The sequence below is a fragment of the Camarhynchus parvulus genome, chromosome 12 (genome assembly GCF_901933205.1).
Source record: "Camarhynchus parvulus chromosome 12, STF_HiC, whole genome shotgun sequence".
In the NCBI taxonomy this organism is placed as follows: domain Eukaryota; kingdom Metazoa; phylum Chordata; class Aves; order Passeriformes; family Thraupidae; genus Camarhynchus; species Camarhynchus parvulus.
Window position 1 is genome coordinate 17,908,477 of NC_044582.1, and position 144,179 is coordinate 18,052,655.

General features: G+C 42.1%; 1 protein-coding gene across 1 annotated transcript; it reads left to right on the forward strand.

Annotated features, from left to right (window-relative positions):
- The first annotated feature begins 21,151 nt into the window (after positions 1-21,151).
- On the forward strand, positions 21,152-99,330 carry CNTN6 (contactin 6). The gene is given in 21 exon segments (XM_030956667.1): positions 21,152-21,308; positions 38,060-38,155; positions 46,298-46,501; positions 48,558-48,660; positions 56,998-57,182; positions 59,852-59,988; positions 63,783-63,912; positions 64,884-65,033; positions 81,354-81,482; positions 83,528-83,703; positions 84,047-84,164; positions 84,973-85,131; positions 85,225-85,374; positions 89,446-89,480; positions 89,482-89,517; positions 91,646-91,880; positions 92,380-92,495; positions 93,757-93,943; positions 97,534-97,646; positions 98,360-98,528; positions 99,197-99,330. Coding segments are annotated over 21 exon segments (2,904 nt in total). The 5' UTR covers positions 21,152-21,166.
- Positions 99,331-144,179: the final 44,849 nt, after the last annotated feature.

Consider the following 144,179-nt stretch of genomic DNA (forward strand, 5'->3'; position numbering starts at 1 on the left):
TTGGGTTGGAAAGGACCTCAGGGATCATCTACATCCTACATGAAATAGAGAAAAACCCAGCTGGAGTCTAATTTTAAACTAGCAGAAGTGAGAATTATTTTTTTCCAGAAATCAGACCTTGGATATGCAAAAAAACCAAACCAAACCAAGACAAAAAACAAACCCAAAAAAACCCCAAAAGAACAACCAAAAAAACACCCCAAACCCCAAAACAGATGAACAAACAAACAAAAAAACCTCAAAAAACTAAAAAAAACCCAAAAACCAAACTAACCAAACAAAAAAAACCCCCAAAATTATCTCTACTTTATTTTGACATGAAAACCTGACACGGGTGAAGATCGTGCGCACAAACTTTTGAGTGCTGCAACAATATCTGCGACTTCCACGTAATCACAGGCTGATCATCCCTCCCATTGTTTGCAGAAGCTGGAAAATAAAACGTCTGGGGTTATTGATTTGCTACTTCTTTTTCATTTAGCGCCTATTGATCGCTGTTTGTGTGTGTGGTTTTTGTTGAGTAGGAATTAACATTGAAAACTTCTTGGAATTCACTGCGTTCACACCACACTTGACATTCCTAGGGAAATCTTGCTGCCTCAGTCCCACTCCAGCTGGGGGTTTCAAAAATCGGCGTTTTCTCCGTTGGCCAAAAAATAAAATACATTTTTAAAAAAAACGTATTATTAAAAAAACTGTTTTAATGTATTTAAAAAGAGCATATTTTTAATGTATTATTATTATGGTTGGCACTTGCCAGGGACAGAAAATGTGGTTGCCACAGAGTTTGAGCTCACAGAGTTATTTCCAATTCCTCAGGATTATTTGAGCTGTGGTTATGGTGCCTACATTACAAAAATAAACCTCTTGGGGTTGGGGGGTGTTTTTTCATCCCTGTCTGCAAGGGGAAATCTGGTGGTTGCCACAAGAAATTGCTTGTGGAGTGTGGAGTGTGGATGGTAAACCCTGGGACAGTGGGAGGGAAATAGGGATTATTCCAGCTGGATGGATGGAAGTGTCTGGGGTATCTCTGGCTTCTCTCTGAAGCTGCCACAGCTGGGCCATGTGGAAAGCTCTCCTCTCATTGCTCTTGTGATATTCAGGTCCCACAGTTTTCCCAGTTTTAGCTCCCAAAACAATGGAAATCACAGGCCAACCACACATTTCCCAGGAGACTGGATTATAGTCCTGAGCCAGCCAGTAATAATGTGAATGGATTATTTTTATTTACCTTACATTTGTTTTTCACCCTCCTTTTCTCTATTACTCCATTCATATTTAGGACTAAACTCTTAAAAAAATTAAAAATGAAAAGCAGTGTTTAATTGTCACTGAATTACAGAGTTCCAGGAACTGCAGGAGCAGCCCCACGTGCACCATGTGAGGATTTATCTCAGCAATCGCTGTGGTTGCTGGCACAGTTATCACCATCACCAGAGAAAGCTCCCTAAGGCTTCTCTTGCAGGAGGTGAGAGGGGAGCAGGAGGGCAAATTTGGGGTGTGGAGGCAGAGCTCAGGCACAGGGGGCACCTGCAGCCCCCATTGCCCTGGGTCTCTGCTTCCCCTTGTGTGCAAGCCCACCCAGAGCTGCCAACCCTTGTCCTGTGGGTCAGACGCTGCCTAAATTCCCTCCTGCTTTGCAGCATTATAAACTTTATTTTGATATATTTGATTTTTAGACCCTTGCAGAGTTTTAGCAATAGCACTTTTCCCCCCTTCTGGTTATAGCATAACCAGTATTTTGTCCTGTGTTCAATATTAATATCTGCTTTATTGTTCTATTCTAATTACAATCTCATTATGAAAGGGGCCCTATGTTTTCCTGTGACAGATATTGCATCTCATTGTTAGTGAATCTTGGTTATTCCATGCTTATTGTTATTAATAATTTGTAGCAATTGGATTGGAATTAGAATATTACTTTGCTAAATCACTTTTGCTGCTAATTAAGGCACCGTGTGTGACATTGTTTCAATCCAAACATCATCGTCCTGCTTTTCAGCCTGCTCTAATTACCTGTAACTCACTCATTTCGGCTCAGAAATCAGGTCTTTTAATCAAACTCCTTCCAGCTCTGCCGTGGTGGGAGCTGCTCTTGGTGGCAGTGAGAAGTTCTCGTGGACAAAGATATTTGTAATGACAAATGCACCTTTCACCGCAGCCCCAGAGCTCCTCAGAAACAGAATAATTGTCCTCAATGCTTCCTAACACAATAGAGGGAGGAGGGTTCTGAGGGAAAAGCGAGAGGTGGCTGAAAAATTCCAACTCTTCAAGGTATCAGCAAGGAAATCGCTGTAGCTTTAAATTGTCTTCTCTGTGAGATCAGATCTGTCACACTGTTTGCTGGGGTAATATTTCCTCTGAAGCAGCAGCCGCTCTTCGTTATTTGCCTGGGAACTTTGCTCACTTTGGTGCCAAACAAACAGGAGATACACAAAGGTCCTGCTTGAGCCACCAGTGAAAACTCACATTAATGGCCAGGGGGTTCCTGGTGTGCGCCGGGCATTAGCAGGACTGTCTCAGTGACAGAACCTCTGACATATCCTGAATATTGCAGCAGTTTGAGGAAAAGCAGAGAAAAAAGGGTTTATTTCTGCACAGTTCTTTCTGCAGCCATTTTAGGGCAGTGTAAAAAAGGTGTGGAAAAGGTGCAGATATTTGTGCTGGAGATGTTCTGCAAACAAACCTGTGCACACAGGCAGCAGCTTCACCTTTCTTTTGTCCTGGAATCACAGAGTGATGGAAAGGTTTGGGTTGGGAGGGGTCTAAAAGCTCATCCAGAGCCACCCCTGCCATGGCAGGGACACCTCCCACTGTCCCAGGTGCTCCCAGCCCCAGTGTCCAGCCTGGCCTTGGGCACTGCCAGGGATCCAGGGGCAGCCCCAGCTGCTCTGGGCACCCTGGGCCAGTTTATATCTGTATTTATTTATATTGGTTCCCCCAAGGTTTTACACTGCGGCAGAGGTAGAGTAGGAATACTAATTTGGTTTTAATTTTACAATCTTCAGAATTTAATGGTAAGGTTAAGACAAACTTGGTCGCTGGGTTTACCTGGGGATTTCAGGTTGGGTGTAAATGGCTGTGAGAAGAATCAGGGAATCACAGAATCAGAATGGTTTGGGTTGGAAGGGTCCCTAAAGATCATTTATTTCCAACCCCATCCGTGGGCAGGGACACCTCCCGCTGTCCCAGGCTGCTCCCATTCTGTCCAGCCTGGGCTTGGGCACTGCCAGGGATCCAGGGGCAGCCCCAGCTGCTCTGGGCACCTGTGCCAGGTATCAGCACCCCCAGCTCCAGCAGCATCCCTGCATCCCAGGGAGGAAAGCTCTGGGGCAGGCAGGGATTCGGGCACCACTCCAGCACTACTGCAAAGCCAAGGAAAGGTTATTTCCATGGCAGGTTATTTCTGTGCACTCCAGCCTGGGTGGGTTGTTTACCACTAGATTTCCTTCAAAGCAGATGCCAAGCTCGTTACCATTTGGGAGAATTGTCTGGGGAAGGAGCAGCCTGTTAGAAAATCAGAGCACATTGTCCCTTGGGAGTGGCTTCTCCTCTGGGGCATTGCTGGGTGCCCTTGGCCAGGCTGGGTTGGTTTTGTTTCAGTGCCCAGCAGGTGCCCAGGCTGCCACCCCAAAACCTTGGGATAGGCTCCATCTCACCCTAGAAAACTCAGAGTGCTTTAGAGTAAAATCTCTCTAAACTTTGGCTCAATCCTCAGAAAGGATTTCCCCCCCAGCCCCCATGTGATTTATGGAATGCAATTTCTTCATCCTCTAACATTGTCTCACTTCATACACTTATGCCAAATCGTTTTTGATGATTTATTACTTTTCCTACAGCTTATAAAAAAATGGGTATCAATACAATGTCAACAAAACTGTGGGGGTTAACCTCTAGTAACTTATTGAGCATTAATCAGATTCCTATTTCAGTCATATTAGTATAAAGCTGCTAAAATCACTGATGGTATAATGCAACTTAAATCAGAACATAATGTGATACCTCCAACTTCTGTTTCTATTTAGATTTATTCTGATTTACACTGAATATGGCAGAAATATAAGACTTTCCTCTGTGTCTTCCTTGTACATTTGTGAGTTTGCAAAACACAAATAGTTTGCTCTAGGCCACAGAAAATGTAACAATTTATGCAACAGATATTGAATTCATATTTGCCTGACAAGTGACCTTATCAGCTATAACTTGTCATCTCCTAATTAGTCTACATTTATTTTATTCACTCAATTAACCCCCAGCCTCTCCAGGAGATAAGCTGGCGATACATGAAATTATGTGTGGTGCTTCAATTAAAATGGTGCTGCACATGTACTCCACAAATTTGCCTTAAAGAAAGGTAAACCTCATTAATATCCCACCAGCCTGACTGCAAATTAAAATGGTTTTATTGCCAGTGATGCCACTGACTTTCAGTGCTCACTGGCAGGGAACAACAATGTCTTTTCTTTAGCAAATCTAAGAACAATCACATAAAATTAAGAGTGCACAGTGAGATTGAGAGAGCAGAAATATCTACATATTATTAAACTCTCCTTTCCAGAGAAATGCTCAAGTTAAAAAAAAAAAAATTACAGATTAAGAGTGACCTGAAAGGTGAGAGTGACCTAGAATTTGTATGGAAAAGAACAAAATCCTATGAACAGAATCCAGCCTGATTCATATTTTGTGCCTTGAAATAACTTGGGTTAAGAGTTTTGGATAAAAATCTGAACCACACCACCAACAGAAATTCATGCAGACTTTAAGGAAAGCAAACCTGAATCAAGATTTCTGTCCCAGTTTGATATGTGTAAAATGCTTTTGCATATGCACGACTAATTTATAGGAGGAATTGAGACAAAAGAATTGTTGTCAGCCCAAAGGTGGATGTCCAGTCAAGTCAAAATACTCAAACAAACATTTATTGTATTGCACTGACATTTTACCAGATGTCTGCATAATTTCCAAGATATTAGGGATGTGAAAACACAAACACACAGAAAATGAATGTGGTGAAATAGGATGTGTTGTAAATTCAGCTGGATGCAATTATTGAGGAGAGGGAACATGGAACACCCTCCTCTCTTAGCTTTGAAACTCTGCAGTCTAAATCTCCTGAAATTAGAGCCGAATCCATCATTGATTATGTCACTGCCCAGAAATACGGCCTTGGGCAGATTTGTCATAACTCTGCTGGTGACGCTGCACCGTGGCCATCACTCAGGAGGATACAATTTCCCAAGCACCACAAGTCAAGCAAATGTGCTCTCAGCAGCCTTGTGGGACAAGTTCTGCTGCAGATGGATGGCACCAGGCTGAGATGGATGGCAGGGACAGGGCAGCTCCTCACACACCTCTGGGGTGTGATTGGGGCTGGATCCTTAGGGAAGGACAGGCACTTCCACTCTGAATCCCACTGAAACCAGGGGAAAAACGAAGTGCTGGCTGCCCATCCATGGAGGTGTCCAAGGCCAGGTTGGGCTTGGAGCAGCCTGGGACAGTGGACAGTGTCCCTGCCCATGGCAAGGGTGGGACTGGATGGGGTTTAAGATCCTTCCAACCCAAATCATTGTGTAGTTCAATGATCCAGCCTGCATTCAACACTTGTCCTTTTGTGTTCACATCCTGAAATTCTCCAACACCTCTATATTTACTGATTTATTTTTATAATTAAAAAGAAATTATATTATATATATATAAATATAATGTATATTATATATTATATAATACACAATATATAATACATAATATATACTATATACTATATTCTGTATACTATATACTATATAATATATAGTATATACTATATAATATATATCATATACTATATAATATATACTATATATAGTCTATACTGTACACTATATACTATATAATATATATTATATAATATATAATATATTATATATAATATATTATATAATATATTATATATAATATATAATATAATATATATATAAATATATAATATATATATAAATATATTGTTGTATTTATTAACACCTCTTGATTTATTTTGATTTATAATCTCACCCATACATTATTTCCCCTTTTTGGATTTCACCTTTGCGTTTAATTTCATTTTGTCTTTGCATTTATTACATTTCACTGCTCACATTGCCCCCACAATTCTAACACTGTCCCAGCTCAGGTAATGACAAGCAGCCCCTACATCGAGTGTCCTCCTTTCTTTGGCATCTAAACACTTTCCATTTTTTTTTTCCCCCAATCTGCTGCCGTTTGAATTCCACCACTGGCAGAGATGAGATGACTAATCCAATTTCCCTCTATGCAAAGAGTCCTCTTGCATTTCTCTCTGCACTTCTACTTTTTCCCTGAATAGCCGTCATTTAATGCCCCGTTATCTTGGATGGCACTCATTTAGTGGTTTATTAAGCAGTAATTCAGCAGCCTGTTATCAGTTCCTCCTAGAGCTGGGGAAAATATGCCAGCCAAGTATGCGAGATTTCCGCAGAATTACAGCGGTTTTGTGATTTTTGGATTAGAAAAAATTACCCCAAAGTAATAGATATGAAATGTTTTCCCTGCATTTCATTATTGGCCCGGTGCTAAAGCTCCCATCAGGCTATTCCTGCTGTAGATTGTCTGATTTTTATTTCTTTTTCCAACCCAAGCAGCGAAATTCCACAAAAATCACAGAGAAACTCAATGGACTGAGAACTCCTAAACCTGGGCTCACTTTTTCTCCTGCACTTATGTCCTTTCTGAATGTTTCCAGGTGGGAAAAAGACATAAATTAATTTTTTAGAGCTTCCTAAAAACCAGAGAGTTGAAGTGAAATAATGGACAAGAGTAGAACCCAAAGTGTAGAGGGATCAATATAAATCCCAGCTGGAAAAAAATGGGTTTGTGAAATAATTTTGATGATAGAATAGGTGAAGGCTTGATTGGAAATTACAACATGTAAAAGTTGATGAAAATAGTATTTTTAAATAGTAAATCATTCCTGTTTCTTAAAATGGCTGGATTTTAACAAATAATGAAAGAAGAGATACGAGGGAGGAGGTGAGAGGGTGACGGAGCAGCTGAACTGGCGCCGGCCAGGGAACAGCTGCCAGGGTTGGGGAATTTTTCATATCTCTCATGAAAAGCATCTCAGGTTCTGGTTTCCCTCTGGAAAGTTGCACAGGAGGTACAGGAGGACAAATGGTGCAAACTCTTCCCATTTGGCATTCCATGTTCTCCAGGCTCCCCTCTGGGTGAGACCTTGGGAAGGGTTAACAGGGACACCTCAAACCCCAGGTTTGGGCTGCTGCTGTTCCTGTGCAGTTTTAAAATGGCATCAAACATTGACATTAGGAGAGGAAAGAGTATCTAAACAGGACCATTTGCAATTTTCCCTGGATTTTCAGCCTGCTGACATGGTCAGCAACATTTCCACCTCACGTGTCCCTGGCTCACAGCCCTTCTTGCTGACCCTTCCCTTTCCAGCTCTGCTCCAAGGCAGAATTTCAGAGCAGCCTTATCAGCCTGCATTTCCCCCCTCCTTTCAGCTGGGTTTTGTTTTGTTGTTTATGCTGTCATTTCTTTTTCTTTTTTTTTTTTTTTTTTTTTTGTAGGACACATCAGATAAAGGTCATTTTTCCTTGAATGGAAAAGCACAGTGAATTTGACAGTGAGACATTCCCCGCTTGCTCTACATCAGAAATGTTGATATTAGCTCCTCTAAAATAGAGAGTAGAGAAAAAAATTGCCTGAGTACTCAGTGGCTGGCAGTCATTTCCCAAAAAAAGAGCATTTGCAAAGTTATGCTTGTGACTTCTGCTAAATTCCAGGGTTACATTATTGGAAGGATTTTAACTTCATTTGCGTTTACACAGGAAAAAAAATCATCATGAAGGTATTAAACAGCCACAAAAGATGATGGCTTCAAATAGTGTCTTTTGGCTGATCCATAATCATTTGCTTTGGCAATTTTATTGGGGAACATTAGGGCTGATCACTAACTCTGTGTTCCTAATTATTTCTGAAATATTGTGCTGTTTTCCGTGCTGAAATGCAGAACGAGCAGAGCAGTGGGCTGGTTGGGATTGCAATGTTCTAACTGGGTTTTAATCAATGAGTGATAATGAGAGCTTGTGTTTTGACTTTCCCTTCTTAATTGCCAGTAATAAAGCAGATCCTCATTGATGATATTTAGCAGAGTTCAGTTTCATTCATCTCTGTTTATTCTATTTATTTTGAAAGTGCCTGGGAGCTTTCAGCGGGCTAGACACAATAACAGAATATTCAATGCTAATTATATTTTCCTTGCCTGATATTTTCCACAACAGAGGATGATCCTGCCTTTTCCTGGGGTGTGATTGCATCTCCCTGTTTTCTGGAATGCAGGAGGAATCAAAGGATAAAACCATGTCCAGTAAAATCCCAATCATATTTTGCTGTTAAAATCTCTATTTACTTCTGCTGCTCATGATAGTTGAGATGTTTTTTGGTTTTTTGGTTTTTTTTGGTTTTTTGGGTTTTTTGGGGTTTTTTTTTTGGGTTTTTTTGCCAGGATGCCAAAATAAATAAGAATTTAACATAAATATTCTCAAGATGAGGCAGATCTGCAAGTGCTGGCCAGGAAAATTCATCTTACCCAAACAGCCACAAAAAAGCCACACAAGGTCTGATCTATCTCAGGTAGACCTTCACTGGCCAATTGTCAATTTTCCAACCTGATTTTTGGTTAAGAAAGACCATTTTTTCCCTTAAAGTTTGTGTTCCAAATTTAGTTTTGAGCCTTCAAATGGATGCCAGTACTGTGATGACAAATGCATGTGAATCAGTCAGTCAATACAATAAATATTTTGATAATATCCTGCCTGAATCATCTAATTTAAATCAGGACCTGCCTTAGGTTTAAAATGTTTTAAATATCCCTTGCATTCCTCTTCAATTATATGTAAGAAAATAAAGAGTTTTTTAATCTTGCCTGGATCATTGCTTGAGATGATTTATATCCCAAGATTTTCTTCCTGAGTTATCAATCATCTGAAAGCAAGAAGTAGGTGGCAGCCTGAAATTTCTATATCAGATCTTTCTGTGTCCTGAGGAGTTTTTGCCGTGGCAGTAATTTGGGCTACAAAAATAAATGGTCTCCATGTGTTTTTCTATTATCTTCACGATCTCAATTATTTCTAAGTGTTATCCCAGGATATAAACCTTGTTATCTACATATAAAATCATCACTGATGTCAGGGTCTTAGAGCTAATTCCTGACTTGTTTAATTCATGCCTTTTACTTCAGCCCTAGTGAGAAAAACAAGCATCTGGGAAGGAGCCATTTTGTTCCAGCAATTCAAAATAAACAAACCAAATTTAAATAACTTGTACAAGGAGCTTAAACACCCACCTGCATTATAGTGCTGTAGAATGGAGATTGTATCTGGATTTCTACAAGGTCTGAGACTCTCAGTGCTGCAGAACCAAAATACAACTTCACATTACAACAATTTTGCTGTTGAGCATAAGTGGGAATTACCAAGTGTGGCCTCTGGAAACAAAGATGAATCACTGCTTGATTTAGTAAATTCAAATTATTTGCAAACAGGCCTCTTCCATGATTTCTCTCCATTCCAGTGTGGCTGGATCTTTGAGTGCAGCAATTCTCCTTTGTCCCCTCTGTCTCCAGAGTCCCTGGGTGGGAAAGAAGAGTTGCAAAAAGTCAAATGAGTCTGAAATTTCCCCAAATTCCTTTATGTTTTCCTCATTTTCTGTGTAAGCAGAACTGCAGTTTCTCATGTTGTTATGTGCTTATTCAAGTCAATGTTTCACTCTCCCATTGAGAAGGCATTGACAGGGCATCTATCAGTGGAATTTGGGAGTCATCACGCAGAATTCCAATGACAAAAATCATCTGAGCTTAATTACTCCCCATCCTCTAAGAGAACAAAGCACAGTTACATTTTAAACAGAGAAAAGTTAGAAAGAAACAAAATGCTGGCTTTCTTTAAGTGGCAGGATATTAAATGATATAGCTGTTATCTTCTCCTGTAGCATAAATTATTGAATTAAGCCTTCAGTCAGTTTGGCAACAGTGCCAGATGAACATTACAGGAGTACAATGCAGCAAACAGAATCTGTCATTGGATCTGGAGCTCCCTCAGAACTGGAATTACAGTGAACAAAATGCTCGTGCTCTCGACTGGAAAAGGTTCATTATTATTTATTCATCTTGCCTAGTAACACAAAAAACTAATGAAGTTTCATTGAGCAGGGGGCACGTCAGGATTGGTATCCATCACAAAGGCACATCCCTCCAACTTCATCAGGGATATTTGTCTCCATAATTAGATGTCTGTTCCACCAGAGTTCTCCATCTGAAGGACATGCCCAAGTTCATGACATGAAACAAATCACCCACGCTAATGAAAAGGTGATTTTCACCTCTTATTTCACTTGTCTGCAGCTCCCACAATAGCACAAAGTCTTTGGGAAATCTTTTCATAAAACCAAAAAAAGTCAGGCCCAGGTAGAAATTTCAGCACTGTTGCTCACATGTTTGTTTATTTTTCAGTAAAATATTCCATTATTAATACAGGTGACACATTGTGTATTTATAGCCCCTCTCCTGGAGCACCTTTCCACACATCCCCACAATGAATTGTTCATAAATCTGTGCTCATCTCCAGCAGAAAGCTTAAATCAGTGCAGCTCCACTGAATGCTCTCCACTACCCATCCATTAGGAGCAATTTTCCTTCTCTGCAATGTGAACTCCTGGTCTGGAATCTTGAGGGAATATTTGGGGGTTTGTATGGAACATGGTATACTGTAAATCTGAAGTTTGATTGCTGTACTCAGGGTGATAGCAGGAGAAAATGCCATATTTTGGCATTTAGGGATCCATCCTAAATTATTTTGGGATTAGAATGTGTGTATCTGTGAGATGAGTAATAAATTCACTGCTACCCAAATATATTCCTAGAAAGTATTGAAGCAATACTGGTTATTATAGAACTTTTAAAAAATGTTGGGAGAATCACATTTTGACAAAATCTTTTGTCACTATATATATTTTATTGAAAAAGGCTCATCATTCTCATGACTATTACAGTTTTTGCATAATACTTCCATAATTATCACCTGTGATATATTACACCCTAATTTTCTATGCTAGATTCTGACAATAAGTTATATTAGGAATTAAATCTGTATTTTATAGCTTGATTGTTTGTTTTCACACCTAAGGAAAATGTGCAGTCAGTCCATAACCTGAGCATGTTCTTTGCTACATCAGCCTCAGCTCACCCTACCTGCCCCACCATAGACATCCTGTTTAAATAACAGGAAAAATATTGGAATATTTGACTCATTTCTCGAGGATAAAAAAAATATTGGCAGAATGCAGAATCGACTTAATGAAAACATTTCAGATTTTTGTGCCACTTAGGGCTGGAGGAGCCCTGATTAAATAAAAGTTTTACCTCCAAACTCAAAGCAAGAGTGGGGTTCTCCAAGTGAGCCACAGGCGGCTTCCATCCATCACACAGGGGATGAGGGGGCAAAGGAAGGGGCACTTGGAGTGCCAGCTCCTGGGAAATGCCAGATTCCAGCTGTCCCTCCTTCCATCTGCTTGCCCTCGTTATTCTTCAAATCTCAAGGAAGGGGCACAATTTTCCCACTGTCTCCCTGATGGAATGGCCTCAGGTTGGGACAGGGGAGGTTTAGATTGGATATTAGAGGAAATCTCTTTATGGAAAGGGTTCTAGAGGATTGGAATAGCATCACCATCACTGGAAGTGTTCAAAAAAAGTGTGGATGTGGCAGCTGAGGATGTGGTTGAGTGGGGATGGTGCTGGGATGGATGGATGGATGGATGGATGGATGGATGGATGGATGGATGGATGGATGGATGGATGGATGGATGGATGGATGGATGGATGGATTTTGTTGCTTGGAAGTTTTTCCAGCTGCAATGAATCCATGATTCTGTGCAAAGGATGCCTTGCCCTCTGGCCTGTCATCCTAAAGACAGTTCCATTTATAAAACCTGGGCTTGAGTGCCAAATTCCCCATCATCACTGAGAGTTTTTCTGACTTCAGCAGTGCCAGGATTTTCCCCTGTGTGCCTCATCCCTGCCTCCCCTTCTCCCAACATCACAGGGAGCTAAATGTCTCCCTGGTTTGGTGTCTGCTAGCAGAGACACTCTGGAATTCCACCAGCACCCCCGGTTTGACTCTTTCAACAGAAGCTGAGACTTGAAAGGAGCCCTGTGTCTCTGGTGCTCTGTACATCAACATCTGAAGGGAGAAAACACATGAAAGTTGGAGGGCCTTTGGGAAAATCCTGCAGGTCTTAGGTTGCTTCTTCCTGCTCAAACCTACAAGATCTAATCTGCCTTTCTGTGTGTCCCTGCTTCAGTCTCAGAGAGCTGGATGGTACTGGAGGGACAGAGGGAACCCTGCCTGTGCTCCTGACAAGCTGTTTTTCTTTCCACACGACATTTTCATGGCCATTTTTCTGCTTCATCTTTCCCCATCTTCCCTCCCAGTGTAAAAATCTGACTCCTTCAAGGGATGTGTGTTACTTCAGGTGGTACCAAGCAGTGTCTCATCCATTACCTCTCGTTTTGCATCTGTCAGGCTCCTTTCAAAGTCCTTGAGCGCCCTGGTCCAGGCCTTTGAGGAAGGAAATAATAATTTCATTCTGCTTCTGACAAGATTCAATCAAAAACCCCAGGGAAACACTCCATGACATTTAAAAATCTGTGCACCCCATAAACTCCCTGTCTTCCAATTACAAATTACCCATATCTTCAGCTGAAAAATTAAACAGATTTTGAATAAGTCAGATTTTTCATAGTTTTTCTGCTGTCATTAGAAGGGGGAAGGGTTTAATTCACCTGTCCCATCCTTTTTTCTGGAGCTGACAGGTGTTTTACTATCACACTGATTTAAAAGACGCCTCTTAATCAGGTGTCAGCTTTGGCCCATAAAGTCATATTAATGTTTTGGATCAGATATGAAGCTCTATCTAAGGCACATTAAGAAAGATTCATTAGAAACTCACTACCCCTGGAATTTACAGCCTTCCTGGAACTTAATAGCCTGGATAAATTCCTCCTTATCTGGTTTGCTTATGTGAATTATGGCAGTTTTGCATTTAGAAGCTTCTCCTTGTGATCTTCCGTACGGGTTCTTTGATATGGTACATCCAGAATCATGGAATGGTTTAGGTTGGAAGGGACATTAAAACTCATTCACTTTTACCCCACAGGGTCATCCTCCACTGTCCCAGGTTGTTCCAAATCTTGTCCAACCTGGCCTTGGACACTTCCAGGGATTGGGCAGCCTCAGCTTCTCTATGCTCCCAGCCCACCAGAATTCCCCATTCCTGGTCCTGGAGCAGTGAATCCTCTGGAGTTTGGCTCCTTGGAGCTGATTGTCCCAGACAAACCTAAAACCTCTCCTTGCAAATAAATCATGATGTTTCTGGGGCAATCTCAATTTCACCAAACAGATTTTACCTGCTATCACTGAGCAGCTTGGAGTGACGGTAATTCCAACTCCACTTTGCAAAAAATCCTGATGGGAAGGAAGATCTGTGCAGCAAAGGGATAAAAGTCAGCTAATTCACAATATTGGCCTACTGAGTTATCCATATTCCTATTGCAGCCTGGGCCTCGGGCCAGCCTAAACTGCTCTTGGAATGTTCCCCTTTGCATTTCCAGCTGGGCAGAGACCTCACAAGGAGCTGATTATGAATCCAGCCAGAGTCAGAAACAGGAAAGAACAGGGAGCAAAATTTGGCTGGAAATAAAGTTGATCGAGTGTGAACTCCAGGTTTGTTCTTCTTTCTCCCTGTCTGGATGAGGAAGAGCATAAATATCTAAATATTTATTATGGCTGAGTGAAACCTCTTCAACTGAATTTGACAGGAGTATCAGGGTGTGACATATCCACCCATTGCCCATAAAGCAGTGACTGGGAAGCACTGGGACACCTCCTGCTTCTTCCATAATTATGGAAAAACCAGGGTTCCTCCTCTTCCATTAGCACTGTGTTAATGCCTGGATTGGCTGAAGACAATATCATGTAATGAATGAAGGAATGATGATTCATTTTCCTGCTTTAGCTTTGAATTCAGGCTGGCATAATTATGGTCTTTAAGGAGATCAAACTGATTTGGCATCATAAAGAAATACATTTTAAGTTCTTATCAAACGTTCCGTAACAAGAGTTTTTATTTACTTTCAAGTATTATACTGAGGATTCATACATAATTTTTATGTATAGAAACGATACATTTAAACAAATATTCATATTCCAATTGATTATTTTTTAAAAAAATCTGAACTATTTAAACCTTAACAAAAGCAAACAGCCCTACAAAAATGCATTTGTCATGTGTATCTCTGGAGAAATCATAGTGGCTGTATTGAACCTGGAGGATGGAGAAGAAATATATGGCCATTCTCTATAGGAAACACAAAAGGATGCATCAGGAAATTAGAAATGACCAGCCTGACCTTTTCTATAAATAAGAGATGGACTCCTAGGACACCATTGGCTCTGAGAGTGCACATCATTTCTCACAAATTTGATGTTATTCTCTGCTGCAGATCAGCCAGAGAGGAAAGGATATTAAAGAGAGAACAAAACAACAGCAAGAAGCTGCCTGTACTAAAATTCACGGGCAGTATTTTTGTGACAGGGACTGTGGCATGTCCACTGGAAAGGAGCTGTAAAATATTGTGTCCTTATTCCACACATTAAGGGCATGGGAAGGGGATATAACATTAAGATATTCAATAGTCTGCAAATGACAAATGACTCTAAATTCCATTTAGGAAAAAAAATGGGAAATTAATCCCAGGTTTACCAAAATATTTACATTTTTATGAGGTGAAGTAGGGGTTTTTATGTACATCAGGTAGTTCACCACTGGCCCTGTTGGGTACAGGGATTTAAAATGCAGAACGATGATCCCTGGGTCATTTTGTGGCTTCAGAAAAACTTCTCCCTGGCAGTTTCTTCTGGGAAGGTAACGAGAAGGACTGAGGAAATGAACCCAGAATGGAAGCAAATTCCTCCCAAAGAAAAGACAAGTCAAAGGGTCAATTGTGGCAATAGTGAAAAAAGGAGTCTTCAAATTTTAGTCAAGGGACTGAACCCAGAAGAGTGGCAGGAAAAGAAACAAAGATTATTTAAGCATCCTAGAGAGCTGCTCTGCCTTGCCCTCATGGTTTGCTGAACAAATTGTCTTCTCCCCTGCTCCCCAGAACAAGGAAGATCAGCCATGAAATATAGAAATATTTCTGGTTTTCCTTGCATTCAATAATTTAATTTTAGGTATGATATAAAGGGTGATCATGTAATGCTAGTCCTGTCTTAAAAGGATTGAAAAAGAGGAGGGAAAAAACCCCAAAATACCAATAAACAAGCAAACCAAAAACCCTATCAATAACCCTAAACCCAGGCCAGTGTAAAAAAATTATACATAAAATATAAAAAATAATATCTCAAGGGATGGGAAGGGTTAGAGGAGAAGGGGGTGAGTGATTCCTTTAGACTGTGCTGTGAGCAAGGAACACCAAACCAGAACCACAATTCCACAATTCCATCCTTTCCTGCTGCCACTCCTGATGTACAGCACCAGGAGGAGGTAGATGGGCACATTTGGGATCTTCCATGGGAAACATGCAAAGAAGCTTCGCTGTCACCTGCAAAATAAATCAGCAGCAGCTGAGCTCTGCGATTTTATTATCAATCAGCCTTGAAATATTTCCTCCTTAGCAGTCCAGTGTCTGGAGGTGGATTCTCTGGTGGGTATAACAGCAGACCTTACCTTGCAGCTGAAAGCAAAGGACTCCAAAGGACAATTTTATGTGGAAGGACACGCTAAAGACATCTAATCTGAAATTATTGTTTTTCTTTCACAGGGGAAGAAACCCTTCATGGGCCTATTTTTATCCAAGAGCCATATGATATCACTTATTCCATGGGCTCAGCAAATCCAGAGATCCTCCTGAACTGCACAGCTAAAGGATATCCACTGCCATACTACAGGTGAAGTCAACCTTGGGGAAATACTGTCTCACTGTGACTCTTTGAATTGGGTTTTAGTCACTGCAACACCAGAAACAAACACCCCAAAATCTGTTGAGTGCTCAGAGAAAGAATATACAAAGTTTACAGCAAATTTTGAGGAATGAAGGAAAAATATTTTTGCTGCTTTGCTGTAAAGAAAATTAACACAGGAAAACAAAATAATTGAAAATCATCCCCAATGTATTTGAAAATACACAGAATTAATTCTGAATCCACAGAACAGCTGTGAAAAAATGGGAGAATGGAAACACTGAGCATCTGTACTGGATAAAACTTTCCATACATTAATAAATGCTTGGAAAGCAGAAGAGCAACATCCTTCCCTTTTCTAATTCCAGCATTTCATGTTCATATTTATGGTGTTTGTTTAGAGAAACAGCTCCAATATCTATACAAGAGTCACTTAATATAACCTTGGTACAGAGAATTTTTTGTTTATTTGGTAACTGTGGATTCATCTCTTACAATATAACTTGTTGCCCCAAGGATCTGGAAATCCAAGTTGGATAAGAGGAAAAGCTGAGAATATAGGGGGAAAAAAGACATTGTGCTTTCTTCAGAAAATAATGGGGAAAGTAATGGTTGAGTTGAAGGAAAACTATATATAAAAAATAAATCATTCATGCAAGGCATTAAAGAAAATAATGTGCTATCAAATTCTTAGAGAATATTTTTTGAAGAGATTTTAACTGCTCCCACCACAGCCTTCCCTGGAAAGGGCCAACACTGGGTATCAGCTGGGCTTTTGGACTTCATGGCTTGATTTGTCCCCAGACATTGTGTTAGGAAAGAAACCCTTAAATTCTTTAATTTCCTTTATGAAAGGAACCCTTAATTTCCTTTTTACTTCTCCTCCCCTGAGTAGAAACTCTTATGTATTTCCCAGCCCATTTGTTCTCCCTGTTCTCAACATGAACATCAACTGGTTCAGGCCATGAATTTCAAGTCTTTCCAGATCATCCACCCTTCTGTTTCATATTTAAGCAGCTCCCTAGAAAATTCCTGGACTCCTGTATCCCCCCAGGGGTTCCTCACACCCACAAAGAGCAGAGACAGCAGCTCCCACCAGGCAGGAGGGCTGGGAAATCTTCCCCATCCCATATTTGATATCCATATTTTACCTTTATTTTTTCTGCCCACCCATTAATTAAATCCTCTGGTTTTTTATCACCATTTCCTTTTTTTTTTTTTTTTTTGCAAAGCCTCAGTGGCTCCAGGGATATGAGATCAACATCTGGGGATGGATCCTGGAGCCCTGAGGTCAATTAAAAGTTATCAGACAATCACTGCTGCAATTACACCATGATTTGGAGGGAACAGGGAGCTTTTCACTTGTCTTTGATTTCACCACAGCTAATGCTGCCTTTGTCAGATAAGGATTGAGCCCATATATTTAAAGTTCCAACAATTTTAGATAAATCAAGCCCAGTATGAAATTTTAATCATCTCCTTTGCTGAGTGACGGCAAAGAACAGCAAGGACTGCTGGAGGTTTCTCTTTGATTCAGAAATACAGAACCACTCCAACAGGAAGAAAGTTAGATTCCACTTAATTTGCTATTTAGCAGTTTTTACATCAAGAAATATGCTGATAAATGCTTTTTCTTGAAATAAAAAATGCTTAGCATTTCCTAAAAGTTTGATTTTACTAGGTACTTTTTTAGTCCTGTAGACTTGTCAAAAATTGTGAGAATTTTTTGCAACTCCTCCTCAAAATATTGTGTGTCTGAGAAGCACAGTGCAATAATTGTTAGAAATGTAGGTGGAAGGACTGAGTAATAAAAATGAGACACAGTTTTCCCTTTGGAAGTAACAGAGAACACAGATTACACTGCAAACAAAAATATGGATGGAAGCATCTCTGAAACTGTTAAGAAATCTATTTAAATGTTCTGATAAGTGTAATTTTATCACTTATGTCTTTTTTATAAAGTCAAAATTGTCAATATTATCAGGCACATTATTCCAGGTGTTTCCTGGTGTGATGTTGGTGGTAAATAAACACACATTTTTAAATTAGATTTATCATTTTTTGCACTTAAGCTTTTTGATTATAGTCAGCAGAGGGTTTATCACCAACTAACTCAATGAATTTTACATAATTTCGTTTTTACTTCTGGCCTATCTATGAACACCCTGCAGTGTGTCCGGCAGTATTTTGACATTTTTTGTTTGATTTTTCCATTCAATATCCAGAGCAATCCCCCAATCCTGTATTTTCATGCAATTTGGAAATTGAGGGTTTTCCCCTCCATAATCTTCTCAGGGAGGAGTCATTGGAACCAATAAATAAATCCAAGGCCAGCATAAGCAGCATTGGGTAGAAGAACATTTTAATATTTCAGCCCAGCGCAGAATTCTGCACTAAAAGGAGATAAAGAGATTCAAATCCAATCCAAATCCAAGCAGCACGAGGATAACTGGAGCACACAAATGAAAGGGAAGGAACAGAGCACAAAGTCTACAAGGCTTGCAAATGACATCAAATATGTTCATAATCATTGCATCAAGCTGGAGAACCATTCCCAGTAATCCCAAAAATCCACCCTGGGCACAGAAATTGCAGCCCTGCTCTCGTGTCCTTTTCCCTGCAATGCTCTTCTTTGGGTCAGTGCAGATTCTGCCTCAAAACTGGGGTGGGATTAAAAACTCCTTCACCCTCTGCTGCCTTGTTCACAGGGAAGAATTTTTACACTTCCCATTTTCTTCCTCACTGGAAGTGCTGTACATGAAGGGGAGGGTTTGCAAATCCTTTTCTCAATTACAGCAAAGCTTCAGGTGGCTTGGCAGGACATTTCCATTTGAATGCAAATAATCCAAGAAATATAGAACACAATGAAGTCACAAAAATATTGATATTTTTATTATAGCAGCATGTTGAAAAGAGAATTTATTAAAGCATGTGAGCATATACCCACTCACAGTCCTTGGGCTCCTAGGGAACTGATCAATTCAGCATCAGAATATAGGAAATTTTTTAAAGTTTAAAAAACAATTGGTGAAAGAAAAACACTCCAGAATGTATTTCCCATAACTGAGGGAAAATATTTTCCAATGGTTGCATGAAAAAATCACAAAAATACATTGATGATCTCTGCCTTAAGGGGCTTATGCTAAAAATTCCCTAAAATAATTATCCAGATTTCTGTGTATTAATACACTGCAGAACACACAAAGTCATTAAATCATTGTCTACCACATGAATTCATTAATTCACTTCCTTCAGTGATGTAAACATATTAATTAGGGAAAAAGCCACACCAGGAGCTGAACCCCTGATCTATATGCAAAGTTTAATAATCATTGTACCATGGTGATTAGAATGATTATGGGGATACTGTGAAGAATTCATTTGCAGCAGCTAAGCCAACGTCTTCACATTTGTTTGGAAAAACAATTATAGATCTTAATTGGGAGCCATGCAATGATGACAGCAGTTATTTCAGTGATTGATTCTGAAATTAAAGAGAACTGGCAAATTAAATACCAGAATATCTTAGATTAGAAAATTGAAGGCTTTAGACAACTTGGAGCATATGTAAATCCTGAAATATGGCAAAATGCTAATGGTAATACCCTAAAATAACAGCAAAACCTGAACCAACTAAAGCAAATATCAAAAAGGAATTGAGAAGAGCTACAGAAACAACAAAATCAGCTGGAATTTGTAGGAAGAATTCCTGAGAGTTGCACCCAGGTTTTTCAGTGTGGATGCATCCACGGAAGGGGAGACAGCAACCCAAAGAAATGATTTCACATTATTAGAATTTGCTCACAGAATTCCATTGATTTCATATTTAATCAGTCATTATCTTTCGAAACAACAAGTGCTCACTTGGAGGTCAGGGCACTCCCTGTACCTGGAGCACAGAATTGCATTTCAGAGCCCAGTGTGGAAATCCTCCAGCTCAAAAACAGCTCCTGAGCACGGTGGGGTGTGTGCAGAGAGGGCTGGGAGGGGATGACAAAAGCCTGTGCTGTGTATCCAGGTCAGATTTCCAGGGATAAATGTGAGTTTACTTCAATTTGTTCCCTGGATAAACTGCCCTGACTGTCAGGAGCTCTGCAAATAAACAGAAATGGGCCATTTTTATGCTGTGATCCTTGAAGTAATTAACAAGGAGATGATTGGCCTTGGTTTGGGCACTGCCAGGAGCCCAAAGTGAGCCACTGGCAATTTCTGTGTGAACCTTCCACCCAATGGAGGGCTTGGAATCACACCCAGAGACCAACACCAATGGCAAAGGCTGAGGAGGTGGCTCTGATATAAAGTCAGGAGAAGAGAATACCTGGTTGTGTCATTTTTAGGATTGCTGACCACCTAAAAAGTGGCATTAACAACCCCAAAACTTGCAGGCCTCAGAGGCTGAGTCCTTTATCCTTCCTTTGGCCCCCACGTGAGCAAGGAAAATTCAACCCTAGCATGACTAATGGCAAAGCCACAAAAATTCCCTTCCTGAAACACGTAATATTTATTTTCTTTGGAAGAGAAATTGTATTTTGACATCTGTAAACAGCTGGGTAATGTTGCAGACACAATCCATTTTCTGCTTAGTGGACTAACGGGGACAAATGAAGATTTAAAATGGCAGCGTTCTCATCATTAAATGATCAGTCTCAGACTTGCTGCATAAAAACTTCCCTCTCAGCTCTTGTTCTGCCCTCTCAAGTGCAATCCTTCCTGATCTACATCTCCAAAGCATTTTTGTTGCCAAATTCACGATTAATCATTTGCAAGGACTGTAAAGCACTTTCATATTATAAAAAATAATGTAGTTGTAGAGACAAGGTATAAACCCCCCTCTGGACTGAATGGATAACTTTGTTTGAATAAGTTATAATTACTTTTTGTGGACATTTGGGTGAACACTGGTGACTGAAGTAAAGATTTTCCACAGAATGCCATTATTGCTATCATTATGATTGATGTAAGAAGCAGTCGTGTGTGAAAAATGATCTAATTTTGTGATATTTAACTACATTTTTATCATTACAGGTATGCTACAGCACACTATTTAAGATAAATATGAATAGGCTCTGTAAATTATAAGCATAATTTGATTTTTTTCCCCTCAAAGGTGGAAGCAAAATGGCACAGATATTGATCTTACCATGAGTTATCACTACAGGTTGGTTGGAGGCAGCTTGGCAATCAATAACCCACATAAAAATCAGGATATTGGAACATACCAGTGTTTGGCCACAAATTCATTTGGAACAATTCTGAGCAGGAAGGCAAAGCTTCAATTTGCATGTAAGTTGGGAAGATCATATTTATTAGAGCATTATTTTCCTATTAATTCTGCACATGGACTGTAATTTATTGGGTAATTAAAGGATCATCGGGGATTCTGTCCAAAAAGTTTGACTTCCTTCTGCACTGCTTATTCCTAAAAAAACCCAAAATGTTCCTAGTAAATATTAATAACAAAACCAGACATCTCATGGCTGCTGCCCTCGGGAGCCAGAATAAAAATCAGGAAATTGAAAGGTCAAGGAAGATGAGCACAATTATCTTCGCTTAATAAAGGTGTTCTCACTTTTTAGGACAATGGTTTTGTTGTTATCCCACAGGTAGCTTCAGCTGAGGGGGGAATTGTTGCAAAAAGTTGTGCTTTGAGTTTTCTGTAGCTAATGAGGTCTAATTGAGACACAAAAACATTGTTCCCCTAATTGGCACACTGGTTTGTTTTATTTTTTTTTTTTTTACATTACCAAAGAAACACTCCTTTTCCTTACACAATGTGTAAAAGTGTGAGCTGCTCTCTGAAATATTTCATATTTCAGCTCCCTCAGGTCGAGCACGTTGTCTGTCTTGAGATGATTTAAAGTTTATTTCATCTTTGCTCCCCGTTTCACTCCTTCACAACTTCACAACCTTTTTCACAAGGTTTGGATGCGGTGACCGAGTTCTGTGAATGCCCTGGGGAGGAGGGGAACAACAGTGACAACCAAAAAACTCCAGATATTCCCTCCAGCCCTTGTTTTTTCCAGTCTAAAGCTCAGAGCAGTCTGTTGCTGGGAGAAAGCAATTGTTTGCAAAGCTCATTAATAAAACATGTGACTAAAGCCAACCTTGTGTCACTATTTCAGACACCAGCAAACGGATTAATTATTAATCTTGTTCCATTTCTCATAGCAAACCTCGTGTCACAGGGGTTACACAAAGGAGACATCAGAGGTCAGGCTGGTTCACAAAGCGTCTTTCAGCAGAGCTGATCAAAAGGTGTATCACTGGTACCTCATTTAATAATGTTTTACCCTGAATTTCTCAAACAGCTTTGATTTCCAAGAGCTGGTCAAATATATAAAAAAAATTGATTCATTATTTTACCACTTTTTCTGCTGAAACATTTTTTCAAGCCAGACTTCCTGTGTGGGAAATTTTTTTTGAGATTTGGGGGTGAAAGTTGGTTAGTGACAGAACAAATTCCATTTTAAAAAGGAGCAAGAATAGACAGCCACCTCAAAATTGTCCATGGAGTCTGTAATCCCCAAGGAACCAAGGCAGGCCAGGCAGGGAGCTGGGAGAAGATCTAAGGAAAGGGAATATCCTTAAATGAAGGCACAAACAAGGTGTAAAAAAATAAAATTGAAAAAAAAAAAAAAAGCAGGGGAGAGAAAGGAAACCAGGAATATCTGTGAAAGAAAGAAGGCTCTGGTGATTATTCAGCATTTTATGTCAAGCAGTTCCTTTATTTAAGCTTTACACCCCCACCCAAACACTTCCCAAAGTTCCTGCAGAGAGCAGATCCCAGAGCTGGGTCTGCTTTGCCCCCAGCCCTCAGCCTGCTCCAGTCCTCCAGCTCTAACAGCACCACAGAATCCTAAATTTATCCCATTATCAAGCACTGCACCACTTTTCCAGTAGTGGTGACAGATATTTACCTCCTTCCCCATGGAGAAGAGAGAGGACAGACAAATCAAAGGCTGTTATTTACACTGACAAGCACAAATTTACAGGAAAATGCTTCAATTTAGCAGCATCACTGCAGAACTGGGAGTTTTAAGTTGTCTTACAATAGGAAAAAAACCCACAGTACATGGAAAACGTCATAATGACCTGATGAGAATAGTGGAACAAATTACCTTGAAACTCTTATTTCACAGTCAACATTTCCTTGTTTCTTATTTTCATGTTGCCATCCAATTTAATTCTTTATTTCAACCAATACTTCAGGCTATATCTTAAAATCCAGGCAGGCAGGCACGTTGCTGTGATGACACTTTCATTCAACACCTCACAAAATGGGATTTTTCCCTGGACTGGAATGCCTGGCATATTATTGCAATCTCCCTGATAAAGAATTGAATCAAACCTATTATCCAAGTACCAGGGTTTATGTGTATTTGTCTCTTTACTACAAGGTAACTAACTCTGAGTTGGAGCTTGAATTAATGATGCCTCCAGAAACCTATTCAACACGTCAACTTAATATATAAAAAATACTTTTTTCCTCTGTTCAAGATAGGAAGTTCTCCGAGAAGCAAAATAAATGCGGGACAAGATTAGAAATATGTCTTCAGATTCGGCTGGAGTTTGGTGCTTATCCTCTATTAAAACCAGAGCTGTCAAAGGAAAGCTGCAGGAGGAATATTGTACAGAAGGCAGTGGCATAGATTATTAAAGCTACAAGCTGAACATGAGAGGCAGTGGCAGGGAGAGGGAGCACGCAAATGCGCGAGGATGGCAGGCCCTTGGCATCCCCGCTTCCTGCACGAGCCTTGTTTTGTCATAAATAAACTCCAAAGCTCCCTATAAATCCTGCACGTCCCCTGCTCCCCTGCCAGCAGTACATTTGGAGCAGCCCACGTGTGTTTTTGCAGTTGTTGGGGTGGAAATTTGTAAAGCTTTGGTGCCGGGCCTTGGCTCGTGCAGCCCGCGCCGAGCACAGGAGAACGGTCCTGGACCTGGTCCTGGTCCTTGTCCTTGTCCAGGCTGGGGTCATGTTCTGCCACACACAGGGCTTCTCCCCTGCCAGCTCAGTGGCGACACCCAGGACAAGGTCACCTGGAACTCTTCAGCTCAGTCTAAAATGAAGTAAAAAGGTTTGGGAAGTTCATCTCGGAGCTAGGCCTGACTCAGCTTGAAGAGCTGAGGACATGAGAGCTTTTCCACAGCTCAGAATTGTAGGGGGATAGAATATAAGAAAATAAAGATGGTGTAGAAAGCAATCTCACCCCTAAGGAGTTGCAGCTGGGCCAATTATCAAAGGTTAGGAACAGGCCTGATTTTACCAGGCCACAGCTGTACCCAATGAGAAGAAGATGCTATAAAAGAGTGGGGTGGCCTTGAGAAGGGATCTAGAGTTAGTTGGGTGCTTCGTGCAGGAGAAAGAGTCAGAGCTCTGAGGAGTTGCCCACGAGAAACACCCAGAAGGTGTGAAACTTTTGTGATAAGGAGACAACAGCATGGAACCCCTGCAATAAGATGACAACACAGAATCAGTAAAGGACACAGTTTTAAGCTGCACCAAGGGAAGTTTAGGATGGACATTGGGAAAAAATTCTTCACAGAACAAGTGGCTGGGCATTGGAATGGGCTGTCCAGGGAGGTGGTGGTGTCACTGTCCCTGGAGGGGTTTAAAAAAGGCTGGATGAGGCACTCAGTGCCATGGTGCAGCTCTTAAGGTGGTGTTAGGTCATAGGCTGGAGGTCTTTTCCATCTTTAATCATAGAATTAAAGGGTTGGCAAAGACCTTTGAGATCATCAAGTACAGCCTTTGCCCAATCTCCCCCACTCACAAACCACATCACAAAATTTCACGTGTACTCGTTTTTTGAACACTTCCAAGGATGGGGACTCTAGCACTTCCATGAGCAGTCAGTTCCAGAGCTTGGCCACTCTTTCAGTGGTGAAATTTTTCCTAAGGCATTTTTGTTGAAGGCACTTCATGCCTTAAAAAAAAAGACAAACAAAAAACGTGTTGGAAAACTGCTTCAGTATGACTTCAACCAGAACTTTCTCCCAAAGCACCCAGGGGATTTGCTTTAATTATTTCCTCAGTTTTAAGCAAAAATAACTGTGTGCAAACAACTGGTCTTGAGGGAAATCCCTGTAACAGGCTGCATGAAACAGCCTGTCCAGGCCTGTTACTTGTTCTTTTAGTTCTCAAACACATCGATAGCAGAGGCATTAAGGGATATGCAGGAGAATTAAGAAGTTCAATTAAACAAACCAGAATAAAAAAGGACTCCATAATGAAAAAGAATCAAATGCAAACCTAATTCATAATTATTCAGGGCATAAACCCAAAAAATTCAGTATTAATTGAAAGCATCTTGTAGCTTAGGGATCTTAAATTAGATTCTCAGTCAAATTATTCTACCCTTGATGATAAAAGTCATGATGATTGCAGATTTCTCAGATCTGAAATTCTGAGAAACAAGGACAGCAATCTGATTTCATGCCTAGAATTGGTCACTTTGCCCTGAACCTCATAGAAGGGCACACAGGAGCCATTAGACCCTGCATTTTAAGTTTCCCCACAATGCTACAGACCCAGGCAGGATTTCTCCTTGGAGTTTTTGGGCTCCAACCAAATTCTCCTGGTTTTCAAAGTGATGCTCAAGGGCTTTGCTTGGTGCTTACTCTCAGCTGCATTTTCCTGACACTGCCAGCCTCCCTGCTCTTGGCCAGCGATGATGTGCTCACTGCAGTGTGGCTGAGAGTGACAGTGCTGGAGCACTTGGAATGAAATCTGCAGCTCCCAAGAGCTCCCACGTGCTTTTTGTCAGAGACAGGAGACACAGTTTTGCTGAAATAACAAATTAGAGGAGATAATTCCTCCTGGACCGAGTTTTTGCCATTCCGAAACACAAAAAGAACAGCCCATCATTAGCATTTAACCATTTCAGGGAGGAATATATTAAACCAAATCAAACCCATTTAGTGTTTGCTGGATGGTGACAGGCTGAGCTTTAGCAGAGCCCTCTTGGAGGGGCTGTCTGGGAGATGCTCAGCCAGCATAAAAGCCCACTTTTCGTCTGATTACTTCATCGTGTTATTTACCTCTGAGTGCACACAAATTACAGAAACATCACAAAGCAATCCAGCAGCCTCAGGATGTCATAACCCTTTTCACTGGCAGTGTATGCTTTGAAACAGAAAATGGAAAAATCAATAGGCTTGGATCAGATAGGCTGAATTTGCAAAGTCTGGACATGCATGAATTTAAGGCTAAATGGCACCTACACTTCTGGCTGGGTTGTGTTGTGGTGCTGTGTGTGTCCAGAAATCCCTCTGTAACAATTGTATTTGATTAAAAGGTGTGCTAGCTGTTGTAACTACCACCTGGAGTAAAGCTCTCTGGGTCTTTAAGCTGATTGTTAATTCATCACAGCATACGAGGGCTGGAATACTGATCAGGCTCCCTGGCAGATGATTGCAGGAATGAACTCTGGCAGTGCCTTTCTTTTTCAAAAGGAGGCATAAACTGCTCAGTTCAGCACTCAACAGGCACTCAGGGATGACCAGCTGATAACTGAAGAGCAGGAAGAGCTCAGCTTGCCAGTGCCAGGAAAAGTTCATCATCAAAAATACATCCCCAAAAGTTTGACTTGGCTCTCTAAATTCCCTTTTCCCCCTTTAGGGACGTGTCAGGTAAAGCCATAGAATTGCCTCTACCTACAGGGAGTCATGGAATGGCCTGGTTGGAAGGGACATTAAATATCATCCAGTTACACCCTCTGCCACTTTTCACTACCCCAGATTGCTCAAAGCCCCAGCCTGGCCTTGGAGACTTCCAGAGATGGGGCAGCCACAGCACCTCTGGGTACCCTGTGCCAGGGCCTCAGCACCCTCACAGGGAGGAATTTCTTCCCAATATCTCACCTAACCCTGCCCTCTGTCAGTTTGGAAGCCATTCCCTCTTGTCTTGTCCTTCCAGGACCTTCCCAAAGCCTCTCTCCATCTTTCTTGTAGCTCCCTGCAGGCACTGGAAGGCCACCATGGGGTCACCCAGGCTGAACAACCCCAATTCTCTCAGTCTCTATCCCCATTCTAGCACCACTCTCTACCCTACACGTGCTGAGTAATGCACTGACCCCGCCTATTTTTAAAGGGTGGCTTTCTACAGAATCCTAGAATGGTTTGGGAGGGACCTGAGAGTTCATCTAATTCCAACCCCACCTCCTCTGATGCAGAGACACATCTCAACTGCAGACATGTGGAGAATCAGCCACAAAATTCTCCTTTGCACACTCTGCACAGCCCTCCTGGTGATCCTGGCAACACCTCCCAGTCTTCCCTTCAGCTAGGGAGCAACAAATGCAACCTGCAGTGGGAACATTTGCTGTGGATCGATCCTGTCTGGAGGATGGAAGTGTTGCTGTCATCTCTTCCATATGTCACTAAAAAGCCTCACAGCTCAAAATTGCCTTTTGGACTTTTAAGCACAGGTAGAATCCAATAACCCTGCAGCAGCAGCAGCCACCCTCCCTGGTGTGGGGAGCTGAGGGCCAGGTTCTGAGCAGAATGAGTTACAGAAAACAAACCCTGTATTTTGTCAAAATTCTGCTTGGAGTGGAAAGAAAGAGAACTTTCATTTATCACTTCTGATTGTTATGGACACTCTGTGCCAATGCTCCAGCTCTCTCTGCAGCAGTTCCCATGGCAGGAGACCACACCAAGGTTTTTGCTTAATGGATGCTCTCCATGGAGCAGACCCAGCAGCCTCAGGCTTGTTTTCTTTTTTTGCCCCTTTACTTCACAGAGTTTCTTCAGAAAATCAGGGAAAACCTGGTGAGAACCGCTGTTGGAAGGAATATGACATTTCCAGGAGTAACAGCCCCAACTCTCCCAGCTCTCTTCACAGGAGAAGCACTCCAGCCCTCTGATCAACTTGGTGGCCTCCTCTGGGCTGGGTCCAACAGGGAGGGGTCTCCAAGGGATCACTGTCCTGCTCTACCCACCCCAAAATGTGGTGCTGGGCATCCATCAAGGCCACTTTGAGCAGAACCCATGCAGAGAACACTCTGAAGTGATGCAATTTAATCACTCCAAGACCAAAACCACTGCAAGATGCTCAGCTCATCTCCCCTCTGAGCTTCCCAGTGTTTATTTCTTTGCAGAATTCTGCGCACACAGAGCCTTTCACCAGCTCCAGGAAGAGCAGGAATCACCACTCAGCAGTGATGAAGCAGGAAGCCTGGAAGGGTTTCACCTGCCTGCTGACAGGACAAGGCAGGGTGTTAATAGAACTTCTATTTTAAAACTCTGGTATCGCAAGAATGGGATTATGCAAATCTCCTGACATTCCTGAAGACACAGAGAACAGCCTGGAATCTTAAAACCAGAAGATATCTCCATAAGGAAGGGTGTTTGCTTTCTCCATCATTCCCTCTTTTAGTCTCCTCTGCAATCTCAGAGCCCATGTGATGTCCATTGACGCCAAGTGTCCTGTTTATTTTAAGTTGTAACAGACCAGGCACATCAGAAATTCCACTTTTCTGCCCCTCCCTTGGTTTAAACATCTCTCTCAGAGTACTTAACCACTGTGTTCAAGGCTCTGCTCTATCAGCACTTGGTTAAAGCTGCTTTATTCCAGGTTAGTTCCTTAGACTTTTATTATAAAAGGAGGTTTTTTTATCTGTGAAACAGAGATCTACATTGCAGAGAGGTTGTAAGGAGCATTACAGGCAGTGAACCAGGCAGATAAAGTAGCAATAGGGAACATAGAAGTATTCGAAGATTATCTTTTAGTTCTATATTACTTACTCTTCCTTTGGTCCTTTAAAAGTGTTTATCCTAAATCAACCCATTGCCAGTTGTATTGGAAAAGCAATATATGTGATTGAGATATGGTGGGGAACAAAGCATCCACAGGTCCCAGAGCTGATAGATTCTGATTGATAAAATTTAATACTGGGGAAGGATAAAACCTGTCTATGTTTGCAGTCTAGATCTGCTATTTTATCCTTTCATTACAGACAAGATGATGTAGATTCCAATACATTATTGAGTGAAATATCCACGATGTTCACATCAGATTGTTCATTTTTTGGTGTGACGAAAGAAGTTATGGTGGAGGTTTGTGAGGGAAAAAAATACTGAATTATTTGGAATAAATGATTCGTTTTTTTTTCTTAAAAACTACTGAAATTGATTGATCAGTTATTTTTGCAGTGAAGATTGGTCCTGTGTAATAGGATAATCAGCAGATAAAATGTCTATTCTGTAGCTGATACTGGAGAAGGAGGAACAGTGTGTAGCATTTGGACTTTTCACGGAGTGAAGGAATGAGGTCACAGGCATTGCTTTTCTCAACAGCAAAACCACATCTGGCACAGAGAATGCACTGAGCTGTAAATATCCATTTCTAAACGCTACAGCAAGAACAAATAATGTAACCTACACCTGAAATCCCACTGACAGGATTCACATCCAAAAATCCCCTACATCAATCACTTGGGTAAATCTTGAAATTCCCATCGGAAGGAATTCTTTGAGGGTTTGCAGCTGGAATGAGGGAGGTAAAGAAGGGGCTGGGGGTAACTCAGGGTAGTTCTACAAGAAGTAATTCTGTGCTGGATCAAGATCTCCAAAGGGCTGGGCAGGAACCTGGGAAGGGCTGAAACAGGCACGGACGTTGTCAGCTGTCGCAGACATCTTTTATGAAAAATCCTTTCCTTAGGATTTTTCCTCCTGAGAAGCTGAGAGGCCTCAGGAACAAAATGTAAACATTGATTATCTGTTGCTATGGGATGCAACAGGTGCATCTGTGATTGGTCTCATGTGGATGTTTAGAATTAAAGACAAATCACAGCCTGGCTGGCTCAGACTCTCTGTCCGAGCCACAAACCTTTGTTATTCATTCCTTTCTATTCTTAGTTTAGCTAGCCTTCTGAGGAGAACCTTTTCTTCTATTCTTTTAGTATAGTTTTAATGTAATATATATCATAAAATAATAAATCAAACCTTCTGAAATATAGTCAGATCCTCGTCTCTTCCTTCAGCATAAGACCCCTGTGAACACGGTCAGTCAGCAGTATGTGAGAGCTCTTTCTTCCTTGCCACTTTTCCTCTTTCTTGCCACTTTTCCTCTCTTCCTTAGCACGCTTCCTCTCTTCCTTGCCATTTTTTATTGCGTGTATTACAAACCTTGATTATTATTTTGTTGGTAGAAGCATTATAGAATGAATTATTTGCCTTAAGTGGGATTGTATCCATCAGAACCCAGGGCAGGGATGCCAGAGGTGCTTCCTGCAGGACCAGGATACAGCCACGTGTCCCCAACAACAGGTTGAGGGAAGGGAGAAGTTCCTGAACCATCTCCTCATAGTTAAAAACGGGTTGCTGTGGGAGAAGTGGGAAATATGAGGGAAAGAGGGTTTGGATAAGAATTAACCCCCTGCCAAAAGGACATTTGCCACAGCAGCCAGGGCCATCTCCCCTGGAAATCAGGAGAATCAGTGTAGATGTGGCAGGGAGAAATCCAACCCTTGAGGTTCAGCCCAGGGAGAGAAATCTGTCTTTAAGAGCTCTCCAATCTGGAGAGAACTCCTGCAGATGGCGAAGTGACTCTGGTGATGACAGGTGACAAATGAACTGTGCCGTGACAAGTGAGAAAACTGTTCAGGAATATGAAATATTTAAAAAATATTCCCTCCCTGGGAGAGGGGCAGCTCCTCAGCTGTGCCTCTGGCCTGCAGATGGGCTTTGGAGCAGGAGCCCTACGGCTGTGTCAACACTTACTGCTCAGAGCAAGTCCTGTGCTCAGCTCAGAAGAGAAATTTAATATTTTATGCTGCTAACTCTGTAAAAGCAGGGGGGAAAAAATAACAAAGGCCAGATGTAGACCAGCTCTACAGCTTCCCAGCATGTGTTTCTGTGCTCTGGCTTTGTTGGTGCATGAACAAAAATCAAGCCAGCTCAGGGCTTTTCCCCCTCTCACCTCACCCTCCCTGTTTAATTTAATTGTGACCTTCCACTTTTTTCCTCTAGAGAAGCTTGATATTACTTTGTAAAGGGCATTTTCACTCTTTAATTGAATAAGACAATCAGACTGTGGCAGAAATTATTGTTCCCCACCTTGAAAATGAGTGCCTGGATTGGCCATTCAGATCATTTAAGCTGAATTGAGAACCCGGGGCCTGTGTTCATCCTGAAGTGTAAATTACAGGTCTTTGCCCTTGGAAGCTCCAAAGTAATTTAACTAAATAAGGAAGCACTGATGAAGGTCTTTGGATGATTACACAGCCAAGGACAGGACCAGTGATCGTGGTTTTCCCTCTCTTTTTGACAACCAACTCCATCAGGGAGTTTTGGGGCACAGGGCAGCTTTCTCTTTACCCACTCTAGGATGCAGTGCTCCCTTAGGGTGGAAATGAGAACAAAAGCGGGAATTCCAGTGGATTTTTAACCTGTTCTGGGGAAAGGAGACATTCAGGCATTTCCCGGGCTGCTCCTGGCTGACTCAGCTCCAAATCTTCCAGATCTGAGGTGTAAAAGGCTCACGAGTGCTTCAGATGGAGCAGGGTAACTCAGCAGGTGTTGAGGAGAAAATCCAAGTATTCAAAAGGCAGGAAATGGGAAATACTAAGCAGCTTTCAGACACCTTAATTAGAGATAACACCACTCTTAATCTCAGAATTGAATTCATAGAAAATCAATTAGAACATTTAAAAAATTGAGATTAGATGCTAACGGGGAAAGATTAATGTATTGACAGTATTACCAAGACAAAGGAACTGTCAGAGGGTTTGTTCAGCAAGTTTAGTGCAGTTTGGAAAGCTGAAAAAGAGAGTTTACTTTGCAGTGGAAGTTGGAGGGAAGGAGATTAGCCATTCCTTTGGGAGATATTTGGAGAAAGAAGGAAATTTCCATAACATACCCTGTAGTACCCAGGCTGCAAGAGATTGGTGCTTGTCTCCTACAAGGCAAGGCAGTACAAAAATGCTCAGGAGAAGCAAAAACAAGGATTGATGTCCAGGAGGGGTCTGGGATGGTCTGGATAGGCACAGCCTGCAGCTAAAAGGGCTTTAACCCCAAATTTTTTGGGACTTCCTTTATGTGAGAGAAGAAATAGCAAACCCAAAATCTGGAAGCATAGGGCCTTGCAGAATTTGAGATAAAGATTCAATAGGCTTAATTTTTATTATCTTAGTTATAACAGACCTAAATTCTCTGATTCAGGCACCAAATTCAGCCCCAAATGGGGCCCCTAATTCATTACAGCCAGAGCAGAGGAAGGTAACTAATTGTCAGCTGATAACACAGGTGCTGGAAATATTCCCAGCAAATCACAACCAGGAGCTTCCTTGGAAAAGTGCTGAGCTTTGTACCCCATTTCCCTGCGAGGAAACTCCTGTTGTGCTGCATCACTGCAGGAACACCTCTCCCAACACCTCTCCTATTGCAATATATCACAGGCTAGAAGAGACACAGAAGGAAAAAAGGGGAACAGAAGTGATCTATCACAATTTGACACAGGCACATGGAAATGTGAGGAATTGTATTGATTTGTCCTCAGGAGCGTGGCTAATTTGTAAGGAGCTCTTACTCCTCATGCCTTAACATTCATTGCACATTTCAATACCAAGTAATTACAACTATTATATTTGGGATTATGCAATGACAAAACATTTATGAGGGGAAAAAAAAATATCAAAAGTTCAAGAAAGCATGAAATCACTTTAATTCAGATGAACAGTGGTAATTACGCAAGGTGATAAATTGGAGTTTCTCTGATTGTCTGTAACAATTTCATATACTAAAACACCCAAGTTTCCTTGGTTTCCTTGGAGAAGTTCCGTGCTCCTTCTTAGGATGGACTGGTTTGGAATGGATGGATTTGGGTGGACTGGCCCTGAGCAGGTTCAGGAATTTCAGACACGATTGGGAGGTTGAAATGAATGAGTTCCTGCTTGTGATTTGGTTTTTGTTCCTATCCAATATATTTAAGAAGCAGTTCCCCACTCCCAGGAAAACTGACCTTTCACTCTGTTGTGTAGTTAAATTTGCTATTCCAACACCTGTAAGGCAGTTTTATATTAAAATAAAGCAAACGAAACCCCCAGATGTGTGGGTAATAGTGGGGAAATTAGAATAAATATATTAATGAGCAGTCAGCAACTGGATGTTGCTTGGAGCAACCTGGTCTAGTGGAAGGTGTCCCTGCCCATGGCAAGGGGTGGAACAGGATGGGCTTTAAGTGCTTCCAACCCAAAGCACTCTGGGATTTATGGTTATCTCTATTATTATGAGCTCTAAAACATTAAGGAAAAAATAATGTACGGTTGAACCTATTAATTAACCTATTAATTAATGGAATTGCTTCAGCAGGAAAGTTTTCTGTCCACCACTTCCATTTTGTTGCTGTCTCCAGAGACCATTTTTTCAGGCAAACACCTCCCCCAGCCTGGGTTTGCTTCTCTCACTGGCAGGTTTGTGCTCAGCCAAGTGACACCGATGGTCACCTTCATCCAACACTGATATTCTTCTCAACCTCTGGTTTTATTCTCTTTAAAATCTACCTGGAACACTTTCAGGGCATAAATCAGGATAAAGGCAGGTTGGAGCACCCTGGGATAGTGGAAGGTGTCCCTGCCCATGGCAGGGGTGGAATGGGATGGGCTTTAAGGTCCTTCCAACCCAAACCTTCTGCAATTCCATGATGACATCCTTGACCCAAGAGGGTAAAGTTGTGTTACACCCAGTGAAAAATGCTCTGACCCATCCCTTCTCCCCACTCCTCCCTTCATTCCCAGCGAGGAGCTGACAGCCTCCTCCACCTCAAGAATTCCTGCTCCCATCAGAGAAGGCCCTTCCCAGACTCCAGCCCACAAAATGCCATATGTTTGGGGTGCTGTGAGCTCAGCCCTGCAACACTCCCAGCAGGAGACGAGGCCGTGCCACACGCAGCTGAGTCCTTGCATCATTCCCACTCCTCCCTGGGAAGGATCACTCGTGCATCTGAGCATTTTGCTTGGCCCCCACGACCTCATTATCACATCCAACTGATTAATCGTGCTCTACCAAGAGCAGTCTGCCAACATGCACAGATCCAGGGGGGGAAAAAAGTGGATTTTTGTTAAAACTCGCGGCTGAGAGAGCAATGGAGTGTGAGGGAACTCGTTGTTCTTCAAGTGAGATAAATACAGACAAAGAATGAAAGGAATTATGTAGGAACTAGGTGATAATTTATTTATAGATCTCTGCAGAAACACTGAAGTTAGCAAATATACCATCTGTTAAATAGTCATCTTATTCCTAAGTGCATATTAGCAATCTAAATGTGTGCCAAACACCTGATCTTAGCCTTCTTAGTTGATACTCTTTTTGACAAGCAACATTCTGCTTTATTAGGTTATGTCATGTTACGTTATAGAGCTGTGCTAGGGAACAGGAGCTGGAAGAACACAGTGCTTGTGCTCTCCTGGTGTAAATGAACACCCAGGGCAAGGAGAAGGGGTTTTGACAGCAGCCAGAATTTCAGAATAACAAGAACAAAGTGGAATATCTGCATTGGTATCCTCAGGAATTTTTTTTTCTATATATACACACTTATCACATTTCAAATTGCAATAAATCATTGAAAATTCAACCCCATAGGTTGGGAAATAGATGGAGAAATCTTTGTGGCAAAGACAAACATTATTTCTGAGGGTCCACCTCTTCCCTCTTTCATCCACCTGGACTGCAAAGCAAAACTGGATTATTTTATAGCTCCTAATTGAACCCATTTGAATGAGGAGTCACAATATTCCATGGGAGATGCTGCCTGCCTGCAGGAAGAGTCCAATAAAGATGAAAACAGAAGCAACGCTGACTCTACTAATGGATTCTCTTCATCTATTTTGCCTTGGTTTGCTCTTTCAGAGGTTTGGGGTTCTTTTGTTCTTCAATGATTCTTTATTACAGAAAGAGGCACCGAATAAATTCACTTTGTACAATTATCTATCAAAATCAATCAAAGTAAAAGATCATTTCTGGTTTGGCCTGTGAAATTTTGGGGAGGTAAGGTTTTCTAAAGGATGCAGAACAATGAAGATCTTGGAGTTCAGTGCAATGAATTCTTTAAAGAAAATGTCTTTTCCTAAAGGCCTTTAAAAATTGGGTTAAATAAGGACATTGCATATTTGTCCCTGTCATGGGTGAGATGAAGAGATTAAATGATGATTTATGTGCCTCCACAGCTGCTTTTTTATACCTATGATTAATAAGCATAAAGGGATGGAAATCTCCTCTCCCTCACTGGAAAATCCGAGTTGCTTTGTATATCAAAGCTACAAACAGGCCATGAAAGAGCCCAAACTCCTGCCTACGGATTTATATCCTAAAGGTTGAAAAGTGGAGATTGAAAAGGCACAGCCAACTTCCTCTCCACATGGATTCAACCGAAAGGGAGTGGGTTATTGGGAAAAAAATTGGGAAAAAATTGGGAAAATGGGATATTGGGAAAAAATTATTCCCTGGGAGAGTAGGGGGGCCCTGGGACAGGGTGCCCAGAGAAATTCTGGCTGCCCCTGGATACCTGGCAGTGCCCAAGGCCAGGTTGGAAAGGGTTTGGAGCGGCCTAGGATGGTGGAAGGTGTCTCAGGGGTGGAGCTGGATGATCTTCAAGGTCCCTCCCAACCCAAAGCACTCCATGGTTCCATTGTACAACCAAAAATGGTCCTGCTCCCTGCAAAACAGCAGATCCCTAAGAGATCTCATCCTCCTGCTTTTAATTATTCCAGTCAGGGGCACTCGTCACGGTTTTAATGGAGAGACACGGACAGGTGACACAGCACCTAAAATGAGAGTAAAACTGATAACATGACATATTGTGTCATTAAACTAAAAATTGCTACTAGCAGCTCATTACTTTCCAAAATCTATTCCCATTTCAGAGCGAGGTATTACACAGTTAATTCCCAATTGTCAGGAAAACCTTTTCCTCCTGCTGCACTGCGCTTCCTTTATTTTTTCTCCCTCCTTTCTCGGATGTCTCATAACAACTGAAATTTTGTTCTCAGAAAAAAAAAAAAAAAAATAGGGCTGATTTATCACAGTGAAAGTATTGGGAAGAACCACTTAGAGTGCACAGATTTTCCATACTGCCCCAGAGTTTTTTTGGGGGCTTAACTCTATTTTTAAGTAGAAATTGCAATTTGTTTTGTATTAGCAGATGAAGGAAAGAGATAGGAAAGGGAACTGTGACCATTTTTGTTGTTAGTGCCTGAATCCTAAAAAAAATCTGAATTTTTGCATCTTTCCAATATTTTTTTAAAAATGTAATATAATAAATATGGGAATTTGAGGATCTTTTCCCCCCTTGTCCCAGGGCACAAAGCCTCAGACCAGGCACCCCAAGCAAATCTTGACAGGAATTCCAGGGACCACTTTTCCACACACATATTTGGTGCTGGCCTTTTTCTTCTCAGAAGACAATTGCCGGGAAAGAAAGAAAATGTGGTAAATTTTCTCAGAAGGAATTTTCAAAATGAGTAAATAAATCCACAAATTCAGAGACTGGACTCTAATGAAGCCAAACTCTAATTAATCATATTACACCCATCTACTATTTTGTCCTTTAGTTAGAATTACAGGATGGAATACAACTAAATAAATGATTTTTTTTCTGTTTTTATTGGCCTTTCTTATGTTTTTTTCCCCCTTGGACTACCCATAATCCAAGGCAGAGCTGTAGCCAGCAGGCAATTAAAAGAACATCAGAGTTTAAAACCCTTTCCCCGTGTATTGACAGCCCCCATCTATTGTGCTATGACAGCACGAGGAGGTGCTACAGGTGCTTAATTCAATCCAGCCCCCTCTGAGCAGGCAATGTCTTCATAGGAGACCAATATCCAGGAGATGAAGAGGAGGAAAAGAAAAATTAACTGTGTAAAGTTCAGCTAAGGGGGAGAAAATTGATATATTGACATAAATAGCTGAGGCTGTACAGGTAGTAATCGTTATTGCTCTGACCAACGAGGGCTGTTTCTCTCTATTGAACTCTGGCTCAGGTTGGTGTTCAGCTGATGAAAAATGGAACAATTGTTTGAAACAAGAATCTGCAGCAAGGTAAATAAAATGAGCTTAGGGCAGGCAGTTTACAGCTCTGTGGTATAAAGAGGTTTAAGGGGAAGCTGATATTTATTGTATTAAAGCATATTTTGAATGAGTTTCAAGCAATCATTTTCCCAAATGTCTCTAAGAAAATGGGAAGGCTTCTCATTAGGATGAAAACTGGATCAAAAAGTAAATAATTTTTTTTTTAAAGTACATCTAGTGTGTCATGTTTTGTAATTGAATTAACAGGAATCAAGCTGATAATTCTTCAACATCTCAGTGAAACATGAGGAAGCAGCAGATTGAAAAATAGACTTTAAGAGCCATAAAAATCACCTGTGGGAAATGGGCATGGACAGGAGATTTCCCACTGGAAGTCCTCTCTTCCTCCCCTCTAAAACCAGTGCTAAAGTTCAAGGCAATTAAAACACATCCAAGCACTGCAGCCAGTTTGGGCCAGCCCAGAATCTTAAAGAAAACAACATATTTTTATCATCATTTAAACCTACACTCTGTGGGAGTCCTGCTGATCTTTAATTATCACTTGTATATATAGAACACAGCTGTTCACTATTTCTATAGAAAAGGAAACACAACAAAATGCATTTTTTTTCCAACTCATGTAGATTAAGTCTTGCAAGTTCCAAAAAAAAATGATGCTGGGAAAAGTAGTGGAATAATAGACTGGCTTTGCAAATAGAAATTGTAAACACAAATTCCCAAAGTCGCAGTAGAAGTGCTGTAGGAATAAATATTTTGTGAATGCCAAAGGACTCAGTAATGGTTGGACTGGAGGAGCTGGCAGGTCTTTTCCAACCTTAATGGCCCTGTAATTCCATGATATTACGTTGGACATGCTATTCTTGCATGCAATTTCTCAATGAATTAAATTAAATTCTGCTGTCCAATACACGCCTGGTTTTGAGTAAATAAACTGGATAAATTGGGATGCAGTTGGGAATAACTGTGATGGACAATAACCAGGCCTTGTTTTCTCCTTCTCCCTCAAGACCTGGAGAACTTCGAGACGAGGCCGAGGAGCCCGGTGTCAGTGCGAGAGGGACAAGGAGTGGTCCTGCTCTGTGGAACTCCCCCTCACCACGGAGGTATGATGGGGACAGCCTGAGCAGCCCCTGCTCTGCCTCAGGAGGAGCAAATCCCCTGGGCGATTAGCACTGGAATTTGCTCCTGCATCAATTACCTGGGTTCACAACAAATTTGGATTTTATTTCTTCAAAAGGCACTGGGTTCATGCATTTTTAGGGCCCTTTTAAATTATTTTATTATTATTTTATTATTATTTTTATTTTTTATTTCATTATTTTATTGATATTTATTATTTTCTATTATTTTTATTTTTATTTATATTATTTTAGGTTTATCATTTCGTTATTATTTTATTATTTTTATTTATTATTTTATTTTTATTTGTCTTATTTTTATTCTTATTTTATTATTTTATTTTTATTTATTTTTGTCTTATTTTTATCAATAATTTATTTTTATTTTTATTATTTTATTATTTTATTATTTTATTATTTCATTATTTTCATTATTTTATTGTTATATCAGGGAGCAGTGGTGCCTTAAGGAGCTGGGACAGAGGCTAGATGGAGTTATGAGGAATAAAGTGGATATTTATTGAAGTGCCATCAAAGCCCACACCCTGGCAGTACCCAAGCCACAGTCGTGGCTCTGCCCAGGTGGCTCCAAGATGGAAGCAAAAAAGGGCTTGGTCACAAGATCTCACATTTTTATAAGTTTTAGTCCATTTGCATGAAGCCAACAGAAGCCAACTGTCCAATTAACAGCTTCAAATTATGACATTTCATCCTCCTTGCTTGCTTTCCCACCCTCCTCTTTTCATGTTGTTTGTGCTTTGGGCTTGAAGTTTGAAGAGATTGTCCTTGGGTCTCCAGCTAGAATGGGATTGTTTTGTCTTCACCACCCTGTGAAAAGATCCCAGTAACTCTTAATATAAAGCTGAAAGCTGCACACCCAAACAGAACAGAAAAACCTAAACCCCAAGGTATAAATGTAACCTGTCATTTCTGGGGCACAGCAAGGACAGCATGAAGACTCTCTGCTGACATTCCTGGTTTTCCCAGGGCCTTGGTCCTCATGGAATGGCAGAAAAGGAGCCCTCAGCAATTCCTCCTACACCAAAACCACTCCAGGTCTGCGTGGAAAGGCTCCTTTCCCCTTGAGTGCTTGCTGCTCAGTGCCCTCCTTTGAATCCTGCATCAGACACATTGCATTTGTCATGAAGGTTTGGGCTCTGCTCTTGAATCCCTGATTTTATCCCTTCCTGATAATCAGAGAATAATCTAGATTGGAAGGGGCTTCTGGAGAGGTGAGCTGCCTGTTCAAAGGAGGGCCTAGATCAGGTTTCATAGGAATTGTCAGAGCTTCAGATGGGGAATGAAAAGGAGTTTTCTGATTAATTATTTGGGGGCGCTCACCATAAGCCCCTGGAGATCTTCCTTTCTGGGTGGGGTAAATCCAGGTGAAAATTTTACCCAAGTAAATATTTATTAATAGAGGGGAAATATCAATGACATAGTTACCAAATTATCTTGTTCTGCCCTTAAAGAATGAGCAGCTCTTGGATGACTCCCCTCCTGCTTTTGGCAGCAGTGACCACACATGCACAGGAGCTGCAGCTTCCATGTCCTGCTCCCAGCAACCCTCAATCCTTCTCAAAGAAACAGAGTTATAAGCCAAACTCCCAGGAGAAGGTGAATAGTGATGTGGAAAGAGGAGGCAGTACTTCAGAGAGGGAGAAAACCCCATCAATCACCAGCAGCCCCTCCAGTCCTAGGGAAAGGAAGTGTCAGCTCACTGGGTGTTTACAGCCATATGAAAGGAGGATATAATCAAGGAGATGAAGTGAAACAAGGTCCTTAAGGGCACGAAAGGCTTCAAAGAGTTCCTCAAATGCATCAGTGGGACAGGCAGAAAGACAACACATCCATCCTGCAGCCACTGAACTATCTATTTCCCTCCTGCTGCAGGGTAAAATTATGATTTGACAAATAGGAAGGAGGGGGAGAAAACATTCAGAACAAATAAATAGTTACCAGGTGAGCTCCCGCCAGATTAATTGAAGTGACAAAATGGAATCCACCAGCAAAGGCTTTGCCAGAGTGTTCCTGCAGCTGGGGCTGGGAGCTGCTGACCAACCTGGAAAATCCATTCCCTGCAATAACAAGTCCCCAGAGAACAGAGCCTGAGTCCTTTTGTCATCCCTAAACACTCTCAGGATCCTAAATTATATACCATGGGGATGGAGTACGTGGTGTGAGCCACGACAAGTCAGAGACTATTTCAAGATGCTTGGCAAGTCATTTTTGTTAAAAAGGATTGTATATTTAGGGTTTTTTTAATTGCAACCCTTGCCTCCACCTCACAATACCTACAGGAGGAAGGATTACAAACTGTGCTTCCAGCTCACATTACAAGAGCTGTGTGCAGCACTTTAAATGTGTCAGGAATTAGAGAGATGTCAAGGAATTTGGAAGATAAGCCCTACCAGCAGGGAAAGAGTTGCCTTTCCTGTGATGTAATGACTTGAAGGAAGACAGGAACCCTCTGTACAGCAGTTGTTTGAAGCAGCTGCTATTAATGTAGGAAATTCGAAATAGGAAGCACTGGGTAAAACCTCCTGCCAACCTCTAAAAGCCAGGATAACAATAGAAGAAGAGGAATAGAAGTAATAGAATGGAAAACAAGGGGGGTTCATTAATTCAGTTCCTCCCATATAACATCAAGAAGATGGAACGAGAGCTGCACAAGTGTTTCTACCACCCGTGGTCTCTAGGGAAGTGTCTCACTTCTCTTTCTCACGTTGCCAAGTTTGTCTGGTCCTGCACCACAGCACTGGAGTCAAACCTCCTGCTCACAGGGAAACTCTGCAGAGCTCATCAGGACACTCAGCTGCTTATCAAACACCTAAAGTGTTGGTCCATGGTCAAAAATATTTAAAATATTTAAAGCTCAATTGGAATTAAACGTAATTTTCCAATACAGTTGACAAGGAAAGATGTGCTGCTTCTTTTTTGTGTGCTGGTTTCTTAACTGAGAGCACTGCTAACCTATTTTTGTACAAGAAAAATGAGTGATTCATTTAAATAGAGGACAAAAATATAGTAGTCAGCTATAAACCAAAACCAAACAAACAAACCCCACCAAGCAAACAAACAAATGTACAAAAAGGCTGCTCCAGCAGCTTTCACATCACCTTTAAAGCATCTCAGAGAACAAAAAGAGAATTCCATATTGCTGTGAACTAATATTAGGACTTTCAGGATTGATCAAACACAAGCATGAAAGAAAAAAAAAATACCCACCCAAGTTTATACCCTAGATCAATTAGGACATTAAAAATTACAGTTAACAAACAAAGAAATCACAGCCTGTAATTAGCTTTTAAAGCAAGAGCAGGGCTGCCCCAGGCTACCTGACCCAGCCCAGCCCTTTTATTCCCTCAGCCTGCCCCTCCTCACTAATTTCTGTCTCTGGTTATTTATGAGGCTCATTTCCACACCTTGCAAAGTTCAGCTCTGCCATCCCTCTGCTTCTTAGCGAGGCTCAGCGGGGCAGGGGGGACCAGGTGAGCTGGATTTTTTCCCTCAACCTCATCCCAGCTCTGCTTTAAGTCCTTTAGGTCAGCCTTTTTCCCCTGTGTAATCAACATACAGCAATATTTTACTTGATTGTAATATAGTAATATTTTACTATATTGTAATATAGTAATACTTTACTAGTGAAAAAAAAAGTGGCTTCTAGAGATCTCTGAGGTAGGGAAAGGCATGGAGGGAGGAAGTTGGAAGAAGCTTTAATTTCTGCAGCTACACATGATCTTGACCTGCCTGTGCTTCAGAAGCTGCAGCCTAAACGGTAATACTTGACACAAGACTGTGGGGTGGACTGTTGTTCATTTATTTCCTCAGAAGTGCAGCCTGATCTAAAGGCTGTTTCCTCCGAGCTGGCTCCCTGCAGAGCTTTAAGGAAGTTGCTAATCTTGTTAGGAGCAGCAGGATCACTCTGCATTTGCATTTATTGGAGTGGAAGAGCTGCCAGGGCTGGGAGTGGGATGGAGGCTCTGGGCTTTCCTGCGTGCTGGCATTGCTGTTGGGAGGCTAAACAAACCCCAAAACACTCCTAAGGATGCAGGAGCCCCCTGTGGACCTGCTTGGGGGGGTAAAAATTCCTAATTCTCAGCCTGCAGAAGGCTGGGGAAGGAGGTGAAACGTGAAACTGGGTGTGTGCAGAGGATGGGAGGAGATGAGATGAGAAAGGGCCTTTGATTTCTGCATTTTCTATTAAACGCTGCACTTGATAAAGTGCAGAATCTGAAAGGGAGGGTTTGAAGTGTCTCTCCCTCTACAGAACTCAGTCATGGGCTGGGTGTCCCTGTGAATCTTTAATCCAGCTCCAGAGGGAGGGAGAGGCCCCTCCCTGAGCCCAGCCTGGACCAGCAGCACTGATCTGGGTTTGCTTGGGCTCAGGGAAGCACTGGAATGTTCAACCCCCAGATCTGTATATCAGGAATGATTATCAGCTCTTTCCCAGCTCAGCTCTGCAGGAAAACCCTCAGGGCTGACAGAGGTGGGAGATGCTCTCCAGCCTGGCCAAGCTCAGAATTGCCCACCTGGAGGACAAGGTGGATTAACCAGATTTTGGGGTCTGTGGGGTGAGAAGGGACACTGACACCACAAACTAAAAAATAACACAAATAAACACACCCTAACATTGCAGCACTATAAAATAACTCCTGCTCTGCCATTAAAGTGAGAGCAAAGCGCTTTTTCTCCCTTTTTTGGTTCACTCAGTGGATCTGCTCATCTGATTTATTCCAAGTGACCCAAAATGAAAGATTTTATAACGCAGTTCTGGATTTTTTACTCTATTACCTGTTGCTGTAGTAACTTTCCAAGAAAAGATACTGAGTAAGGGAGTAGGTTGTTGGTATTATGCCTTAAAAGCAATAAAAAAAGAGTTCAATCTCCAAAGTTTGGCTCCTTCCTCTTGAGATTTCATCCAACTCCCACTGAAGTCAATTAAAATTAGGGTTTCTACAGAGTTTAGTGGAGCTGAATTAGGCTCTAGGCAAGGATGGCCTGCAGATGGGTGAGGATGAACCTGCAGCTAGGAGAGGGGGAGTGTTTGTATCCCTCATACTGGGGGGAAAAGGGATTTAAATATGACTAAGAGGGGCCTGTGCTTGTTCCCAGCTAATGGGAAAATTCATCAATAGTCCCTGAAGCAATGGTGGGGAGCAGACAGGGAGAAACTTCAGAAAATGAAGTCAGCTGGAGCCCCCTGAGAACAGAAATCAGGACAGAAAAGGTCTGGTTCTCTTTTATTGATTAATTAATTCACAGATTGACCTCCTGAAGAATGTCTGTGTTGCACAACGTTGGCATTAATAGAGTTTTATTTTATTCCATCTTGCACAGAGAATTCAGCTGCATCCCATGGCTGGTTTTGCTTCCATGCCATAAAATATTTTAAAGATCCTTCCCGAGAATCCTTTTGGAGTCTTGGCAGGTACAGAGATGCCCTTAGAGCGGGTCAGGGCTTTCTTCACTCTGTAATTGCCACCAGCAGAATTTGGCAGAGAAATTCCAAACTGCTTTTTTCCTATTACTCATTCTCAAAATTATTCCCAGATTCTCATGGATAAGCTATCCTGGCATGGAAATCTGGGCATCCAAATGTCAGGTCCAAGCACTCAGAGTGGTTTTATTGCCCAGAGTTACTTTAGTGCAGGTCTGAGTAAGGAGGAAGGCAAAAATTGCAGCTGGCAGGAATTGGGGTACCAGCCCTCAGTGCTTTGGGAAATCTGGGGAGAGGGCAGATCCAAGGTATTTCCTCCACAGAAATGTGGACAACATTTAATTGAACACAGATTAAAGCATTTACCTGCAAATCTTCAGCGTTTTCTGTCGAGTCCCCATCTTGCAGCTTAGAGACTTTCAGAAAAATGAGTTGAAATCAGAATTTTGCACACTTTGGTCTGCTTGCCCAGACAGTCTGCAGTCAGCAAAAACCTGCTCCTGAGACAGGGAAACAGTCTGTGTGTCTCTGCAAGACAGATCACGTCATGGCTGCATCCCTTATTTCTGATCCTTCCTGCAGGAAAACCCCCCCCGTCTCCAGATTTTCTTCGATAAATAGATGCTTTAAGGCACCTCAAAGTCCAAGGGCAGGTAAATACGCAAAAGTGGGGCTTTGATCTTGTGGGTGAGCACGTGGACCTGCACACAGTGAGAATTAATTGCTGCATCTCCCAGGTTTACTGCAGAGCACGGCAAAGTTTCGCATTATCTGCAGGAAAAGGGAGCCCGTTGCAGGATTTAGCCAAGTATAGAAAGTGTCATTGATTGCTCCCTGGAGATGCATCATTTCTAATGAGAGTCCTAAAATGCTGGAAGCTGATAACATAAAACTCCACAAAACTACTGGAGTTTGCAGACTTATTACCATACTGCTCCCAAGCTGGAGCTGAGGGGGGGAAAGCAACGTAAATAATCTTTTTGGAATGGGGTTGTTGATGGGGGAAATGTGTAAAAATGAAGCTGTTGGCAGAACACTGTTAGCTTATGAATTATGCATTTAATTAAGAGGAGCTAAACTGGTAGATTTGGAAAGTTCTGATTTACTGTGGCTTGTAAAAGAAGGTTTGAGTCCTGCTCCTGCTGTTGGGTGCAGAGCAGCTGCAGAGAGGGGCTGGCAGGACACCCTGCGTCACCCCACACTGGGGGACCAGCTCTGAACCTGCTCCTCAGCACCCAAGGCTTGGCCCAGAAGCCTTTCCCCAAAACAGGGAATGGTAAACTCACAAGGATATCTGCTTTTCCAGGGTGGGCTGGTCAAATAAATCAGTTTTAAGTTTCCTGGTCTTATAGATGTACATTATAAAGATTTGCATTTTGGAGCACCATGTGGGAAATAGGGGCAGAAAAGGGGCAGGAAGTGAGAATGGGGCAAGAAGTATGGAAGATAAGGGGATGTACATTACCAAATGTGCCATAGGATCAAATTTTAAGTCATCTTCAAAATACTTTTGTGCAGCTCAGCTCATCCCTCCATGAAAATCCAGTGTTCGAGCTCCTTGGAACCAGTTTCATTTTTCCATATTGAGAGTGAAAAAAGGAGCTGCAGCACCAAGCAGCAATTTGCCCTTAGGATTTTCAGAGGGAAAGCGCCATAAACAAAAATTATTCACTAAAGCAGCTTTCCCACACCATTGCAGCACCACCATTCCTGCTTAGGAGCAGGCTGGGCAGGAAAATGAGGAGTTGCAGGGGACAGAAACTGCTGTGACCTCCTGAAGTGGCTTGAAATGAGCTGAAAACTCGAGCAATGCTTACCTGGCTATTGTAAAATTCAGGGTCACTGATGAAGGAAGGAAGGAATCATGAGGAGGACTCCATCTTATCAGAAGGCTATTTTATTATACTGTAGTATTATTATTTATATATTATAAATTATATTATTATATATATTATTATATTATATATTATTATATTATATATTATTATATTATATATTATAAATTATATTATTATACTATATATAATATAGTATAATAATAGATAATATACTCTATATTGTATAGTATAATATATAATAGTATAATATATAGTATATAAATATATATTTATATATATTATTTATCTATATTTTTATCATTAAATTATTATTTCTTATATATTTTATTAAATTATTATTTCTTATCTATTTCTACACTAAATATTATTATTTATTATATAAATAATAATAAAAGTAGTATTTATTATACTATATTATATTAAAGAATACTATACTATACTAAAGAATACAGAAAGGATACTTACAGAAGGCTAAAAAGATAATAATGAAAACTCGTGACTCTTTCCAGAGTCCCAACACAGTTTGGCCCTGATTGGCCAAAGAGCAAAAACAACTCCCAGCAGAATCCAATGGAACAATCACCTGTGGGTAAACAATCTCCAAACACATTCCCCATGAGCACAACACAGGAGAAGCAAATGAGATAAGAATTGTTTTCCTTTTCTCTGAGCCCTCTCTCGCTGCCTTCCAGCTTCTCAGGAGAAAAACCCTGGGTGAAGGGATCACGTTCAGGGAATGTGGATGCCACACCTGGCCTGTGCTAATTTGTGCCTCCCCAGTGGTTTTTCCTCGTTCTCCCTGCCAGCCCCACTGGGAGGGATGTGTGATGTGTGTCTGTTGTTTTCCAGCCTTGTCCTACACGTGGATCTTCAACGATACCACCCTGGATCTTGGGCAAGACAGCCGGCGCTTCGTTTCCCAGGCCACAGGAAACCTGTACCTGGCCAAGGTGGAGCCCTGGGACGTTGGGAATTACACGTGTGCCGTGAGCAGTGCCGAGGCTCAGCGCCAGGTGTGGGGAACCCCCACTGCCCTCAGCCTGAGGGGCGATGGTGAGTGCTGGGCTGCCTCAGAACCCCAACTGCTCCTGCTCCAGATGGGGGGAATTCATCCCCACGGAGGGAAAACTGCCCCAGTGAAGGTTCTGCAGCAGGACATGGTCCCACAGTGACCATGCCTTTTTGGGATTACCTAAAACAGAGGCCAGACAGAATCAAGGCAATAAAAAGCTGTTCTATTTATTGGAACTGTTCTATTTATTGAAGGGCCTTCAGGTACATTTAGGGCAGACAAAGCCTCTCAGGGGCTGCACCCAAAAATGGACAGCAGGTCATGAGTTCTCACATTTTTATAAGTTTGGGCCATTTGCATACTGGGGGTTAATCTGCCAATTCCAGCTTCAGGTAATGAAGTCATTGACCCCAAGTTTGCTCCCCCAAGTCACTTTTGTTCCCATCTCTGGGCCCTGAGGCAGTGAGGTGTCCTTGATTGCCAGGCCTGGAGAGGAATTGTTGTGTCTGCCCCAAATGGGGAAGCAGCAGCTCACACTGAGTGTGGGGTTTGGAGTTACACACTGAAGAACTGCAGGGTTACAAATACATGAAAAATATCAAAGCTGAAATCCTAAGGCATCAGTGGTATCTGAGCTGGCTGGGGCAGGGGTGACGAGATGAACATGCAGAGAAAGTTCCCAGTGTCACTGAAAAACAAGAGAATGTCACATGGCACGTTAATATTTCCCACCTCATGCCCATGTTGAGGTTTAAATCCAACAAATCTTTCTAAATTTGTCATCTAAGTATAGCTCAAATATCAATTCCAGACAGCTGCCTTGAGTTGCTGAGGTGAGAACCTCCCCTGCACACGTTCCAATGCCTTCCTGGCAACATTTGTAATTAAATGTTCGTGGGGAGAAATACAGACCTGGAAATCTGTACACAAAGTTTGTTTTGGGAGTTTGCCCGCCTAAGTTTCAATATACTCGTGCTGTTTGCAAAGCAGTGGCGACAATCACTGACAAAAGTCTGTGCAGAGTTGGATTTGGAGAATAAACAAAACTCAGCTGTGCGTTATGGAATAATAAATAAATAAATAAAGCATGGAATAATGCTGTCACTGCGAGGCTCTGCTGTTCCATAGCATCAGCAGTTCACACAAACCAAAGCTGCAGTTCCTCAGCTCCAAAGTTAATAATTTGGCACAAACTCTGGTTGCAGATGCTTAAGATCTTTTCTGATTCTTTTTCTCTTTTCATCACGCTATTCCTTTTCTCAGACTCCTTCTATCAGTCCCTTTCTCTGCTCCCATTCTCTCTGCTGGCCTCTGGATTGACTCCAACGCTGGCAGCCTCTGAGGCAGCAGTGGAAGTCACATGTGCAATATTATGCAGATGCCTGTTAAATATAAAACAAGAATTGGTTCATTTTCTTTGTGGGATGCGGGCAAAGACACTGCAGGAAAATACCTGATTTATGTTCATCCCCTACAGTTGGAATGAATTTCACTGTGAGACACAGAAAAGATATTGAAGAAGTTCAGCTAAAAGTTTAGTTTCCTAAATCCATCCCAAACCTGCTGCAAAATTAAACACCCTAAATTAATACTGGATTATCTGTGATTTATCAGACGTTCAGCCAGATTTTCAAATATGATAATTCCATCTAATTACATCGGCCTTCCTCAAGTCTGCAACTCACATTTGGGTGTTTTAAAGACATTTTAAGAGTTTTGCAAGTAGTTTGGACATGGGATTTTCTAATTTTCTTGCACATAGGATCACCACAGTGTCCTGAGCGTGACTAGCGGCAAAACTGTTGCCTGATAAGAGGTGTGAACCCAAAATTATCTTAAAAACCTTGATGCACAGCAGACTTGGAATGTAAAACTTGCATAAAGTCACACTCTTCAACTCCTAAATGCAGGGAATGGAGAGATTTCACGGAGTTTTCAGCAGAGGGCTGAACTCCACCCAGGAGGTTAAACCAGCTCCATCACGGGTGGAACACGAGGCTCTGAAGAGATTCATGCCACCCTCCCTCTCGCCCCGAAGCTGTGTTGCATGGGAAGGTCTGGGGTTCAGCTGGAGTGAGCTGTTTTGATGTTCCACAGGTGTGATGGGGGAGTATGAGCCAAAGATTGAGGTGCGCTTTCCAGAAACAACCTACGCCGCCAAGGGCTCCTCTGCCAGACTGGAGTGCTTTGCCCTGGGAAAGTAAGAGCTTTGTTTTTATTCAGTCTGGGGGTTGACACTGCTCCTGTCACGTTGGAATTATTCTGGTCAGAATGGGATTTGTGGATCTTGTGGTTTTTTAACCTTGCTTTGATTGTGCCATGTGCTCCCAAGGAAGTGAGAGAGAGCACTGTGCTATAACTGAGGCTCACGGGGGTGCAGGGGGAGGGAAGGTGGGAAGAGAAGGGAAAACTGGAACAAACATTTTCTTTCCTGAGAGCAGTTTTGACTCTGAGATGAGACCTGACTCCAGGTGACAGCGCTCAGTGTACCCTGATAGGTATCACAATAGGAATGGTTTTTGTGCTTGTGTGACATCATGGAATCAGACTGCTCTGGGTTGGAAGGGACCTTAAAGCTCATCCAGTTCATCAAAGTTTCAACCCCTGCCCTCAGCAAGAACATCTTCCATTATCCCAGGTTGCTCCCAGCCCTGTCCAGCCTTGCCTTGGGCACTGCCAGGGATCCAGGGGCAGCCACAGCTGCTCTGGGCACCTGCACCAGGGCTGCCCACCCTCACAGCCAAGAATTCCTTCCCAATATCCCAAATAAACCTGCCCTTCTTCAATTTAAACCCATTCCCTGTATCCCATCACTCCATCTCCTGTCAATTGTCTCTCTCCATGTTTCCTGCAGTCGCTTCAGGCCCTGCAAGGCCACCCTGAGCTCAGCCCAAAGCTTCTCCTGTGCAGGGGAAAAATCCCAGCTGTGCCAGCCTTTCCTCCCAGCAGAGCTGCTCCATCCCTGGGATCATCCTGGAGCCTCCTCTGGGCTCTCTCATTGCTAAAAATCAAATATGGGGAATCAGGTTACATTTGAAGAGTATGTGGGATGGATCTCCTGACCATCCTGTCTCCAAAGCAATGCTGAGGAGCCCTGGGAACACCCAGCAGCAGCCCTTCCTTCCAAAAATCCATTTTCCTGCATTTTTTCTGTGTTTTCTTGCACTGCTGTGCCTGTTCCCAGCTGCACTGGTGGCTTAGGCAGCTGCTCTGCATTCAGGGAGCAGCTGAGGGACTGAATCACTGTAACCAGCCCACAAACCCCAGTCTTTCCACTGAGCATCGTTGGAAAAGCCCAAATAACCCTGAGATTGTTGACCTCTATTTAGTTTAAGTTCACTTTGACAATCCATTTTAAGGCTGTAAGCTTTTAAAGTGTTTAGAGCTTTCCCAGAGGTTAAAAGCCCGACTTGCAGACAGCACAAATTAATCAAATGTTCCTCTGGAACCTAGGCTGGCAAGTAGAAAAATAAAGCAAATAAAAAGTTAATAAGATTGAAATGGCCTTGCCTTTCAGATGAGATTTCTACACAAACTAATACTAGAGATAATTTTTATTAAAGGTATATGCACTTTTTTTGGCCCAAAAGCAGTACCAGACTTTAGCACTCTTGGTAAAGCTGATTTTCTTTCCCAAATTCTGTCAAGCTACTTCTCTTAAAATACCTCCTTAATTGTGTGTTAGTCCTTGCAGGCTCTACATTTCAAGTTGTCATTTCTTATTTCCATCTGTTGCATGGAAAGCATTGAACAATGATGGAGAAAAAGCCAGGAAATGAGATGTACAAAGCACTGACATCTTAGTGAAGGGGTAAAGACGGGTCATGTTAATGTGATGAACAGATTTTGCCATTTTAAGAACATCTTAAGGAGAAAAAAGGGGACTAAGAGGACATATGGATAATGAGATCCCTCAGGGAGACCCTTCTATGCAGTGCTTAGGAATGCCTGAGAGGGTTAATGCAGCTTTAATGTAGATTTTCCTTCTACATGTGCAGCTGAAAGCAGCGCTGCCAGACCTCCCTGGAGTTATCCTGCCTGAATACGAGGGATCCACGGCCAAAATCCACTTTCCACACACTCTGGTGTCACACTGCTGATGTGCACCCCGTGTCGGAGGTGCTGCTTGGGAGCAGAGGCTCTTGGGTGGTGACACTGGAGAATTTCTCACTATTTCTCTTCTTAAATTTAATTTTTAGAAGTTCAATGTCTCGTACAGAACTGCACAGAGTGTGGGGTTTTTTTTCCTCCCTAAACAGAGCCTTCAACCACCTTTTCACCAACACGTGCAAAAGCTTTATTTCAGAGCTGGCACTTAGATGTGAATAAAGCAAGCAAAACAGATTGCAGGTGAAACACTCTTAACTTATTAGACAAGGCCAGATTTCTAGAGGCATGCAGGTGATTAGTGGCATTGTGAAAAGCTGGAAGTTTCCTGCCTCCAGCTGCTTACAATTGCAGGCAGAACCATCTAAATGCAGCAGCACCTTCAGATTACCAAATTCCACTAAAACCCTGGCCCCTGCTATTGTCTGTTTATGTTAAAATCAATTCAGCCCAGCATTTGTTGAGCTGCACCTCTGATCTGCCACGAGCACCGGTGGTTATTATCTCGCTCAGGTTTCAGAACTGCTTTCCCATTATCCATAATTTTCTATATTCACACTGTTAGGCCGCTGGCTCTGACAATGCTGTGGCTGCTGCTGCCTGGGCACTGTGAATAACAGAAATCTTTCATGCTGAAGGCAGATCATAGGCAACCCGCTGGGGTTTTGGGCTGCAAAAGTCTTAAATGAAAGTAGTTTTGTGGTATTTAGAGAAACAGCGTGTCTTTTTCTGTGTGGAGCAGCAAATCACACCAATTGGGCCTGGCTCAAAAGGCACTTCCACAGTTCAGGTGCAGCTAGGAGAGGCCAGGCTCTTGGCTGAGCTTAAAACTTGGTTTAAAACGTCTTAAAGATGCCTTTTTTAATGTGGGGGAGCTCAAAGTCACCCAAATATGTTCCTGTGGGGAACCCTGGGGTAGGTGCATTCCACATAGATCTGTTGCAAAGCTCTTTTTGCACTTCACATTAAAATATCACTAAGGATTTTCACAAATCATTTACCAGCCCCAGAAATTCTTCTTGTTTTGAGGAAAATAAGGGGTTAAATAAGAATTTCTCCCTGCAAAGAGGGTTTGGAGGGATGAATCCAAACAGACAAAGGATCTCAGGCCAGTCCTTGACTTTGAACCTTATTTTATAGAGCAGACACCACAAAGAGAAGATTTTGAAAAGCAAATTAGTGCTCGCTCTGATGGGATTATAAAATAAAGTGCAGCTCTCTGATGAATCTAAACAGGCAAAAAACTGCACCTTACACTTAATCCTTTGAAAGAGGGAAAACTGAAATATGAAATAGTGGCTCCACTATTTCAAATCCTGCAGCTTGTGGCAGTTTAATAGAAGAGATGAGACTTTGTGTTCTGCACCAATATTCATTACAGTGACAGTGTTTAATATTATGCCAGGATTAAAAGTCCTGGTTTGGATCAAGCTCTATTAATCATGCCATATATCCAAATTATTGTTCCCTGTCTTTCAGGGGATTGAGCACCATGGAAAGAATTATGTTCAGTTGAGTTACACTGTGCTGCTGTCTGTAGATTTCTCTCAAAATAAGGTTTTTTCCTGTTGCAAAATAAAAATAGTCCCTGGCATGGAAATAAGTGTAGTTTCCATGTCTGGTGCACATATTTATTAAACTCTATCTGTGGTTTGTATTTTTCTTCATTCCCTTCTCAAAGAAAAGGAAATAATCAGTTCACAATCCCTGCAGATGGGCTGTTGCCAGCTGAGGTTGTAAAAAGCATATGTGAATAACATAAAACAAGATTTCTTTCAACCCCAGAATATTCTTTTTTCATGGGAAGTTCCCACCTATTCCTCTCAATGTATTCACAGAAGGGTTTTTTTTCTAGCATCTACTTATTCTACTCTTGGAATAAGTAGATAATCACACAGCTCCAAGGGGGTTCCAAATAACCATTTTTACTAAATTTACATAAAAATCCCGGGCTCAACCTCTGGTATATTCTCAAGCTGTTGATGTAGGAGGCTTTAAAAGGGAAATCCCAGATGTGGGGATGACTTTGGGCTCCACAAGTGAAGTCTCCAGTCCCCCTTTTCCATCCCTGACCAAAGCAAGGCCTGGGTTTGTCCTTCCAGGGATGAGCAGATCCCCTCTCACACAGCTCAGGCTGTGCCTCCAGGAGAGTGGCTTCAGAAAACTGCTGCTTTCAGGTAATCCATCAGGAGGATCCAAAATTAAATGCTTTAATTATGGCGCTCCTCAGATCCTAATTCTCCCTGGTGTCAGCAGTGATGCGCCTTTCAAAGCTCAGCTCGGGCTCATTTGTCTAACGAACCACGGGCTTCATTATCCCAAATGCAGATTGAATTTCCCTTTGAAGGGCCCCCAGATGCACAGGACAAAAGATGAGGCATGGTCCCAATGCATCATCTCTGCTGAAAAAGGTGAAACCTCCCTCATGGTGTGGGTTCTAATTCTGCAGACAAATTAATTTCGCGTTCGCTGTGACAAGAACTTGTCACCAACCACAAAATATTTTCCATCTCCTTTTCTTTCCCAGTTAGTAACTTATGGTTTTGTGATTCTGCTGCCTGTATGGTGGAATATAAATTAAATTAGTGCTCCTGGATGCTCTGAAGGTTTCAAATAAACTGCAGATTTATGTACTAAGACACTCTCATATTTATGCACTGTTTTCTTATTTACTCAGGAGAAAGCCAGACTTTGTGTATGAAGTGTAATAAATTTGGGAAGTGTGCTCATTGTTTCTTCATGTACTCCAAAACTTTTTAGGCCCAAGCAGTTATTACTTTTGATCTGGTTATTGGAAGGGACTGAATGACCCATGAGGAGCAGGGCCACCCCAAAGCTGCAGCAATGACAGGTCCTGGCCTCCCAAGGAATATGAACATTCAAAAGAATCCCACAGAAATTCACAAGGCTGAATTAGGTTTTATACACAATTACCTGCTTCTAAATGAATGTTTTACTCCTTAAAGCATCAACTTCTAAATAGATTGTTTGTCCCAAAACCCAATTTAATCAAACTAGTTTTATTTTTTTTTAACCTTGAAAGGTTTCACATGGCCTGAGTAAGAGTTGCTATTAAGAGATTTGGTGATAAAGATGGGAACTAGCAGCAGAAAAAAAATGAAACCAGCCAAAAAAACCTTATTTTCTGCAAAATACAGTGATTAAAGATGCTGGGAATTCTGTAGCAATGAGGTTTCCATGCAGAAATTCTCTAGGAAGGTCCATCCCATGGAATTGGCTGAGTTATGGACCCTGCCAGTCTCTGCTCCTTTACCTGTAGCTCAGGTGGAGCTGCTGTCCTGACTCAGGAATCCCTTCTCCTGATAAAATCCAGGCTGCCTGGCAGGAGAACAAAGTGCAGTTAACTATTTATTGTCTTTAAACACAGCAAAGCTGATGAGCTCCGAGTTTCTCTGTCCTCCTGCTCAGCTGACACCAGGAGTGAGTGTCAAACACCCTCACGCTTGGCCAAAAATGAACTGAGCTTGCCTTGGGACATCCCCAAGGATGCGATTAAAAGTCTGTGGAGTGGAGAAGGAGATCAGGGGAGCATCTCCTGCTCAAACCTTGGCCAAGCTGACAGAAGGAGCCTTTTCCCACCTAGCACTGCCTCTGGCCTTGGTGTCAGCACAGAATTCCCTCGCTCACGAACAACCAGAGCTGAGAGAAAACAAATGGCTGAGAGAATGGGAAATATGGAGATGAAGCTCTTTCAGGTGGCAGAATGCATCTAATTATTGGGGTTTTTTTCTCCCATATGGCTGCTGGTTCCCTTTAATCTCTTTGTTATAAAAAAAAAAAAAATTAAATCCAAAAGAGACGCCTTTAAAGCAAGCAGTTAAACGCTCCTGGCATTCTGCAGGCTGCTGCTGCTGCACAGTTGCTGCTCCCCAAGTGTTGAATATGCAGGAGGATTTGAAGAGCCAGCCGTGCTCTCCTTGCTGTGGATCAATCCCAGCCAGGCTGGGAAGCTCCCCTGGCTGTTTTCCTGCCTGGAGCAGGCAGGCATGAGCCAGGCTGGGTCTGCACTAGAGCTGTGCTCCTTTTAAACAGCCAAAAGTGCCGTGCTTTATAACAACTGAATAAATAACTGAATAAATAACTGAATAAATAACTGAAACTAACTTGCTGTAGAGAAATCCTGCAAGAGGAAAGAAGGCTTGAGGGAAGCCTTGTTGTTCTCTAAAAACACCTGAGGGGAGCTTGAGCCAGGTGGGGATGGGCTCTTCTGGCATGACAACAGCCTCCAGCCGCACCAGGAGTGGTTTGGGGTGGATTTTTAGAAAAATTGGTTCATTGGAAAAGCAGAGAAACGCTGAAGTTCTGGAGTCACCAGCCCTGGAAGGTTCCAAAGCACAAGTAGATGTGGCACCTCCTGATTAGAGAGCAGGTGGAAGGTGGACCTGATCTTGGAGGTCTGTGGTGTTGTGGGGTCCCCAGGATGAGATGAGAGATGAGAATTTGATTCCATGTTCTCAGAAGTCTGATTTATTATTCTATTCTATTCTATTCTATTCTATTCTATTCTATTCTATTCTATTCTATTCTATTCTATTCATTATTATATGCTAAAACTATACTAAACTATAGAGAAAGGAGACATCAGAAGGCTAAACAAGAATGATAATGTGATAATGAAAGCTCGTGACTGACTCCTCCGAGTCTGACACAGCTGGGCTGGGATTGGTCATTAATTAAAAACAATTGACATGGAACCAATCAAAGATGCACCTGTTGGTAAACGATCTCCAGACCACGTTCCAAAGCAATCAGATAATTATTGTTTACATTTCTTTTCTGAGGCTTCTCAGCTTCTCAGGAGAAAAATCCTGGCCAAGGGGTTTTTCAGAAAATATCCCGGTGACAGGGGTCTTTTCCAGCCTGAATGATCCTGTGGTTCTGTGCCAAGGTTTCTGGAAGAGACAGCACCTTTTAACAAATCCCTCAGGAAAAACAAACCCTTAGAAATTCCCTAGGAAGAAATGGTATTAAATATCTGAAATAGCTTTTGGTCTTGTTGGAAAGGACAGTTAATAAAGGTGGTGGTGACAGTGGTTGTTGTCCAGAAAGATCTGAAATTTTTTAGAATTTGAACCAAAATGGGAAAAAGTGGAATAAAATCTCAGTTTTGCTTTGCAGCCCTTTGACTGGTTAATAATATCTGCCATGTCCCAGTCACTCCTGTTTGTAGGAAATTGTTCAGAGAACTCACGTTTCTCCCAACTCTGGTTCTTCTTACTCAGAGGAAGTTGTGAACATCACAAACACACAGACTCAAAATGCAGAAATCAGGCCCAAACTTCCTGAATTATTAAGAAATTAATCCATTCTGTATTTGTGACTTGATTTCTTTGTTCAATAAACAAGGACTTGAACTTGAATAATTTAAGGTGCGAGCAGGAATTAAAAAGGAATAAAAGGAATTTATTATTATTAAAAAGGAATAAATCCTTTGTAAGTCAGCACTGCAGGCAGAGACCTTGGAGACTGGAAACAAGGACTTGTAACTTCCATGAAAGTTGTGTTTTCAGTTGCTGTGGATGTTATTTCCAGTAGAAAAGAAGTCAGCATTTAGCCAAAGCCGCTGTAAAAATCTCAAAATTGAATTTGTTAGAAAAAGCAACTTACTTCAGTTTGCAGAGACAGCAAACAACTGTGAAATCCATGACTATTAATGTTTCAAAGTGTTTTGGTGACATAATAGATCATGAAAGTGAGGCTCCTATGGTTTGTGATATTACCAGAAATCCAAGATGTATTTATAGCTGCCTTGACACTTCACTGTTCTGTGGTGTATGGGATACATTGATCCAAATATAAATGAAAATGATAGAAAGCTTCAAAAACATGAAAAAAGAAGTATTCCTCTTTTGTCTCTATCTCTTTCCAGCCTCAATGTTTTGTTCTTTCCTCTCCTCACTCAATTCTATGTCTGCTCTCTTCTACCTTGGCTCCCGTTTTTTATATTTAGATTTATTGGTATTTTTAGATCTTTTGAAATCTTGGCCAATATTTCCTATTTTGGGGTATGAAAATGCCTTTAGTGCTACAGGGAATTTGTTTGCTGGGAGAACCAGTCAATAATTCAGAACTTCTGTGGTGTTTATTTGGACTTGCAAAGTCATTCCTTCAGTGTCACAGGGCTTAAAAACAGGTCTGAGCCCCCAGTAAGAGTTACTAAGGGGAAAACACAAATTGGCCTAAGGAAAAATCATAGAACTGACTGAGGATTTCATCCCACTTTGGACCTGTGCTCCTAAATAAATTGGACATGCTATAAAATCTCAGTCTTAGATGAACCTCTGTATGTCATGCTTAGGAATTATTTCTTTTTAAAAAATATTGCTACTCTCTATAAAGGATTTTACATTCTTTTTCCTCTGCTGTAACCAATGCTGTCTCTTTTTCTCCAACAAATACAATTCTTCAGCCCTGTCCCAAGTATTAACTGGAAGAGGTCTGATGGAAAATCCTTGGCAAAGAAAATCCAACACAACAGGACTGGGGGAGTTCTTGAAATCCCCAACGTTGAGCAGGAAGATGAAGGTCCCTATGAGTGCATCGCAGCAAACACCCGAGGAATAAACATTGCAAGAGGTCAATTATTTGTCTTTGGTAAGCAGATTAAGTGAATTTTGCTTTTTAATGAAGAGCAGGATGGAGTTCTGCTGTATCGTGCAGATGAAGTCTCCCAGCCCCTTCCTGGAGGTAGAAAGTGCATGTCAGGTTAAGCTGATTAAAAACTGATTGGGGGCTCTCAGTGACCTTCACTGAGTTACAGCCTCAGCAAATAGAGATATTTTACATCAGAGCTGGGACTGGAAGCGGGGCAAGTTGGGAATGTTAACAAAAGGCAGAGAGGAATCCCTGTGCAGGTGTGTGAGACATGAAAGGCAGGCAGGGATCCGTTGGGGTGTTGGGAGGGTCCCCAGGACAAGGTGAGAGATGAGAATTTCACTCCATGTTCTCAGTAGGCTGATTTATATTATATTATATTATATTATATTATATTATATTATATTATATTATATTATATTATATTATATTATATTATATTATATTATATTATATTATATTATATTATATTATATTATATCATATCATATCATATCATATCATATCATATCATATCATATCATATTTATTATATTTATTATATTATATTATTATAATGTTAAAACTATATATACTATTATATACCAAAACTATACTAAAGAAAGAGAAAGGCGACATCAGAAGGCTAAACAAGAATGAATAATAAAAACCTGTGACTGACCAGTGACAGCAGGACTGGGATTGGTCATTGAATTAAAACAATTCACATGTTGGGTAAACAATTCTCCAAAGCACATTCCAAAGCAGCCAAACAGGGAGAAGCTGAAGCTTCCCAAGAGAAGAAATCCTGGTGAAGGGATTTTTCATAAAATACCATGGTGGCAGGGATCAGTGTCCAGCAGAGATGCAGGGCAGGGAAGGATTTGCTCTGTGCCAGTGAAGGTGATTTCACCTCTTGCTCTCCCATAAACACACCAGGACAAAGCAGAGGGAACTCATCCCATTCCCCCCTGTCCTTCCAGCTTGGCTAAAAGTGGAGAATAACCTGGGACTGTTCTCCCTTTCCCTGTCCCTTCCCGTGGGCATTGTTTCCCTGCAGTCCCAGTCCCACGGGATGGTCCCTCATGGCCAGGGTGAATGATGTCCCTTTAGTGGAACTCTTCACACCCAGGGAAAGCAACACATTTGGACAGGAATCAGAGGAGAGATCTTTACCTCATAAATCTTTCAAGGGAGAAAGCAAAAAAAAAGAAAATGAAACATAACAGCAAGGAGAAAAAAAAAATCACAGCAAGCAAGACTGAGCCTCCAGTTAACATCTGTTGAGAAGACTCTGGCAAGTATTTTCCTTTTTTTTTAAAGTAAATCTCTTCTAATGAAGAGATGCAGGCTTTGCTGATAAGCTCCCAGACTCCTGCAGCCATGGCTAATATCAAGATGTATGCCAGGAATAGAACAGTCTGCTGCTGGTTTAAATATTTCATTATTTCCTTGCTTTCAGGGGGTAGATTTTGCTCTTGTTGCTCACTAATTTTTTTCATCCCGTCAATCAAGCAGTTCCATTAAAATTAAGTTCAGTAGATTACCTGGCCGTGATTGATAACAGCACAGGCAATTATAAAATTATGATCAGTTAATTCAATCTAAAACAATGTGCTTATTAACTGTGCTTTGTACATTAATTAATAGCTGTTCATAGAGCAATGTATAAACAGCACACATGAAGCCTTGGCATGAGGTTTTTTTTGTCATATTAGGAGTGTGCTGGTGAATTATCTCTGTAATTGATTTCCTCTTGCTCCTTTTCTCTTCTCTGGGGGTTTTCCTCTGGAGGAAGGCTGTCTCCAAAAAATAGGGATTCTTTCCTGGACACTGCTTTTCATGTGATCCCTCCTGAGAGCTGTACAAATTAAATGTAATTAGAATGCTTTTAAGCAGGGGGAACTCTGTCCTTAAAGGATCTTTGGGCACATAAAGGGGCTCCAGGAGAGACTTTGGATAAAGGATGGAGGGACAGGATACAGGGAATGGCTCCCACTGCCAGAGGGCAGGGATGGATGGGATATTGGGGAAATCATTCCCTGTGAAGGTGGGGAGGGCTGGAATGGAATTCCCAGAGAAGCTGAGGCTGCTCTGGATCCCTGGAAATGTTCAAGGCCAGGTTGGACATTGGGGCTTGGAGCAGCCTGGAACAGTGGGAGGTGTCCCTGCCCATGGAACGAGGTGTTATTTGGTGTTATCTGGTGCTATTTGGTGTTATTTATTCTCCCCAGGTGTCACCTCCAACCTGCCAACAGCTCCAAATGTCAGAGCCTTCCCAAGGGAGCTCCTGCTCAGCTCAGCCCTTGAGGCTCAGTTGTTTACAGAGCTCCTGGGTGGTTCCTGCAAATTCTGCTTTCACGACTCAGTGAATTTCTTTAGAGGAAAACTTTGCAGAAGTGACATGTCTTGGTGCTTTCCTGATTTCTGGCATCTAAAAATCACCATTTCTGCACATTTTGGCCATAAAAATTGATAAAATCTCAACCAAACTCCTTATCCATTAACCATTGAGTTCCAAAATTTTCTTAAGCTTGCCCCAAAGTTTAATGCCTGGGAATTGTTGTACAGAGTTCCCTTGCAGTATAATAAAAATGTGTTGAACAGATATTAATTAGCCCTGCTCAGTTCATTAATTAATGGCAGCATACCTTTTCTCCTGCTTAAAATTCTTTGCATATTCTTTTCAGCACCCCCTGAATGGGATAAGAAAATCCAAAATGCCTTTCTGTCTCTCTATGACAGTTTATTTTGGGAATGTAAAGCAAGAGGAAAACCAAGCCCTTCCTACAGCTGGCTAAAAAATGGCCAGCCCCTCATGTCAGAGGTAAGATTCCTGTCTCCTTTGATTTCTTCCTCATCTTTTCATTTGCTTGTTTGTTTTTTTCATTATTTAGTCATTATATTAATTTCACAATATATTAATTAGGTTTCCAAAAATAGGTAAATATCAATACAACAAAGTAAATATAATAGCACAAACTCTTTGCAACACAGAGCCTCAATTCTTGGACTTCATCCTTACTGGAAATGTATGAAATTGCAGTTTAGAGAGAGAGAAACACCAATTTCTTCATACAAATTATCTAATTGCTACAAGATATGGCTGTAGGTATGGAAAGGCTTAAAAATATGAATTATAATTGGTGAAAGAATCACTAAATACATTTGTAGGCATAATCTGCAGTTTGGGGAACTGGTAGGGTGCCAAAGAACTGGAAGAGGATTCCAGAGCTGGAATTGCAAAATGCTCCGTGTTGAATTGCACTTTTCTCCTGTTTCTGTTCCAAATCAGTAGCTGGGTGGACCTTTGGTCTCGTGCAGAGTGCTGCTCTCCTGCTGAGTTAATCCTTTACCTTAATTAATCAGTCAGCTCTGAAAATCAGCTCATTTTGAGGGTAACATTTTCTGTGCTTTGTAGCAGGATAATCCAAAGAAAGCCACGTCAAGGTAAAAGGAGGAGCTGGATAAGTGCAAAATGTCACTTAGAAGGACCAAGTGGGAAGGGAGGTGGGAGAGCAGGAGGAGAGGGGAAGTTTGGAGCTCAAACACTTGAGAACCACCTTCAGATCCTTCATCAGCCAGGTCTTTGAGAGCTCAGCATCCAGGCACAATCCTGGGGATGCCAGGCTCCATCCATCCTCCAGCCTCCAGCTGGTGGCACCCTCATGGAGGAGGACTTCTGTCATAGGAAGCTCTTTGCATTCTGCTGAGGCCAAGTTTCCCTTTTTTTGTTGTTTTTTTTTTTTAATTTTATGGAGCACCCATCCAGCATCTCTGGAGCACACAATGGCTCATCTGCGAGGCATTTGCACTTGGATGGAAAAAAAAATTTCTGTGATTAATTCCTGCCTAGCAAGAGCACATACAGGAGAATTTCCAGAACATATGGGCTAAATTAGCACCTGCTGGGCTGCAGAACCAGCATTTATTTGATTTAGTTGTACTTATTTTAAGTCGTTGGAGTGGGGTCCAATCTTCCATATAATTTTCTGCTGGATCAGTTCTAAACAGACCCAACCTGGATCTGGGGAAAATAGCCAGAATTTACCTGGACTGCAATTTTTCTGAACCTGCTCATTGTAGTCATTGTCACCTTTTTCTGAGCGAGAATATCTTGTTTCTCTCTCTTTGAAGGCAGCAATATTTAGAGTCTGTCACTCTTCAATTGCAGCGCTTCAATAAAGAGGAATGAAACGCTCACAGACACATTTTCAACCAGCATTTTCACAGTACTTACAGTGTGCTGTAAATGCAATTCTTCAGGCAACAAAGTGCTGGATGTTATTGCTCAATGGACAGAATGGACACTTTGGAGGGGAAAGTACAAGGGAGATGGAATAAAATATTCAGTTTGTCGCAGCACCCCACGTGTCGGAATTCTCCCAGGAAGAATAACATCCAGATGCTTTTCACCCTGGGGCTGATTCTGATTGTCTCCTCTTTGTCAAAGCTCTCTGCCTGACCACCCGGCTGCTCACCCCAGCATCCTCCCTGCTCCTGTACACGGTGTGCTTTATTCTTCCCTTTGTCTGCACGCCTCAAAAGGGCCGGCAGAGAACGGTGGGGAATTTGAGATGGGGATGGAACACGAGCCTTGCTTCAGAGAGGGGGTTTTGTATTCAAAGGATGTTTGTAAAAATAGAATGCATTGAGAGGATAGCAAACAGCCTGGAGGTAAAACTAAGTATGCGAAAGATATCTGTAGTGAGAGCCTCGGAAAAAATTATCAGAGGCTAAGTAATGTAATGTTGTTAATTAGTTTGCCACACACCAGCCTTGCAGCCCCAGGCTGTGCTCTCATCACATTTCCAAGCTAAACAAGCTTGGGCTGGGTCAGTTCAGGGTTGGGAGACCTCCAAGGAAAAGCTGGGGTGTTGGTAAACATGCCCTGGATGTGTGTGCTGACCCCAGAACCCCCCGAGCCCTGGGCTGATCCCAGCAGGAAAGGGGGGATCCTGCCCCTCCCAGGTGAGACCCCACGTGCAGAGCTGCCCCAGCCCTGGAGCTGCTCAGAGAGCCCAGAGGAGGCTCCAGGATGATCCAGGGATGGAGCAGCTCTGCTGGGAGGAAAGGCTGGCACAGCTGGCATTGTTCCCCTGCACAGGAGAAGCTTTGGGCTGAGCTCAGGGCGGCCTTGCAGGGCCTGAAAGAAAGATGGAGAGAGAGTATTTACAAGGGGTGGAGTGACAGGACACAGGGAATGGCTTCAAACTGCCAGAGAGCAGAGTTAGATGGGATATTGGGTGGGAATTTTTCCCTGGGACAGTGGGCAGGCCCTGGCACAGGGTGCCCAGAGCAGCTGGGGCTGCCCCTGGATCCCTGGCAGTGCCCAAGGCCAGGCTGGACACTGGGGCTGGAGCACCTGGGACAGTGGGAGGTGTCCCTGCCATGGCAGGGGATAGTTGAAGGGAAACTTTAAGCCCTCTCCAACCCAGCCCATTCTAGGATTCTGTGACAAATGTTCAGCACTTCACAAATCCATTTGAGGTGCTTGTGGCTGTTCATCAAACACTGGAGTGCATCCCCAAACTGTGCACTCCAAACTCCTCCATTCCTGCTCCAGAGGCAGGAGAACCAGGCTAAATGAGAAGCAGCATCCTCCCCGTGATATCTGCTGTTCCAGCTTGCACTTGGTGATGGGATTTATATTCCCCCTGGGTATCTTCCAAACTCATCTGTTTGGGGGAATGTTTTTTTTTTTTTTTTCTCCTCCTCAGTGCTCCACTTTGCAGCACAGCTATTATTGTCTCCAGAGGGTAGTAATTGTAAAATCACAAGATATTTAGCTTTAAGTTATGATTGCAGCATGAAACAGGCTTTTTTCTGTTTTCCAAAGCAGAGCAAGTAAAACTTCTTTTAATACACCAAATTCCAAGCTCTGGTCCAAATATGCCCACTGTGCAGCTGCCTCAATTTCAGCAGAATTGCTGAAGAAAGTTGATGTGTGTAGAAATCCAGGCCTGGAGGAGGCACATGCTCTCCTTGTGCTCTGAGCAGCTGCCTGGGGCTTTCCAAGTGGAATTTAAGTGTTGGCTCTCAGTGGAGCTTTTCCAGTGGCTCATTTCTCTGTGACTCAGGGTGTGATGATGTTCAAAATGTTCCTGTTACTGGAGCACCGCTCCTGTGGAGCTTTCTGATCAACCTGGGGTTATCACCATCAGATTTGTCTGGTGGGAGGACGGAATGTTGTCCCACCAGCCAGGGATGAGGTGCTGCCTCTCAGGATCCTGGTGGAAGATGCTCCAGGCTCCCAGTGTGGAGCATCCCTACAGGGAGCTCATTCTGTGCCACCTTCATGGAGAAGGATAATGACAGATTCCCAACTCAGCAGTGCAGGGAAACACATGGAAAACCTGGACAAACCCACCCAAAGCCACTGCTGCAACATGTGCCTGGATTTCCTGAGCAGCTGGAAGAGCTCAGAGGGCTGGAAATGCAACCACCACCACACAGAGAGGTGCACATCCCATTTCTGATGCACCCATCCTCATTGCTCCCAAGAAAACAACATTTCTGCTTCTGAATCCTGATCAGGTGCATCAGTGAGATACTAAAAAACCTTTTATTTGTTCACTCATTGGCTTTGTCAATGTTTTTTCCTTGTTTTTCTCTTATCAGGAAAGAATTCAAATAGCAAATGGGACTCTCCTCATCCCCATGCTGAATCTGTCAGATTCAGGAATCTATCAGTGCGTGGCAGAAAATAAATATGACACCATTTATGCCAATGCTGAGCTGAGGGTGATTGGTGAGTAAATGTCACTAAAATGTGCAGGTACCAGTAAAAAGGACCCTTGTTGAAAAAAATTTGAATTTAAGAAAAGAGGAGATGAAACCTGGCAGTTCAAACCTGATATTTCTTTCCTTTTCACCCATATAGAAATGTGGTTTTTTTTAGTTTAATTTCATGGCTTGTTTGGGGAAAGAATCCAATCCATGTATGATCTTTTTTTATTATCACATATACACCAGTTTAATGAATGCTGTTTCTCGCTTAGTTTGAGTTATTAATGGTTATTCTGCAGGTTTTTAAAGTTATTTCAGAAAGCAGGGGAAATAGTTTTAGCTATAAACAAAAAGCATATGGCAAATATGGACATAAACAAGAAACATGGAACAAGGAATCCCATTAACGACAACCAGAGATGAACATGAATGGAACTTGCTCATATATTGTAAAAGTGTTCTGTTCTAGACTTCAAAATGTAAAGTTTGCTCAACAGCCAAATATCGGTGAAGCTGGTAAAACACAGACTTCAGGAGCACCCAATGTCTTGTGTTTTCTCCTCCAAGAGTAAAATTTCACATAAGCAGCTGGAAAAATAAACATTTTTTCAGAAAACAGAGTAGGTCTCTAAAAGAAACAGAGTAGAAATGTGCTTGTGACAGAATACTCTCTGCAGATGAATATATGGGGCAGGATCAGGAGTGTGAGGTTTATCCTGCTCAGATAATCTTGTTTTCCATCATGGATGGACCAGTTCTCCCAGCCTCCAGATTCCCTCAGGAAAGTTTGCCAAAGCACACATTTCTAGGTAGACAGCTTTAGAAACAGAATTAGAATTCTTTGGTACTTAGATGCATTTTTAATATTAGATTTAGATTTACTTTTGCAGAAATCTGAACCCCAAAACAATCATTGAACCTTCTGGCTGAACTCAAAGAGAAGAATTCGGCAAGTTCCTTTAGTAACACCTCTTCTTCTTTCTCTCTCTTTAGCTGCGGCCCCAGATTTTTCCAGAAACCCCGTGAAGAAGCTGTCTGTTGTGCAGGTTGGAGGGGAAGTTACGATCAGATGTAAGCCCAGTGCTTCTCCCAGAGCTGCTGTTTCCTGGAGAAAGGGCTCGGAGGTTCTGCGCCACAACAAAAGGTACGGGCAGCACCCAGCGACTGGGCCGCTGGATTTCCTCTGCTTTGACATCATTTAAAGCTGATTGACGCCCAGCTGGCTCAGGATTGCTTCTGGCAGCTCGTTGATGGGAATGCCAGAGGCCTCTTTGTGTTTAGGGTGGCCCTGGAGCTCTGTGGGTGCAAAGCAGGGTGAGCTCGGGGCCGGAGTGAATCCCCGCGGGCGATGATCGCGTGATCCGTACATCTGTGCTCAGCATCCCTTAATCCATGGCCAGCCACGGGCTGGAGGGAATCAGCTTCACCAGGAGACAGCCAGGGAGGTGGGATGTGCCCCCAGGCTGGGGCAGAATTGCTGTGCAGCTCCACAGGCTGTACAATAACCCCCGGCCCCCAGCCTGTCACTCTGTTCAGGCAGGACTGAGCTGCTGGCCCAGTGACCCACCCTTGCCAACTGCTTTGGGTCAGGTGGGCTTTGGTGAGGGCAGATTCCTTATTGCTGAGCTGCCAGAAAGCATCTCCATTATTGTATTTCAATGCCCTTAGGTACAGGGTGGAAACCCAGGGCACAGGGAATATTTCTGTGTCTGCTCTGGGGTGCCCTGAGCCCCAGGGCAGCACTGACTCTGACCCTCATCCATGGAGAAAGTTTCAAGATAGACTGGAATCCACAAAAGTGTGAAATAGATTGTAGAGAGCAGTGTAGGTGTGTCACTTGGTGAGAAATTAAAGTTTTGGGATTTTTAGGATGTCGTGGATGGAAGCAAGATGGAGGGCACAGGGTGTTGGCCTGGGTTTCTTCTTCATGCTTCTTCTTCCTCCTTCTCCATGGGTTTGGGTGGCATTTTGTAATTGGGCAGAAAAGTCCCCATTGCAGCTCTTTGGGATCAGTTATTGGGTTAAAAGGGAAAATAATCCAGGTGTCAGTTCTTAATTGGATAGTTTAGTCTTAAAAGACCTTGGAACAAGAGATTGTTGGCCATTTTGTGCCTTCTGATGAAAAGCTGCTGAACTCAGAGTTTCTGATAAGAAATAATAAACACCTGAGTCCAAACATGAACCACCACCTCAAGTGCCTCCAATCCAGACCCAGAGAAACTGATAGCACAGGGTGGGGTTGTTGGGGTGGACAATCCCCATGGAGTTGGACTCTATGATCCCTCTGGGTCCCTTCCACCTCAGGCTTTTCCATAATTCTATAATTCCGCACTAATGGCAATTAAATGGGGGAATATTAAAATCAAAGGGTCTTGCATACAATATCCCTCATTTCTGTCAGTAACATACAGGCCCGAGGACATTTCCATACACAAATGGAGACAGATGGATGAAATGGGCAGCAGTGTCTTCAGAAGTGCTGAGAATGTCTGAGAGTCCTTCTCAGCATCTCTTTCAGCTCACAAATATAACAGCAACCCTCTCTTGTCACCTTCTGTTGTCAGCCTTTGAAATCTATAATCAGTAATTCATGAAGCTCTGGCAGCTGAGCACCAGATTTTCACACAGGACCACTTGCTCAGCGAGGTTACTTTGGGTCACATCAGACTTAAAATGATGAGAATTCTCTAAAACATTATCCCAAACTGTGGCACACAGAATTGTTTCCCAATGCCACGCTGCAGGGATGTACAATAGAGATAAATCACAGGAGTATTTATGAAAGAAGGCGCAAATCTGAGAATTTTGCATAGGTGCTGGCAGTGGAACAGAGAAATTTGGGTGAGCAATCCATCCCATGGCCACAGAGAACTTTCCAATGGCTTTTCCCTCCTTTAGTAGTGGCCATTTTATTCTCATTTTAACCACTCACGATGGAAAACACTTTTCTAACCAGTGTTTAAACAAATTTTTGTTTGTCTTCTGATTGTATTTTGATTGTATTGCCTATTCCAGAGGCTGAACTAAGCCTGGATCTTGAGGTTCCACTACTCTGATATTCCCCACCTGATTTACTGATAAAAGAAATATTTACACACTCCTTACAGTATTTACTTGTGCTCCTGCATTAATTTACTAACAATAATTCTGAGCACACTGTAATTTCTGAGTATCCCAGAAGGCTCCTGCTGCTGGGCAGGAGCAAATAACAGGAGCAGGATTTACAAAAGAAACAGAATTTAAACTCTCTGCATGCACATTATTGCCAGTGTGGCCACTGGTGCAAAGTGGAATTTATGAGGCTGTTTGATTATTAAATGACAAACTGGCTAATGCCGTGGTTTAAAAAGGATGGGAGATAAATCAGCAGTACAGTGTTAGTCCAGAGATCTCCCTGACAGAAAACAAAATGAAATAAGGGTTTGTGTGGCTGTAAAGTACATGGCTAATTAAAGTGCTGGAATTACACATAAAAAGAGAGGGAACATGGTCTGCCTTTCTCCACAGATATGATTAAACCCTGACAAAGCCTGTTTCTGCTCCCGTTTTATCGTGCTGCAATTATAACCTTTATGGGCTCTTTTATGGGCCTTTTTTAAAATATTTGGTAGGGTTATAGTTGCTAAAAAAAGGGAAAACCAATCCCTTCCAGTTCTGTGATGGGCTCATTCTTAAATAAGTCAGACCATGCAGCTGCTTTTAAATTATTTAGACAAATTTAATCTTTTGTTAAAGAAATCATGAAACCAGACCTATTCTACCCAAAGGGGAAAGAATATTCCTTTATTTTCATCTTTTTCCTTTCACTCCTGATAATAGTTTATTCCTGATAGTCCTGAATATGTGGTAACCACTCTCCCTGATCAGCTGAACTCTTGATATCAGAGGAGATTACATTAAATTCGGTTTGTAAGTGTGTAAAGAGGTGCGCTAAATAGAAGCACTAATTATTAGATTTTCCATAGTAATAGATCCACAATTAAATATTTTTTAATTAGATTTCTTTTGAGTTCTTGAGGTAATTTTTAAATTTACAAAGCTGCAGTATTTGGGCCCCTGCTCTCTGAAAAATATCTTAGAATTTTTTGAAGGGTAATTTTCTGGGGTTCAGCAGTGAAGGTTCTCAGCCCTCAGTCCCCTTTTCAGGGCAGAGTTTTCTCCAGCCCCATTTGTCTTTCCCCTCTTTTCTGTGGCTCAGACCCACCATTGCCCAGCTCTTCAGCAGCTTGTCTGCTCTCATTTCTGTAAAACACTTCATTGCACTTGAAGCACACATGTAAATCCTGCAGAAAATGCCAAGATAATATTTTTTTTAAATGTTAGATGGTGAAATAAAGCCTGAACATACCGGTACCAGATCTGCTTATTGTTCCCAGCCCTCTCCTTTGAGTGCTTCCCTTCCAACTTTTCAGCAATAACTCCATTCCACCCTTACTGGCAGGGCTCAGGCCCTGAGTAATGGGATTTATCCATGGTCCATGATGCTGGCATCTGAGAGAGGGAATTCTCTGGGGCAATTATCCTCCTTCTTTGGGTCAAAAATCTGCAGAAATGGGGTTTGGGGAGCAATGCCACTTCTGCAAGGGACAGCTGTTTGGCCTTTGTGGAATAAAGAACTTTTCCTGGCATGTGCTGGGGGTTTGAGCTCAGAGTAGCAAGGAAACACAACAAAAGCCAAGCTTTGTGCTCCAAACTCCCTTCCCGTGGAGTGTGACACAGATCTCAGCTATTTTCATGTGTGTCACATCCTCAGTGCATGCAACAGGAGTTTTCTTCATCTCTCTCCTCGCTTCTATCCCCTCGTATCCAACTGAGGAATCAGAAGAGAAGAAAGGAACAATTCATATATTAAATAAAACAAATTTTGAAGTCTAGACACCGATCTCATCGCAAACGTCTTTATGCCTTCAGTGAATTCAGATTTGGGATTCTCATGAAAAACTTCTTTTACAAAAATTCCTTTTGATGGAAGCATTTTAATGGAAAGGAATTGGGCCTGGTTTTGCTTTGCCAGAGAGAGGTGCTATTCCCCCAGCCTGGGCTGAGCATCCCCAAGCCCTGCAGTGAATGCATGGAAACATATGGGATTCACTTCGCTCGGAATTTCAATGAGGAGAGCTGAGGGAAAACTGAGAAACGAGGTAGGCCGGGAGAATGCATTAGTCATATACAGCACTTTCCATGCATTAATAATCAGTAATAAGCAAATATTCATAATTTAAATTGTTTTTGGGGGCCTGGGCAAGAAGTGCATTTAGAGATCATAAAATATGCTCAATACTTGTTGGCTCCTAGTCTTGCTTGTAGGACACAGCTTAGTCCCAGCTCTGTGAGGGATGGGAATGGATCCTCTGCCATAAATACAGCTGGTGAATTCTGTGTCCTGTGGCACTCTTGGTTCTGGTGTTTTACACTCAGGTTATTGCCATTAATCTGAGGAAACATGGGAAAACAATGAGGTGGGAAGCTGCATTTCATAATTTCCATGGAAAGTGAGTGGAGCGGATGTTGTGATGGGTGGGGAGATTATCTGGAAATTGCTGAGTTCCTGGAGGATCTGGGAATTGCTGAGTTCTTGGAGCTGCCCCTTGGAGCCCAGGCTCAGGGGTTCTTCTGCTGCCAGGGGAACAGCCAGGACCCAGCAGGTTTCCTTAGGATCTGTTCCTTAGGATCTGTTCTCCCAGCACTCTCTGATCCTCCCGTTGCTTGTGCTTTTCTTCTGCTCCTCCACTGCTCACAGCCAGATTCCAAAACCAGCAGCATTTTAACACATTTTTTTTTTTTTTTTTTTTGTGGTTGTTATTTGGGAAAAGGATTGTTTTGTGTCTGTGGAATTAGACAAATTAATATTAGACAAATTAGAATTAGACAAACAGGGAGTTAAAAAGTCTGCAGCTCCTCCTGAGGGGCAGCTCCAATTTCTGTTCCCTGGGACAGGGAATGGCTGGAGTTGTGCCAAGGTTGGATTTTTTGGGAAAGGTTCTCCCCCCAGAGGGTGCTGGCACTGCCCAGGGAATGGGCACAGCCCCAGAGCTTCAGGAAAATTTTGAAAACCCTCCCAGGGATGCCCAGGTGGGATTTTAGGGTTGGATTCTAATCCTTGTGGGTCCCTCCCAGCTCATCTTGTGCTGTGATTATTGGTAAACAGGAGAAGTCCTCACTCAATGCCCTGATCAAACACAAAATGCATTGTCTGTGAAACAGCGTTTCAGCTCCAGCCAATTTGAGCAGAAATGTGTCAGGACAGTTCAGCAAACTTCAGGGAAACATTTCAATTACCAGAATGTCAATGCTGTTGGTTTAGCTTCAGAATATCCGTTATCCTTAAAAATAAATAAAAAAAATCTGCTTGGGGAGGAATCAAGACCAAATGGATAGAAAATTCTAAAATTTGCACTAGTCTGCTAACAAAGGAGGAGATTGATGGCACTTGACTATTCTTTAGCTGAAGTCAATATGCAGCTTCAGGGAGTTATTTACTTGTTCTTGGCAGGTGCCTCCCTCTCAAATGAGACACCAAACTTAGATGGGCAAAGCTGAGGGAATGAAATCCATCCACAGTGTCTGAAAAAACCACAACTGCCTTGAAGTCAAAGCAGATGAGTGGCAGAGGCAAAGAGGAGCCAGGCTGCTTAGTGCCACAAACCACCCTGCTTTCCTCACACCCTGCTTGCACATAAAATACCCCAGATATTTGCATGCAGGTGCAAAGTTCCATATAAAATCTATTTTTCTTATGATATTCCAGAATTATTTACTGTTCTATTCCCAGCTTTCTACAGCAATGCAGTTGGGTGACTAGCGCTGGGATATTAATTTTACTATTATTTTATTTTTTAAGTCTGGTTTTTGAAGCCTGGATTAAGTGTGTCTCTGTTTTTATCCTCCCTGCTTTTCCACCACGAGGAGTTTTGCATAGCTTTGATGAGATGCCTTAACCCTTCTATCTTATCAGTGTCTGTGTGCTTGTAAAGAAGTTCATTTCTTATTTTAGTATTTAAATAGAGCACTTGAAGTGTGGGCACCAGCAATCGGAGCAATTCCAGCTATCTCAGACACCACTGCTGAAAGTCAACACGAATACAAATTAAGCTTATCTGTTGATGAAATCCCACTTTTGCCTGGAGAACCAATGGGATTGATTCCACCTCTGCTAAATTTGATGAATCACTTCAGCTCCATTCCTTGCTTACAAACAGATTGGCAGGAATCAAAAGCACAGATTTACCTGCCTGCTTCCAGTGTTTGGTCTGAAGTTACTCTTTAAGACTTGAAAACTCCTACAGAACCTGGGGTTGCTGTTTAGAGGTGGTTTTTATCTCTGAAACCCCGGTGTCGCAGCACATTTGGTGCTAACCAGACAAACCCCACCATCACACCATTCCCCAGGGAATGCTGAGAGCTGCAGGAAGTATTTTCTAGCTAAAAATATCCAGTGGTCCTGGTTTCAGACAGAAAAGAGAAGGGAATTGCAGAGAACTGGGAGAGGCAGTTCCAATGTGTTTACTGAGGATTTATTTGCTCTCAGCAGGGAAGTTTGTCTGGTTTTGGGGGTTTGTCTGGTTTTGGTGTTGGTTGTAGGCATTTTCCAGTGCCACTGGATCTGGGAGGAACATGGCACAGGAATTACCAGAACTGGTGATTTTTGCAGAAAAGAAGTTTTACAACCAAAGGGTTGTGAGAAAACACCCCAAACTCTCCTGAAGTGCCTTCAGTCTTTCCTTCTCCATCTTTCTGGTTATTTTGTTCTTGTTCCCCACGCTGAGAGTGAAGGCAGGGGAATGGAAAATTTGACTGAAAGATGAGGAGGGAGATAAGGAGAAGGAAGAAGGAGCACAGATGATGGGAAGAAAAAAAGAAACACTTTATGTTTCCTTCTTTGTCTTATTTTTCTTTGTTTCTCCCCTTTCTTCTCCCTCTGTTCTGTTTCCATTTGAAGTCAAGGCGCTGCAGAGTAACGAGGAGGCAGGAGGGAACCCCCATTGCTACCTGACCCAGGCAGCAGCCAGAGGATATCGGTGCAGGGGAAGACAGGAAAAAAGGGTTTTTCCTTTCTTTTCTCTCTTCTTGGAGAGTTTCACAAGGGAACAAGCCAACAAACCTAATCTCACCCTGCACTGCTGAGTGCCCAGAGCCAGTGTTTAGCACACCAGGTAATGGGAGCATGGAGGAAGTAAATGAAGCAGATGTTCTCACATGAAAAAGAGGATTTATTAAAACTCCCCTCTGCAGGACACCTCTCTAATGCAATTTGAAATTGTTCCCACTCATGTTACAGCAGCCTTGTTTAGGTGAGCCTTTCCAAGGGGCTGTCCTGCATGCTGAGATGTCCCAGGAAATCTGTCACTCTTCCCTGTCACAAGGAATTACAATAATCCAACCCCCAGTGAGTGTCAGTGCTGTGCCCTCTCCCCCTTCCCGCTCGTGTCCTGTCCCTGCTCCATGCACATTTTCTGATGGATGTTCAGGATTCCATCCAAAGCCAGATAATCTCATTGGATTTTTTTTCCACTGAGCAGACTGGGAATCAAGATTCCTAATTAGGAATTTGCAGGAAAAAAAAAGTAATGAGAGAATTCTACCTTCTGTGCTTCTCTTCCAGTCCAAGTTGTGCTGCCATGCACATCGTTGCTGCTGATGGTATTGCTGCAGCATCCAAAACGCCAGTGTGGGATGGAAAATAGGCACCAAATTTGGAAAACATGCATCAGATTTCAAAAGAATGCCCCAAATTTGGAAAACATGCATCAGATTTGGAAAACATGCACAAAATTTGGAAAGCATGCACCATATTTGGGAACCATGCACCAGATTTGGAAAACATGCACCAAATATGGAAATCATGCACCAAATTTGGACAACCTGCACCAATTTGGAAACCCCCCCCAATTTGGAAGGCAACCGGTCCCATTTTAAAGCATGCACCATATTTGGAAACCATGCTCCAAATCCGGAAAACAGGCTCCAAATTTGGAAAACCTGCACCAAATTTGGAAAGCATGCACCAAATTTGGAAAGCATGCACCAAATTTGGAGAACATGCGCCACATTTGGAAAATACACACCAAATATGGAAAACTTGCACCAAATTTGGAAAGCATGCACCATATTTGGAAAGCATGCACCATATTTGGAAACCATGCACCATATTTGGAAAGCACCTGAACCAAATTTGGAAAACCTAAACCAAATTTGGAAAACCTGAACCAAATTTGGAAAACATGCTCCAAATTTGGAAAGCATGCACCATATTTGGAAAGCATGCCCTAAATTTGGAGAACAGGCTCCAAATTTGGAAAACCTGCACCAAATCTGGAAGGCATGCCCCAGATTTGGAAAAAATGCCTTGATTTGCTGCACAGGCACCAAATCAAAGATTCAGATGCCCAGAGTTCTCAAGGAAAGTGTGACATTGGAGGGAACAGGTCAAGGTGTGTGCGGGAGGTGATAGAAAGGAGATTGATTAACAAAGAACCACAGAATGTCCCAGGCTGGAAGGGATCCACGAGGAACATCAAAGTCGAGCTCCTGGCCTTGCACAGGACAATGTGGTGGGCACAGGGACTGCAGCCAGGCAATTTCCAGGCATGTTGAGCAAAGAATCTTCCAGGAAGGGATTTATGGATTTCTGGGGTCTTTTGGAGTGGGAAGGGGTCATGCAGTGAGAGCACTGTTGAAAAGCACCTTGAAAGATCTGTAGGAGGCCACAAACAGCTCTGGTTTAGGATTTTTGGGAGACAAAGGAAGATTGCTCTTTCATTGCTCCTTTTCCACAAGAGCTAAAAATCTTCTCAGATTTTCAATGAAAGAGAACTCTGGAAAAGGAAAGGAAAAGCTGAAGGGACACACACAAATGACAGAATGTGAATAACACATCAAAAAGACAGAAAGTTTCTGTGCAAGGGTGTGGGTTTGGGGCAGTGCACCACATCCAGTCCCCACCATTGTCACTCAAACTGGGCTTAAATTCACCAGCCCAGGGAGGATTGTCCCAGGTTTCCTGCAGGTCCAGGGGGAGCCCAACCAACAGGCACAAGAAATCAGAGGTGATGGACCTAGCTGGATGGGGTTTGGAGCAGCCTGGGGTAGGGGAAGGTGTCCCTGCCCATGGCGGGGGTGGAATGGGATGAGCTTTAAGGTCCCTTCCACTCCAAACCACCCTGGCATTCTCTGACTCTATTTTGGAGGTTTTTTGGTCTCTGATTCTATTCCAAAATTTCTGAAATCCAAGCAGGGCCATGCTGGTGTCAGCTGCTTGTTGTCTGGACAGAATTCTGTAAGCTTACCAGCAGGTTTTATTGTTCTTGTGCTCCTGAAATGTGTTCTGACAAGGAGAGAGGGAAGCAGCTTCCTGCAAGTGAATGGAACTCCCACGCAGATGGCAATTCAGGGCCTTCTGTACTGGTTAAATTCCACTAAAATCCCATATTAAGGGCTTAGTTTTACATCTGGAGTGAATTTAGTTGTGTGAAGGGCTGAGTCAGAGCTCCTGATAGTGCCTGGATCATAAAAATGATGATTAATGGTGGGATTAGAGTAGTGGCAGTGTGGACATCCCGTTCTGCACTGGAAGAGCTTTTGTCTGATATAGCGGAGTTACAAAAATTTCATAAAACCAGCAGAACTTGGAAGATAAAGAAATTGGCAGCTGTTCCATTTGGCAATTCTGCTCCTTTTCTGCTTTTCTTTCCCATACACACAGAGGTGCTGTTGCCCAGTATTCCCTGGCTGCCAGCTCTGGGATGTGTCACTACAAGACATTTGGGCACATTTGGGTGCTTTTGTCACTTTTTTCCTTTGGCCATCGCAGAGGAACATCTGCCTCACATTTAATCCTTGAGTGTGTTACAGACAGGGCAAAACAATTTTTGCTATTTTATGTTAAAGGCAGTAGCAGCTCTTGAAAATTCTGTGTTTTCTCTGGAATCTGTATGATGGAGTACAGCTCAGTTCAGATGGCTGTATATATTTACATAAATAAATATTTGTGGTCCCAATTGCAGGGATTTGATGTAAAAAATAATTCTATTTTTAGGAAGAGGGGAGAATTGTAAGAAATAGGATGGAAGAGTTCTAGCGTCACATTAAATAATTTTTAATAATATTATTTTCTGCAATATTTTAATAAGACTATTCAGCTGGATTGTGTAATTTTGTTTTGATCCAAATAGTTAAAAGATTATAATGACATTTATTTGATTTCCAGTTAATTGTCAGTCAACCCTGAAGCTCATTTATATCAGCATGCAGATAAGGAAAATCTTTTAAGCGCAGTTTATTAAATGGCAACACTATTAGCATACAAATTATGCTCAGAATAGAATAAACAGGTACAAAGATCATTAACATATGATACAGACAGTCAGATCTCAGATGGGATTCAGTGGGACCTTTTCAAAAATACCAGGGCTGTCAGCAGCAGGGACAAGTCATTCACTCAGCCAAACTTTGCTCACATTTCCACCTGCATAAATCACTGCTAATTCCGAGTCGTTTGGGAGTTGTGCTCATCTTTCTGCCCCTCACTCACTTCCCTTTGTAGTTTTTAATGCAGCCTCTCCTGCTCCTCAATCTTGGTAAAATTAGAGGAGTCAGATATTGTCTCAGTGTCTGGCAGCATGTCTGGAGAAATTTATAAACAATATATCTCTTTGCACAGCCTGGAAATAAAGATGGGGTTTGCTCCTGAGCAGCAAAGGGAGGCTGAGCAGACATGGTTTCAAATAGGATTTCTCAGATAATAAAAATTACTTTGCCTCTGATTTCATCAGATCCAGATTCCCCTCTTTTTATCAGCACAGTGCCGTGATGAGGCTTCAATAAGGCTGGGAGGTGTCAGATGTGAGAGCAGACAGGAGACAAGGAGAGGGAATCTTTACAAAGTATCAGGGTTACTTTATTTGGAAAAGAATTACACCCTTGAAGGGAGAGCTGCCCTTCTGGCGGTGCTGAAAGCTGCAGAATCCACCCAGTTTTACACGGATCCAGCTCAAGATTTTGATGGGGATTTCAAAGCCCTTTGCTGTTTGAATCCATGCATTTCATATCCATGAATTAACATCCCCCTCTCCCAAAAACAGATTGGCTGAACAATGCAGCAGTGCACAAAGCTACCCCTGCTGCACTTTTAAATCTAATGACTTGACACTTCTTTCTTTTCTCAGATTTTATTTCTTCCATCAGCCTTGTTAAATACATATTATTCTTTCATGCTCTTAAGATCAAAGCAAATGGCCATCAACAATCTTTTGTTCACACGAGACAACGCGCTCGGAGATGGTTTGTTTGGCCTGGTTAATTAAAAGCTGTACCTATCATCCCTGCTTGATTTCTCAAGTTCTTTACTTAAAAAAGTATGTGTGACAATTTTAATGAGCTCTCACCTCTTCCCCACAGCCTCTGGCTTCTGCACAAACTTTGCAAACTCTTCTTTTTGAACATCACACGGAGCTCTGGCTCCAGCAGATCCCGGGGAAGCTGTTTGTTTTCCCTGCCTGCTCATGGTGCTCATCTCGTGATGGAATCACTCAGAGGGGAATTTCAATATTTATATCTGATGGGTTTAAAGTAAAAGAGGGTCAGGTTAGATTAGGAATAAGGAAGAAATATTTTACATTGCTGGTGACAAAATGCTGGCACAGGTGCCCAGAGCAGCTGGGGCTGCCCCTGGATCCCTGGCAGTGCCCAAGGCCAGGCTGGACAGGGCTTGGAACACCCTGGGACAGTGAGAGGTGTCCCTGCCCATGGAACTGGATGATCTTTAAGGTCCCTTCCAACCCAAACCATTCCACAATTCCATATGGAATAATATTCCTGTGTATTCCCAACTCGCCCTGGTGTGAAGGAACTTTGCATGAATAGTCACAAGTGGATTTTCATCTCTTCTTTTGCTCCCAGCAGCTTGGATTAATTGAGCTGCTCACCCTGAGGTAGCACCAGGCAGGAGCACAGGAGAAAGCAGGACTCTGATCAGGATTTAAGCACTTTGTAAATCAGAAATGCCAGCCTAGAGTTAGGCTGGGCTTAAGCAATCCCTTGGTGCCTCAGAGCTTTATGAATTCATCTGGGTCCTGAGTTCTTCCTTCTCCTCCTTCTTTCACAGCTCTGCATTTATCAGATCTGCTTCACATCTTGTGCTTTTGGGCCCTTGACAGGCACTTATTTACTTATTGAGAGAAGTCCAGTTCTCCTGGCAGACAGAATATTCTGCTTGCATTGTCTTGGACAAGTTAAACTTTTCTGTCTCGTCACAGCGCTTGGAATTACCTTGTCTTGTGATGCAGCTGCTAAGAATTATTATCTATAGCCTTCACACAGCCTCAAATGTTGTGAAAAGGAATGGTTTCCAGCAGGTGAGACGTGCCTTTCACAGCTTCTTTTTAAACCATTTGTCAGAGCTTGATGCAAAGCCCATTAAAGACAATATTCCCATGGCCTTCTGCATCACAGCTCCCTGATTTGGGAGAGGAATGGGAGAGGACAAAGTGCAGCCCCTCTGAACCCACCCAGGGCACACAGTCCGGGCTCTGAGGGAGTTTAGGGCAACTTTGCTGTTCTTGGCACCTGGGGCAGCATTTCACATTTGTTGTTTTTCTTCTTGCATTTGAAATGCATCATCTTGATTTTCTGCTGTGCTCTGCCCGCCCATCCCTCTCCTGACACAGACCTCAGGACAGCTGGAAATTTCTCACTTTTTTTAAACATTTTTTTTCATTCCTTTCCCCACTAAACTAATTACACTGGAGTTCTTTGTGCTGTTACACAAATTCTGCCTGAGTGTCTTATTTACTGCTCGCTCTAATTGTTGTTAGGTAGCGTGACCTGTTTCAAACAACTCAGGAGCTTTTATTGAGCAGATTTTCTCTCTGCTAAGCTCCTTTTTGATCCACTAAAAGAGCCATCCCATCCTCAGCCTGCCCAGCCATTGAAATATTGTTTCAGAGCAGCATTTCTTCAGATCAAACGTGACACTGTCAGCTCCTGAGTGGGTACAAACCCCTCTTAGTGGCTAAATGAGAGAGATGGGAATTATCAAGGTCTCAATTCATCATGAAGAATACAGGGATGAAAAATCTGAGGCATGACCAAACTTCAGTGGAAAAGCTGTAACCAGAATCCACAGGGGCCAATATGGAGCTTTCAAAGCTTCTCCCCTTTGCTATTCTGTATTTTACTGACTGGTTTTCCTGTGTATTTACCTACACTGAAGCATTTGGGGTTGGAGATTGTATTTTTTTTAGTTTTTTTGCTTTATGCCACTTCTGGATTTTAATTTGCACCTAAGAGCTTTAAGGTGCAACTGCAGTAAAAGTAACAGGTCATCAATATTTGATGGAGAGAAAGACACTGAGGTGGCTTGTTGTGAATTATTATTCAGGTGCCCAATTTATGAGCATTTGCTGATTCACACTGGAATCTCTTTGGATACTGTTTGATGAACACCATATGTTACCCAGCCACCCAGTTGCATCCCCTGTTTTATCACCAGCAGTTTTTCTGGTGGTTGGTGCAAGCTGATGGGAAGAAAAGCATCATTACTGCAAAAAAATATTGCAGAGGCAGAAGGGGAATGCTTGGAAATGTTTCTTCATGCTCAAAGCTGCCTTTGGCACAGTCAGAGGTGTGTGAGGGAGAGGATCCAGGGCTCCTGTGTTGATGCACAGCTGTGACACTGTGTTCACAGGGGTCTCAGGATGAGGGAAGGGACGAGGATCTGACTCCATGGTTTAGAAGGCTGATTTATTATTTTATGATAGATATTACATTAAAACTATACTAAAAGAATAGAAGAAAAGGTTTCACCAGAAGGTTAGCTAAGCTAAGAATAGAAAGGAATGATAACAAAGGTTGGTGGCTCAGACTCTCTGCCCGAGCCAGCTGGGCTGTGATTGGCCATTAATTAGAAACAACCAACACGGGCCAATCACAGATGCACCTGTTGCATTCCACAGCAGCAGATAACCATTGTTTACATTTTGTTCCTGAGGCCTCTCAGCTTCTCAGGAGGAAGGATCCTAAAAAAAAGGATTTTTCATAAAAAGATGTCTGCGACATGACGCCAGCTCAGTCCATGGGATCACAGAATCCTGGAATATCCTCAGCTGGAAGGGACCCACAAGGATCAGAAACTGCCCCAGGTGCCAAGATCTGGCTCCTGGCCCTGCACAGACACCCCAAATCCCACCTGGCATCCCTGGGAGGGTTTTCCAAAGACTCTTGGATACTCTGGCAGTCTCAGGGCTGTGCCCATTCCCTGGGCAGCCTGGGCAGTGCCAGCACCCTCTGGGGATGAACCTTTCCCAAAAACCCAACCTCACCCTCCCTGTCACAACTTCATTCCCCCTTCCTTATCCAAACAATCCCATTCAGCTGACACATCTCTGTATTGAGGAGGGGACTTTGCCTCCTCCTATTTTGCTCAGTTCCTGGTCAAAATGATGGATTATTAAACCTGAACTAATTCCCTCACTGCACCACGAGTGGCAAACCCAGAGCTGCTGCAGCACCTGGTGATTATTGCCAAGGAAACAAAGATTTTTCGCTCCAGCCCCAATCCCTTCCCCTCCCAGCAGCACAGGGACACCTCTGCTTGTCCTGGTCCCAAATCCACCCTGCCCTGCTCAGGAGCAGATCTTTGTTAATATCTGCTTAATTTTAATTTTCATTTTCCCTCTAATTTTATGAATTCCCACAGGGAAAGGTCAGATGAGGGTGGGACACATGGAATTAGGGGGATATAAGCCAGAAGATCACCAGAAATCTGAGTTTAGTGCTTCCCCTTCCCAGCTGAGCTGTTGGAGGGAGTTACAGGAGCAGGACAAGGTCTGATGTGTGTTCCACTTGCAGTTACAAATGTATAAATGCCAGAATGGGAAACAGAAACACACTGTGATGGGGTTTTTTTTGTGTGTTTAATGGTTCTGATGCTGCTGCCAGCTCCAACTTCTGCTCTTGTGATTGTTCATTTCCTTTAATAATTCAGTACATCACCCAATCTTATGTTGTTAGTAATAAATATTAAATACCCAAGCTGTGATGCATGAATTAGGTATTTTCTGTTTTATGAAAGGAGACTTGTATTAGAGTTAAATGTCAATTAAATGAGGGATATAAAAAATGATGCAGTGCTGCTGTGAGTGAATGGAGCCTGGTTTCCTGTGGAGTTGTGGCTTCCACTGAATTTTTTTGAGTGTAAGGAAATGTGGCATTGGGTGCAGATTCTCTGATGCCTGTTGAGGACTGAGCTTAGTGGCCAGAGGAGGTGCACACAGAGACCCTGACCCCATTTTTATGACACTTCCAGCACCTTCATGTCTTAAATTTCTTCTAAATTCAGAAAAAAAAATTGTTCAAGTTCCACATTTACCAGGTGGATGTTGAAGAACTGGGGGGGAAAACCCCCAAAATGTGAAAGAAAAATATTTTCTGTGCTGAAGTTCATTGCTAATTCAGCTGTGATTTGAAAATACTCTACTTTTGGATATGTGTTCTGTGTGATTCTGTAGAAAATCCCCCAAATCCTGAAGTCCTGCCCTTGTATGTGACAGCAGAAGGGTGCCAGGCACAGTGACAGCTTATCCCAGGAAATCACATCCAATCCTTGTCCTGACTTACATCCCAAAGCATCTCAGTAACATGAAAAACTAAAATATGAACAAGCTTAAAAATTAATTTTGTCCGTAAAAGCCAGGAGTGATCCTGAAACTACCATTAAATGCAATTTCCCCAATTCTCTGCAAACTGATCTGAACAACTCAGTGACTCCAGGGTGGTTTGAGGGCCCTGTGAGACAGTGAGGGGTTTGATTTGGCTTGTGAGGTGGCATTTGAGCATCTCAGCCAATCTGATAATATCTTTTAATAATCCTGACAGAACTCCATGGGCAGCTGGGCTCACACACAACCTTAGCTTGGCTTAGGAGCACTGGCATCTGTGAAAAAAAAATCCAAAAAAACCCAACAAAACCAAAACCATGGTAAAATAGAACACAAGTAAGTAGCAAGTTGAGTCTTTTGATTTTTTCTTGAGATTCCAGATTTTGCTGTAAGAAAGTCACCTGGAGAAGTGAATGACCAACCCCAGTTTGCCAATAAAACATTTCTAATATAGAAGTTAATAAGCAGAAGAGGTGAAAATTGGTTAACAGCTTGCTGTAGAAGAGAAAAATCATCATGAAAATATTTAAATATTAAATATTCAAATATTAAAAGTAGCACTGCATTTCTGTTACTATTCCTCTGCCAGAAGTCTTTTTCACTTCTATTTTTGTATTGTGGTCCAGGAAAGCTGTGGATTCCCCATCCCTGGAAGTTCCAAGGCCAGGTTGCACAGGGCTTGGAGCCACCTGGGATGGTGCAAGGTGTCCCTGTCCTGTCCATGGCAGGGGTGGCATGAGCTTTAAGATCCATCCAAACCAAGCCATTCTGGGATTCCGTGGTTCCATTTTGTTTGTTTTTTCCCCAGGGTTGGTGCTCCTGGAGGATGGCAGCCTCAGGATCTCCAACATCTCCAGGGTGGACGCTGGGGTTTACACTTGTGTAGCCACAAACCAGTTTGGAACTGCCAGAAACTCAGGGAACCTGATTGTGAAAGGTATTTCAGTATTTCCTTCTCTTGTGGACTGAGATGAGCTTCAAAAACCCCTTCCAACCCAAGCTTCTCTGATTTTGTAACTATTTTATTTTAATATCCTTCTTTTCAGCAGCATCAGGATGGTGCTGTATCCTGCAGCGTGAGCTCCTCCTTAACTTTGGATCTGGCAAAAATCGTTTTAATATTCACCTTCTGACAGAGCAGTTAGCACTGATGCAGCCCAGAGTGTGACTTGAGATGGGGCTGCAGCAATGAAAGCACCAAGAACTTCAGCGTTTCTGCAGCTCTGACCTCATCAAGGTTCCCTCCCCTTTCACATGTCCCATATATTGTAGCAATATGGGAAAATCCCATTAAAACATGAAAAAAAAAACCACCCCTATTTTGTTTGGCATTTATGAAGTTTATTAAAACACCAAGTAACAACATGGTATAAAAATGATCTTGTTTGCAGGGAACATTTGTTTTTGTTTCCCCTCTGGAGAAGTTTGGGCTGTTCAATTATAGGCCTCATTGCTTCAGCATTATTTTCAACTGAAATGTCAGAACTTGGGAAAGCACAGCTAATGTGCAAATTAAGTTTATTGCTGCTCATTGAGTTGTTTATTCTTTGTGGGAGAAGTCTTTATTACACCTCCAGCACTCACATCTCCCCTCTTTTCTCCTCTGGAATGGGATTTGCCATATAATGCATGTTTGCTGTTGCTAAGCAAGATAGATGGATAAGGCAGAACCAAGAGCTTTTAAGAAGCTTTTAAAAGTATTTGAGATAAAAGTTTTGAAGACAAGCCCATAAAAGAAGTAAAAAATATCACCCAGGTGAACATTCTGCATTAGTGGGGATGAGGAGGATACAACAAGAGGTGCAAGAGGATGGGAATACCATAATAAATTCATTTATTTTTTGTTATCACTACTAAAAAACACACCTCATGCCCAGCAGCCAGTGTAAGTCCCAAAAGGACAATTTTCAAGATTTATTTGGTGGAGGTAAACAGCTTCAGGCCAAGAATAAAGGAGATTTCTTATGATAACAGCAGTGTCCAAGGCCAGGTTGGACGCTGGGGCTTGGAGCACCCTGGGACAGTGGGAGGTGTCCCTGCCATGGCAGGGGTGGCACTGGATGGGATTTAAGGTCCTTTCCAACCCAAACCTTTCCAGAATTCTGTGATTTAAGAACCACCTAAATTCTGGAGCTAAGCTGTGATGAGCATTGAACTAACCCAGCTCGTGCACATTTCCTTCTCCTCCTCTCACATTATTTTCAGATCATATTAATATTGTTGAAGTGATTCTGCTCTCATTTTCTACATGTGTCTAAATTCTCACCACTTTATAACACTTGCATGCACAAAAGCTTTATTCAAGGGAATTGCTTACAACAAAGTGGTTGTTATCTCTAATCTGTCTGCCAGTCATATCAACAAAAGTGCAGCCATATAAACCCATTTCTTTCACCTTCAGTGAGCTGATGCTTCCCTTCATAAGAGCTGCAAGTTTGGGTCTCGATGTAATGGGTTAAAAATGATCAAATAAATAATTTTCCTGCCTGGGAACATCTTTGAAGCTGTAACTTGAGCAGTGCTGTGGAGTAAAGTGCCACTGACATTAATACAGATTAAGGATGTCAATGTCTGAAGTAAGCGGAGATGAGCAGCAATTTTGCTTTTGCTGCAGTTTTTGGCCAGGAGAATTCTTCAAGTTTGGAGAACCATGAGCACATTTTTAAGAGAAGTCTGTAGTTTTTGACTGAAATCATAACTATTGATTATGAGCTTTATGAAGTAGTATAATTTAGGGTGTTCCTAATATAAATATAAACTAATTTAGAGTGTTCCTCTCACATCTGCTCACTCTCAGGCACACAATGTGGCTGTGGTACTGCCATAGGTGTGGTCAAAAATCATCTCCATATTAGAGAGAATTCCCTTTATTACAGAACATTTGGGCCAGTTTGAAATAATTTCCTGAATGTTACAAACCTCCTTCAATAACTATTTTATAAGAATTTTAATTAAAATCATGTAATTTTTTTGTCTCCTCAGAAAGAACTGTGATCACTATTCCCCCCTCTGACACAGATGCAACAGTTGGAGAGAGCATTGTCCTGCCATGCCAGGTGTCCCACGACCCCTCCCTAGATGTGGGCTTCTCGTGGTCATTCAATGGCCAGAGGATTGATTTGAGCAGAGGAATCCATCACTTTGAAAGGATTGGGAGGGTGAGTTTCCCAAACTCCTTCATGAAACTCTTTGCCACAGTCTTTACACTACACGAATGTTTATCATAATTCCTCCCTCGCTGTTTGTGTGCCTGGCAAATCACTGTTTCTTTACAAGGGCTGCAAACATTTATTTTTCTTCCCTAAATTTCATAAAGGCGCTTGAGTTATTTGTGAAGCCATAATAAAAATGTCCCCATGAAAGAAACTGATGATAGCTATGAATATTTTAATTTAAAAGCTGAATTTTGTATTAATATTGAGCAATTTATAAAAATGCCCAGTATGGAAAGCATGTTGTGAGTGATTAGTTTACTTTTTTTTTTTTTTTTAATCTCTCCAGGAATCTGCCGGGGATTTGATGATAAGAAATATTCAGCTGCATCATTCTGGGAAATATGTGTGCATGGTGCAAACTTCTCTAGACAGTCAATCTGCAGCAGCAGATATAATTGTGAGAGGTATGTCTGTAAGGGAGACACACTTATCTTCTAGAGGAATTAGGAATTCTTAACATCAGCTGCTGTTTAAATAGCTCCCGAGATGTCAATTCCACATCTCAGTAGTGAAATGTTCTCTTTCTTTTACTCTTGGCCCCAAAATTGTGGCCAGAATGGTCCTGGTGTTCAGCCAGCCCAGGGGAACCTCTGCAGTTCTGGCCCGGTGTCTTTGGCACAAAATTTTGTGATACACAGATGAGAGGGAAATCCTTTAATTTCAGCAGTGTTTTTGTTTCCTTCAGGCATCTCTGGGTCACTGTGCAGGCTGAGAAAATCAAAATAACTCATTCCTTTCCCCTATTTTCAGATAATGCGAAATAATATTTCCTAACTCAGCTTTTTACTGCCAGCAGTGAGGAAATGCTGTCATGGGAGCAGGTCTGTAAACCCTAGGAGAAATCAGAAATCTATGTAGTGCACCATCCTGCATTCCTTCTGAACCTCAGTTTTGATTGAATTCAGTAGGAATTCTCAGACTGTTCAATGGTTCAACAAAAGACAACACTGGGTGCCTTTCTTTGTCAGACACAAAGAAGAAATCATTCCTTTGTTTGTAGTTTTCATGTTAGCGACACCAAGACATTAATTTTCCTGAGTCATAAAAATGTAATCCAGGCATGGAGCCATCATTTAGGGATTGTGCAGCTTTTATGACACTGCAGCTTCATGAATAATTCCTCTGACTTGAGAAAGTAAGAGTTGCCCAACCCATTCCAGCGGTGAATCTTCTCTTCCCAATACTTTCCTCTTAAAATGCTGATCGTGTCAGGCCCTCCAGGTCCACCAGAAGATGTTAAAGTTGAACATGTTTCTAGCACAACTGCTGGGTTATCCTGGAAGCCTGGAGCAGATAACAACAGCCCAGTGCAGATCTACAGTGTCCAGACCAGGACTCCCTTCTCAGTGGGATGGCAGGCGGTCGCCACAGGTGAGCAGTTCGGGACTTGCCTTGGAATTCTTATTTAGTGTGTAATATTAATTACCTCAAAAAACCCATTGCTGGTGTCATGTTTGCCTTCAGCTCCCGAGGTCATTAATGGCAGGACTCACAAGGCCACCGTGGTGGATTTAAGCCCCTGGGTTGAGTACGAGTTCCGCGTGGTTGCCAGCAACAGCGTTGGGATTGGGGAGCCCAGCAGGCCTTCAGCTCTCCTGAAAACCAAAGCAGCAGGTGAGGCCCTGCTTCCTGCCAGGCTTTTCCAGCTCCCAACTCTGGGAATTTCACTGCAGCAGAGCCACTCATTCCTACAGGGTTATTTACCCAATTCCACGGGCAGGGATCCAACGTGTTCCACAAGAACGCGTTGCTGGATGGGACTTGGAGTAACCTGGGATTGATGCCTCAGGTTTCAGCTTTTCTATTTTTCACATTCTGTGCTGCTTTAGTGTGCGGGTCTGAGCTTCATATCAGGGCATGGTGAGCTCTGTGCACAGAGCAGGGAGACAAAACAATTCCTGCTCCAGCTGGGCACCAAGGACAAATGATCCAAATCTCAGCCCAAGGGCACAAACCCCGTGGGCTGGAGAGAGAAAAACAAGCAGGGTGGGACTGCAGGGGCTAAAGCTGGAATGGGACAATGAACTGCAAGATGCAAATGGAGCAGAACTTATAAAAGAGAGACTGGTTGTGACTGGTTGTCCAGTTTGGAGCCATTTTGGTTCATTTTGGGTGCAGCCCTGGCTGGGCTCTTGTGCTGCCCAAGGTGGATCCATGGAGGAGATCCTTTGAATAAATCCCTGCTTTATTCTGTAACTCTGCCCAGCCTCTGCTCTAGGGCAGCCTGCACAAGGCATCAGGATAGTGGAAGGTGGTGGGACTGCATGGGTTTAAGGTCCCTTCCAACCCAAACCATCCTGGCATTCCATGATAAAAGCTGGAATTAGCCTATCTTCCTCCCTTTGATGTGTCCCAACCAGCCTTTCACTCAAGCAATTGGGGAGAACAATTTTTGTTCTCCCAATTAAATCCAAGTTTTTATCCTGCTCGGGGACTTGCACATGAAATGATAACTTCACTCTCTGAATGTCCCTTGGCTGCAGAGGTGTTTGATATCTGAGCATCAGGAGGAACAGGATAATTTTAACTTTGGATATTGGATGAAATAAATGACAGCATCCAAAGCCCAGTGAAACCAACAGCTTCTACTGACTCCAGAGTGGAATCCTTTCTGTCTGTCTGTCTGACCTTTACTCACTTATCTTCTGGGACTTGGCACCTCAGGGGAAGCTGCCTCATTCTTGGGTGACCAACACTGTCAGTCCTTTGACCTGCTCAGTTTGGTACAATTTATTTGCAGCCCAAACCTTTGGTTTGTTTTATGTTCCTCCCAGCTCCCTGCTTATCAACTGTCTCCCACCTATAAAATCAGTGTTTATGGGATGGAAAGTAGTAAAATGGAAGCAGCTTTTACAATCCACTTTCTCTTCTCTGTTTATCTCATTTGCCAAGCTCTGAAGTTTGGCAAGCTGCATTTCAGGACAGAACTCAAAATACAGTATTGTACATTATACAGAAGAAAACACATTTCTTTTAGAATGTGGAATCAATTTGTTTCTGGGAATAGAGTCCCAGAAGGTTTGGATTGGTAGGGACCTTAAAGACCATCTAGTTCCAACCCCAGTACCTTCCAGAGGAGGTCAGATTTTTTAAATTTCCCAGCAGAGTATCTCAAATGAATATTCTCCATTAGATGATTGATCACAAAGACCAAATTAATCTTGCGAAGGTTTTTGTGGCTGTTACTACCGTGGGGCTTTGTAAAGTGGGATATTCAAAACTAGACAGGCAGTGAAAGCTTTCATCTTTTAAAGCTTTTATTTATTTATTTATTAGAGGGATTCACAAGACTGGGGCAATGAGGAGAAAGAAACAATAAAATTATTGTTATTTATCATGGCAATAACACAAGGAAGATTATTTCTGTACAGTGTAGCTCTGAAGTTTTACAAAAGGGACAGAAAGACTCACTTCAGGTTTTAGCTGCTTAACTCCTTCACTGCTGTAAATCCCTGTCTGAAAATGTTGCAGTGAAGTGGAAAATATCAGTTTTAATAATTTTTTTAGTCAGAAGAGGAACCTGAAATCAGCAGGGCAGTGTGGACAGCAAATACCTGGCCAGGAAAGGGTGAATTTGAGCTGTTGTAATAACTATTTTGCCAGCTAAAATCTGAGCATTAGTAGATTTGTGAATGCAAATGAGCCACTGTTCATTTCATTAAAATGGAGCTGAGAATTAATTGAGCCTCTGTTGGTGCACTCAGCTGTAAATTTTCATCTGTTTCTCAACTCTGACCCAGTTGAGGCTCTGCTGAGCTGCAGCACAAAATTCTCCCCTTGCAAATGTAGCAAGTACCAAACACATTTAACACATGAGCTAATTGAGCATCACTTGGTTCATGAAACAGCGAAACACCAGGCTTGAAAGTTTGTTTTGCTGTCTCCATGCAGTTCTTGTCAGTCTGAGATCGTTTGCCTCTGATGTGCCCAAAGACATTGATTGTGAGTGACAAAAATGAACAGCCCTGTGAAACCCTGCAGGAGAGCCCAGGCTGTTTGCTCTTAGACTCACTCTTATGGCTGCACAGCAAAATTATTCTGAAATTCCTCCCATTTCTAGAGGATGAAATCAGATATTTATTATGGAGTAGAATCTGGAAATTATATATAATTAATATATTTAATTATATATATTTATTTATATATGGACTAGAATCTGGAAATTCTATAAAATTCATATATTTTATTATATTTAATATAAAATATATTATGGGCTAGCATCAGTTTCTGTGAACTTTAAGGACTGTTGCTTTTATTGCCACCTCTGAAGCTGGGTTAATGCCTTTGTCAATGGGAAGGACAAGAAGATTTGGCAAAAATTGCCCAAAATCTCTGAAAAAAAGGCTTCTGAGAGGCAAACATCCTTCCTATTTCTCACCCTACACATCAGTTTTTCAGACAGTGAGAGCTGAATGAAGCCAATGACAAAACAATATTGAAATATCTGAAAATAAGATTTGAAGATGGTACCACCAAATGTCCTGTAGAGGGTTCCTGACTCTGCCTATTCCAGGGATGTCCTCCTCTCTTATACTTCTCCAGCAGCTGAAAAAGAACATGAGATCATGGAACCATAGAATGGGTTGGGTTGGAAGGGACCTTAAAGATGAAATATAAAGCAAGAGGCAGGAAATGCTGATATTGTCTTTGCCTCTCCACCTTCAACCTCAACAAAGTTCCCTGATCTCAGTCCTCCACCTCTGATGCCACACACCTGTGGAATGCTGGAGAAATCCAACTCTCATCAACCAACTTTTGAACTTACAGTCTTGGGAGAAGGAGAAAAGCAATTTGTGAGTTCTGAATTCACTAAGATAAGCATACGACCAATTAAAAAAATTAATATATTGCTCCAACAACATGTTTACTGAACAAATGCATAATTAATAAATCAGTAGTGTTGCAGCTACAGTCTGAATGGAACATCATTTTGCCAATTAGTTGATGAGGCATAATAATGTCAGATACTTGATGCTCCCGGTTCTTTAATTAATTTTTTGAACCAGGGTACTCATGTATCAAATTCATCTATGGCTTCAGCCTTAGAAAACGTGTAAACATCATTTCAATTCATTTCAAATGGGCCGCTGTGCAATGTAATCCCTGTTCCATTGTTGAGGGGCTGCAGGTGAGGTAGGAAATGCTCTGATCACCCCCTTGGAAAGACCTCCAGGATCACTGAGTCCAACATTTGGCTGACCACAGCTTTGTCCAGAGCTGGACACAGCACCCGAGGTGTGGCCTCAGCACAGGAACAATCACTGCCCTGCTCCTGTGGCCACACCTCTGCTGATCCAGGCCAGGTGACCTTGGCCTTCCTCCCCACTGGGCACACCTGGCCTCGTCTTCAGCTGCTGTCACCAGCACCCCCAGGTCCTTTTGTGCTGGACCTCTTTCCAGCCACTCTTCCCTCATCTTGAAGTCCTCCACGGGGCTGTTGTCAATGGTTTATGTGGTTTATGGTTTATGACCCAAGAACAGGACCCTGCACATCACCTTGTTGAGCCTCACACCCCTGGTCCCAGCCCATGGATCCAGCCTGCCCAGATCCACACTCCCACCCAAATTAGTGCCAGCTGTGAACTTCCTGAGGCCCAGATTAGCCATAAGGACACTAAACAGGGCTCGCCCCAGGGCTGAGCCTTGGGCAAGCAGCTGCAAACACCAACCCCTTTTCTCCTCCAGTTCCTGTGGTGGCACCCACGACCATCGGCGGGGGAGGGAGGGAGCCGCTCCGAGCTGGTCATCACATGGGAGGTAATTCTGAACTCATTAAACCTCAGATGTCCAACAGGGATAAATCTGTGGGTGAAACCACAGCCCTGCTGAAATCCAAAGGCTTTTGGTCGCCGGCTTTGGTCGAGCCTGGATTTCACCCTGGATGTGGAGAGCAAACAGCCTGTAAGATATACAGCAAGTTTTCTGTGTTACAGGGAACAATTTGTGAAAATAAACAGTTTAAGAGGCATGTTGTAAAGATGTTTAGAAGTCTGCATAACCCTCTTATCTCCATTGTACAGGAGGTGCTTAACACACTAATCTGCTTGGCCATTTTCTGCATTTACATTTTTCCTACTTTTGTTTACATGTTTTCCATTCTGGAACACTGTGCTGACAAGACATATCCTATTATGCGTTAAAGGAGATGAGCCCTTTAATTCTGCAGCACTCCAGCGAGAGCAGAGAATACACATTTCCAGAGCAGTTAATGCCAGACAAGTTGCAAAGGGTGAGTGCAGGTCATTTCAGAGAGTAGAAAGTGAGTGCTGTGGGAAGGAGCCTCCTTTTCCAGCCTCCCAGCAGCTTCCCACAGGCACTGGGATGAAGGCAGGCAGCCTCTGGCAAAGCCTGCGAAGTGATGGGGTAGCTGCCTGGTCAAAAAAGTGAAAAATCAGATCAAAAGAAATTTTAAAAAATCCCCACTAGATAAATAACATTGCTGATGTTTTCCCCTCCCTGTGCTGCAAACAGAGTGAAATTCCACTTTCCCTGGACTAAGTTTTCCTCCATCTGCACCTTTCACTCTTTTGTTTCATTTTCTCCTCTTTGGGAGCAGAAGAAAATAGAAAACAACCTGAGAGATCTCAATCAAATTATCCTGTTGGACTCCGTAGTGTGTCCCGAAAACAATCAGAAGAAATCCTAATTATGGCCAGCAAACAACACTGAACACAACTCTGCGGCTTTCTGTGATGAGCTCACTAAATGTCTTGATTAAATCTGAGGTCACAGAAGCCTCAAAAACAAATTAAATGCTCTAGAAAGTAGCTTGAACTCCTATAAATCCCCAGTGAGGCATCATCCCTCACATTTAACTCTCTCAGGGCTGGCAAAGAGATGGAAAGGGGAATATTGGTGTTGGTAAGACGCTGAAGGACAGACACGTGTTACAGATGCCAGGGCAGGCTTATTATCAGTATTTTTGTTATTGGAATTAGAAGGAATTTATGATAAAAATAACATAAGTGCCCTGAAGTGTTCTGAAGTGCTTCCAGATTTTCCCTATCATCTCACACTGTTGGTGCTCCCAGGAGTTTGCAGAAGATGTTGGGGCCAGGACTCAGGTCCTGACCCTTTTTCTGTCTTTTTGCACCATTTTCCATGCCTGCTTTTCCATGCCCCTTTCTTTGATGCAAGCCTCTTATATAAATGCAGTTTTACTGAGAAACACTTCCTTTCTCCATTTAATCCTGATTTTATTTCATAAACATCCTCTTGCTTTGAGAACGTGGAAGTATTTTTATCCCATGAAAAACCAAACTTCATGCTGGACACGGTGTTGCTGTAATTGCCTTTTCAGTTTGAGCCTTTCATACGTATCTTGACATGAGATTTTATTAATAGAAACATTAATTTTGCCATGTTGACTTGCAGGAACATTTCTGTTCTGAGAACTTAAATAAGAATATGTTCATGCACTCGAGGCTTTCTCCTTGCTGAAAAAAATACATCAGTACTGTACTCAGAGGCAGGCAATTATACAACTGACACACATTTCTTTGTATACATTTGTTCCTTCCCAGCTCTTTTTTTCCTTTAAAATCATTTATTTAAAATTAGCATTCCTATGCCCCTTTGGGGAAAGGAAAAAATCTACAAGCTACAACTTGTACTGAGTGAAATGCTTTTAATTTTGTGGACTTCATGCCTGAAAGAGACAACTTTAATGGAGCTGATCAGATCTTTTGTTTCTAAATTGATTGCCACGATAGATTTATTATTTTGATTTTTATTTCAATATTACATTGACGGATGGGGTAAACATTATTATCTTCTCCAAGGCACAGCCAACTAAATCAATAGCACTAAAATACAGTCAGGGACTGAAGATTCAATTAAAACTGTGGATATATGCAAACCTTTATTGACTGCCTTGTCACCACAGCCGGTGTCCGAAGAGCTCCAGAATGGGGAAGGCTTTGGCTACGTCGTCATGTTCCGTCCCCTTGGTTCAACAACCTGGACCAAAGCTGTGGTGGCCTCGGTGGAATCCAGCAAATACATTTATAGGAACGAGAGCATCACACCCCTGTCTCCTTTCGAGGTCAAAGTTGGTGTCTACAACAACGAGGGAGAAGGGACCCTGAGCTCCATTTCCATCGTCTACTCAGGAGAGGATGGTAACACGAGTTGCTCTTAGTGGGAATGGGTGTGTAGCAGCAATAGGTGAGATATGGTCAGGCAGATGTCATAGGGTGTTTAAGGGCCCTGCTCAAACCTGCTCATTGGATGTTTATAACAGATGTGAGGCAAGACATGGGAATCTGAACTAAAAATAGCAAGGGGCAAATCTTCAGAATGATTTTCAGCAGAGGGCCTCTTTCAACTCATTTGTCCCCAAGGTGCTCCTGCTGAGTGTGTTGGGAAAACTGGGAGACACTCAAAGGTGTTGCTCTCAGAGGGTTTGGTTCCTCAGACCACTCAGTGTGGCTGATCTCTGAAAGTCTGCTCCAGCAGATGGGGAACGGACAATTCTGAGAACAGGTTTTGCTGACATCCCACCATAAGTGGAGAGCAAACCTCGTGGTTACACCAGGGGCTCTTCCTGCTGTTTCCCCTCCCCTTGCACTGTCCCTGTGGTCACAGCATGACCCAGCAGCTCTGTTCTCCCTGTCCCAGAGCCACAGATGGCCCCGGCGGGCACCTCGGCGCTGAGCGTGTCGGCGGCGGTGGTGGAGGTGTCCTGGCGGCCCATCCCCTGGAACCGGCACACGGGCAGGGTGCTGGGCTACGAGGTGAGGGGCTGGGTGATGAGGTGAGGGGGTGGGCTACGAGGTGAGGGGCTAGGTGATGAGATGAGAGACCGGGCTACGAGGTGAGGGGCTGGGCCACGAGGCGAGGTGCTGGGCCACAGACTGAGGGGCTCTGACACCTTGAAGTTGTCCCTTTCCTATCCAGAATCTTTTTGACCTCCTGGTTCCTCCCAATTAACAAACTGCTGCTTCCAAGAGCGTGGAGCTCTTCCCCTGGCTCTCATTAGCAGCAAGCCACCTGAGATAATCAGGAGGGTTTGCAGCCCAGAACTGCAGCTCTGTCACAGATTTTCTGTGCTCAGATCTGGGGACAGGCACACATGGCACTGCTGACAGAGCAGGGCAGGATAAATGTCCTCCAGCACTACCAAGAGCTTGTGCTGTGGTGCATTGAAAGGCTTTTAACTTCTCCCTTCTCTTAATACAATCATTTAAGTTGGAAAAGACCTTTAAGACCATCAGGTCCAACCATTAACTCAAACATTTGAAGAGGGCAGTGGAGGAGTCCCTATCCCTGCAGGGATTTAAAAGCTGTGTGGATGCAGCACTTGGGGACATGGTTTAGTGCTGGCCTTGGCATTGCTGAGTTAATGGTTGGGCTTAAAGATATTTTCCAACCTAAATGATTTCATGATTTTAGGATTAAGTAGTGTCAGATATCATTCCTGGTCATTTTACTTGCATAGTGAAGCAATTTATTTATTTGAAGATAAGAGGAAAACAAGTCAAAAACACTTTAAATTCTGTGCTATCATTGCGATGTATAAATGAAGGTAGTAAGGGTCATGTACAGTCCAAAAACCTTCCTAAATCAATTACTCAATAAAAAAAAATAGCAAGTCTAAGTAGGTGTCACTGAATCAAAACTAGAGCCAGGATACAAAATAATTAAAAACCTTTGAGATGATTGAGATAAATGCTCTTTTGTATCTCTTAAGGTTTTCTTTCATTGTGTTCACCCATAAAACCAACAAAGCTTTTATCATTCCTTACCTTATCAAAGGTTTCCTTCTGGACATCTGTAAATATAAGGATTTCATTTAGTTCCTTAATTGGGATTCAGTCTCTGAAATGTTATTGCTTCTCTATAAATATTCATGCCTGGGTTTACATCCTGCTAGATTGGAGTACAAAAAAAATCCTGTATTCCTCGAAATCTTCCTTGTCAGCATGTCTGCTTCCCAGCCAAGCCTCTAATTGCTGGAACACAATGAATCGCCTGTTCTTTGTTCTCGCTTTTTAGGTTTTATATTGGATAGATGATCCCAAGGAAAGCACAGCTGGGAAGGTCAGAGTCAGTGGGAATGTGACAGCCAAAAACATCACGGGCCTGAGAGCTAACACGGTGTATTTTGCAGCAGTCCGAGCCTACAACACTGCGGGGACAGGGCCCTCCAGCACCCCCGTGAATGTCACCACCAAAAAATCCCGTAAGTATTGGATTTGGCACAACAAGGGTGTCACTTTTCTGCTGAGAATGACACAGGAACAGGTGGGAGGCAGTATTGTAGGAAGAGCAAAAGAAGGTTTTATTCAAGAGAACCACACGGTTTTATAGAGTGATACGATAGATTCTATTTGATTGGTTAGTCAACAAAAACACCTTTTTCATACAATTCCAGGGAGTTGTATGAATTGAGAAGAACAGAAAGACGAAGTAGAAAAACACCACCTGTAGATTGTGTCTACTTAACAAGTTATCACACCCTTACAACTCCTTGAAAGTTCTCACAAACCGCTGTGAGAAATGTTTGCCTTTTCTCTCTCTCTGTCCCATAGTATCCCCACAAGGGTCCCAAATTCCCAGCTGGGACAGGCACATTCCCCATGACCCATCGCTGCCAAAGGCTTCAACAGCAAGGAAAACTAAATCCCAAATTTCTTCATGAGTCAGACAACAAAATCTGTGACTGAGAAACCTCCTCTGGTCCTAAATCAGTGCCCATGAGGCAGGATTTCAGTTTGCCCTGGAAGAGCAGCCCCCTTGTTTTCAGGGGATTCCAGAGATGCAGAGCCAATAAAGGAGGGAAGTCCCACAGGTCAGACAAGAGATTCTGGGGTGAGGCTGTGTTGGTTTGGGGATTTTAAAGGAAGATGTTGAAGGCACCAAATACTTTGCACTGCAGAGCTCAGCATAAGGGATACATTGCTATAAATCCAATTTAGTTTAGTTTTTATGTTTTTTTTTTTTTTAATTAATAGTAAAAGTAAAACCTTCTGCTGTTTTGTTTTCCTTGGACTCTATTTTCCCAGTAAATTATTGATCAGCCCTTTAGCATAAAAGGGAAATATTTCTCCTGAGTTTCACCAATTTTCCTCTTTTCTATATTCTGTTCCATGCCATTGCTCCAAGTGCAAGATAGGAACAACTTGTAGAATGAGTTAATTGATTTTTTTAATTACCACACAACTGATATTTATTGTAAATAAAACAATCAAAAATAAAGCCAGAGAAGATATTTTTGAAGGGCTCAAACAGGACCCATCATTGGAATTGTCCAAGACCAGGCTGGACAAGGTTTGGAAAAACCTGGGATGGTGGAAGGTGTCTGTGACCATGGCAGGGGGTTGAATGAAATTAAATTTAAGTGCTATTCCAACCCAAACCATTCTGTGATTCCATGACTTTCATCACAGTCCATTTTTCAACAGAAAATAGATTCATCTCTGGGAATTCTTCCCTCTATTCCTATGTGCATCTGAATGAAAGACAAGTTAAAGACATGGCAGTCAAATGACAAAACACAGAAGGAATAAATTTGCTTTTGTTTTACATCTACTTTATCTTCTGTCAAATTCAGGATTGTACTAATGGTTCATTTAAAAATTAAAGTCAAAATAACCTTTTTAATATTTAAATATATAGATTAAAATTTCAAGCTCTGTCTGTGGAAGATGCAAGCACTTGCAATAAGAGAAGAGATAATATGTCAAGAGAATATAAACAATGTGCATCTGGAGCAGGAGATGGAGCTCCAAAGTAATAGCTCTGTCTTCCTGCTCAGCATCCAGCATTCCTGCAGCCTTCTGCTCATCCCATTATTGCAGGGACTCAGCAGAGCTGAAATGATCCTTCCGCCAAAGAGGTGCAATTCTGATTGAAGTGTTCTTCTCTAAGATCAATGTAAGGTCTAAGGTGACATCCTGGTTTCAGTTAAAAGTACTTAGGGAGGTGGAACTGAGGTCCTCAAACCATGGACATGGCTCCATAAAGATCTGTACTCTTCTGGTTCTTTACTTGTATGGCATGGATTGCAGAAATTCCACTTCCTCTTCCCTCTTCCCATTCCTTTTCCTTCCCCCTTCCTTTTCCATTCAACTTCCTCTTCCTCTTCCTTTTATTTTTTCATCTTCCTCTTCTTTTTCCCTTAAAAATAGATACATATACACATGAAATATATCAATATTACATATAGATACTGGAAATACTTGCATGGATATACCTCAGCACAGTACAGCAACAAAGCCAAGTGTTACCTAAACCATGACAATAACACCAGCACCTCAATAAACTTAAGCAGATATTTGGGATTTCTATTATTTTTGACAGCATTAATTACAAGGAATTCATTGAGGAAATGATCTGCCAATCTTAGACCTGGAACTGCTTGGTTTTGCTAGCAGATATTCCTATGGATTTGGGAAAGTGCTCTTACCATTTATTCTGGTTTCCGGCTGGAAAAAACCCCAGATAATTTTGTTTTGCAAATCCTCCTGTGGTGCTTTTTCAGCCCCAAGATCATGAATTAACATAGCTTTAAGTTTCTATGTCAAAAAGCTTTGGTCAAAGCTGTAATTCACCCATTTTTGAGTGATTTCAAACCTCTTCAGAGTGCACAGCCAATGAAGTATTTGACATCCTTTGCCTCTTGTGACTATTTTGTTATCAAATTCCATATATAAAATGTTTCCTGAAAGCAACAAAGTGCTTTCAAGCCATATTTAAATAAGTTTGATGTATGTGAGAGTAGACAAATGTCTTCATAAAGAAATTAATCTTTCCCAACACTGACAGTGTGGCTGATGGAAGGACATCCCTGGATATTCACCTGGGAGATCCACCAACACCTCGTTCCCTACCAGAGGGATGGATTAAACTTCTCCAAAACTACAAGGCAGATGGATATGAAACAGCAGCACCCATCCATTTGTTTTATCTCTGTGAGAAATGAAAGAAATTATCACCAAATCAACTGTTCCTTCCAAGTGGCATCCATCACTCACCAACACACCACGGGGAAGAGGAGGATCCTAGAGTTAAACAATTTAGAATCGGGGCTGGAATGTATTTCTCCAGCTCTCTCCTCATTTTTCCGCTCTGTTTCAATCCTCCTTTCCTGTGCCACCAGCCAGCAGGCCTGGGAGGATGTGCCATGGATCAGGAGAGAACGTGTTGGCCTAAATCCGAGCTCAGTTCAAAGGCTCAGCTCCACCCTCACATGTTCACACGGGATTCAATTCCAGTCACTTGTAGGCAAATTTTCAAAGTCCTCGCACTTAGGCATAAAAAGCCTTTGAAAAAAGCTGCTCTCAGCCTATTGTGCTGAGAATTTCTAAAATCCTACAATGTTTCATGGTGGATCACATGGAGACTTTCATGTGCAGCTCTTTGTAACCTGTCCTGGCTGATGGAAATCTTGGCGTCTGTAGTTTGCTCTCAGTTTTAGCTTTTTCTGAGATCCAGACAGCAAAACATCCTCTAGGACATGGAAATACAGAGGGAAATAACATTTTCCTTCCACAAAATCTCTCAAATATAACTTGAACTGTCAGACACTGTCAGGCTGTGCCTAATTTTGCAAATGAAGCCTCACAGTAAGAGGTTCTGTGCTATGAATAGATCTTTATTCTGACTAATACCAGAGCAATGATGGACTGGAAAATGGTTTTTTGCTCTTTTAGGTTGGAATCACCCAAGCATTTGCTACTCCATATCAGCAGCTCATTCAGCTACACTATGAAAATTAATACTCAGTTTATCTCGTTATTATCATAATCCTTTTTATTTCTTTTTTTAAAGCACCAAGTCAACCTCCAGCGAACATCGCCTGGAAGCTGACAAATTCCAAAATCTGCCTGAACTGGGAGCATGTGAAAACAATGGAGAATGAGTCTGAGGTGTTGGGCTACAAAGTAAGTGATTTCTTTATCTCATCAGTCAGATATTTTGGTTACAATACAGTTACAGAGATGGTGGAAAGTGAGTGTTCATTACCTGGAACACTGATTTTTCTGGATTTATTGGGATGGTTGGCTGATGTTTGTACAAATATTCATTCAGAGTAGGACTTTATCCCAACAGAAGGATTTTCTGTCCCCAATCCTGTATTTCTCTTGTCCTCTTGTAATCTTACTTACCTAAAGTTTCTTGCTTTCATATCTCCAGGGAAGGAGTTTCACAAATATATAAGAAATAGAGAATAGTCTTTGAAGCATTAAAGGCAGTCATAAACCACATTTAAACATTCTCACTCTCTGGCAGTTCATAAATGTACCTTTAGAAAAGAGACTGAAAGATACTCACACAAAGATCTATGTATGAACCAAAAAACCTTCCCATAAATCTACTTTTAAAGGAAATACAAATTTATTTTAAAGTTTGGTTTCAGTGCAGAATTCTTTGATTATCCTTGGGTTCTAGGAAACCACCTGCTGTGATACCCACCCCAAAATCCTGCAGAATTTTTTCCCCTGTTTAAATTGCTGTTAACACCCTGCAGGATGCTGAGAGTGCTCAGAAATCTTTGGGACACGACAGAAAAGTGTCTCAGTACCCCACGAAAAAAAAACATTAAAACTTAAAATTAAATGAAATAACTCTTGTTTTCCAATCCCTTTCTGCTTAGATTCTGTACAGACAGAACAGGCAGAGCAAAGCCCATATCCTGGAGACAAACAACACTTCAGCTGAACTTCTGGTCCCGTTTGAAGAAGATTATCTCATCGAGATACGAACCGTCAGCGATGGTGGCGATGGCAGCAGCAGTGAGGAAATTAGGATTCCAAAAATATCGAGTAAGTGAGAGAATTTTTTTTTTTCCCCTCTGAATGCTGTTGCATAAGAAGAAATCTGTGCCTCTAAGCACAACAGATTCCCAGATTGTCCCTTGCCATAGGTGTCCTCCCTCCTGGTGCTTTTTGGTGCTGGCGCCTATAAATTTGTCTCTGATATTCTGTCATTCATTAGAGGAGAGAGTGTTTTGCTCCACACCTTATTTTTAGTGCAGGTCTCCACTGCCCTGGCATGCAGAGCTCAGGGAAGCACACAGGAATAAGATTTCTTGGGAAAGTCAAAGTTCTCACACATAATGTGGCCCTAAATCTGCCCTGGACAGGGGTTTCAGCCCTGTCCCATGGCTGTGCTGGGTGGGCCAGGGTGCAGCCTCTGCTCTCATAAATAACTTATTATTCATAGAAAAGAGAGCATTTTTATATTTATATTCATAGTTTGTTTTGCAAAAAAATAGTCAAAACCCTCTTGAAGAAGACACCCTTGGGAAAGGTGAGATCCAAAATCCTACTCCACTAAATGACCACTATAGTTTAATAAACAAATGAATATAAATTACATTTGTGGATAATGTTTCATCTTGAAAAGAGAACAGAGATTGCTGTTGAGCTAAAACGTAAAGAAAAACTAATTTTTGACACAGATTTACCTCAGTCTGTTTATATTTTAACAGGTTTAAGCTCTGGAGCAATGATGTTATCCCAAAGGATAAACCATACATTGGCATCTGGGATCCTGCTGCTGAGTTCAGTTCTTCTAAACCCTTTTCCTTGCTGGTTCCAGCAATGCTCTGCCATGGACTTCTAAAAATAAAAAGTGTAGATTTTATCTTAATTCTTCACCATAACCAACATTCCTGAGAAAAATCAGCACTGGGGAGGGGGAGGGAGGAGGAAGTGGTCTGTCATTAAGAAAATATTAGGCGTCAGTATTCCATGAATTTTTAAAAATAGGCTTGGAAATGAAGGGGTAAATCAACATGCATTAATTAAACGGAGTGATGCCAAACCTAATTTGGGATTGACACGTGGGTGGTCTCAAATTTTCTCCAAGCAGTTGTTATTGGAACAGCATTTTAATGGAATGTCAACCTGTGCAAGCTGATGCCACGGAGGGGAGCAGGGATTTAAAACTCTTGTGATGTGGATATTATTTATCTCATGTTCTTCGATGTATCCTGTTAAAAAAACCCCACTTTCAATTAAATAAAAGCTATTTGTTTACGTTTTGCACTCGTCTGTATTAGAGGAGGTGTCATAAAACACATTATTTGAAGTACCCTGTGCTATTTTCTGCAGAAAAGGGGAATTTATAATGAAACTTATAAATAAAATGAGTCTCCTATGGACCAACCCAAAGCCCAGTGAATTCCACAGAAAAACTTTCAGTGGCATCAGCAGGCCTTGAACCAGAGCTGAAATAGCATCACCTTTTATACCATCAGACACTTCACATATTCTCAAATCCATTTAGAAGACTTTTCCATGCAAAGACTGCTCTGATCAACAGAACTTCCAGAGACACTGAATATTTTCTGAGGGAGAACTGAAATCTAGCTGTCATTAAGCAGGATCAGTTGCTCTCTCCTGATTTTGTTATTCTTTGCCGTGGCTTGAAAGTGTAGATTCATCTTTGAGTTGGGCGTGAAGGTAAATGAGAAGAACATTGATTTTCATCATCTTGAAATATAAATAAAAGCAGCTAATTAAGCCCTTCAATCTCCTGAGTCCCCAGAATGACAAATTAAACACCAGAGCTTGGCTTTCAACTCAGGAGATGCAGCTCAACACTTGAAACCACGCTCCTGCCAGCTTGAACTACACCTGATAAAAGGTGTTTTTTGCCTGATGTCGTTACTGGGAAATCTTTTCTTCCTTCTCACTTTGCTCTGAAGTTTATTTTCTTTTCCCACTGTCAGATCCATGTTGTGTCATCTTTGTAAACATTTATAACTACGAGATAACCAAATACCCCAAATATTTTTAGAAAGGAGACTGTTGGAATGGAGGTGAGGATGTGTCAGCAGATGAATGAGTAAAAGAAGTTCAGCTGAGCATGGAAATCCTTCAAAGAGCACATTAAACCATGTTGGTTATCCATGGTCATGGCAATGGGAATTCACCGAGGAAGCTCCAAAACTTTGGTACCTCCTCAAGGTCCCTGCCAAGCCAAACCTTTCTCTGATTCTCTGATTCCTCACAGAGCCCATGGGCTGGTCTGGCAGAAAATAAACTCAAAAATTATAAAATCATTGTGGAACCACATGGTACAGATTGATGTCCAAGCAAATAACTCTTCACAGGATCATGCAATGGTTTGGATTGAAAGGGACATTAAAGATCTCTTCCAGCTGGTGATATTTACTAACCCCCAGACTGCATTCAATAAAATATTTTCTAGAGGTCAGTCCTATTTGGTTTTGAGAGAGCTTTCTGCATCATCCCTTCCCAGCAGGTGTCCAGCAGGACCTCTGCTCACTGCCAGACCTTCTGTGCCCATTAAACAACAGGTACCTTTTATTTCCCTTCATTAGACTGAACCTGAAATTCTTACATTTCATAACATAAATGTAATTCTCTGCTAACTTTACCCAAAACATCCTTTTATTCAAGTGAAAAGAGATTTTCTGCAGAGCAGTTACAGCTCAATAGAATGCCTGAGCGATGCTTAATTACAGGGAGGCTCTGGAAATAAAATGTCAGTTTTAGAAGTCTGTCCTCTGGGATTTCTACAAAGTTCCTAATCACAGGAGTTATTAGGAAGAGGTTTAACACAGCTTTCAAAAGAGGAGAATGGTTTAGAAAGAAATGAATGTGCTATAGAAAATCCTGATGATACATTAATGAAGTAAAAACATTTTTCCTTGCGGTGGAAGTAAACAATGAAACACTTCTTCAGATTTCTTCTCCCTTTTGTGCACCAATGATGTTCTTTTCTGGCTGTGGAAGATCCAAATCAGACTCTTTAACCTCAGTATTTCTCCATTTTGTCGCTCCCATTGGACCAGCCCTTTTTAAAAAGGGACAACTGCAGAATCCCAGGAATATGAGTGAATGTTCCCTTGCTGAATTCCCTTGGAGCTGGAGCTTCCAGGGTGAATATTCTGCCTCAGGAGCAGAGCTAAGCAGCCTTAAGGAGAAAAAACTTTAAATCCAGCTCCTCCCACCCTCCCTGAATCACGGCAGAACTTGTGCAGGTTCATTTTCTCCTCTCCAGCTCCCCAGTCCTTTTGTTGTTGTTTCACCAGGACAAATTGAGCCTGAGCTGCCCAAAGCACTGAAAGTCCGGCTCTTTTTATGTGGAAGTGTTATTAAAGCAGCTGATGCTGAAATGGAAAGAGCTCACATGGCTGGCAGCTTTCATTAAAAAGAAAAGAGAAAGGGTCGAAAAGAATTTTGTCACTTAGAGTTGCAGGAAAAACTTTGGAAATAGGAACAGCACAAATCCCCTAAAACCAGAAGTTGAAAAGAAAACAACAGAAAAACTCTGCAGTGCTCCTGATTTTTAACAGCCAAGAACCTGCATTAAAAACCCCATTTAAAGGTGCCCAGAAAAGGGAATTTGGGGCCCAGACTTAGCAGATTTCAGAGACAACCACAGACCAGCCAAAGTTTTCAGACAGCTGGAAAAATAATACCTATTTTCTTTTGATAACCTAAGCAAAGTACCAAAACATGAAAGAGACTCACAGTCAGGGATTTTCATTTTGAATTTAACACATCAACAAAATATTTCTCCATGAAAAAAGCAATTTTGAGCCTCTCCAAATGTTTCCATTCACTCCGAGCACAATGTTTCTTTGTGATTTACGAGCATTTAAAGTTTATTTAACACCTTCTCCCTTCTTTACAGGGCAATTTTTGAATAGGAATGCCAAGAAACGAAATAAAATAGCCCATGTGTGTTATTGCACCAGCCCCTAAACCAACATTATCCCAGAGTGCAGAAACTCCCTGTTTTCTGTGGGTCGTTGGAATGCAGCCCTGGTGACGCCTTGACACCGAGCTCTAAATCACAGCCATGAACAAATGTGTTGTAAATGTGCAAAAAAGGTTTTATTAATATCGGCCTGTGCCTCAGTGGTGGAGAATTCCCTGCAGGGATTTGCAGGGCCCGTGTGGAGGAGGGGATTCATCTGCTCACAGGGGTTTGGGGGCTCTCTGGGGTGCTCTGGGATTTTTGTCTGCGCTCCCTCTGTGGATTTTTGTCTGCTCAGGGAGCACAAGAGATGTGAGAACTTGAATAAACCAGTGGTTTTGGTTTCCCTGCTCGAAAGATGTCAGAGTTTGAATAAACCCATGTGGTTTATTGTGAGGGTAGAGATGGAAAACTGCTCTCATCAGAGCCTTGCATTCTTCTGTCCATCTCTGCAAGCCTTTGTGAGCACAGCAGGTTACAGTTTGTGGTGGTGTGAGGTCCCCAGGACGAGGTGAGAGATGAGAATTTGACTCCATGTTCTCAGAAGGGATATATTAATATATTACATTATATTATATTATATTATATTATATTATATTATATTATATTATATTATATTATATTATATTATATTATATTATATTATATTATATTATATTATATTATATTATATTATATTATATTATATTATATTATATTATTATATAGTATCGTATCATATATCATACTATATCATATCATATCATGGGAAATTATACACTAAAACTATACTAAATAAATAGAAAGGAGACATCAGAAGGCTAGAAAAGAAATGAATAATAAAAGCTTGTGATTGACCAGAGTCCTGACACAGCTGGACTGGGATTGGTCATTAATTAAAAACAATTGACACGGAACCAATCAAAGATGCACCTGTTGGTCAGCAACCTCCAGACCACATTCCCAAGCAATCAGATAATTATAATTATTGTTTACATTTCCTTTCTGAGGCTTCTCAGCTTCTCAGGAGAAAAATGGTGGGCAAAGAAGATTTTTCAGAAAATATCATGGTGACAAGAGTTAAACAAGTTGAAACAGCACACTTCATCTAAATCCAGAATTAATTTCTACTCTAAGGTAATTTCTATCCTCCCATGTCTGGTTTATTCCCCTCCAGCGCTGATATTTCCAAGACAACATCCCCAAGATTGCCCTGGACGTGCCCAAGGGTTGCTGCATCTCAGTGCTCCCAGAAACGAGGTTTCAGGTGCCTCTGTAGGTGCAGCCACAATGCTGTGGAGGCACAGAATCCCAGAATGGTTTGGGCTGGGATTAAATCCCACCCAGAGCCACCCCTCCATGGCAGGGAAACTTCCCACTGTCCCAGGGTGTCCCAAGCCCTGTCCAGCCTGGCCTTGGGCACTGCCAGGGATGAACTGGATTTGGGAATGAGCGGACTGAGGTCGGGGGGCAGTCACAGAGTCATTCCCACAGGGATGCTGAGCTCTCCCAGGTACAGCCACAGCAGGACTCCCCCACCCCATCACTCCTGCCAAGGAGTGGCCCAGCCTCCCTCCACTGAGCTATTTTCCATAGGCTCCTTCTGCTCCTGACTGAATTTATGGGAGGGACAACACCTCCAGGATTGCCCCGAACTGAAAATATAAAATAATGGCAAATGATGCATTCAGAAATATCCACCTAAAAATTGAAATGAGGTTCCAGAGACTTCAGACAGAATGCCCCTGGCCAAATCCAGAGTCTAGGTAAGGATGTGACATTTCTCTCACTCTGACCATTATCTAATCTAAAAACCGAGGGAGAGGGTGGCCAATCAGCACTATTAAAATAGCCTGTATGAAATTTCCCTGGAAAAATTTACCATCAGGAAAAGGTCAGTTGGACATTTTGACAGCACAGTACAATGAGGGCCTCTAAATAGCTTCAATCATTCAGGCTTTTTTATTAGGAACTTCTTTTGTCAGTTCCTAGCACTAAATACTTGAAAATAGGCCTGACGTAGCAATTAAAATGTCATATTAATCATACTGCTGTGCATTGTTTCTTTGCTTAACCTATTTTATAGACAGCAATATATTTCAGTGTTGAAAAGCAGCTACAAATGTTTTTCATCTTTATGGAATGAACTGGAATAATTCTGAAATGCTAAGGGATCCCAGAAGAGCAGAAGTTTTTTGTAAGGTGCTGTACTGGGTTAGCTATATGATGCTTGAATCCCCAATAATTATATAAGATTGGAATCTTAATATTCCAATAAGATAAATGGAATTGTTGCACTTGAGTCATCACGTCCTAACAGTTCTTTCTTTCCAGATTGCCGTCAGTGAAATGTCCAGCCCAAACTTTCCTCATTCATGTCCTTGTTTCTCCTTGTGTTGGTTTTCCAGCCACACTCCCAGTCACATCCCTCTGCTCCAAACACTCTGCTGCATGTCCTCAGGTGTAATCCAATTTTTCCCTTAGAAACCATCCATGGGCTCTGCCAGTAGCCTTGCATTGGGGCACTGTTATGGTAAGAAGTAAAATAAAAACTGAGGTGCTCGAATGCAGGGTTTCATAAAGAATGGAGGTGTCTGGAGAGGCCAAACCTCCTACAGCTCTTGGGGCTGTCAAATCTCCAGGTGGAGCAGCACCTTCCCTTCTCTGTGCACCTCTGGCTGTTCTTAGAGTCACAGAAACAGGAAAAATGGAAATCATGGAATGGTTGGGTGGAAAGGGACCTTAAATCCCATCCAGTGCCAGCCCTGCCATGGCAGGGACACCTGCCACTGTCCCAGGCTGCTCCAACCTGGCCTTGGGCACTGCCAGGGATCCAGGGGCAGCCACAGCTGCTCTGGGCACCCTGTGCCAGGGCCTGCCCACCCTATTCCCCCTGAAATCCCCTTTTCCTGGCAAATTTGAGCACAGGGATCTTTTCTGGAGCTCTCACTGCAGTGGTCTGTGGGAGCACTGCGGCCATGATTTAATTACATTATTCTGCAGCCCTGCTGTCCCAGAGATTTTAAAGAGAAACAGCACAAATCTTCCCTGGATCCCAGTGCCCTCAGCAGATCCAAAGCCTGTGCAGTTTGAGTGGGTTTGGAATTTATTTGAAAGCCTTCTTACACCAGTACAATTTATCCGCAGAGATCAGCAGTTTACATCCTATTGATTAATGCACTTATTGATTTATTCTGCAATTGTGCTGGCCAGGTTTATACAGCACTGGAAAATGCTATTTTCCAGGAGTGATTGACTTCTTTCTTTATTGACTAAAATGAGCTGATAAAAATCATCCACTGGCTGAGCCAGAAGTACTATTTTTTGTATTCCAGCTTCCAGCAGAGAAAAGTAGGAGACAAACACTGCTGCAGAGCGGAGGGAAGAAGTTCCAAGCTTAACCCCTCTGTTATTGGCCTGCCTGGGCTAAGCCCAGCCCCAGCCTTAGCCAGAAGTTGGAGGGCTAGGATGGGAAAAAGGCAGGCAGGAATTTGGATCTGGGGGAAGAGAATTAACCTGCTCCTCCTCCTCCTCACTTAAGGCCTGAACGTGTTTTTTGGAGTTTTCTGCTGCTCCTAAATGTCACTGTCCCCTTGCCCAGGTGTGGGAGCCTCAGGTGGGCTCCTGGGAAGAGCTCAAGGATGGAATGGGGCTTTTCCTGCTGGTTTAGGGAAGGTGCTCCCTGCAGTTGGGGCTTTTTGTGTCACCTTGTGGCTTTTTTTGTCGAATTACATAATATAATAATTTATATATTAATATAATAGTAGACATATATTATATATTTCTATGTAATATATAATCGAATTCTAATATTATATAATATATTAGATAATAGACATATAATATACAATATACAATATACAATATATAACATATATATTATATATTTTATATTATATATTATATATTGTATATTGTATATTGTATATTATATATATTATTATTATATAGTAATTATATATAAAATTATATATAATAATTATATATATAATTATATATATTATATATATATTGTATAATATACAATATATAATATATAATATATATATAATATATAATATATAATATATTATATATATTATATTATATATAATATATAATATAAAATATATAATATATACGTTATATATTGTATATTGTATATTATACATTATATTATATAATATTACATTATATTACATATTTATTGTATATTATATATTATATATCATATATATGATATCATATATCATATGTTATGTATCATATATTATATATCATATATTATATATTATACATTATACATTATATATTATATATTATATATTATATATTATATATTATATATTATATATTATATATTATATATTATATATTATATATCATATATTATATATTATATATTATATATTATTAAATATATAATAATTTATCTATTAATAATTGCTCCAATTAAACTCTGGCTCCACATTCCTCAGCAGCAGCTCCCAGTCATTCCTCTGCAGTAGGAGATGTGAGTTCCTTCCTCCAGCCACTGCAAGGTTTCCTCCATAAACCCATCCTGCTATAAATACAGCCCTGGCTCCCTCACTTGCTGGTTGTTGGAGGAAATAAAATAACAACATGCCTTGCACTTTAAAACCTGGTTTATAAAACACCTTCATAAACCCCCTCAAAGAAACATCTGAAATAAAATCATGGCTGTTGCTCCCCATCATGCCAGCCCTACAATTTGATTATTTTCTTTAAATTAAAGCCATCAACTACAAAAGGGCTGCTTTGTGGCACTTGACAAGTTTCAGTAAAATAAGCCTGGCAGCATTTATTGATTCATGGGCACTCTGGGCTGTGCTGGTGCCTTCCTGGGCCTTTCAGAAAATGCAAGAGCCCAGCCCAAATGATGCTTTTGGGTTTTAATCCCTGTGACATCCACTGGCTGCCAAGGCTTTCAGCACCACTCAAGGTGGCAGGATGCTGACTGTGTATCCATTGGTATTCTTTGGTTGGATACTAAAACATGAAGGGTTTTTTCACCAACAAAACCACATTTTCTTCTTTTTCTCCCTTGTAATACAACTATTTTTGCAGAGAACAGGGGCTGCCAGATCCTTCTAACCAGATTTCCCCAGATCTGTATTTTGCAGAGCTGTTTAAGCCAAAAGAGGTACCAAAATGTTCTTGGTTGTGCTTTGTCCCTCAGGAATTCTGGGCTCTGGACTTGTCCCCTCAGGGTGGGAATGATCCAGGAATAAGCTTCTCCAAAACACCCCCTGTTCTGGGAGCCAAAATCTGGCTGATTGCCCTGAGCTGTTGTTTCCTCCCTCTACGTGACAACTGTTGAGTGGGAAAAATTTGAAATTAGAGAATGAAATGGGTTCACAAAATACCCACAAATATCTGCTACATAATTTTTTAATTCTTTGAAGATTAATGGATGAGTAGAAGTGATTAATTCAAGCTTTGCTTTGCAGATGATCTCTCAGGCCTCACAGCGTACGTGCACAGTCAATATTTTGCAAATGTTTTGATTAATAAATCTTTATATAGCCCACTGCAACTTTGTAGATTTAAATTGATGCTTGCACTCTGCATACTGATTTTCCCCACATGGTTTCCTGACTCAGGCTCGTTAGTCCAAAGGAAAGAAAACAAAATAAACGCTGCTGAGCCCAAAATATTTCACTTTCACCACATAAGGTACAGAAGCCTTTGGAAGCCTCTGTGTGTGACCGTGTTTGCAGGGGTCTCAGGATGGGGGAAGAGATGAGGATCTGACTCCATGTTTCAGAAGGCTTGATTTATTGTTTTATTATATATATTACATTAAAACTATACTAAATAAATAGAAGAAAGGATTTCACAGAAGGCTGGCTAAGAATAGAAAAAGAAAGAATGAATAACAAAGGCTTGTGTCTCGGACAGAGAGTCTGAGCCAGCTGACTGTGATTGGCCATTAATTAGAAACAACCACATGAGACCAATCACAGATGCACCTGTTGCATTCCACAGCAGCAGATAACCACTGGTTTACATTTTGTTCCTGAGGCCTCTCAGCTTCCCATGAGGAAAAATCCTAAGGAAAGGGTTTTTCATAAAATGTGTCTGTCACAACTGTGTTCCAGGCAGAAGGTGCCACCACTGCATCAGGCTGTCCCCACCTCCAACCCAGTCCCCCCAGCACCATCCCTGGATTTTTTTCTGGGCTATCAGCTGCTCCCACAGCAAGAAAAAATGAAAGAAGATGGGAATCAAGAAACAGAACAGGAGGAGGAGGAGGAGGAGGAGTAGGGAAGTTTATTTCCTGACTCCAATATTGATAGATTTTCAGAAGTGACAGTGGATTGGAGGGTGACAGTGCCACCTCTCCAATGACACTGGACAAACCAACAGTCCATCAAACTTCTTCTCCTCCAGAGAGGAATGTAAAAACAATAATTATTCACATAAAAGTGCGTGAGAAACTCCATTGCAAGAATGAAAACATCAGAAGGCTTAGAAGAACAGGGTGACACAACCTTCCCAACCCCACCTGGACACTGTCAGGGCTACACTGAGATAAACCCCATGGCTGCAGTAAAACTCATTGATAAACATGATTTGAGTCAAGGGAAGTCTTGCTGGGACAGAAACCAAACACTGAATCTCTTTGGCAATGCCCTATCACTCATAGGAGATATAAAAGACAAAATAAATAAAATAAAACAGGAAATTAAAAAGGTTTTTATTTGGTTTCTGACGCACAACAGGATCACTGGAAGACACTTTTTCTTGCCATGTACTTCCCACAGCCTGTGATTCTCTTCACTTCCTTTCCTGATCACATCTTTGTCCCCTCATAGCACTTCTGCAAACATTCCTGCAGCTCCATAATTAAACCCTCAGTCCATAATTAAACCCTCAGTCTGTAATCCAAGGAACTGGTGGGCCAGGGAAGGTGGGTGCTGTCACTGAGCTGTGTGGGGGTTTCTCTGTGGATCCCTGTTCTTTTCAATTTTACTGAGTAAAAGAAGTGTTGAGCAACTTCTTTTCTTTCTCCAGACTGAACTTTGGAGCCACATCCAGTGACTTTTCCAAAGTTTTATCTTGTCCTGACATTGGATTATGGAAATGCAACAGGCACCTTAATTTTACATTTAAAACATCCCCAAAAGATTAAAGCACGCTCGGGCTAAGCTTATCCTGCAAAAGGAACCATTTCTTCTAAAGAAACCCCCATAAAAGCACTCAAGTGCCAGAGAGGATGCTCAATATCATTTTTTTAATAGTAATGGAGAAGATTAATGAGAAAAAATTTGGACCCCAGCATTATAACTCTTGCAGCAGATATTATCATTACGTGCATTTCACATTATCACTAATTTTGTATTCAGCATGCCAGGACCATTAATTCAGACCCAGTCTGCAGCTGAATGAGGCAGATTGCTTAAGAAAATAAATGTCTCTATTACTTTTTATAGTGTTGAAATTAATTTACAGTTCCAGTTTGCGAGAACTAAAATTGAGAATTAAAACTATATTTGGTACCTGAGATTTCTCAGAGATTAGCATTCACGAGGCAGTAAAAATATTAACTACTTTAAATAATGCTTGCAATATTTCCAGGGTTATGAAGCATCTTCTCTTAGCTCATTTTAATTTATTTAGCATCCATCTCTCTAAGCGTATTCACACCACTGGAAGATTAGAACGAGATCATTGCATTAAGAGAAATACTATTTACAATGATGTGTAGTATCTATTTCCAGGGGCTTTGGAAGGCATGAAAATGAAGATTTTGATGATGTCTTTAAGGGCTCTCCTGCTGCCTTTGTGCTGCAAGAAAAGTCAAAGTTGAGGAGAATTTCTGAGGCAAAGTGGCTTCGAGTCAGGAGTGGAGTAAATAAAACCTTTATGGGAAAAGGGAAACTGATGAAACACACAAAGAGATGTTAGTTCTGGGTTTGTCTCTGAAAATCCAAAGTGTAGAAGGGAGAAATGGGGGAACCAGTCTTGTGGCATCATTTGGGTTGGGAAGGGACCTTAAATCCCATCCAGTGCCACTCCTGCCATGGCAGGGACACCTCCCACTGTCCCAGGTGCTCCAGCCCCAGTGTCCAGCCTGGCCTTGGGCACTGCCAGGGATCCAGGGGCAGCCCCAGCTGCTCTGGGCACCTGTGCCAGGGCCTCAGGAGGATTCTTTCCCAAACTCCCATCTAAACCCACTCCCTGTCTGTTGGAACCCATTCCCTCTTGTCCCATCACTCCATCCCCTGTCAATTGTCTCTCTCCATATTTCTTGTGGCTCCTTCAGGCCCTTTCCTCCCAGCAGAGCTGCTCCATCATGGTTTCTGGTTGTTGTTTCAGTCTCCTCCAAGAATTAACTCCCATCTTTGCTGTCAGGGCTGTGCTGCTCCTCCTCAGCCCCATCCAGCACTGCACTGTCACTGAACATATCCCTTTATTTCTGGGTGAAAGCATTAAAAAAATCACAATTGTTACCCAAAACAGGCAGTAATTTTGATGTTTGGACGTGTGGGGCTTTTTAAACCTTCAGTGTGAACTCCAGCCCTCAATCCTGCCTGTCAGAAATCTCCTTGAAATGGATGAAAGGCTGAGCTCCTTAAACAAGTGGTTGATACAAGCAGCTGAAGCTTAAAGAAAACCATCAAATTTCATAAGAAAATTGGATGAGTTGGCCACAGTGTCATTGTGGGATTAGGATCTCAGTCAATAACATCTGTTCTAATATGTCCCTTGCAGAAGGAAGAAAATAGGATTTAAATTTAAATCCATAGACTGAACAAGAGGCAGAGTGGCAGAGGCAGAGCTATCAAGGTGCAATACGTGCTGTGAGGCTTTGGTAAATTCTGGTTTGATTTGGATATTTAATGATAAAATGAAATCTCAGCTTGATTGTATCTGTCTGCAGAAAGCTCTGAGCAGCTGATCCAACCTTCCCCTGGATCCTTAAACTTTAAATTTGGTCTGAGAGGCACAGTTGGAATAACTAGAAGGATATTTTTGGGGAGGGAGCTGCTACAAAAACCTCCAAGCACTCTTAGGACCACGTATGATGGGAAATTGCCTTGCAGATCTCCTGCAGTCCTGCAATTTAAAAAAAGAAAATCATTGCTTGACCATTCTTCCATATGAACATCATTTCTTTTGGGTACCATTGCAGAAGAGATGATGTTCCCAAAGACTTTTTCTGTTGCTTACATTGATAGTAATTTTTATTATTTCAAATTGGAGAGGTTTTTTTTTTTTTCAATTGGAGGGATTTTAGGATGAAAGCACCTCAAGCTGTGAGATTTTAACAGCTCAGTTCAGACTCTGAAGCACAGAAATGGCACTGCCTCAAGTTTTCATTTAAAAAAAAAAAAAAGAAAAGAAAATATACTATTCTTAATTCTGAAGGCTAAGCCCCAAATGCCTGAGTGTCATTTTATGAAAATCTCCCTTCCATGAGCAGTGAGTCTCCAGTGTTCCATGGCAGTGCCTTTGCAATAATGGTTTCAAATGGAAACATTTATTTTTCCCTGGTTTTTAGTAGCTACGGGAGAAGCAGGGGGCTAATTACCAATGCTGAGCTGCAAGGGTCAGATGGAGAGGAAAAAATAAAACGAAATGTTTCTGAAAATAGGTGAAGGATCCTGCTGTGGCAAATTTGAATGATGTAGCCTGGTGCTGGGGGGTTTTTACCCTGTAGTCTATAAGTTAGAGCACACTTGGTGTTTTTTTGAGCTGGAACTGGCAACTGCTTGTAAAGAGACACAATCAGAGCTGGGAAAAACAAGTTATTAAAACACTGAAGGGTGATTTTCCCAATAAAGACAATGCATATTTAAGTTTAAATATACATAATATCAGCAGCTGAGAGTGCAGAGGTCTCTTCACCACAGAAATCAGCAATTCAGCAGCAGTGAGACACCTCCAATGCTCTCCTTGCAGGTGGAGTATCCAAAATAGGTCATCGAGAGAAGAAAAGACCGAGTTTAAAATTATTTTCTTACTCAGTTCTGCTTCCATGTCATCCTAAGATGCTGGCAGGGGAAGCTTTGTGGGACTTCTCCCTCTCTTTTGAGGGTGGCCTTGCTGTCACATCATTGTCATGCAAAAAGGGCAAAATGAAAAGAAGAAAGCTGTAATTTTTGGGTGACTCAGAGTGAGCCCTTGGCTCTGCAAACCAGAGGCAGAACATTGGGAGGGAATGTGGGATGCTGGAGATGATTTACAAACCCAAGCCCGGCCTGGTTTGCCTCCCTGAGAGCACTGGCGCTGCTGCAGAGGGAGATCGGACAGAAAACCCAAACCTGCCTGGCCAGGTGGGGCCTGGGAGAGCCCAGAGCAGCTGCAGGGCCCAGCAGAGCCCCTGCAGGACATCCCAAAGCCAGGTGATCCCTTCCTGGTCCCTTTAGGAGAGCAGGAGCAGGAGGCTTTGGCTCCAGCTCGGCCTGGGAGCCCTTCCCGTGCCAGGGAGAGCCGCCAGCTCTGGCACACAAACCTGCCAGCCATTGGTGCATATCTCACTTTATCATCTTGCAGAAAGCTTTAGGAGCCTGCCAGACTCCCAAATGAAAGAGTTTAGCCCCTGCAGGAGCACCCTGTGTGCTCCCAAGCAGAGATCTGCTCTGTTCCATGGGTGTCACAGCAAGATCCATCTCATCAGGCACCAGAAAGCCACGGGCAATTACTGAGCAGAGCACTGGTGGCATAAATGAGATTAAACACCCACCCACATGTCCCAGGCTAAAGCAAATGGGAAAGTGGAGGAAATCAGCCCTCAGGGCACTCTGGAATACAGATTATTTTTTTGTTCTTCCTTTCAGGAGAGCACTGAGTAAAAGGTCTCCTTCATTCTGATCAGTTCAGATGGAGCATCTCGCTGCAGCCAGAAAGGCAGGCACTAAGAAGTTCTCAGAAGAAATAAAGAAGTTGAGAAAATCATTTTATTGCCTGACAGAAGAGAGGCTGCCTTAATTTTGTTGTCACTGGGAGTCTAAATGTATAAGGACAGCTGCTGTGCTCAAGCAACAATGCAATCAGTTAATGCTTTCAGCAGGGAGACATTAGCTGCTTCTGCCTCCTGCCAGGCAGGGAGAAACAAAGTTTACCAAAAAAAGGGGAAAAAGGAAACTTTTAGACATTTTTTTCCTATTTTTTCCCCTGCTTTTTGGGCAAAGGGAGAGCGAGGCCCACAGCAGAGCAGGGCGGGCTTTGCAGGAGGTTCCCCTTACCCCATTTTGGGGGCTGGAGTTCTGAATGTGCCTTGTCCATCAGATTTTCTGCAGCAAAGCCACATAACTGCAAATATTAAACAGCACACGATAAGGAACAGAGAGAGGATCACAACAGCTACTCTTGTTACTGACCAAAAAAAGATCAAACAGCAGAATGTTGGCTGAGATTTCAAATGAAGCCACAAAACCAGGAAGAATTTGCCCTACATGGAGCAGAAATTGGCATGAACGAAATGAAGACATTTGCTGTTTTTACATCCCCAAATGGGAGTGAAGGTAAAGGAGGAACTAAAACTCTCTGTAAACTCAACGATGTGTTTGTGCCCCGGGGCTGGAATGAGGAAGGATCCTGCTGGAGAACAATCCACACTCACCTGGAAAAAGTTCTGAGGTGATAAAAAGGAGAATCAAAGGAGTTTTTTCTTGGAATGATGGTGTGTTCAGGCAGTTCATGAGGAACAGGGAAAAGGGAAAAATGTGGAAGAAAAGGGGAAAAAAGGGAAAAAAGTGAAGGAAGGGAGGGAGGGAAGAAGGAAGGAAGGAAGGAAGGAAGGAAGGAAGGAAGGAAGGAAGGAAGGAAGGAAGGAAGGAAGGAAGGAAGGAAGGAAGGAAGGAAGGAAGGAAGGAAGGAAGGAAGGAAGGAAGGAAGGAAGGAAGGAAGGAAGGAAGGGATGCACTAGGATTTTGAGGACCTCAGTTCCATTTTCTGTGACAGAATTTTCTGTGCCCTTTCACAGTCCAGTTAGAACTTGACACAGAAACCCAAATACCTCAGGTCAACCCCAAACTCAGAAAAATAAATTTAAAGAATCAGGTTTTATAGACAAATCAAGCAGGTGGAATTTGGCTTTTTCAGTCAGCAAGCCTGAAACATAATGAACATAATGAAACAACACAGAAATAAGAGAGGCAGGGACAATATTGCCTTAAAGGAAACAGGAGAATGTGGATTTTGTAACTTGGATGCTCTCAGGCCATCACTAGCTGAAATTAAAGAATTTACCTTAGGTAGCTCTAAGATCCAATCTTGATCTTATTCGTAATTATTACATGTTGAAAGTTTAAATATTTCATATGGAAGAGATTAAAAGCTTGCAAGAGAAACTGAAAAATCTCCACAGACTTCAGAAAGCAAAAAGGCCAAACCCAACCTGAAAGGAAAAGAACAATAAAACTCCATTGTTAATTAAATCCCTTATTTATCACATTTGTCTTAATTTCAAATATTTATTGATAAGGGATTTAAATAAGAAATGACAGATTAATCCTTTCTTTGGGACCAGTGATTATTTGAAGGTGTACTGAAAGCAGCAGAGGGAATGCCAGGCAGGCTGGGCAGAAAGCACAGCTCAGTATAGATATTAATCTGCAAAAGTGGATTAGAAAAGTCAGGGTTAGACATTTCCACCAGGGTTTTGTTCAGTCTGGGGAACAGCCTGGACAAAGGATCCACTGATGTTGAATAGCTGAGAAATCACCAGGGAAGGAGATGGAAAACAAACCTCAAATCATTTGAAAAGATTAAACAGTGACATAAAGTAATTTAATTAGCTGTACTTTTTGTTGTTTGGGGGACATCTTCAGAGCTGTTTTATCCTTCCCTTGCTTTGCTCCCTGGCCCCCATGGACAGGGCTCAGAGATGTGGCTGAGGGAGCCCCAGGAAAGGCACCACCACATCAAATAAAGCCACATACAGACTCATCTAAAATCTCTTGTTAATTTTTAACAAGACAAACATCAGAGCCTGGCCATGTTTCCAGTCAGAAAAAAAAAAAAAAAAAAAAAAAAAGAGAAAGTTTTGCTGTGTTTTCAATGACAACCAGATCAGGTTTCTCATAATATTGATCAAATCTCAAGTGCAAGAGGCTGAGATGGCTCAGGAAAGCAATGGGTGAGGGCTTTAAGCAAAACCACTCCTTGGACATTGTTCTGCTGACAAAATTCAGTAAAATGATCTTTGAAAAATGGAATTCTTAGATAGCATTTATGATCATCATCATCGATTGCACAAATTTCTGTCAAAGGTTCTTTATGCCCTCAGTGTCTTTGATAACTTAATCCAAAGAGGGTCTGGCTTGATCCAGGCTGCTGGACAAGAGGAACCTGATGTGCAGGCTGGAGAAGATTGGCTTAGAGAGGTCTGAAATGAGCTGTCAAAGCCTGCCTTGAGTGTTCTGGAGAGGATTCTGAAGTCACTGAGCCCTAAATATGTTGGGGAAAAACGTGGAGCTAAATGAAGACACAAATAAATGAAATTGAGAGACTGATTTAGCTTTATAGGTAATAGAATAACCAAGATATTCCTATGGCAATCAAGAAAACATGGCCGAGGCTGATTAAAAAAATTAACTATGATCAAGCAGAAAATACAGCTGCTTACTGTGAGCAGCAGATATTAGATCTGATGGAAGAATCATCTCTAGAATTCTTCCTTCTCAGGAATGAAGCTGACACACCATTTTGGCTGATAATCCACCTTCCCATGATGCCACTGTGTTCTCAGCGAGATAACAGAATCACTTCCCCCCCTTTGAAGTGGTTGTGTCATGTTGTGAGCAGTTCAGGAGGTGCCACAGATGAGGGAACTGTAAACACACCCGTGGTAAATGAAAGGCAATCAATTAATTTTAATTAACTTCAGTTTTTTCTTATTTTTTGTCAGAATAATGTGATATACCAATTTAAGATGATGTTCCAAGCAGAGATTATCAGCAAGGTTGTTTATAAAGTCTCTTGCTGTCTCTGCAGGTGAATTAAACAAACATTTTCCAGGAACTTTTGTGCAGTGTTTCTTTCTAAACAGAGCCCTGAAGAGAAGCAACATCTCCAACAGGGTCTGCTCCAAAGGTCAAGTGATTCCTGGGGAAAGGGACTGCAGGATTGCAGGATGCTCTTTCCCACTTCTTCTGTTCCAGAAGTGTTATCTGTATCTTAGAAAAGCAAATTACCAGCAGAAATGATCCTCCAGCTCTAGAAAATCTCCCAGATTTTATCAGGAATTCCCATCACCTTCAAAAATAAAAATAAAATGGGGGAGGGGGGGAATAAGAAGACTGTTTTGAACACAGATGGGGATGTACAGTGAAAATTGCTGAGAAAATTAAAAATATATCACTTAAACCTTTCAGCCTTGTTTGAAGCTTCCCCAAGAGATTTTATTCCAGTGCTTCTCCTTGAATTGCATCTTTAATAGAGATGTTGAGGCTGCAGAGGTTCAACCATTGCATTCTTCCTTTAACCTCTGCTTACAATTCCATTTGGGTGGGATCTACATCCACATGATAGGAAAAAAAAAATCTTCTTTTCTTCAGAGCTGATTTATTTTGTTGGCAATTTCTGTTCTTCTGTCTCTACAGAACAAGGAGACTTTTGCTTCCTTCAAATCAGAGCTAAGGAATACACAAATGAGAAGATGTGCCAGCTTCAGCTTCTCTCCTCTGAGCTCCTTTGAAATCATTTCCCTTGAACTCCCATCTTTAAAAACAGCAGACGACTTTAAACAACCCTCAGAACTTTCCTGAGGCATCTGTAAAATGTTTTCCCCCAGGAAATCAAAGGCAGGAGACCTTTGTTTCTCGAATCCTATGATAAATAAGGAACTCTGACTTAAAATATATAAATATATATATATAAACATAGGAATCATGTTAAAACCTTGTCATGGTGTAGAAAGTCGTACTTGACTTGCAGTTTGGAGAGGATTTCAGGGTGTACTTCAAAGCCTGTTTATTTTCCCAGACTTGCCAGAAAAAAGGCTCTGAGGGGAGGTTTTGTGTGCAGGAGAGCAGCATCTCCAGGGTGGTTTGAGTGGGGATGCTGAGGTGTTGGTCTGACCCCTGTCCCTGGTAACTGCTCTGGGTCCATCATCCTTAGCAAGGAAATGGATCTTCCACTGGGAGTTCAGGGCCAGAGTTAAAGCAAAGCTAAATCTTGGTCTTGGGTTGAAAATATTTGGGGAATTCTCACCCTCAGTCAGAGCTCGCTGGTGGTGCTGAAGAGCTGACCTCAAAATAAATAAAAATAAAAATAAAAATAAAAATAAAAATAAAAATAAAAATAAAAATAAAAATAAATATAAAAATAAATATAAATATAAATATAAAAATAAATATAAAAGTAAAAATAATTTAAAAATAAAAATAAAAATAATTTTAAAATTAAAATTAAAATAATTAAAATTAAAATTAAAACAATTAAAATTAAAATTAAAATTAAAATTAAATTAAAATTAAAATTAAAATTAAAATTAAAATTAAAATTAAAATGGTGGTTTAGCAAAGAATTTGAGGGGGGTGGTGAATCGCAGCACATTTGAGAAAAATGATAGAGAAAGAACAAGAAATTCAGGATTCCCAAAACAGCATCAGCCAGACCATAAAGGGAACACTCAGCACTGTGCTCCAATTCAAATTACTCACAAAGTTTATGCTGATTTGTTTTTGCCTCACCCTTGGTAAGAGTCCTTGTCCTGCATGAAAAACTAAACAAATGCTACTTAAAGTTTTGCCTTCTTGATTTGCATTTTCTATGAGACAGTAAATTAAATTTATGCTAATCTGATACATATATTCTTCCCTGAACCATTAAAGGGGAGGTGGGGCTACACAGTGCAATAGTTTAAATAATTATGGTTGTCACTCACAATTATTCAATCTGTTGTATATTAAAAACCAAGTTGCAACTAGAAATTATCCTCCAGTTCCAGAAAATCTCACAGATGTTGTTGTGCTGATCAAAGTTCTTAAAGTGTTGGATATAAGATGCGAGTTCCCAAGGAATGGAATATTAGAAGAAGCTAAAAGTGGAATCTTTAAGTTTTAAATGGTTGCCTTTGTTTTCATGCTTTCCCAATAAGTGCAGCATGGAACTGGAAATGGCAGAATATTGTTGGGAGTTATTTAATGCTCTTATAAATAAGATCTCATAGAATCCTACATTAACATCCAGGAAAACTTTGGGAACTAATGACACCCAGGTGACAAAGCTGCTCTGCCACTTCTTCCAGGCTTGGCCGCACACATTTTATAGAGATTATATATATATATATAATTATATATTAAATCAAGTGACCTCCAACTGACATACTCTACAGTGTATCACTGGACTGGAGAGCATCTTGTTCACCTCTATTTTCACTCCAATTCAGTTTAAAAAATCAATAACTTTTGGTGTGAATAGAATCCTGTGTCTGGTATAGGTGGCATTATCACTAAAAACATGTGGCCCGTTGAGTGATGTGACAGATCCTTTGAAATGCAAAGGTAAGACCAAGTTATTAAAGCTCATTTTTTTCTCCTCAAGTATTTTTAGGCTGTGCTTGCCTTTGGTTTCCAGCACTAAAGTAACAATTTGGGCATCACAATGGAGGCAAGAGAAGACAAAAATCAGATCTGCAAGGGAACCCAGGGAGATCCTCTGGTTCCCAATCCATCAATCCCAAACAGGAATGAGGTTCCCATTAATCCCAAGCAGTGACCTCAGAGTGCCAGGCAGAGATCTCTGGTTCTCAATCCATCAATCCCAAAAGTCTGGAGAGGGCAAGGCAGAGATCCCTGCAGATCCTCTGGTTCCCAATCCATCAATCCCTGTGACCTCTGGACAATGCCAGGCAGAGATCTCTGGTTCCCAATCCACCAATCCCAAACAGAAACCTCTGGAGAGTGCCAGGCAGAGATCTCTGCAGATCCTCTGGTTCCCAATCCATCAATCCCAAACAATGACCTCTGGAGAGTGCCAGGAAGATCCTCTGCTTCCCAAACAATCAATCCCAAACAGGATTGAGGTTCCCATCAGTCCTAAACAGAGACCTCTGGACAGTGCCAGACAGACATCTCTGGTTCCTAATCCATCAATCCCAAAGTTCTGGAGGGTGCCAGGCAGAGATCCCTGTAGCTCCTCTGGCTCCCAATCCATCAATCCCACGCAGTGACCTCTGGAAAGTGCCTGGAAGATCCAAGCAATCAATCCCAAACAGGATTGAGGTTCCCATCAATCCCAAACAGATCTCTGGAGAGTGCCAGACGGAGATCTCTGGTTCCCAATCCATCAATCCCAAAGCTCTGGAGAATGCCAGGCAAAGTCCTCTGCAGATCCTCTGGTTCCCAAACAATCAATCCCAAACAGAATTGAGGTTCCCATCAATCCCAAACAGAGACCTCTGGACAGTGCCAAGCAGAGACCTCTGGTTCCCAATCCCTGCATCCCATTCTCTGCAGGGAGGATGGCTCACTCTGGTGACAGTTGCTTGTGTAAATAAGGCTCAGCTCAGCTCACGGCCTCAAATTCTGGTGTGCTGAAGGCAAGTCAGAAGATGGATTTTTTGCAGTGCTTTGCAGCATTATGGTGATGCATGAATTTTAAAAAATAGCAGGGGATGGGGAATGGAGATGGGGCTGATGCCAGCACAGAATTCCCAGGTCTGAGGTGCTTCCAGCCTCTGCTCAAGCTGCTCTAATGCTGGTCTGGGTAGCCAAAAGCAGCTTGGAGCCAAACTTTTATTCTGAATCCACTGGGAGGAATGGGCTAATGGGAAAGGAGACAATATCCTGAAATGGATGAGAGTGGATGCACTTCCAGCTGCTGGGGAAAGCTGAACAAGAGCTGCAGAACTCCACTGAGCCCTGCCCTGGGTGATGCTGAGCTGCAAATAGATCTCAGCCCTTCAAAGATGGATTGAAGCTTTGGAGGGGAATGAGGAAGCAATGAGGTATCTGGGTACAATATTGCAGATTTTGTTGGGATTTAAACAAGCCCCTGCACTCCGCAGTGGGCACGTTTTGCATGTCAGCTCTCAAAATTTGCTGCTAAATCTCTGTTCTGTGACATTTAGCATCACTCTGCTTCAGCAAAGGTTGTTGCTTTTTTTCCAGTGCCTTCCTGACCTGTCTTGAAAGTCAGCACTGCCATCAGTCTGGGCTGACACACAGAAAATAGTGACATATCGACTTTTACAAGGGATGCCACAACATGAATAGATGAGAACTCTGGCGCTTGGATTTTCCATATGAAAGGAAGTGTCAACAGAACAGAGGAAAGTCCCCACACCTCACCCAGTTAATGAATCCCCCTTGTCCATGTGCATGCATAATTCAGTGCTCCGTGGAATGCATCTCCTGAGAGAAAAGAGGTGAACTAAATTAAAACTTTTAACCCAAAATTTCTTTTTTTTTTTTTTTTGTTTTTAACATTTAAGCTCATTTCTTAAAATTCTGAAAGAACAAAGTTAATTGGTTTGAGCTGTTTGCTGCTCTGGAAGGGGAGACTTGAGATGAATCACAACAATTTGCATTTTCTTGAAGAGTCAACGCAATGTTTCTTCTCAGAGCTTCTTGGAGTTTTAAAAATCATGAATTGTCCTTCTTTTGCCACTTCCTGGGGAGCACAGAATAAGTGAGGCTGGATGAAGCCTCAGGAGGTTTCAAATCCAACCTTGGGCTCAAAGAAGCTCAGCCAAGAGCTCTGGCAAGTTTATCCTGCACTTGCCTGCACAGCATTTTTTTCTTACAAAAAGGAGGAATTTCTTGCCCTTATTACACATTATCCATAATTTTGGAGTCCCTTTGTGTTCCCCTGAACACAAACAATCCTGGGTGCAACTGCTGGCCAGACAAAAATCCTGTTGAGGCAAAGGGGTGGCACTGGGGTGACCCCACCCTCACCTGCTGGGCAATCCCTCACCCAGGAGGTTCCTCTGAGGGAAAATCTCCTGGTGATCATTCCTAGGACAAACCAACTGCCCTGTCCTGTTGGCCAAAGCTTTAGAACTCTAAATAAAATGGCTCATTGGGACTGGCTCAAACTTAAAACTTGAAAAAAAGGTTACAAACTTCAGCCAAAATTTGCACAGAAGTGTCCTGAGTTTGTCGTGCAGAACCAAGGAATTTCTAGAAAAATCTCCTTCCCCCTTCTCAGCTGTTTTTTAGTCCCACGGAGCCACTCAGGGCTGTCATACCCTGAACAAATCCAGAGTGAGAGCACTAATTGACTTTGGCTGATTAACAACTGACAAGTGCTCAGTGGCGCACTGAGCAGAGCTCAGAATTGCAAATGCTCAAATCTACCAGAGCTGTCACCAACTGGAATTTTTCTCTGGCAGTCCCCATGCAGAGGTCAAAGAGGGGAGCAGCGCAGCAGCGTGAGGAGCAGCTCAGCTCTGCTGCTCAGTTGATTTCACGTTTCCTGCAGTGCCACATTTTCCTACCAGCACATCCCACAGCTGATCCCAGCCCCACCACGGGCAGGTTTGTTTCCTTCCCAGAGTCATCATGCATGGAATTATTTATTACTGTATGGAAGGGTTCTAATGGAATAATGGTTGTCTCAATGCCCTAAAGCTGTGGGGTCATTTAAATGCAACTGTCAGATGAAAAGAAAAGCCACAGGCTGCTTGTAAAACTGCAGGACTTGCTGGATTAACATTTCAGCCCTCTAAAGTAAGTAGATTTGAGAAATGAATCCAATATAGAAAATTGGATGTTGAGAACAGCATTGTTGAGTATTTATGAAATGTCACTTCCCCCTCAGAAACACAGACAAGTGGAGCTGAGTTTTTGCTTTCTCCTCCCATTTCTGAGGAGGGGTTTGACACCAAGAGGAGCAGAACTGCTGCAGCTCAGTGGGAAAATAAAACTGGGGAGCATTTCTGTGTTGTACCAGCACTGCAGCTACAGAATCACAGGATCATCAGGGTTGGATAGGAACCCAAGACCATGAAATCCAAAATTTGGCCAATACCCCAATGCTCACTAAGCCATATTTTGAAGCGCCATGATTTTTGAACACTCCCAGGGATGGTGACCCTGGCATGACCTGAGGCCATTTATTCCCATCCCATCCTGGTTCCCTGGGAGCAGAGCCTGATCCTGCTTGTTCCCTGTCCTGCAGAGCCAGAAGGGCCCCCCTGAGCCTCCTTTTCTCCCCTTTCCAGCTCCCTCAGCCTCTCCTGGGGCTCCAGAACCTTCCTCAGCTCCATTGCTCTTCTCTGGACATCCATTAGGATGGAGATCCACCAGGAATCAGAAAGATCCACCAGTTTTAATTTGGGAAGAAAAAATAATTGTTCATAGGCGTAAAAGGTTGGAAAAAATGCTGATAGAGGTCAAAAAAGGAGTTTCTAACAACCAATTCCCAATTCAGGAGCAGTGCTGCAGGGGGCTAAAGGTGGAGGCACTGAATGTATTCCAAAACCTTGGAAATATTACTATGTCCACAATCTTCTTTTCTCCCAAGCAGTGACTGCTAGGAACAAGACATGATTTAGCCTGCCATTAAAAAAATATATTAAAAAATATATATTTTATATATATATATATAGAGAGAGAGAGAGAGAATATATTTAATATATAGATATGTAAGATATAGATATAAGATAAATATAAGAAAAAAATTTTTTCTTGTGTTTTTTGGGAGGGTTTTTTTGGTGGTTTTTTTGGGGGGGTTCTTTGGGGTTTTTGGTTTTTTGGTTTTTTGGGTTTTTTTTTTTTTTTTTTTTTTTTTTTTTTGGTTGGTTGTGTGGTTGGTTAGTTTTTTGGGTGCGGGCTTTTGTTTCCATTGCATGAGCACAAATCCACCTGAAAATTCCTGATGATCCCTCAGCATCCCAGTTCCAGGGGAGCCTGGCTGGTAACTTCTTGCAAGCTTCATTTCCATACAAAAGCAAACTGGGAGCAGCAGTCAGTGGTTTCCTGTTAATAAACAAACACACAAGACAAGATCAATTAGTCAAAATGATGTGACTCATTTGTCATTTACAGACGAGCCCAGCCACACGAGGATTGTGCTTGTCATCCAAGGATTTGGCCTTGTTCTGCTCACAGCCCTTGAAAAAAGACGTTTAAAATCAAAAACTCAATGATCTGTGCACCCACAGAGCCCTGATAGAAAGAATCAAGGGTTTGGCTGTTGGCTGTCTATGGGATGTATTTTCCTTCATCAGAAATAGCTGCATTACTCATCCCCACATTGTCCACATCCCTGAGAGAAATTCCACATCATCCCTCAGCAATTCTCCTCTCTCTGATCTCTCTGGCACCTCGAGAAAAGGAAAAGCAATAAAATGAAAACCTTGAAGTGGTGGGTGAGGCACTAAAGTGCATCCCCACCTTCAGGATCCATCACAGGCTGGTCTGATTAAACCAAGGCAATCAGCAAAATCTCCCTTTGGGTTGTCTTCCTGATACCTGCACATCTGGGATTCCAGGTGCTTCAGCCAGCATCTGAAACTCAGTCAGTAGTACATAAATAGTAAGGATGTGTGAGTTTTCTGTTTGGTTGTTTGGTTGTTTGTTTTCCTGTGGGTGGGTTTAGATAACACCAAAGAGCAAAACTTCTCAAAATCCAGACTGAGTCTTTCTCTTCAAGGTCTGAGCAATTTAGGATAGTGGAAATTGTCCATGGTAGGGGGTCGGAAATAAATGAATTTTAAGTTCCTTTCCAAGCCAAACCTTTCTGTGATTCCTAAATGCAACGTGGGCTTTTTGTTTTCAGCTGAACCTTCCAGCACAGCCACAGGCAATGATTTTTGGGGTCAAAATTCCACCCCTGTGGAAGCAGGAGCCACTGGGAATTTGGGGGAGCAGGGGATGAGTGAGGTGGGGAACCTTGGCCACCACTGCAGCCAGCAGCAGCCAAGCAGGTTTTGCCAAAAAAATAAGGTTAAAACTTATATTAATGAGTCAGGAAAAGAGCAGGATCAGGAGCCTGGTCAGGTGGGTGAACAAACTGAAATGAAATAAATCCATTTGTTGGGATGTGGGGCAGCACAGGCACAGATTTGACCTTGGAATGTCAAGGACATTCCTTGATGTCCTCCACACCATGGAATAGAAACTACAGCGTCACACCCATAGTATTTGTGTTGGTTTGAATATTATGCAGTATTAGTATTAGTATTAGTATTAGTATTAGTATTAGTATCATTCCTGAGAAATTAACCTTTTTTTTTTCCAACCCTGCCAAGACATAGATCCCAAACACATCCATTTTCACTTTCTCCCCAGAGAAACAGGACAGCACAGCACAGAAATTTCATTTCCCAAAAGCCAGAATTTTACACGCTGGAAAACCTGACACATTTTTCAGGAAATCTTGGTGAATGCTGAATCCTAAATCTTTAGAAAACATGAAATGCACAGAATCCTCCTGCAGGGGTTTTCCGCTGCCCGGGGCTGTGGCTGTGGGATGCCATTAAACCAGGGAATCCCAGGACAGCTTGCTCAGGAGCCTCAGAGTCTGGCAAAGAATTCCCTTGGAGCTGAAAGCTCCCTGCTAATGGAGAGAGGGGAATTGCAAATGCAGAGAGGGTCAAGGGAAGGCTGGGAGCCTCCTTGGATTCCTCCTCGGGTTCCTCCAAAGTTCTCAGAGCAGCCAGAAGAACAAGTCACAAACTGCAAGGTCAAGCTTTTTGCATCTTTTGTGTTCCTCAATGAATTGCAGCCAAGAAGGGGCAGGGCTGTAGGAAGGTGTTTGGTGGGGTGGCATCACCTCTGTTCCCCATTCCTGAATCACCTGTAGGTACGGTCTGATATTCCTAAAGAATTCCTAAGGAATTCCAAGAGCTATGGACAGCCCCATCCTGAGCAGGAGTGTTTAATCTGCCCAGCTGATCCCCCTTGGAAATCAAATTAAAGTCCTGTTAATGTGGAGGAGTTTAGAGAAAATCTCCTGTTGGTGTTTACAGACTAAAGAGCAGAACTTAATTATAGACGACAGCCTGACTGAGGGCATTATATAATGAGGGAAAGACATTTATAGAGCCCATCTTAGAACTCCAACAGTAAGAACTTGATGATAGAGAAAATTTAAAAGGCCAGAAAATGCTTTAGGAAGATGGGAAAAACAAGTGAAAAATCAATACACTGAGATGTCCTCTGTTCCACCTCCTTCGTGCTCCCAAACAACAGGAACAAAGTTCTCTCATTGTCACGGTGAGAGAAACAAGGCAGAAATTTCTAGAGCAGGGTGACAGCAAACAAGGCAGAAATTTCACTTCACGACCCACCTTGAACTGTACAACTATTAAAAAATATCATTTTATCTCCTTAGCAACGCTTGCCAACTGCATTGAGCCATTAATGGCATAATTGTTCAACCACCACAGCACACTTTGTTGGCTTTGAGATATCAAAGGAAGAACAGGAACCCCTGCTAACAGCATCATCTAGCACTGGGTTAATTAAACAGAAATGCACAGCTGAAACAACAGAGAAAGAGGCTGGGATATGGTATTTATTGTGATTATTCCCATTCCCCTTTTACTGGGGATTCCAAGTACAAATACCTGTCAGAGAAATCCCTGACCTTATCCAACCATGTTCTCACCCCTTCCCTGATAACTCAGAGCTCTTTCCTATGGCCAAATTGTGAATTAAAGAAAAATGATCAAACAGCAATTAGGGCAGGATTATTCATTCTGGCAGTGGGTAACATGAAAATGTAAAAGAAAACCCCACACCAGCTGTGGTATAATGAAGACAATTAGGATATTATCCATGGTGTTCATATCTTTGCATCCCATAAATACAATGAAACTGCTGGATTTGGGTTTGGGAGAGCTCTGCTGGCTGCAGGAAGTGTTGGCTTTGTGATTAAGTCAACAGATGTAGAAAGAAGTTCAGTTCTTGGTCTTGTTCGAGGGTTCATTTGTGAGGCTGGGCTGATCTCTGCAGGGTGGACCCTGTCAGCAGCTCCTGCCACCAGGAGAATTACCCAAAAGAGCCCAATTTATAACTGTGCTTCGGGATAAGCCAGTGTGGAGATAAACCCCTTGAATTTGCCCCAAAATCTGGGAGCTCCTGGTGTCATTGGGGTTTTCCTGCAGGATCTGGACTCTGTTCTTTCTTGTGGTGCTTTATTCCACTTCAGCGTCTCACCTCTCTTGGATGTTTGGTCTTTCAGGGAGGTGAGTTTTTCCAGGCCAGGCTTTGTTTCCACCTCTCTGTTTCCACCTCCCCTCACTAGAGCTCCAGCCTCTTTTATCCCATTATCCCAGCCCCTCCATGGCTGTAGTAACAGCGCTGGGAATGCAAGGATCATCTGTCCAAGTGTAACTCATTCCCTGCCCACTCAGCTCCACAGTCTGTCAAAAACACCCAGCTTGGGGAAAAAAAAAAAAAAACAGAAACCTCCACTATTAAAAGTGCCTGAATTAGCTGGATCTCCTTGACAGAATTGGGTTGAGGAATGACTGCACACTGGGAAGGTCTGGAGGGGCAGACATTTCTGCTGTGGGAGCAGGGATGGACACCTGGGATGGTCTGGAAACAGGGAAGGCTCTTCCCTGCTGTTGGAGCACCATCCCAACATTCCTGGGATCTGGGATGAGAACATTCCCTTGGTGAAGAACTGGGATGGTGAAAACTCTCTTTGCCCAGTCCTTCCATTTTCATGATTCTCCATAGCATAAAAAAAAAGAGAACTTTTGGGCTTCTAGATGCAGATAGAAAATTGTCCAAGCATTCTTACTTTGAGGCTTCAAGTCAAAAAAAGATAAAACATTAAAAAGTTCCCTCCCCACAATATTTGAAGGGATAATAACTGTTAAGGGGAAAACAAAGCAAGGAAACAGGCAGATCCATCAACAGGGAGCCCAGATGAGAGCTTTGAGCCAGCTCATTTTTCTATTTTTGAGAACAAATATTCAGGACTTTCAATACTTTCTGTTATAATGGGTATTCTCTTCATGCTTTTTTTTTTTTTTTTTTGCCTTGCTAGGGACATACAGCTTTCTTTCAGCTTTCATTTCCAATTTTATTAAAAAATAATTTATTTTCCCATTTTCTGTTCAACAATGTCAATCAGGTTTTGCAGTTCTGCTCCCTTGCTCTCATAATACACCCAGCAGCAGGAATTCCAGAAGTGCCCAAGCCCCACTGGCAGCTCCCAGTGGTAATGTTTGATCTGTTTCAGGTGGACTGAAAACTCATTTATAATCAAAAAACCAAGAGACACCTGGAATGGAAACTTATTCATTCGGAGCTCTTTGAAACAATCCTCCAGTGGGTTTGAATAGACTTGAAACAGAGGATTCTGAGACATCCAAAGCTGTTTTCCATTTCCTGAGAGCCACATGACAGGATTACCCTGGAAAGTCCTTTTTCCTAGGACAAATTCTGGTGCTCAGTGCCCACAGCTCCTTCACTACTGCAGTGGTGGCCAAGGTTCCCCACCTCACTCATCCCCTGCTCCCCCAAATTCCCAATGGCTCCTGCTTCCACAGGGCTGGAATTTTGACCCCAAAAATCATTGCCTGTGGCTGTGCTGGAAGGTTCAGCTGAAAACAAAAAGCCCACGTTGCATTTAGGAATCACAGAAAGGTTTGGCTTGGAAAGGAACTTAAAATTCATTTATTTCCGACCCCCTACCATGGACAATTTCCACTATCCTAAATTGCTCAGACCTTGAAGAGAAAGACTGAGTCTGGATTTTGAGAAGTTTTGCTCTTTGATGTTATCTAAACCCACCCACAGGAAAGCAAACAACCAAACAACCAAACAGAAAACTCACACATCCTTACTATCTATGTCCTACTGACTGAGTTTCAGATGGGGTTTGGGGGGAATCTCACTGGGCACACACAAGCTGTGGGTAGCAGGGCATTTTCTCAGGCTGAAGCATCAGAATTAATTCCTGCTCCTTCCTCCTCCCCCCTCTCTTGATTCCTCACTCTCACTGTAACTCCAGGGCTGCGCTCTAAATTGGATCAGCGAATGATCCCAGTTTAAAAAAATAGAACCTGAAGGTTTGTTGTGCTCTGAGTTCCTTAATCCGGATAATTCCATCTGTCCTGCTCTCAGCAAAGCCCCAAACACTGGGATCTGCACCCTGGGGGCTGCAGCAGGAGGGGAGGCAGGGCAGGAGCCCAGGGGAAGGCTTAGGGCAGCTCTGCTGATGGCAGAAATGTTTGTGCAGCCTCCCCTGCATCTTGAAAAGCCATTAAAGCCCCCTGATCAATGCAATCCTTAATTATTTGCACTTCAGTGCTTTATGCAGATAAACTCATCAGCTCTTGAGACGCTCCTGTCATCTGCTCACTTGGAAATTGGGGATTTGTGACGCTGGAGTTGTCTCACACTGAACCCAGTGACTTGTGAACAAGATTGAGTCTCCTCCTGAGGAAATCAGCTGCTGCTGGCCTTGGGTGTTCCTGCAGGTTGGATTTTGGCTGCTTACAGGTGTCAGTTTGGGTGCCCATGGGGAGCTTTGCTTTGTTTCCAAGCCAGGCTGGACAGGGCTTGGAGCACCCTGGGACAGTGGAAGGTCTCCCTGCCATGGGATCACCAGGTGATCTTTAAGGTCCTTTTCAACCCAACGCATCCTGAGATTCTCTGAATACATACAGGAATGAAAAACAATATTCCTTAGCAGTCCATGCTGTTTCATCAGTAAAATAAACTCTATTCAAGACTTCTGGAAAAGGCAAAAAGCCTCCCATGATGCTGCAGCCCAGTTTTCATCCATACATTAGGATATCAGCAGAAGTCATCCTTCCCCACAGAAGATTGTCACAGAAAACCAGAGGTAATTAAATTATTCCTGTCATCCTGCTCTACAGTGTGGAATCTCAGGTCACAGATGGCCTTGCCCCTTTTTCCTCTTTAAATCAGCCCAAAATCATCTCTGCTCTGAGCCTTTGGCCACTGCTGGGCATTCCCACGTGGCAGTGGAGGGATGGACCTGCTGAGGAAGAAGCTCACAGGGTAAAAATAGCTCCAAACCACATGAAAATGGATTTTTAGGGTTCATGCTGATAGGAGGGCCTGAAATCTTGCAAGAATTCTGCCTCCCCTGTAGGTTAAATCTGAGACCATCAAGATCACTTTTTATGCCAATCCAGCCAAATAAAAGCGTTCCTGTTATCACACAGGAAGAGCCCGTGCAGGAATCATCACTGGAATTTTCTTTTCTACCTCACTGTGTTTATCTTCAGGGTGATCCTCCACTATTGACCTGTTGTAAGACACCCACCCTTGCTTTGTGTCAGGACAATTATTTGCAATTACAAATGAAAGAAAAAATATTTTAAAAAAATAAAAAGGCAAGACCCATCCTGTACTGTGCTTGCCTCTCTCATTTAACTTGTAATTGCTTTTATTGACAATTTCTTCTGCCTTCCCTGGAGTAGTGAGGTCATTAAGCAAATCTGCCTTTTTTTTGTACAAAATGATAATTTAACTGATTAAACCACTTGCACTGCCAATACACTTCCATGAGAGATTCCCATCCCACACACCACCCTGGGATTTTGCTTTCATCTGAAGACATTTCAGAGTGTTTAATGACAAATAGGACACTATTGGCTTTCTCCCTGGCTCAGGTTTTGTATCCATCTCTTTAGGAAATTACACTTCTTGCCGTTAAAAATGCAACACAGCTCTGCCAGTCACTTTTCTGAGCAGGTTTTTATCAGTTTTACACTGCCACTTGCACACTGCACAAACACTGGCATGTGCCAGTGACAGGACTGGAGGGAATTGTGCCAGGGAAGGTTTACATTGGATATCAGGGGAAATTCTTCATGGAAAAGCACTGAAATATTTTCATTTCATTGTCTTGGAAATGTTTTCTGCCCTGAAATGGGACAGAGACAGCTGGGGATGCTTGGGGCAGGTAGAAAACTCAGTTTCCTTCCCATTTTCTTCTTTCCAGCAGGCAGTAAAGGAGCAGCAAGCCTCTGATGGTGTTTTAACACGGGCTGGGAAAAGAGAGAGCTCCCAAGCAATGCTGTTGTCACCTTGCCACAGCGAGCCCAGAATATTCTGGGGATGCCTAAAGAGGAGCTGCCTGGCACAGCTTTATCCTGCAGCCACCTTTCACTCATCCTGTGCTGCACTCACAACTGAGGAATGAGCTGGGATGGGAGGAGTTTGGGGTGAATTGGGGAAAATCCCATGATATCCCATGATATTCCTGTGATATCCCAGAGCAGCAGCCACCACAGAGCCACCCTTCACCCTGTCCCTGCCACCCCACCCCAGCACACCCTTTATTACCCTTTATTACCCTTTATTACTCTTTATTTTTATGTCCCATTCCATTTGCCCTTCAGCACCTGAGGCCTGGAAGAGACATTTTGGAAACATCTGCTCAGAAACCTCTTTTATTCCTGCAGCTGGGAAGTTCTCCTCAATTCTGCTGCCTTTTTTCTTCACCCCAAATCCTTATTTCTGTAGTTCCTAAAGAATAGATTGTATTACTCAAGTTTCCTTTTTTTTTTTTCACTCCTATTTATATCCTTTTTTTTAAAAAAAAAATTACTCTTCCATTTTCACACAAAGTATTTAATGGAAGAGTGAAGTGAGCTCCTGTTCAGCTACTCCAGGAGTTCTGGCAAAGCTCTCAAACAAGAGGGAGGCTTATTAGATGCTAAATGAGTTTCATTTCAAATTGAAAACATTTTCTGTCTTGTTGTTTTAATTCAAGTCATTAGCTGTACCTGAGTCTAAATTAGCTACATTTTCATGAAGTTCTGAAGTATTTTTAAACTCCCTTTCAAATTCCTTGATCTGAGTGTATCTCGTGTCCCATTTGTAATGGTCTGCTCTATTCATTAGATACTGGGAACCATCTGCTAGAAATTTGCCCAGAATAAATCCAGTTTGTGCAAGATAAGGAGGCATAACTCTGACTTTCTCTGAGCTAATAGCTCAGATTTTGGTGAAAGGCTTGGAATCAGCTGCACTTGAGATTTTCACCCTGTTTTGAGGAGACAGCAATGGTGGTTAATTAAAACAAGAAGACATTTCTTTAGTCTCCAAAGAATATTTGTAAATCACAGATGAAATTGGAAGTAATTTATCACTGATGCTCTATGAAATTCAGCTGTAGATCCATCTGGCCATGGTGCTTTAGGAGGCAATATTGCTTGCAGGGCACTTTTTATTGCTTATCTCTCCTGGGGGTTATCTAAGTATTGCCTTGATAATGCTGGCAGCTCTATTTCAGCCACAAAATAATAAATGCCTCCTATTTCTACTGTATGTAATTCAGAATAAGGGAAAAAAATCTTCATTAATTTGCCTCCTTTAACTTTTTGCATATAACCTCTTCCAAGCTGGGTTTGTTATCCTTTAGGAGGCCGTGGGGGATGTGGGCTCTGGGACATTCACCTGCCTTTTGTGCAGAACCCAGATTAAATAACAGCAGGGTGGAGCTCATTTAAGGAATGAACCAGACAAATTTTTGGTCTGATACAACCTTGAGCTGCATTTCTTAAGCTTGGAGTTGAATGGAAGGATTGATTGTGGATATATTGATTTTAGCACATCGAAATACATTCAGGAATAGAGGTCATGCTTATTGCTGTCGATGAACACAAGTAAATGACCCAGAACCATTTAGGTTTGTGCTTTTTGAACAGAGAGAAGTCTCAGCAGCTGAGTTTGAAGTCCAGTTAGGGGTTGCATGGAGGTGGTAGCTTGGAAAGATACGAGTTTTCAAATTAGACATAGATGCCAAACAAGTCTGGATCACTGAATCCCGGAATGGTTTGGGTTGGAATGGACCTTAAAGCCCCTCCAGTGCCACCCCTGCCATGGCAGGGACACCTCCCACTGTCCCAGGCTGCTCCAGCCCCAATGTCCAGCCTGGCCTTGGGCACTGCCAGGGATCCAGGGGCAGCCCCAGCTGCTCTGGGCACCTGTGCCAGGGCCTCAGAACCCTCCCAGGGAACAATTCCTGCCCAAAATCCCATCTAAAGCGACATTTTTCCAGTTCAAAGCCATTCCCTGCTGTCCTAATTGCCTTGAAGGGTCCCTCTCCTGCTCTCCTGTGCCCAAACCAGTGAAGACCTGACCAGCAGGGCTCTGCCAGGACACAATTTTACCCAATGTCCTCTCCCTGCCCTTTCCTCCTGTTCCGTCCTGACAAGCACTGCAGGAAATGTAAAAAAGGGAGAAATTCATAGTAAAAGGAGCATTTTGATAGTTTTGCTAGCAGAGGAACACTGCTGAGGTGAGTGCTCAGGTAGATTTAAGCCGAGCTTATCTCACAGCCCAGTGAGAGCTCTGTGACCCTGTGCTGGCCCCTGGCTCCAGGTGCCCTCTGCTCTGGGCTCAGCTATTCCAGGATGTGGTCCTGGTGTTCACCTGGACCTGGTTTCCATAGAAAAGCTGCTCTGCAATGTAGCTCAGGTGAAGATTTCCCCCCTGCCTGCAGTTCAGGGCCAGGAATTGTTCCCAGAGGCCCTGAGTGCTGTTTACTGTTTTTCCTGCTTTTCCATTACCTGGATCTGACAGCTCCTGTTGCCAGGGTTTCATCCCACTCGAAGCCAGACACCAGGGTTACTCACTGGGGTATAAAACACATTTTCCAGGGCCAGCCTCTGACCCACTGCTGTCAATGAGATCTTCCAATAAAACCCTCAGAAAAATCCAAGCCCTCAATTTCAAGGGGAGTTATTTGATTTTTAATTTCTAGCCCTTTTCAGACATTACTAAAACAATCACTCATTTGCTTCCCTAGCCCTCCCCAACAAACCCCAGCCAAATCTGGTTTTTTCAAGTATTAATGCAGTGTAACTGTGTTGAAATCCCAGAGCAAGCCCAGGAGGGAATATCAAGAGACCTGAGGTCAGATTTGCTCCTTCCCAGGCTGTTCACTTCAGATGAAAAATAGAGGTGTGCTTTGTGTGCTCAACTCCAAATAAATACAGGGATGAGCTGGAATATGAAGCTCCAGAGGCCAGGGCAGGGGCAGTGACAGGGATCCAGAGCAGAGCAGCTCAGGGATGAGATTTGGGGGCACTGGGGAAGCTCTGGGACTGCTGGTGGGAGTTCCCCCTCTCATCCTGGTGTGCTGCCTGCTGATAAAGTGCCATTCCTTAGGAAAAGTCACGGAACAGCAAATCAGAGAATGAGAGGAACTCACTCGGGACTCAGGCTCTCCTCTGGATGCACATGAGCTCACATATGCAGTAAGTAATTTTACAAGGGGTGTTACACACTGGAGAAGCCTCAAGTAGCTCTTGGATTGCTGCAAAGCAATTCTGAATATGCTCCTTTGAATTCCAGAGACCAATTTGGGTTTGGTTCTATTCCAGTCCTTTAATCTTTCAATATTCATTATTATTTTCATGAATAATTTTTTGTACATCACTGAGATATGGATGCTCTTCCTTCATCTGTCTCGACTTCCGTGCAAGCAAAGATATTTCCTATTTTTTAGTTATTTTCTATATTGCCTGTCATGAAACAAAAACAACTCATGTCACTCAGATGACCAATTCCTCTCTGTAAATAGCAAATATTCAATTATTTCAGGAGACTGCCACAAACAGCTGTGTGCAGGGAGAGGTCCTGCCTGGTAATTACCATCTTATTAACAACTATTAATAATAAATACACCTGCAGCAATCCTGAGCAGATCACAGAAATCAGAAGCAGAAAAATCACTCAGTTACTTCAATAATTTATTTCCAAAGATTCAAGCCATGAGTTCAGCTCACTGTTTATGATTTAGATAAGAGGAGGGGGGAAAAATATTTGAGATTCAAATGGATCTTGCAAATGGGTTGAAACACCATTTCATTAAAAGATTTCTGTGAATGTGAAAATACTTTAATGTTACCATATCTTTAATGATTTCAAGTGATTTTGCCTTTGCAGTTGGAACCACTGATTTTTAACATTAAGTCTCAGTTTTGAACTAAAGAAAAACAACTGTTTTCCTATCCCCCCGATATAGAAAAGAAAAATTGCTGTGTAAAGCAGGAGAAATCGAATCTGGAAAAGCAGAAAGCAAATCAAAATAATCACAAATGTATTCTTTCTCAAAAATGAGATTTATTAGCCAATCTCTTGGTGTTATTAAGCTGGATGGAGAGCAGCAGCATTATTATTTTTTGCAGCACTGTTCAGGAGAGCTGGAAATCTACAGCTATGCAGAAATGGAAAAGCACAGGGGGGAATCACCACCTGAAATAATTCAGAGGGGTGGGGAAGGGCTGGGCTGCTCTTAGGCCTGAGGCAGTGAGGTGTCCTTGATTGCCAGGCCTGGAGAGGAATTGCTGTGTCTGCCCCAAATGGGAAAGCAGCAGCTCACACTGAGTGTGGGGTTTAGAGTTACACACTAAAGAACTGCAGGGTTACAGATAGATGGAAAACAGAAAATCTGAAATCCTGAGGTTTCATGTTGGCAGCAGGTGTGGGAAGGGTTGGTGTTCCTGCAGAGGGAGCAGGGAAAGGCTTGGGCTGGGTGTTTGTTGGGATTTCCAGATGCCCCTGATTCCAGATGTCTGTCCTGGGTGGTTTGGGTGGAAGCAGAGGCACCAAAGTGTCCCTGGGTGATGTGATGGATTCTGCTCCTCTGGTGGCACCTGTGGACTTCCATCTGCTGCAGCAGCAGTGCCAGATAACAGGGCTGTAATGAAGATTCAACAAAAAATATCAGAGGGAGAAAGGTTCTCCTCCAAACATTTGGCATGGAGAAGTGCTGAGATGTGTTATTTGGGCTCCTGAAAATCCCATTACATTTATTAATGCAGTCTTGCTATGATGGGAGAAAATTAAAAAATCAACTCCTATTAAGTTCTTCTCTAAAAATTTAAAAATCCAGCTACATAAGACTTGGTGTCGTTAGTACAGGCTTTAAAAAGGGAACAGGCACCAGGACAAGAGGAAACAGCCTCAAGCTGCACCAAGGGAAGATTAGGTTGGATATCAGGAAAAATTTCTTCACCAAAAGTGTTGGAAAATGTTTTCCAAGGAAGCGCTGGAGCCAGCAGCCCTGCGGGTGTTGAAATGATTAAAGGACTTAATGATCTTAAAGGTCTTTTCCAAGCTGAAGGATTCCTGCTAATGTCAGTGCTAATGACCCTGGCCCTCTCTAACTCCTGGGGCTTTTGTACTTCCCCCAAAACAATCCCCAGAGGCTTGGTTTGAATGTTTTAGGGACAGATTTCCCTTCCTGTAACAACGGTGAAGGTAAAATTGTCTGTCTCAGAGAGAGAGGTGACAGATCTCCAGGAGACAGGGCCCATCCCATTGTCCGCATGCCAATCGATGCCATATCAATGTTTGATCTCCTGGAGGGGAATGTGGCAGTGGAAGGGATGGGGCATCAAACCCAACCACACTGGGGAGACCCCTGGGAATGGCCAAAAAGCCACTGGTTGGGATTTGTAGGGTGATGTGTAGGACTCCCAAGTCCTCGGGGCAGATTTCTGAATGTGGAAATGTGGGATTGCTCCAACACAACCCCCAGAGGAATCAGCAGGGCTCTGGGCAGAGGCACAGATGGATTAAAACTGGAATATTTCCATGATTAAAGAATTCCAAAAGGCACCTGGGAGAGAAGTGCTGCCCAGCTGAACACAGGGGATGTGAAGGTGCCCATGGATGGATGGTGGGAGGTGTTGGCCAGGGGAGCAGAGCTGCCACAGGCAGCTTTCCCTCAGCTCAGCCCTCATTCCCCAGGGTGCAGCACCAAATGGATGGATGTAGGGATTTCTTGACACCAACTCATCCAGAAATGCCAGCTACTGGAGCCTGGAATTAAAAAAAAAAACATAAGGAAAAATAATAGTGCTTGGGGCTCCTCGCCAAGGCAGAGAACAGTGAGAATGTCCTTGCTGTCTGGAGAAGGGTGGAATGGGGAGAAAGAATCCACATCCAATTCCAATTTTCTCTGTGGGCTAAATCATTCAGCCCTTGGAGCGAGGCAGAAATCCCAGAGGGGCTCCAAGCAGGATTTTGGGAAGCAGTTTTCTTCCAGCCCTTGCCACGTGTGGCCCTTTCCTGCCTTCAAGGCCCCAGAGGTGTGAGCAGTGAGATTTGCACACCTCTCACAGACATCCCTCATCTCTTCCCAATGAGATGCAAAACCAGAGCCCTAAATTGCAAATGGGAGATTTAATTAAAATGTTCCCCTTTCTAAGATCAATAATCGAGGCAAAATAGTTTCACTTCCCATTGATATATCTGCTTTTCCCCTCGTTTGAAACAAACTGTGAATTACACTTTCTAACATATTGCTTGCAAAAATGCTCCAAAAGCAAATTAAACCTTCTGGAAGGCTTTGATTCATTTTATATATTACATAGAGTAACTTAACAGACATATTAGAATACAGCACAAAATAACATAATTAGGCACAGTTTCATGCCTAGAGTTTGAAGAGTGTGGAAGAAACTTTTTAAGCATTTAACTCATTTAGTAAAACTCAAGTGCTACAGAGCAAATTGTGAGTATTTTGATCTATATAGAGTTTGATTCCAAACTCAGCTCTCAGTAGAGCTCACTGTATAAAGTGACTTCTAATTTATATTCTGTGTTAATGTCAAGAAACTAAATCTGAAATCTAGAAGCAATTATGCATAATAAGGTGGAAACAATGGAATAAAGTCTGTCAGGTAATTTCAATCAAAATCCATAACACTGGTGCTATCTGAGCACTCCTCTCTGCACAGAGAACTTACAGCAGTCTTGCATTTTATTTATTTAAATTTTAATAATACCAGATCTCATGAGAGTTTTTTAAACCTCAGGATTAGTACAAGACCTTTAATTTAATTTTGTGGTTGTGGGTCTTAACTAGGAATGTTCTAATTTTTGTGGGGTTGCGCAAGTCCAGAGGTGGACTAGAACCCCTCTTGCATTTCATTCCCATAAATGAGATCCTGGCTTTAGTAAAGTTCATAATGATAATTTGTCAATTTGTCTATACATAAAGATTCAATCTACAGGAATTCTACTGAGAATTTTTCAACATTTGGGGCATTTCATTATGAAAAATAAGTATTTCATGCTTAATGCATGAGAGTATTTCTCATTCAGAGAGCAGAGAAAGGAACTGGGAACAATGTTTATCCTACAGGACTGTCTCAGTGTTCCAACAGTGATTCCTGTCTGTATCTGCCTTTGAGAAGTGTGAAGGGAGGGTTTGGGTGTCCCCAGGGTAGGAGAAAGTTTTTATTCTCCTCTGAATTGTGAATACACCACGATCAAGGAGTGTTTGGGCTTCACTGTGCTTGAATTGGAGTGACAGGACACAGGGAATGGCTCCCACTGCCAGAGGGCAGCAGGAGATGGGATACTGGGAATGAGGAATTGTTCCCTGGCAGGGTGGGCAGCCCTGGCACAAGGTGCCCAGAGCAGCTGGGGCTGCCCCTGGATCCCTGGCAGTGCCCAAGGTCAGGCTGGACACTGGGGCTGGAGCAGCCTGGGACAGTGGGAGGTGTCCCTGCCATGGGGATGGATGATTTTTAGGTTTCCTTCCAACCCAAACCTTTTTTTATTCCATCCATTCGAACCTGCAGCTCAGTTTTACCCTCTGCCACAGGATGTCAGTTCCATTTACACCTTGGGGCTCATCATTTTTCCTCTGCTTTGCAGACCTGTGCTCTTCTCCCGAGTCCTGCACCAACCAAATCACATTTTTTCCAAAGGCAGGAGCCATCCTGAGGTGCTGAAGGGATCCAAAAGTCATTAAAAAATTCTGTAATCACGTTTCCCTTCACTACAGAGTGGATGCAGTTTGCCTCATTTCTCTAAAACCCTGAAGCATGAAAAAAAAAAAAAGAAAATAAAGAAAAAGAAAAGCAAGGTGAAGAGCACAACAATCAACCATGGCAAGTCTCCACGTTGTTACTTCAATGATGCACAATCTGTTTGCTATCTGAGCACTGTAAACAGACTAATATTTCCCGAAGTATGGGATAAATCAGCCATTTAGAAGCAGTGGAGAGAAAATGATGAAGCTCCAAGTGAGTTGTGAAGCAGTGAATAAGGATGTATTACACCATGGGAAACCATCAATATTTGTTTATTGTGTCAGTGTGAGGAATAAATCTGTGGGCTAATTTGTATTCTCTTCAGTTAATTCCACTGTTCCTGATGCCTTTTTGGGCTACCTAAAAACAGAGGCCAGACAGAATTAAGGGAATAAAAAGCTGTTCTGTTTATTGAAGGGTCTTAGGTACATTTGGGGCAGACAAAGCCCCCCAGGGGCTACACCCAAAATGGATGATGGGTTACAGGCTTTCACACTTTTATAAATTTGGTCAATTTGCATTTTGGGGTTAATTTCCCAATTAAAGCTTCAGGTAGTGAAGTCATTGACCCCAAGTTTGCTCCCCCAACTTTTGTTCCCATCTCTGGGCCCTGAGGCAGTGAGGTGTCCTTGATTGCCAGGCCTGGAGAGGAATTGTTGTGTCTGCCCCAAATGGGGAAGCAGCAGCTCACACTGAGTGTGGAGTTGGAGTTACACACTAAAGAACTGCAGGGTTACAAATAGATGAACAGAAAAACTGAAATCCCAAGGCATAATGAGGACCCAGGCACCACCAAAGGGTCCTTCTGGAGCTGTCACTGCCACACTCAGGACCTCTTTGTCTCCCTAAGCAGGGATTTATCTGATAACATCGAGATTCTGGGCATTATCACCTCCAGAATGGGCTGGGTTGGGTCGGGTTGGATTGGGTTGGGTTGGGTTGGGTTGGGTTGGGTTGGAAGGGACCTTGAGGATTATCTCCTTCCAACCCCTGCCATGGGCCAACCTTCTCCCAAAATTAGCGAAGTTGCCGTTACCAAATTGGCTCACTAAGTGTCTAATTGCCCTCGCTGAGCTGCTCCTTTCCTCAGCTGCAGTTTTGACTCCCGATGGAAGTTTTTAAAGCTTGGTCAGATGACAAGCTGATCTCCAGAAGGACCAAATCCCACCCATCCTCCACGGAGATATTGGAGGTGCTCAGAGCCACTGAAACCGAGCTTTGCAGGGTGATCACTCTGCCACTGAGTTCTTGCTGCTCTTTGGTCCTTTTATTTTTCCCTCTATTATTTTTCCCCTCCTTGGTGAGATTTCTCAGTTCCATTTTTGAGCTACAGAGCTGATCTGAATAAAAGCTGTTGGCTCACATTTCAGAGGCTATTGGAAGTCAAAATCTGGATGTCTGAGGGCTTGTAAAGAGAAAAGGTAGAATGTTGGAAGTTAGAAGATTTGCAGCTCTAATGAGTTGAAAAGGAAAAGATCTTACAGGTTTTCATGCAACCAACATGAGAACAGAATTAATTTTTCTTTGGCTGTTTGAGTGAATTGACCATTTTATGAAAACTGAGTGAGGAATCAGAGATAGCCCATTCAGTTTTCTGCTTCTCTCAAATTCTTCTGCCAACAAATATCTGAATTGTTTGTTCATGAAAGGTTTTCAACAAGGTCTTTTTAAAAAACTCATTTCAATATCCTGTTGTAAAGGGCTGCAAAGGTTAGGAGGGTTTGCTTTGAATCCCACTATTATTTCTTCATTAATCATCCAATTTTTGGCATTTAATAAATGTCTGTTTGCAGGAAAAAATAAAAAGTTGGATTGGTTCTAATCAAATTGGACTAAAGGTATTTCAGGAGAGCAAAGAAAGCAAACACTGGTGTGGCCTGAAATAAACATGGAAGCAAAATTGACCTATATCAAATATGTTATAGGAATCTTTGGAATAAATGGGGGAAAAAGAAAATAAAATGTTTTCACTGTATTAGTCATTTATTAAATTGCAAATTTCTTGGTTAATGACATTCAGCTGAGGCTAAAGGCTTTTAATTCATATACAAAATCCTTTGAGCTCCAAACTGCAAAATATTCCTCTTTCAATGCATGTGCAGGTAATTAACTAGAGTGTGGAAAAGTGGAGAACTATGAGTTAATTTCATGAATTAATGGATAGGTGGTTTTACACTTCAAGGAGATAATTCAGAATGAAGCCACTGCCTTCAAACAAATATTGCTGGACACTGAACTTTGGTTTTTAACCATAAATGATGCTCATTTCTGAGAAGGCAGCAAACAAGAAATGCTTCAAGATGGAGCTGCCTCCAAGGAAACCTTTGAATATGAAAAGCTAACCCCAAAGAACAATTAGCAATAAATAATGTGTTATTTAGTACTTCTTTTCTTTATGACCCATGTGTCAAAGAAGTGGGTTTTTCAATTGTTTTATTAATTGCAACTGTTTAATTAATGGATCTTACAAAAAAAACAACACCCACATGGTCTGTGCATTGTAAATGATTCAGTACAGATAATTTTTTACCTCATTTTCATAATTCACCACTTGAATTTACTGATAATACTGTCTTAATTTCATAGTTTTTGTCTCCCTTGAAGAAGAATGTTTTAAAGCAATGAAATTTTGTTTCTCAGTGAAAAGGGCTGAGACATTTGTTTTTCATTACTACTTGCACATTGTAAAATCAAACCCATTAGGAGCTCAATACTGTAAAGTCTAAATTCACCTTCTAAAGAACTCCTGGTGTTGTTGAAACACCTTCCAACAAGCTCTGTGTTCTACAAGAATTTTGTTTTGGTGGCAAATGCCAAATTTTGCCCTTCACACCTTCCACTGTCTCAGGCTGCTCCAGCCCCAGTGTCCAACCAGGCACTTCCAGGGATCCAGGGGCAGCCACAGCTGCTCTGGGCACCTGTGCCAGGGCCTCCCACCTTCACAGGGAGGAATTTTTTCTCTAAATCTCTCCTGTTTTAGTTTAAAACACTTTCCCCTTCTCCTATCACCATCTGCCTGAGTAATAAGTTGCTTTTCCTCTTTTTGAGGATCTCAAGTCAAGTTGCAGAGCCTGTTTTGTCGAGCGTTTCCCAAAACCACAAACAATACTCCCAGCTTTTGGTTCCCTTGCTGCTGTTGCACAGAGATTTGAAACAACCCAAAAATTTCTTTCTGGAAATCCTTCATTTCAGAAAAGCTGAGTAAAATGCAGTGCCTGGGAACATCCATCTTTTTCCAGTGATCCCTGCACTGCCCAGCAAGGTGTGGAGCATCCACACCTGGCACAGGAGCTGCCAACAGCTCCTCTCACCCTCTGCCCTTCCTCCTCCAGGCACAGCCAAGGATGTTTCCCTCAAAATTGCCTGGAGACCCCGAGGAGCAGAGCAAGAAGTGCTCCCAGGGTTTCTTGGCCAGCAGTTTTTGATTTCCAGCTCAGCAGGGAGGAGCAGAGCTGTCACAAGGATTGCTGGATGTGCTGAACTGAGCTCGTTCACACCCGGCCTGGGCAAAGAACAGGAGCAGGCTCCTGCACTCCTCTCATTTCCACACTGCACCGAAGCAATGCAGCACTTAAAATGACAAAGACCTCTTTGTTTTAATTGAATTTCTCCATGAAAGTAAAAAAAAAAAAAAAACCATCCCATATTCAGCACTTCAGATCTCAGAATATCCTTGACCTCTAGATACCTTTCCAAATAAAATCATTTCAAATTTCCTTGCTTGTTTTCAGATAATCAAGTGCATTATGTGTTCATTGGTTCATTCAAACCTCTGCACATTGCACGGAGTCATTTTAATGCCAGTTGATTTAGCAGCAGTTAAATGTCACATAAAGGGAGGGAGACAAGGACAGCTCTGTTTGCTGTACCTGCACAATAAATGTACAGAACCTATGGAGGAGTTTAACAATAACTCAGAATTACATCTAAACAGACAAAAGAAAATTCTCAAGGTCTTATCCTCTACTTGAGGAAATCTCTAAAGGACTTGCTAAGAAATATAAACCAGAAGATAACAAGGAGTAAACAATGAAACACAAGGCAAATAATGAAGTGGGAAGAGGGAGCTGTCAGCATAGCACAGCCTGGGAAGAGGGATTAGAGCATGGACAAGACAGTGGGAGATTTTTATCAAATATCCTTCAGTGACACACAGATCTGTTGGGTACAAAACCTTGTGTACAGTATGAGAAAATAAATCACTCCCAAATTCAACGGGTTTGAATAAAAATATTCAAATGATGCTGTCTCATCATCTGTTAATCAGGTGCCACTGTTAACAAGGGGTGAGGAAAAGTGGCTACAAATACTTTTTATCCTCTCTTTCCTTTGGGACATATTAATGCAATCCTTTTAGGGTGGATGGAATACAAAGAACTAAAAAGTACTCCCTCTTCCCCAGGTACAAGAAAGTCCATGGTAATGGATCTGAGAGTTATTCTTTATGGACAGTGGATGGACCAGGATATTCCCAACTGAACTTGAAATGGAATTTAACAGAGATCTGCAGACCCCTCAAATCCCTCAGAGAAGCATTTGGTACCAGAGACATTGATTGGAGACCTGTCTGTAAACTTCTGTTTGGGAAAATAAAAACTCCATTAAAAATGATCAGTTATCTTGGGCTTTTCTCAACACACAGCTTCAGGAAAACATCATCAGCAATGTTTGGAAAGAAAATTAACATTTTTTGCGAAAGAAACTTCTATGAAACTTTGGTGAAGGAGTATTTCCCCTTTATCTGATTGATGTCATCAAGACATAGACTCCATATTTTGAGACTTTTTGGGAAAATCAATGTGATTTGGCACACAGTACAATAAAATATAGATTTCCTTTATATTTGTGATGGACAAACAGTCCTGAGGAGTCTCATCCAGGCACTTATTCATGGGAATACAGGTCTAGGCTCACACCCAAGCTGGAAAAGGAGGTCATTGGGTTTGTAGCCTCTGGAGCAGAGTCCTACAGAGCCAAAGCTGTTATGGACCTGAGGAGCTGCTCCATGGATTCGCTCCCTGAGCTTGATCTGACTCCTGCCTGCGAGTAAACCTTGTGTAAAGAGAGATCTGTGAGGAAGGGGAGCAAATATCAAAGAACTGCTTGCAGCAGTTCCATAATCCTTCAACATTAATCTTTGAGGGACACATGAGACACAGGAGAAGGCTCTGAGGTAAAATTCACTCTTAAAAGGACATTTGAAAAGACCCAATTGATGAGTTAATTAGGCCATTCTCTTACATCTGCTAGAGAAGGTGTGTGCCTGCAGTCTTCCTCACCAGGCAGATGCTGTTTCTACCTTCAGTCCGCTTTAATTAACACCAGCAAGTCATTCCTTCCTGTTCTGAGTGGGCAGGGAAGCTCATCCTGAGTGAGATCATCAAACAAACTGTGAACAAAGCACTGGAGTTTGATGGGCAGAGAGGAGAGAGTTTACAAGCATTAAAAGCAATATATTTCTAAGGGAATCACCAGTGAGAGAAGTGGGTTCTTGGTCTCTCTTTAAGGGACAATATTTATAAAAAATTTTGAAAACCCAAACAATTTTTTTCATACACTGCAACACCCTGTGTATCCAAAGCTTTATTGGTAGTGAGCAGTTTTTATCTGATCCCAAATGAAAATCACCCTTGAGGAGCAGTGAGCCACAGTATTTCATCAAGAATCCCTGCATCTAAAACTCTGCAAAGCACTTGTGTGCTCCTATCTATTTTTATATATTTTATTAAATATGTCTGAGTGCTGCTCAGTAACCACTGGGCACCTCACATTGAGATACCTTTTTAGCAGCAACAGTAGAGAAAAGCTAATGTGGACACGTCATATTTGCCTGAATAAATATAATTATGTTTCCTTGCAGTTGCTTGATGTGGTGACTTACAATTTACCACTTAGCTGGAGAGCTTGCTTTAAAACCCAAGAATAAAGGCTTGTCTGCCTCAAACTGATGCTCAGTTCCGTCTGAATGCATCCATTCTCTTCCTATCTTTGTGCAACAAATGCTTTCCTCCTCTCCATAATAACAGCTACAATTATGTGGATTTTAGTCTCATGATAAACTTGTGCAGAGGTGATA